At 48.8% G+C, this 144179-nt stretch overlaps 3 protein-coding genes and 3 long non-coding RNA genes across 7 annotated transcripts in view; 1 reads left to right on the top strand and 5 right to left on the bottom strand.

Annotated features, from left to right (window-relative positions):
- The window catches only part of LOC122387898, a 4210-nt gene extending 1428 nt beyond the window's left edge, over positions 1-2782 (bottom strand). The window contains exon 1 of the long non-coding RNA XR_006257707.1: positions 2462-2782. This is a non-coding gene — a long non-coding RNA (uncharacterized LOC122387898). The remainder of the gene's footprint in view (positions 1-2461) is intronic.
- A 2517-nt stretch (positions 2783-5299) lies between these two features.
- LOC122387899 lies at positions 5300-6903 on the bottom strand. Its single transcript, XR_006257708.1, has 3 exons — positions 6704-6903; positions 5694-5736; positions 5300-5433 (listed from the first exon to the last, which is right to left on the bottom strand). It is a non-coding gene; the product is annotated as an uncharacterized LOC122387899 (long non-coding RNA).
- Positions 6904-42338: 35435 nt separating this feature from the next.
- Positions 42339-46286, top strand: LOC122387891 (translation initiation factor IF-2-like). Its single transcript, XM_043378543.1, has 5 exons — positions 42339-42552; positions 43041-43287; positions 43647-43754; positions 45514-45836; positions 46059-46286. The coding sequence occupies exons 1-5, from the start codon at positions 42433-42435 to the stop codon at positions 46284-46286; spliced, it is 1026 nt and encodes a 341-aa protein (XP_043234478.1). The 5' UTR covers positions 42339-42432.
- Positions 46287-46457: 171 nt separating this feature from the next.
- On the bottom strand, positions 46458-74457 carry LOC122387902 (protein ALP1-like). Of its 2 annotated transcripts, none has more exons than XM_043378551.1 (4): positions 50025-50781; positions 49415-49668; positions 47781-47877; positions 46458-47360 (listed from the first exon to the last, which is right to left on the bottom strand). In XM_043378551.1, the coding sequence occupies exons 1-4, from the start codon at positions 50517-50519 to the stop codon at positions 46890-46892; spliced, it is 1317 nt and encodes a 438-aa protein (XP_043234486.1). In that variant the 5' UTR covers positions 50520-50781; the 3' UTR covers positions 46458-46889. The 2 variants fall into 2 exon arrangements, 1 of the variants encoding a protein (XP_043234486.1); XR_006257710.1 differs by lacking the exon at positions 50025-50781 and adding an exon at positions 74437-74457 and having other exon boundaries at positions 46468-47360.
- Positions 74458-74568: 111 nt separating this feature from the next.
- LOC122387901 lies at positions 74569-81834 on the bottom strand. The gene is made up of 2 exons (XM_043378550.1): positions 78140-81834; positions 74569-75269 (listed from the first exon to the last, which is right to left on the bottom strand). The coding sequence occupies exons 1-2, from the start codon at positions 81775-81777 to the stop codon at positions 75011-75013; spliced, it is 3897 nt and encodes a 1298-aa protein (XP_043234485.1). The 5' UTR covers positions 81778-81834; the 3' UTR covers positions 74569-75010.
- A 27400-nt stretch (positions 81835-109234) lies between these two features.
- Positions 109235-115033, bottom strand: LOC122387900. The gene is made up of 3 exons (XR_006257709.1): positions 114722-115033; positions 110528-110707; positions 109235-110108 (listed from the first exon to the last, which is right to left on the bottom strand). It is a non-coding gene; the product is annotated as an uncharacterized LOC122387900 (long non-coding RNA).
- Between the last annotated feature and the right edge of the window lie 29146 nt (positions 115034-144179).

The raw sequence follows: 144179 nt of genomic DNA, 5'->3' as shown, positions 1-144179 counted from the left end.
AATTGAATACAGGGCGGTCATTAACCCGCGCACCGACGGGGGTCTGCGCCAACTTCGCACCGACGGGGGGGGGGCGGATGACCGCCCCCCCCCCTGAGATCTCGAGAACGAAGCAAGATAGCGACAAGCGGTAAACGGCATCGGATACGCACGGCCAAGATCTACAATTTTTACTAAGGTCATTTTCAGGTCAGGTCAAAGATGACGTCACAGGGGTCGAAAAAGTCAAAATGGCGGCGCTAGATATGAAGAGAGTTTTTCTCGAATAACTTTCGAATTAGTCAAGATAGGAACAAACTAAGGGCATCATCGTGATCCTCTCGTCAATCCGCATCGAATGATATATATGTTGACCTCGAAAGGTCAAGGTCAAAGGTTGACCTCAGGTCACGTGACCTCGAGGTCATCATGTATATCATTCGATGTGTCTTGACGAGCTGAACACAATGAGACCATCCACGCGTCTGTATCTTGTTCCTGTACGGAGTTATTGGCCAAAAACCTTTGGTGACCTTTGATGACGTCACATGACCTCACAGCTGCCCAACAGCAAAACAGACCTCAAGGTAGTGAAGGTTGATCGTATATGAAGTCATGTAAAGTATATGGGGCCATTCCGACCCGTTTTAGTGGTAAAAACAGGGAGTTGATTTTTCCCCCATTGACTTATAATGGGGAGGTCGCGAAATTGATCTGACCTTAGGTCACCGATATCAAAATTCCGAGATGAACAAATTGTAGCTACTAATGACCTAATAATATCCTGCGACTTTCAAAGGCCTCCGACATCTACTGTAGCTGTGGCACGGTGACAAAGTTGCAAAAAAGTGACTTGAGGTTGGGTCATTCAAAGTGACCTGGTGACCTGACCTTAAAAGGTAGGAAGTTCAAACTTGCACACCATGTGTAAAATTGATGAGGTTATAGTCATACCAAATTTCGCGGCGCTACGCGCCGCGGTTTTCCCGCTATTCGCGAAAAACCTCAGGGGGGGCGGATATCCGCCCCCCCCCCGTCGGTGCGCGGGTTAAATTTTTGGTAAAGAATGGGAAGCCCCTGACTGAGATTATTGATGAGTTAACCAATGTGTATGGTGACTCATCACCTTCGTACAGCACTATCAAGAAGTGGGCAGCGGACTTCAAGCGGGGCCGGCAGCCTCTTGACGATGATCCACGAGAAGGCCTCCCATTTCCGGCCATCACCGAAGAGAACGTTGACGCTGTGAAAATGCGGATCATGGCTGATCGCAGAATAACTGTTCGGCAGATAGCCGAAGATCTGCGCATTTCATCGGGATCAGTTTTAATCATTATCCACAAAAGGCTTGGTATGAGTAAGGTCTGCAGTAGATGGGTGCCCAGATTGCTGACGACCGTCAGGCGCGCTGACCATAGGGCATGTTCAAATGAGCTTCTTGCGATGCTGGAGGCCGAAGAGCACTTCTTTGATCGCCTAGCCACTGGTGATGAGTCTTGGATGCACCACTACAATCCCGAAACCCAGGCTGAAGCAAAGGAATGGCGTCATCCAGGGTCTCCAAGGCCATGTCGGTAACGAGCGAAGTCTTCTGCCGGCAGGATCATGCTCACTGTGTTCTGGGATGTCCATGGTGTACTGCTGGTTGACTTTCTCGCACACAAGCAGACCATCACAGGTGCTTATTATGCCAAGCTCTTGAAGAAGCTGCGCGCTGCAGTGAAGCAGAAGCGTCGGGGGAAGCTGCGTCGGGGCGTTCTGCTGCTGCACGATAACGCTCCGGTGCACAGGTCTCACGTTGCTCCGGATGCTGTGCAAGAATGCGGCTTCCACCAGCTGAATCACCCACCCCACAGCCCAGATCTCGCCCCAAGCGACTTCTGGTTGTTCCCAGCTATGGAGAAACGACTTCGTGGACAGCGTTTTCACGACGATGAAGAGCTGAAGAGGTCGGTGATACATTGATTTGAAGGAGTTGAGGAAGAGTTCTTCAGCAAGAGCATCTGTATGCTGCAGGACCACTGGGCTCTGGCTGAGGCACGCAAAGGAAACTATGTTGAAGGCCGAGGTGAAATAAAGTTTGTCCCGAAAGTGTATCTGGCCTAGGCCGAGAACTTTTTGAACGACCTAGTATATAACGTGACGTGGTCAGCGAACATTCTGGAGTTGTAAGGTCGGGCTAGATCCGCCTTCCCAGGGATCACCGTGGATCAGATGCGCAACTGCAAGGAAGCCGCGCTGGCATTCCACGAGCGCCTCGAGAAAGTTAGGTACTGAAAACGATGGGATCACGTCAAGATGCACAACTGAGCTGAAAGTGAATGGATTTGTTTGAAAATTGGATGAATACCTAATCCCAAACAAGCACCTACATTGCGTGAAAAAAGCTTCAATTTGAAAGCCTCACGTGAATTTTCATACGGCCTGTAACATATGCACTAGCCACTATGTACCTATATTAGGCACATTAAAGATTACTTACTTCTCAGTTCTGATGGCAATTTTTTGGGGGGTGAGCCTTTGCTTCGTCTCACACCCTTGAATCCGGTTCCAAGGTGTGCAGGTGACTGACCAGTCTGCTCTTCCCCCTCCTCTCGGTTCTCGTGGCGCTTCCTCTCCTGCTGGCGGTGGGTCTCTCGGGTCTCTCTACGACCTCACGGCGACGCTCAGCGTTCCGCAACGCTTTGGCCTCGCGCCGCGCCTGCGCTAGCCCTTTACGGCGATGGCGCTGGGCAACGGCGTTCGCACGTATCCCGAGCCCTTTTGGCCCGCACAGCGAGGCATCTCCAAACGTTCTATACTTCTCACGTTCTATACTTCTCGCGAGAATTTCAAACGTCCAGTACTGGACGTTTGAAATTCTCGCCGACTTGCCTGGCGGCGCAATGTTTGCCCCCCCTAAACTCAAATCCTAGATCCGCCACTGCGTGCGTAAACGCAAAAGTGATCCGGTCAGGCAACATATTGATCAGGGTTTTTAACAAGGACCAGGCTCGGCTCGCCCTGAGCATCACCACCTTCTGTGGCACGGCCGTTACGGCCGCCCCGGCTACCCGCCTAAACACCGTGGCAGGGAGACACCGGTTGGTCACGTGACTCGGAAACAAAAATCAGCTGATAGAGTGGCGGAATCGCCGCGATCAAACACGAATAATTCCGGACGATAGAGCGGCAGTATAGGAGTTATCTTCACAACAGGCAAACATTGCAATGTTTTATCATTCTATGATCAAGAAACGTTCATAAATCATATATTTCTTCGATGATTACTGCCGCAACCGACACGAACATATCGTAGCCAGCGCATAAAGCTGTGCTTTGCGATATTAAATGTAAAGAAAAGCATTCTATATCTTGCTTCAACCTCTACTTACGCTTTTATAATTACGACAGCGACACCATACGGCCTATCGACGCTATGCAACCCCATGTAGTGTCCGGCCGCACTCTGCCGAGTGTGCCGAGATCAGAGGCGGACCATCCGGGGCACGTCCAGCTGCACTGCCCGGTCGCTGGGAGGGCGACACCTAGCGCCGCTCTGGCCGCTCGCTTCCGCGCACAACTTAGCTACCTGGCTACGCCTGTGGGAGGGGAGGAAGAAAACCAACAACAGTCTGATGAGCCAATGGAGTCTACGAGCCCCGCCAATCAGCGCCTTCCGCGCGCAGACGGGAGCTAGAGCTAATCATCTCCTTTCCTGTTTTCGCTGGTCCGCCAGTCACCAGCATCGTTCCGTGCTCTCCATCGTCGCGATTCGGCCGTGTTGTCCCTTGTGCGTCAGCAACGACAATGAGAGAGAGAGAGAGAGAGAGAGAGAGAGAGAGAGAGAGAGAGAGAGAGGGGGGGGGGAGAGAGAGAGAGTCTCGGATCACGCCAGACAAGACAGCCACATGGGTATTATTATTTACTTTCCAGTGATCGCAAGGGTTTAGTTGTTTGGAACCGGGTGTGATCAGTATTCGACGCATTTCTGTGATCTGTATGATAAAACTGAAAAAATAGTGAAAAATATCCACTTTAATTCACATATCGCTTTTGATTCATGGTACGGCTGCTTGATTTTGCTACAGCGTACATAGTACATACACAACCGATCTCGGCATGTTTCTGTTCCAGAACAGCAGCTGCAGTGGACACCAAAAATTCATTCATGTTCTGACAACTTATTCCAAAGATACACATATTTTACGACGAACGTTCCAGAGAAAGTATTTTCTCGCTCACAGATGCTCAGCAGGAAGCGCGCGATTGATTGCAACTAGCACGCTCACGATTTCTAATATAGCGCTGGCCAAAACCTGCCCCTTACATCCAAATATAATAATATTAATTCCAGTCTGTCCTATTTATTATTTATTAGCGCATCGAGAGTGAATGATACCACGGCATAGCCGTCATATTACATAGCACAAATTGCGAGACGACGTCGAGACCCGTATTGGCGTATCCTTCACAGATCCGGGTGTCTCGCCTCCACTCTCAATTAACCCTGGCACACCATCAACCGAGCCACGTCGGCTCCGACCATCTTGATCCCCGCACTGAAATCTGATGGCCGGCCCGTAATTTCATCCTATCCGTCAGCGCGCACTACACCCGAGCTCAGCCTAAAGTGCACTGTGCGGCCTTCTCCGGATGACGCCTCTGAGCATGGCGCTTGACTTGCATCTGGATGCATAGAGCCTCTTGTTCGTGTACGGCCATTATCATTTCAGGAATCGGATGGTCTCGGCGGTGGCGGCGCTGGTCACCGTGGAGCCGTTGAAGACACAGTCAACTCGAGCACCAGCGACCAGTGACCTGTAAAGCAGCGAGTCGCGGCACATCAAGACGACCGTCACGATTCAGTCACGAAGGCCGTTATAGAAGTCACGGCGGCCGTCATATGCCAGCCGGCCCGCGGCGACCATCACATAGCAGTCACGGTGACCGTCACAGGTCACGACGGTCGTCAAATACCACTACGAGCCACGGCGACCACGACTCATAGCTCATGATTAACGTTTCCTGTCGCACACTCAGCTTTAATAACATTACATTAGCCTGTACACACATTTCTCACTCGAGAAATCGAAATCCGAGCCTGAGACCCATCATACGTCACGACACTTGCAGCGGCACCTGCATTAGCAGACATCCCATCCCGGCAACACAAAAAGTTCCCCCGAGCCACCCACCTATAGGTGAGTGGTCCTTATAAGGACGCGGCGACGGGTCACACAATGCCATTACGTCACTGACCTAGTGACGTGGTACGATACAGCATGACCTGTGGTCTGTGGACGCCTTGGTCTGGTCCACACAGTTACTGACCTGGAGATGACGTGATGGTTTCTGGACAATGTGGCTGGATAAACGCGCCTCGTGGCTGGCCATCACAATGCTACTTCCTGCAGGTGACGTTCTACAGCTGGGATCGAACCACTGTCTCCTGAACCACTGCCAGCAATGAACCTGGTGGAAGATAATATGGTCAGAACTCAGAATCCACAAAGCATACCTACGATAGGAACGACAAAGCCAAACACATGAACGCAATGGCAGAATGTTATGCTAAGCTTATCATGTTTCCAAGACTTTTAGTTTCATCGACACATAAGACTGCAATTGTCTACGTTAAACTCATCACATACCTATCTAACAAAGTACTGACTTCCTGAGAAAACACAGAACTTGTTTAATTATCAAGCAGCCTTTGTCTCCGTATTCCTCACACATTGAGCAGACGGTGGATGAGGTGATAACGGTAATTAAGCTCTGTGGAAAAGAGGAAGGAAATGAAGTCCATTTTATGCTAGAGTGTACCAAGCTAACAGAAGAAAGACAATGAAACCTAGCTCTACTGAGGCCATACGTGGAAGAACCCAACAAGGTACTGAAAGCATTCCTCTTCAACGATGATAGAAAAGAGATGGAGCAGAACAAGGATGGACTCTACCAGCTCTGGAGGCTGAGGAGAAAACTGGTGACAGAGGCGGGTGATGAGGAAAGGGCTTAACCAACATCCTAAGCTTATTCTACTAATACCCTCCCACCTGACCTGTGTTTATAGGGCTATCAGTCCTGTGACACTCACCACACCCAGCTATTATGGCCATACTCCTGGGGGAGCTTCGGGCTTCCCACATAGGATAGTTGTCTGTACAACCCGGAGCAGGATTGACCAGGATTGGCCAGAGGGGCAGGGCATGTACTTCATGATCACTACACAAATATAACTTTTTAGATATAATATTTTAATAACTAATCCTTGTCAGCTTTTGTTGATTAATTTTCACAGCATCATTTATTTCTGGTAATTCATTTCTAACGCTCATTGCTGCAAGCTCCAAAGGCACCTAGGTACCTCAATTGCAATGGCCATCCGAAGCAGGGGGTTGATACCTACGCAGAGGAGAAAGAGGATGAAATCGAGAGGGAGAACACCATGGAAGCGCACAAAGAGAGAGCGGATGCACAAAATGAATCTGGGCATTAGGTTTATAAAGACTTGCAGTAGACTACATACTTCGTAGGATTGGTAATTGAGGCATGACAAATCAATAAAACAAATAATGTACGCCTTGCGGAACAAGGGTATGAGGAACAGGAACATGCATGCAGCATGCAACAAACTCTGCCCTGGTGATTTCAATCTCAACTAAACCATAGATCAAAAACTTGAAACAAAATCACCCAGCCTGGCACAGGTAACCTCTCACAATAAAACATCAAAAGTGCTTACCATAATACCACGGGAATGGTGTGACTGAAAAATGCCTAATACCTTGCCTAATCATAATACCACCAAATCCAACAACAATAATCAACAATAATCAACAAAATACACAGAAACCAAAATAAAACTGCAGAGTGTTCTCAATTCGCAAAAGAAACGCCGTTAGACCAATCAAATGCGAGCACTGGCGTTTGCCAGCGAAAGCAGTACAGAAGACTGTGCGCAACTGTGGGTGATAATCATGGTCTGCAGTTTTCAACACCGAATCTCATAAATGCCAGAGGTCATCATGTTTTACGACTTATATCAACAAATAGACAATTGAATTTTGTTTATTATTCATCTTGAAATAGACACCGCCATAGGCTTGTTTTTTAGTAATATTTCGTTAATTTTCATAGTGTAACCTTCAGCAACATGAATGATAATTCATTCTAGGCCAAAAAAATATACTTAACACCTTCTAAATTGCAATTAAATATCCATATCTGGACAGGAAATGAAATTTTGATTTTAATAAAAAAACTTTTGAAAGCAGATGATTGACAGTCTGACCAGGGAGCAATGATTTCGTTCAGAAATGCTGGGTTCTCAAAAATCTAAATTCGAGACTCGGAAGTAAGTTGTCAAAATGCCAGAGGTCATAGAGCTTTAAGCTTTCTGATTTCTTATAGTGTAGACAATTTTGTAAATTTTGGTAAATGTTTTAGACACCGCCATAGGCTAGTTTTTGAAAAATACTACATTTAGTGGAACAGGGTGACCAAGGACACCAATGGCGGCTGTGTATTCAACAGCTATTAAATTCAGTTCTTTACATTTAAAAGGCAACATCATGCACAGATTCTGAAAGATAATTTAAATTTGATGTTTTTGGACCATATTTATAACCCCACATCACTGATATTAGTCGATAATTTGTGGTAGAACAATGGCAGGTCCGGTAGGCTGAGAAGTTCAGCACAATGCTGATTTTGTAATTCAAGGAAACAATTTTTGCCCATGATATTACTTTTTCATTTTTAATTTTAAATTTTAAGAGTAGAAAAATAATGTTGTCCCTGACAAACCCCTAAAACCTTAGAACCATTATTTTCGAAATGGCGGAGTTGGGCAAAAATTTATTTTCGTTGTTACTTTACAGATTTTGATAAGCTGTGCTCTCTGTACCTTAATTCAAAATATATATTTGAATAATGAAACATATTGAAATCTGTTGCATAGTTTTCATTTTTGGACTGAAAAGGTCAGCTGAAAATAGTGGTCAAAATACCTTAGTGTTGAAGCGTCAAACCGGTTTTACCTAGTTCTCTATATACCGTGCACCGTGGCGGGCACTTGCTACTCCCCAGCACTCCAGTACATTGAGGAGGCCGAGATTCAGGCGGAGCTCCGCTCACAAGGAGTAGTAGAGGTGACGCGCCTCCGATCTAAGGGGCCTAACCCAAACCCGCTGCTTAAGCTGAGGTTCCTTGGCCTCGAGTGTCCCCCTGCCGTGTACGCCGGCTACGAGGTCCTGACTGTGAGCCCGTGGGAGGTGAACCCGCGACTCTGCCGGCGCTGCGGACGTTACGGGCACCTCCAATCGACCTGCCGTTCCAAAAAGGCAAACTGTCTCCGCTGTGCCACACTGGGACACAGTTCGGATGAGTGCCAGAGTGAGGAGGTCCAGTGCGCCCACTGTGGCGGCCCTCATCCCGCCTGGGATAAGAAGTGCCCGGCGTGGCACTTCCACAAGGAGAAACTGAACCGGAAGTCGCCCTCCGCCCCTCCACCCCGCCCGGCCGGGCACTCTATCCCGAGCGAGCGTCGATACGCCGACGCCGTCCGGGGGACTAACCCCCGCTGCTCGGGACCTCAGGCTGGACCAGGGCAGCGCTCCGACCCGAATCTGACCCCGCCGCTCAGTACGGCAGTGGAGCTCCCTCGTCCGTCGCACACAGAGTCGACGGAAACTGTCACGGCACCAGTCCCCCAGACTGTCCCCACCCTCGACGAGACGGACACGGTCACAGAGACTCCGAAGGGAGCAGCTCAGCCTCTGGCCGAGGTGCCAACTGAGACCCAGCCAGACCACGTCCACATGACCCCTGCAGCAGAACAAACTGACGCGGTCGCTGTAGCCAAGGCATCTCTCGACGACTCAGAGTCGGTGACCCCTGCCAAGGAGATGCCCATTGAAACCCCTCAGGCTCCGCTTCCCGCAGGCTCCGCGGTCCCAGAGACCCCAGACGTTGCCAGCACGTCTGTTGACTCCGCAGAATCTCTAGATTCTCTTGACTCGCCCAACGATACTGTCGTTGAGGCACAGTTCACACAGGAACTTTTCGAAAGCCTCGTCTCCGCCGACCACCCAAAACCCAGGCCCATGTCTTCTCGAGCACCCTCTCCCGCTCGTATTCGAGAAAGGTCTTCATCTCGCTCCAGCTCTCGCTCCCTTTCGACGGGAAGACGACTTACTCGTTCGCACGCTTATACCCAAGAACACCAGTAAACAAACACACACACGGTAAATGACTCAATTTTCTGAATTCTTTCTCCAATGGAATACGAACTCGTTGGTATCCCATTGGGGGGAATTCAAGAACTATATGTTAAATAAAAAACCGTTACTAGCCGCCATCCAAGAGACCCATTTTAAAGATTCAGATACATATAATTACAATTTCAACATTCGTGATTTCTCTTTATATACAAATAACGTAAATGAAACCCACCGCCGGGGCGGCTCGGCTCTTTACGTTTCAAATAAACTTTTGCATCATGAAATTTTCCTCCGAACTACGCTTAACGCAGTCGGAGTAAAAGTTAAAATTGCACAACTAGACCTCACTGTCCTTTCGATCTACCTTTCACCTAGCCTCCCACTTTCCTGTCCTCTACTCCTAGACCTTTTCTCCCAACTTTCTCCGCCTTTTATAATCATGGGGGACTTCAATGCACACCACCGCACATGGGGGTGCACAGAAACAAACTCGCGCGGAACACAACTTCTTAACGTAATTAACTCACTCGATTTAATACTCATTAACAATCTCACGCCCACATTCACACGCACACGCAATGGAGAGGTCGTACACTCCGTCCTAGATCTCGCCATTACAGACACAAACACCGCGACACTTTTTACACAACACGTTGAAGATGACTCTCTTTTCAGTGACCACTACCCCATACATTATTTACTCAACGTCCCTTCAGGACAGACAAACTTTAATTTTTTGCCAAGGTGGAACTTTAAGAAGGCCGACTGGGCGTCTTTCCAAAAGTATATTGACGAATCATTGTCTACACCTCCACCAGATATAAACACATTTCTTAACGTCATTCTTGCCGCTGCGCATCAAAACATCCCCCATACTGGCCCCCCAAAAGAACATAGAAGAGCTCCCTGGTGGAATGCAGACTGCCAACGCGCCGTAGCCCTTCGGAAACGCGCACTCCGCCAGTTCCACCGCCGCGTGTGCGAAGCAAATGCGGAAGCCTATCGCAAAGCAAAACATGAAGCCTCTTTGATAATTAACCATGCTAAAACCACCGGCTGGCAAAACTTTTCAAATAACTTTAATCGTTTTACTCCTTTGTCCAAAATTTGGTCACTAATAAAATGTTTCTCGGCAAGACGCAGCAACCCTTACAAAATCCCTCATCTTCACATCAACAACACCCACTACACTATCCCTTCAGACGTTGCAACACTCTTCGCACAGCATTACGCGAACATCTCCTCAGCACAACAATACACACCGCAGCTCACCGAAACACTCGCACACGAACTGTCTACACTGAACTTTCACTCAAGCAACCGTGAACTGTACAACACACCATTTACGAACCACGAACTTACACATGCCATCTCGCGGTGTGGCAACACATCAGTAGGACCGGATCAGATTTCTTACTCCTTTTTCAAAAATCTGACTGAATCCGGTCTCAATACCTTTTTGTCTTGCCTAAACTCTCTATGGGAGAACAACAGCTACCCAGAACCCTGGCGCACCAGCACCCTTATACCTATCCTAAAGCCTAGGAAACCACCTTCTAACCCATCTAGCTATCGTCCTATCTCTCTAATTAGTTGTGCCTCTAAAATAATGGAACGTATGGTCAATGGCAGAGCTGGGCGCGTTCCTCGATTTTCGGTAGTGGTTAGCGTTCCTGCGTTCCTCCGGCCGCGGTTAGTGCGTTCCTGGAATAGCGTTCCTCAATTTTTTTCGTTCGGTGCGTTAGCGTTCCTGCGTTCCTGCGTTCCTCCCTCAAAAATACCGCCGGACCACGCGGCGCGGGCCCAACCAAACACGGGGCGAATCGATCACAGAATACCCAGAATGGCGACGTGGGGCCGAAAAGCAACTCGACATCTCTTTTCCGAATCGAATATCTGAAATACGTTTTACCAATATCATCCGTAGGGTTTTCAACAAAAATACGACCTGCCTAAAAACAATAAGTTAAGTTAAAAGATGTATCTTAGTAAAAGTTATCATATTTACTTTGCACATTTAATGCCTGAAACTGAATCGAATAGTAAACATCACCACTAAAAATCTTCACACATTTAATGCCTGAAACCGAATCGAATAGTAAACATCACCACTAAATCTAAGCAAGCCTTCCTCGATTCGACCGACAAGTGGCGCCTCTACCGGCAAACACACGTACTCGAGATTCAAACATTTGACACAGAGGTCATTGGCAGCAATATAATTTTTCGGGTGATTCCGCAAGAACGCAGGAACGCTTCAAAATTTCGGCTGGTGCGTTCCTCTTACTTGCGTTCCTTTGAAAAACTTTGCGTTCCTGTGTTCTTGCGTTCCTAAAAAGGGCGGTGCGTACGTACGGAAGAACGCAGGAACGCACTAAAGGAACGCACTTGCCCAGCTCTGGTCAATGGGCGAATTAGGGCTTACCTAGAAACGAACTCCCTTCTCTCTCCGTTTCAAAATGGCTTTCGTCACGGCCGATCAACTGCAGACAATATAACATACATTGTAGATGATATCCAACGTGGTTTTCAAACAAGAAAATATACCCTAGCTGTCTTTATTGATCTCCAAAACGCATTCGATAAAGTAAATAAAATTGCCCTTCAAATAAAACTTCATAAAAAAGGATTGCGGGGCAGAATGGCCTCATACATTACGAACTTTCTGAGCAACCGAACTTTTAACGTAAGATGCGGCAACACATATTCACCTCCTTTCCGACAGGAGCACGGGCTACCACAAGGCAGTGTGTTGTCCCCGACCCTTTTCCTTGTAATGATTGATGACATAATAGAAACACATAATGCTAAACTTAAATTTTCAATATATGCCGATGACATAGCCGTCTGGGTTACTGATTCATCTGTACAAACGGCGTATGCTTACATGAACACAGCACTTGATGATATTAGAAAGTGGTGCGACAAATGGGGACTTCTCTAGCCATTGATGTTTCTTGCACTGTGTAACTGGCATGTGTAACTGGCGGCCCCCTATTGCGCTCTCCGACCCGCTAAGGCGGAGTCGTTGAGAGCCAACGCCGACTGGCAGCCAAGGTGTTTACGCCTGTGGTCGCCGGGCGCCCCTCCCCAGCACGGGGCCGTCATTATCCCTTCCCTTTTACCTCCTACACATTAGATTAAACAACTGTAGGGGTTTTTTCCCCGCGCTCTTTGGCTTCAGCGCGGGGTTTTCCCCTTTGCAATAGGCGTCAGGTTTTTTGTTATTTAGGACTTTTTCCCTGACCAATACACCCCACACCAGTACACTGACACCTTACACAAGTGTATGAATATGTGATGTAAATAAATGTTACCGTTTCTTCATCTGTGTTTTGTTCCGGCTTTTTCGGCACTTCGGCAAAAGTAAGTTCCCCCATTAGATTTGCTCACACACACTAAGGATAGGCTCCCACGTTGCTATTGCTTCCGGGTTCACATAAACCGGCTTAACGTAAAACTTTGTTCCTGGCCAAAATTGCCAGATGTAATGACCCCCGGCTCCAGACTGGCTTTAGGCTGGCGGAGCAAAAAAAAAAGAAATCTCCTGGACGGGGGATCGCTAGCAAGAATTTCTTTTGATGTGCAGCGCGCGGATCGAATCCGCGGACCGTCAAGACATTCGTTCATGGAGACACCTGGGGGTCTTCTGGACAACGGCACGGCCTTAAAAACTTCCAATGTTATCTCAAAGAAGGTCGCTGTATCGATGTTGAGATTGATTGAGATAGTCGGCGTACTAAACCTTGGCTTTCTGGAAATTTCGACATCTAATATCTCCGTGTCAAGAGCATTTACCGGAAATTGAGACTGGCCGGATACCTCGGAGTAAACCAATCATCGAATGTTCTAAAAACTGTTTCTGAGTGCAGAGACTGCCGGCCTGCGCCGTCGGAGCCGTCCCGAAGCGACTGCAGGCCTGCGTGACGGCCAACGGAGCTCGGTTTGAGCACATGCTGTGATGAACAGCGTAAGCTAGGACGCGTGTATCTGTTCTATTGTGTGCTTCTGTGTAAACTTTTATGTAATAAAATTGAAATTAAATGTGGTGTTATTCGCAAAAAACAACAGATTGAGTGCTAACGGACTTCAGTGCATTGTTAACAATTGGCGATTTCGTTTCACTCACTTTTCTGACGCTCATTCCAAAAGCAAATAGTGTGTCAATGCATTACAACATACATGCACTAACTTGACGTGATTTTATAGAGGATTTATTGCTCTTTCTAATGGTGTTTGCAATTTGTCAATAAAGTGAATACTTTCGGACTTAGAGACATTTTTATTTAGGGGTTCCAAATTTTCTGGATCACCCTGATGTATGTAGGAGGTCTACAAAAAAGTCCCCCGCTCCAGAGGCGGCCGGCCGGCCGAACCCCCGGATTCCAGCCCCGACTCTATTGCGCAGGCCGCGGCAGCGACACGGGTCAGTTCGCGGCGCCCGGCGAGTGGGTCAGTTGGCGGCGGCCGACCGTGGAGTGAGGACGCCGTGTGAGGGGCGCAGAGATGCCGCAGTGCAGAGGAGGGGAAGATAGTGACTCTGCACTATGCCGGAAATGGTGCCTTTGTGATCTAAATTAAACACCCGCAGACGCAGTGCATATCCTCCCTCGCCCCATTCCTATTTTATCATAACCCTTCAATAATCCGTAATGACCATTCATCGCAAGCAAGCAAACAAAACAACCCGTTTAGCGGCGACAGCATCTCGGATAAAAAAGCGACAGTAATGATTAAAATAGACATAGCGCGAGAGCAAATCGAGGGGTATATATGTATCACATACCCAGCATTTTATTCCCATCTAGCAAATCAAGATTGGGGATCTTGTCCAACAAGTCAGCGGCCGTTCTAGACACAGATAAATGCTTTGTTTTCGGTCGCATCATTATCTGCAATAATTCGAAGCGAGGTTTAACCCTCGCCGGCCGAGAAGAAGGGGTGAATGCCGCCACCATGTATTTTGTTTTGCGGTAGCTCAAAGCACACTGATGATAGAAGGCTGACATTTCATATGCCTTGCATTTGATTCACGCCGGATCATTTGACATCAACCACGTTTTCAGGTCAGGTCACTTAACCATGGCGTCTTAACCCTCGCCGGCCGGGGGGGGGGGGGCGGGTGCCGCAATCAATAGGTTTTTTTTCGCGATAGCTCCGAACACGCTGGCGATAGAAAGCTGAAACTTGGCATACCTGACCTATGATTCAAGCCGGATCTTTTGACACCAAACGCATTTTTGGGTCAGGTCAGGTCACTGACCTATGGCGTCATAAGTGGGCCTCTGCACGGTCTTCAGATGTCGCAACTTCGCAACGCCCTCACTGCCAGAGGAGATGTCACAGGGAAATGAAACTTGCAGGATCTAGTATCCATTATGAATCTCACAACTTGTATATCTCGGATTTTTCCTAAAGGTCATATGAGGTCAGGTCATTTTCGTGACCTCACCATTAGGTATAAGTCAATGGGGAAAAATGAAAACTGCTATTCTGGCGCCGGGAACGATCTCCAACTACCTCAAGCACACAGAATCGTGATTTGATGCACTCCTTGCAAGGTTAGATGCGTCATTTTTGCAATGTTGACCTTGCGTGACGTCATTTATGACGTGATCAAGGTCATATTAGTTTTTCGTCAATAACTCTTGATCAAATTGAGCTAGCGAGTCGGGAAAGCCACCAATGGACTCAGGAAGACCTGCCGAATCGAATGATATGCGACAAGACCTCTTTCGACCAACTTCGTGACCTGAGGGTGCTGACCTGGCCTTGACCTGAGGTCAACACCCCAAGTTAACCTGACCCGGACAAAAAGAATTTTAAGATTTGAAATCTTAAAATGCTAGATTTTAACAATAATTGCAAACACTATCCCGGCCAAATAGTGAGTGAGAAGATAGCGATTCCCCGACCCCATGTTTAGCTCCTATATATAATTGAGCTAGCTGCTAGAGCCTCGCGGAAAAAAACGAGCGCTTGCGTCGTTACGTGACGCAGCGACTGGCACCCCATTTTAAAATATCAGTGACCTCTTAAGGCAGGTCAAGGGCCCCAAGGCATTTGATCAGTTCTTGGTAAATAACTGAACGCATTATCGTCATTTCGATACAATCGTGTTTTCTGTTCTCAGACGCGTCGATTTATATGCTTTTTTGTTTAGGTGAAGCAATTTAGGATGTTTACCTCAGGTCGATGGCATGTTAGGGCAACGCAGGTCACGAAGCTGTTGAAAGGAGGACATGTTGCATAACATTTGATTCGGCAAGTCTTGCAAAGTCCATTGATGGCTGTCCCGACTGGCTAGCTCATTTTGATCTTGAGTTATTAACGAAACACTCCTATGACCCTAGTGACGTCATAAATGACGTCACGCAAGGTGAACAATGCAAAAGTGAAGCATTAGACCTTGCCAAGAATGTATGAAATCACGATTTCATGTGCTTGAGGCATGGTTTCAGATCATTTCCGATGCCAAATTAACAGTTTCCATAATTCCCGATAATGCTTATTTAATCACTAATATATAATACGACACTAAGTGCATTGCGGATTGCATCATTTTATGACCGACAACCGTGCAGAGGTTTACCTAAGACCTCATAGTTAAGTGACCTGACCTGAAAACGTGGTTGATGTCAAGTGATCCGGCTTGAATGAAATGTAAGGCATGTGAAATGTCAGCCTTCCATCATCAGTGTGCTTTGAGCTACCGCAAAAAGAATGCATGGTGGCGGCATCCACCCCTTCTTCTCTCGCCGGCGAGGGTTAAACCTCGCTTCGAATTATTGCAGATAATGATGTGACCGAAAACAAAGCACTATTCTGTGTCTAGGACGGCCGCTGACTTGTTGGACAAGATCCCCAATCTTAATTCGCTAGATGGGAAGGGAATAAAATACTCGGTATTTGATACATATAGTTATACCCCTCGATTTGCCCTCGCGCTAAGTCTATTCTAATAATCACTGTCGCTTTTTTATCCGTGATGATGTCGCCGCTAAACGAGTTGTTTTGTTTGCTTGCTTGCGCTGAATGGCCATTACAGATTACACTATGCAACAAAAAATGAAACATTTTCTGTTCCTGGAAAGCGACCGAATTTTTCTTATTCATTGGGTCCTATTATAACCGAAATGGGCATTAGTTTTGATCTGAAAATGCTTTTCCGGTTTTCAGAGACGATTTTCGATTTTTGGCCCCGAAATTCGGTTTTTGGCCCACCGTGTCCGATGTAATTGAGTAATCGACTCGCGGTAACTTTCATCGCCTTTCCTATGCCATAAGCTTTCGAATGATATCTGGTTTTGCATATTTGCGTGCAAAAATAACGTCATAAATCTATGTTAAAGTAAGAAAATGTTGAAATTTTGTAAAAATTTGACATTTTTTTCGATTTCATTTCAAAATAGAGGAAAAACTAAAGGCCCTATCCAAATTCTGAGCCCAGTTCCTTGAAGAGCATTCAATTTCCGTTCGGAAGGTACCTTTTTAGTGTATTTTATCGGATTCCTGTGGCGTCCAGATTGAGTTAACCTAAACACATATCCTAAGTCATATCACATAGCATTAACCTGATAACGTATGTTAACGCCATAGGATCAACGAGGGGTCAACTGAGGTCATGTTGTTGACCCCTTGTGACCTCGGGTCACACGCAGGAACTTACTTTTGAGCAGTCCTGTCGCTCAGAACCTTGATCTGTATCTCCATTTGTTAGAATGATTCTTCATGCACTGAACACATATTGTCATGGAAATGGCTGGGGGCCCGTTTTTCAAGTGACTCAATCTGGACGCCACAGTAAACCGAAAAAATGCACTAAAATAGTACCTTCCGAACAGAAATTAAATGCTCTTCAAGGAACTGGGCTCAGAATTTGGATAGGGCCTTTAGTTTTTTCTCTATTTTGAAATGATATCGAAAAAAATGTCAAATTTTAACAAAATTTCAATATTTTCTTACTTTAACATAGATTTATGACGTTATTTTTACACGCAAATATGCAAAACCGGATATCATTCGAAAGCTTGTGGCATAGGAAGGGCGATGAAAGTTACCGCAAGTCGATTACTCAATTACACCGGACACAGTGGGCCAAAAACCGAATTTCGGGGCCAAAAATCGAAAATCGTCTCTGAAAACCGGAAAAGCATTTTCAGATCAAAACAAATGCCCATTTCGGTTATAATGGGACCCAATGAGTCCAAAAAATCGGTCGTTACTCAGGAACAAAATGCCTGTTGCATAGTGTTATTGAATGATTATGATAAAATAGGAATGGGGCAAGGGAGGATATGCACTGCAGGTGTTTAATTTAGATCACAAAGGCATCATTTCCGGCATCGTGCAGAGTCATTATCTTCCCCTCCTCTGCACTGCGGCATCTCTGCGCCCCACACACGGCGTCCTCACTCCACGGCCGGCCGCCGCCAACTGACCCACTCGCGCATATTTACGTCTGGACAACGAGTTGCGGGGAAAAGTGCTGATTTTGTTGCAGTTTTAGGAGCCGGTGATTAGGCTGGATTTTTGGGTTACTTTTTCGTTCCGATTCATGTATTTCATAGTGTTTGGCTTTTGAATATTTTAGTTCATTCAGATAAATATTACTTGCCTTACAACTTTTGTAAAAACGTTTCATTTTTTATAAGCCGACGTTCAGAGTCCTAAAAATACATCAGCACTACAATCATTGTAAATAAACAAATGGAGCACCACTTGGCTCTGTTCCAAGGCCATTTTTTAGTTTATCTGGTGGTTTTCTTACCCCGCGTTCGATGTCTCTCGGACGACGAAGATTCTTCGTCGTCCGGCCAATCCCGTCCAAGGTCAGCGGGGGCTCGGCTGCGGTTATGGAACGTGATTGGCCGGACGGCGTAGAATCTTCGCCGTCCGGGAGACATCGAACTGGGTGTTACTCTTGTACGTCGTTTTGTTGGATGTTTTGAATATTGACTTATATCATATTTAAGAAGCATGTTGACTGAAAACAATCCGAAGTATCCAGGAGGCTGACAGAGGTCCTGACTCCTGAGCAATATCAATATCAAGTTGAACAAGTTATGAAATTTTGGTTGATAAGCGCAAGGTGATCGGGCTCATATATCAGCAAGAAAAAGTAAAATTAAAAGAGCTTATTGGCCAAAAACAAGCTATAATATTGCAGACCTTGGAGCAATACCTACTGAAGAGCACTCTGAGCAGGATCATGCCAGAAAATGTTGACTGGTGAGCGCATATTGATGTATTGGTATGGATATTGAATGATAACTTACAACAGCAAGATAAATTAGTGCTAACTTTCAAGTTAAAAATCTAGAATGAATGGACTTGGGCAGCTTAGATGCTTCATGCTATGCAGATTGTAATGTGCATCAGGTACTCAGTGTCTGGCAAATGAAACATGCGATCATTCTATTGCTACTGGAGGAGAAAGCTTGGATCACTAAATCCACTTTATGTTGATTTTGATGTTAATCACCACTGTATTTCTTGAAAAAAGGATTATAGTAGAATTGTCAATGTGACAATCCATGCAACGATGTGATCATATAATGTGTTCATAGTCATTCGTGATAGTGATTATTGGTCCAATATACAATGGCAAAGCTCTCAGTCTCAGCGTTTCTTCCTGTGGATGGCCAGCAGTGACTCAGAGCTTTGAGGTATTAGTTTTCTTCACAGGGCTGGGATAAAAAGTACTGAGGGTAATCTTCCACCAAGGAACTCTACTTTGACATCGTATGAGATGTATGCACGAGTAGGTAGGTGCTTAGCTCCTATAGTCAGTAGTTGTGTATGTTTAGTCGGGTTAGCTTAGATTAGATTGTTAGTTTTTTAATTTGCCAAGTGTCCATAAAAATGTGACCTGAGCAATGAGCATACTCCTGACTAGCCTGACAGCTGACCTAGCCTCAATCATCACACATATTTGCAGCCTACCCAAGACCTGCATAGCAGTAGCACCCAGTTATAGGTAGCTACTCACCCTAACTCAGTCTTACCTGCTAACCTTCAACTTGCCAAAAGTTAGCTCACATTGCCAAGCTGCATCCAGGGAAACAGTCAACTGAGGAACTGGCTCATTGGGTGGCTGGTGTGAGTCTGTGTGTGTGTGTACCCTGTGTGTGTTTCTTCTCTGAAGCTGCTCTGCACTGCTGTATGTCATGTTAGATGCTCAGAAATGTGGGAAATGATTACTTAGCTACTTTAGTGCTTTGTTAATGCTCGAGACATGAACAAGTACAGATCCTGCAGGGTGCAGCTATGAGTTAGGTGCTAGGTGAGTATGTTATGTGAATGTGCTGTTCCCTGTTTGACCATAGTAAGTATACAAACAAGCACAGGGTCACAGTTATATTCAATCTCCACATAAACATACAACAAAAACGGCCATATGGCCTAACTCCGAACACACCACAGATAACTTAAGCCTTTGCAGGCACAAAAATGTTTTGATTAACAGGACAGGTATACAATATATCCTCTGTCCTTGGGGGATCTTGCTGCCAAGTTGAGGTACGATGACTTAACTTCAGGATTGATCAACCTTTTCTTAGCCACACTGCTTATATACGAGAAAGACCAAATGCTGGTTTCTTTGATTTACAGGACATGTATACAATATATCCTCTGTCCTTGGGGAATCTTGCTGCCAAGTTGAGGTACGATGACTGAACTTCAGGATTGATCAACCTTTTCTTAGCCACTGCTTATAGGTATACGAGAAAGGCCAAATGCTTGTTTGTAAACTGCGTTGAAAATTTAATGATCCACCATCAATTCTGACATGAAGGCACAAATGAAATAGTTCCCTCTCCTTTTGGAATATACAAAGCAAAATATTTAATAAATTTTAGTGGATGGACAAGAGCAATTAGCATGGCTTCCCCTCAAGTTAACTTCTGGCACTAACAGGATATAGGGCCTTGGGCACTAATGAATTACACTGACGCTTATTCGCTTCATATTTCGTAACAAACGCGCTAAAACTGCAATATAACAGCACTATATGCTTCTTGACAAAATGCAATACAAGTAAAAATTTAGCCCTGATGGCAATCATTCTTGGTGGAAACGTAATTACAAAATATTTTGTAGTAACTATTAAATTCCGGCTGAAAACAGTCCACGGTTTAAAAAAGAATCATTCCAATGACGGTCCATTCTTGCGGTCCTGAAATCGCCACTATTTCCGGCCTCTCCAACGCAACTCGTTGTCCAGACGTAAATATGCCCCACTCGCCGGGCGCCGCGACCTGACCCGTGTCGCTGCCGCGGCCTGCGCAATAGAGTCGGGGCTGGAATCCGGGGGTTCGGCCGGCCGGCCGCCTCTGGAGCGGGGGACTTTTTTAGTAGACCTACTGTACCGCGCCGACCGTCCTGATAACAGTGGGTATGGAGGGGTGGCACTGGTCGCCAGGGAAGGGTTGAAAGTTAAGTTGGTAAAAATTTCCACCGAATCGGTTCTAAATAGTAAACTGGAGACACTGTGGACAATTGTAAAGGTCAAGAGCAAACGGCAGCTAATCATTGGCATATTATACCGGCCTCCAAGGAAGCTTGTTGGGGATGTCGAGGCCGATTTTATGGATCTTGACAACCAGTATCAAAGCATACTAAGTGCTTATCCACTCACTAAAATTGTGCTTTGTGGTGATTTGAACTGTGATTTGCTAAAACCACGCTCTGACCACTGTTACCCCATATTGCCATTCCGAAAATTTTTGTCTATAAGGTCATCACGGCTATACGGAATTAGATGAAATTGCTCTTGGAACCGCTGAACACCCCGAAGAATGGCACTATAATGTCTGAATTCGTTTTTAGCCCAAATCCTACATGTTATACAATTTTTAAACAGAAGTAAAATTTACCATTTTCTAATGAAATTAACGTTTAATTAATTTTGAATAAAACTACGAGGGGCAAAGTTTTGACATTTGTCCTCCAGTTACTTCTACCCATGTCAAATGAATAGAGACTAGAGTTATTTCACTCACTTTTATTAGAAATCGTACAGGTGGGAGCGGCCAATTTACACCACCGGCCAAATTACCCCACTCTCTCCTACGTTTCTGCTCTCAGGAACACAAAACTTTTACCCTCGCCGGCCGAGGGGGGGGGGGGCGGGCGCCGACCCCCATGGGGGTTTTTCGCGATAGCTCCGAACACGCCGGCGATAGAGAGCTGAAACTTACTAGGTCGTTCAATAAGTAAGGTAAAATCACACGTATTTCAGTCCACATTTGGTGCAACGACACAAAACTAGCAACATATGTTCATTGAAACATTGTCTACAAATTGGCTATAAGCATTTGTTAGCAGGTCTCTTTGGCCAGCCTCCCCAGCCTTCGGAACTGGCACCTACACCCAATCACCGTTCAGGCGCACGCGCTTATTCCCAGCACTCCACCCGGCGCTGAAATGCTGCTTCGAAAAACCTTATTGCTTATCCAAAGTCATGTCTTCATTATTTTATTGATTGCCTGATCAGTTCAGATTCCAACGTACACAGCAGGTTTTCCGATGGTCCAAACAGGTTCAAGTGGGACGGCGCCAGATCACGGCTGTGCTTCAGCTTCTGCTAAAGCAAAGCCGATCCCACACTGATGCCTCGTTGGGCGTTCTTCTGTTGTTCAGTGAGCTCTTTCTGCATTAACCTCGTGGTGACCTTGTAAATATCAAACATATCTGATGATGCCTAGAACTGTTTCGACATAACACTTCACCCTGTTAAAGGGACAGTATCATCGAAAAAAAAATCCGTGTATAGAGCTGATTTTTTTTTTACTAGCATTTCTTATTTTTCTGAATCAGAAAAACATAGTTTGAGGACCGAACTCGGTGAAAAATATTGCAACCACATTTCATTTTCATGATTCATTTTCATGAGCGCACCACCACTATACAAGCATGGCCGCCAGTTTGGAAGCATGCAAAATTACTACAGAACTGGCGCAGATAATACATTATTGACGCTACGCTTACGCGGTCGTTCTTCTGATTGAGTTGTCCTTAGGGAGAGGTAGCCTTAGGTATTGCCTATAAAAATATAACGTGACAATTGGAGGGAGTGACAATTGGACGTGACAATTGACAATGGGAGAAAATATCACGTGACAATCACGTGATAAACGTCATACATTGGAGGGAGAATGTGATTCAAGCTGGAGGAATTCCTTTGTTGAGCCGCTAGAATCCGAAGGAAACAGCGGAAATTGCCTACGACTATTTAATGAATTTAACGGTGATGAATAAGTGCGAAAAACGTTTTGGCTTTATAAAATTTGATGAAATGACCAGGGTAAAAGTTTTATTACTGGCGGTCAATTCAAAACGGCGCAAACATTTAAACAGTGAAGATAGTGAAGCACGATTCAAAGTGTGGTACACCTTTCGTACTTTGAGCGGCGATAGCGGGATAACGGTGTGGAGCTTCGAGGATCGGTCTTCAGTTCCCGGACCAGAAAGGTGGGGCCTATGCAATGTCAAATTTCATCAAAATGGTGATACTGTCCCTTTAATGAAAGCAGTCACGCGGATGCTTTGGGTCTCCATAATCAGCTCCCCGACGTTACAGTGCCAAGTCCAGAGAGGCCTGCGGGCACTTGTCTACCTGCTCTAGAACTTTGCCTCTTACACTGCTGTGTTCTTGTTGAAATCGTACCAGCTGTTCACCAGCAAGCATTGCTAATGGCAATAGCGTCATCAGGGTCAACTCACTCATTTTGAGGTTAAGTTTGGCTCGTGTGACAAACCGGGGATTTTTAGAACGGAACTCTGTTGCATCAATGTTTTCACACCGACCGTGTTCGGACAATGAGCCAAACTCCTAAAAACAGTTTCGAAGGTTGTGTAGGAAATTGTTCAAAGATCCAGATGGCATATTTGATTTTGCTTGAATACCTCATAGAAATTAACGATGGTACATTTTACCTTACTTATTGAACGACCTAGTAGCAATCTGACCTCTAATTCAAGCTGCATCTCTTGCCACCAACAGCATTTTCGGGTCAGGTCAGTTCACTGGCCTATGACGTCATAAGTGAACCTCTGCAAGGTCTTCAGATGTCGCAACTTCGCAACACCCTCACTGCCAGAGGAGCTTTCACAGGGAAATGAAACTTGCAGGATCTAATATCCATTAGGAGGCCCATAACTTGTATATCTCGGACTTCTCCTAAAGTTCATATGAGGTCATGTAATTCTCGTGACTTCACCATTATAAATCAACGGGGAATAATGAAAACTGCTATTCTGGCGCCGTGAACGATCGCCAACTATCTGAAGCACACAGGATCGTGATTTCATGCACTCCTTGCAAGGTTCTATGCGTCACTCTTGCAATGTTGACCTTGCGTGACGTCATTTATGACGTCATTTGCGTCATATTAGTTTTTCGTCAATAACCCCCGATCAAATTGAGCTAGCGAGTCGGGAAAGCCACCAATGGACTCAGGAAGACCTGCCGAATCAAATGATATGCGACAGGACCTCTTTCGACCAATTTCGTGACCTGGGGGCGCTGACCTGACTGTGACCTGAGGTCAACACCTTAAGTTGACCGTACTCAAACAAAAAGTATATCATTTGACGCACCTGATCAAGACGAACACAATACTGCCAAAATTGCGGCTCCGCGGCCGTTTTTTGCGAAGTTGTTGACCAAAACCGGAACCGTACATGGAACACTTGACCTTACCTCAGAGGTCACCGGTTGACCTATTTAGGACCTTTAAATTGGGTATCAATCTCTGCGTCTCGTAATGGCGCACACGTTCGTTTTTTTCCACGGTGCGCTAGCTCCACCAGGGACGAAACAGCGAGGGGGGGTCGTACCACCACCCCCCCTCGGCCGGCGCGTATGTATGTAGAAAACCAATAGGTCCGACGGTGGTTAAACCTGGCACTCATATGGAACAGTTGTCTTAATTCTAGTAATTTTACACCTACCTTGAAAATTTGATTTCCTTGCCATAATGTATGTATGTATTTTTTAGTATGTATTTATCTAAACGTCAACAGGTATCACACCCAGTTACAGACGCAGGCATTGATTAAACGAATAAATACATGTGCACATGAGTAGTCAAATACGAGGGGCGTTCAAAAAGTTCTCGGCCCAACCATGAAGGAGTTGGAATTTTGGCCTGCAACGCGGTGTGTTCAATGATGTGTTATTGGGATGTCCACTTACGTAGCCATTAACCAATCTGCCCTGTGATTGGTTCAGGCTGCTAATTAATCGTAACATAGTTTGCCATTCCCGATCAGAATGGGCGACGCCCAGAAGAGAACAGTGATTTGGTTCATGTGTTGCAGAAAAATGCACCAAACGTTATTCACGAAAAGCTAGTGCCAACACATGTTGAGGTTTGTCTTTCTTACAGTAGCGTCAAAAAGTGGTTATCTCTGTTCAATTTTGGTCAACAGATCATTAATGGTCACTTTCACACTGGGCAGCCATCAACAGCATTGACTCAAGAAAATATGAAAAATAAGCACTTCTTTGTGAAAAATGACAAATGTTCTGGTCTGGAACAACGCAGCAGAAGCGGAGGTGTCTATCAGGTTCCTCAAAGCCATTCTTTGATAGCGTATTAATATGTTTAAGATCTCTGCAAGATGCATCCCCCGTTTGCTGACTCCAGAGGAAAGGCAAACTCGAAAGGAGGCGTAACGCGAAAATTTTGGCCCCTATATCGAAGATCCAAAAGAGTTCATTGAACTACTTGTTACCGTGGAGGGATTGTGGGTGTCACACGTTGACCCTAAGGGCGTGACCGAGTTGCACAAGTGGAAGCACACTGAGTAAAGGCCACCAAATGTGTGCGACGTGTCTAAGTCAAACGGCAAGGTGACAGTGGTTGCCTTTTGGGATGCTGGCGGGGCTCTGCTCGTCAACTTTCCAAAACAGGGGCGCACAATTAATGATGAATACTACACCTCCCTTCGATAACAGTAGCGAGCAGCATATATCAAGGAGAGACTAGGGAAGCTGACGAAAAGTGTGCGCCTGATCCAGGACCACGCACCAGCACACATGAGCAGGGTGACGATCAGCGAAGCAGTGAGCTGTGGCCTCGAGTTGTTGTCACAGCCACTTTTTTATCCGTACCTTGCACCCTCAGGTTGTCACCTCTTCCCCAACACAAGGAAATTGCTTAGCAGTGGCAACTTCGCTGACAGCAAGGAGACAAAAGCAGCCGTCTTGGACGTGCCAGATGCGTTCAAAACCCACTTGGCTGTGGAGACCCAGGGGCCTCTCGCGAAGCGCTGCGCGAAATGTTCTTGTCTTAACGCTGGTTATTTGACTAAATGAACATTTTTGGTCTAATAAGTCGACGTCGTATCTCTACTCCTTCATGGTCGGGCCGAGAACTTTTTGAACGCCCCTCGTATTATATCACAGAGTTAAGAAAATGGCCAAGAGATGTCATAAAAGTCCACGACTAGCGAACAGGTCAGCACCAAGGCTATAGAACTCCAGGTAAGGACACCAGCCGTTTGACCTTGAACGCCGCCGGCCGGCCGATGACGTCATTGGAGGCAAGCCGGCTCGGCGGACACACAAGGCGAATGCATAACGGAGGGGCGTTGGAACGTTGCGGGAGCCGGGGACATATTTTAATGTGGTTGTATACCACCATTGTTATGTTTATTGATCTACAGACTGCATTCTTTTAAACCTCGATGCACTCTAGGCCTGGATGGTTCGTACATTCGTGGAACGATCACCCCGTCCGAAGTCCGTGGTCGAAGCTGTCATAGTATTAAAGACACTAAGACGGGTGCAATAACGGCGATCCGATCCCGTCTCTGGCGAATCTAGAGGGGTCGTAAGGACCCAGGCCGAATCTGACCGTCTATTTTTAGGGAAACGGGGTGGGTGAATTGACAACCGATGGCTTAAGAGATAATGAGAAGAGATCCCGTCGTCGATTGTTGTTTGACAGACAACACATGTTGTACTGGACGTATGACCATCAGAGGTAATGCCTGAACGTAGGCAAGCATAATTGTTCTGTCATACTGTTTAGGAATATAAAATGGTAATGGAGATTATTGAGGATATGATCTCTACATTACAGGAATTCACTAATTACTACGGCCCATAGGGGCACCGCCGGAGCTGTTGTTTTGCCATCGGTCCCAGGCAACTCCAGGGAGCTGCAGTACCCGGCGGCCAAAGCGGCCCACCTCGTCGACTCGCAGGTCCTGTGGGATTCCGTGATGCTTTAGTGCTTCACCCACAGAAGCACGGGCATAGCAGTAGGATGTGGGGCTAGGTGTCTGTCCACCTCTTCATTGAAAGAACAACGTATACAGCGCCTGATCCCGCCGAAGCTCGGTATCGACCGTGACTTATTCACAACTGGCGGATCCAGGAAGCGGTCTTGGACACTGCGGGGGCTTACCCCAAAAAGGTTTCTCGGAATTAATTTAAAAAAAAACTCTGATTTCGATTCCTTGCGCACTGCTGTGCAGTGTGATTAACCAACATTTCCTCAGAAAAGTTGTGAAGTTTTCTTTGATTCTCGAAAAGCGATTTCGGGCGCTGCCAATGTGGGGGAAGACATTTGCCCCAAATGCCTTCCCCTGGATCCGCCAGTGGGTTGCCCCACTCCGAGCTTGACTAAAACCATTTTCAAACCCCACCAGAAACCGATGGTAAGGTGAATTTAAATCCAATAACTCATCTCTGTCTGCCCGCCTAAATATGTATACAACACATGGTACGGCACCCGGCCCTGTCTGAGCTATGAGCCGATCGCGATATTTTCGGCTTTCCCCAACCCAAGCTCGATTAGGAACGTTCTCCTTCCCCACCCGATTGCTGATGTCAATTCAAATTCAATACCTCATCTCTGTCGGCCCGACCATAACCCATTCATTGCACACCGTTCAGCGCCCCGCCCCGCCAGAAGTATCCTAGCGCGCTGAGCAGTTGCCTCCAGCCGCGTCATCGCGAGGCCCCGCGCGGCCCATAAATTAATACATTGCGCGAATAGCCGTGTCGCCCCCCTGGTCAGCACCAGCCATGCTCCTATACATTTCATTGATGCGACGAGGCAATTGGCAAAACATGCCTGCTCTCACTGTCGAAAGATAAGCAAGTAATAGCCTTTGGCTCATTGTATAATAGACAAAAGAAATGGAAAAGAATATATGTGCGATATTTCGTGTTCGACACTTTTTCATGCACTGACGTTTAAAAAAAAAATATTTTTGTTGACAAGCAAACACACAAAACGAGCGCAGTTGAATATCCCTCCCCTGATAAAGAAACATTGGATTACATAGTAATTTCAGAAATGTCGACAAAATCATTCAAAGTCCAACAAGTACAGAGTTATAAGGGCATAAATGATACCTCATGCCCAGCACGCCCACCACAAAACACACATATCCCCTAAAACATTCCCTTAACACATTGCATGAGTGAGGCAGGCCAAAATATTTTCTACACACATTGCGCGAGTATGCATGAGTGAGGCAGGCCAAAATATTTTCTACACACATTGCGCGAGTGAGAGAGGCAGAAAGGAAAGTAAGGCAGGCAGGAAGGAGGCGGCGTTGGAGAACGGCGGGCACCAGACCGGTCTGCATTAGCTTCAAGTGTAAAAAAACAACGTTGGACAGGACTGCAAGAAGGTGAATAAAATGACACACAAAAAGGGTAGACAGGGTAGGCAAGACTTTTACTGGTGGGTCTGTCCTAGATGAGACGTGCTCTATCTTGTCATTGAGTTATACTGTATTTGCATGGGAGCAATCAGTTTCCAGGATGTGGCATTTTTATTTATTGATGGTTTACGGTTTCTGATCTCTAAAGACTCTGTGATTTTCATCTGTGCTGCACCTTTTAAGTTTGTGTGCAGTAGTTTGAGTTTGAGCATGTCGTTCGTTATCTCAGTGTCTGGGTGAGCATCTCTCATGTGTTCCCCGAAATGTGTGCCAGGTCGTTTCCCAGTAAACATGACGACGTCGGCCCGACGTCGGGCCGAGGCTCGGCCCGACGTCGGCCCAACGTCGGTTCAACCTCGTCCCGACATCGGCTGGACGTCGGATATGCCCGCATGTTCCGACGTCCAGCCGAAGTCCAGCCGACGTCGAGCCGACGTTGGGCCGAGATCGTTTGCCGAGGTTGACGAGATCGTTTGTCGTTGGACCGACGGGGCCGACGTCGGCATGTTTATTGGGACAACGCGCCAAAAATATCGACCGGCGGCGGGATTCGAGCCCCCCAGTCGCCGACGTCGGCATGTTTACTGGGACAACACGCCAAAAGCATCAGCCGGCGATGGGATTCGAACCCCGTGCCATTCGAACGCGCGGTTAGTGCGCTAACCACTACACCACGCAGCCAGCAAACGAATTAGGTTTGTTTTGTTGGGTTATGCCCTTTCGGTCTGACACGACCATTTCAGAACCGGAAAGATCATAGGATGGAGACATTGGTCTTCTTGGCGAGCACCCTGGGTCCAGTTCATATAGAGTCCCTGGTCCCATTGCTGTTACGTGACACTTATTGGAAAGGGCGACCCCACAATGGGTTCATATAGCCACTCTTATACACCTGCACCAACGTTTCCCAAAGTGTCCCTTTGATAAGTGGCACTTTGGCAAAGTGACACTTGCCGACTGGCCTTTCTATATGAACTGGGCCCGGCCCTCGTGAGTTGCCGGGGCTGAGCCTGACCAAAGGATAGGCCGAGCAGCCCCCAAGCACTCACCGCACCCGGCTACGGGCGAGCTCGGCTTACGGGCAATCCCAAATGGGATAAAGTTTCCCGTCCAGTCCGGATCAGGGGGTTGCGGCGTGGAGGAAGATTTGAGTTTCCTGAGGATATTTTGAATACAGAAGCTATTTATGAAACATGAAACATGTATTTTATATTATTTTAACGGTCAAAACAGCGGCCGATGTCGGTCCGACGTCGCCCCGACGTCGGCCCGACGTCGGCTGGACCTCAGCAATTGATCTCGGTCCGACGTCGGCCCGACGTCGGCTGGACCTCGGCTGGACGTCGGAACATGCGGGCATATACGACATCCAGCCGACGTCGTGCCGAGGTTGGACCGACGTCGGGCCGACGTCGGCATGCTGATGCCGAGTTGCCGACGTCACCCCGACGTCGGGCCGACGTCGGCATGTTTACTGGGTTGTGTCTAGCGTCCCCTAAATGTTCCATAAATCTGGTTCTGATACGTCTTCGTGTTTCTCCAATGTAGATGGCTGAACATAATGTGCATGTGATGTGGTATACTACGTTTTTAAGGTGACATTTCCCAACTGCACCTGCTTGACAAGCGTGACAGGTTGTACGATTTCCCCTTGGGCATGGTGGTTGATCCAATCCTGATCTAATGAGCGTGTTGGCTAATGTTTTGCCCCCCTTCCATGCTATTTTGACATTTAGTTCAGATTTCTTTGTTATGTTGTTGATTTTTCTCGATAGGTCTTCGTCAATGTATGGAAGGGATATGTAATTTACTTTCGGTTTGGTCCGTGGGTGCTGTGTTTGGTTTCGAGTTTTCCTTTGGATGTTAGTGATCATTAGTGTCATGCGGGGCAGCTGATGTAGATAGCGCAGGTGTAGTTACCTACCACCTACCTTGGTTGTTTTCTCTTTTGGCGGAAACACGGTCTCGACTTCCCCTCCTCGCTCGCCCAGGTGTCTGTGTCTGCCGATTCCTTCTTGCGTAGCTGAAAGACGCCCCGAGCGGAGGGGAAGGAGACTTGGGAAGGAATGGGGTGACGGTGGGGCGGTGGGTGGGTCTGTTAGGATCCTAGTTTTACTCTCGCTGATGCACGTTGGTGTGGAACTCGTTCGGCGTAGGAAGACTATGGTGGTGATGTTTGCCAGCGTTGCCTTTCTTTCACGGATTTTGTTTTCTTGTTGGATTTTGCTGCTCACATATCGATTCACACATATGTACATCACTCGCACTCAAGACTGAACAGTGAACATTCAACTCGACTAATGTGCCCCGCGCCCTTGCCGACGGCTCGCCGGCGGGCACCCGACTCCGTCTCCCGGCCGGCCCGGGCGCGGCGCCGCGGCGCGGCCGTCCCGGTTACCTGACCCGGCCGGCTAAAGGTCGGGCCGGCTCCGGCCGCCGCTGCCAGCCCGCGGCGGGCCCGGGGAGGGGTACTACACTACATTCTTCCATTGTCGTGGTAACATGCTTGGTGAGGGCAAACATTGGCATGATTTCTTTCCCATTAATATTAAAGTATTGCCTGATTATCTCGTCTAGTGCTGCCATCTGTCGAATGTTGTTCTCCCTAGTTGTTCTTCCTAGGGGTCGCCGCAGTCTGCCCCGCCGCAGTCTGCCCCGACACTAATGTTCCGTGATTATCGCCGGCTCTAATACGGTCCCATTAGTGTCATGCGGGGCAGCTGATGTAGATAGCGCAGGTGTAGTTACCTACCACCTACCTTGGTTGTTTTCTCTTTTGGCGGAAACACGGTCTCGACTTCCCCTCCTCGCTCGCCCAGGTGTCTGTGTCTGCCGATTCCTTCTTGCGTAGCTGAAAGACGCCAAAGGACCGCCAAAAGGATGTATCGCGGCAACGTGATGTCGGCTCCGTGCCCGGTCTGATCGGTTTGTGACGCCGGCAGGTGCAGGGTGAGAGAGGCAGTCGCCAGGGTCACGTGTTTTCTGAGGCAGGGGCGGCGGCGGGAGTAGCGCGCCGTCCCCGGGGCAAGGTACTCGCTGCCCCGGAGAGCGCCGAAAAAACCAAGGTGACGGCCGCCCAGGTAGCCCGGCGGTCAGTGGATGGCAGCGGTCCTCGCCGAAGGCGACGACGAAGCCGTAGCAGGAGGGGACGGGCCCTTTTCCCAGGCGCAGACAACACCCGTGTTGTCGCAGTGCATGAGCACGCTCAGCCCCGTCTAGCGGTGACCCCAGAGGAGGCACGCCGCCAGGATGGGGATCATTTCGAGCCAGGAGATGCTGGTGGCCCAGGCCTTGGTCGCGGCAGGCCAGGCTTGGGAGAACCAAGCGCCGTCGCAGCAGCCGCCAAAGCCCAGGGTGGAGGCGTCTGTGTACAGGTGGAGGTCGGCAGGTGGTGTCCAGGTGGGGAGGATGAGAGATGCGGTGCCGTTCCACTCCGGAAGCACGGACAGCCACCAGCTTTGTCCCGTTTCGTGTCCTGGGTGATGGTGACCCAGTGGTGCGGGCGGCGGCCAGTGTGGGCCGTGTCCAGCAGTCGCCGTAAGAAGCTCCGGCCAGCTGGGATACATTTGGAGGCGTGGACTATCATTCCGATGAGACTCAGAAGCTGTCTCAAACGGATTGTACGGATAGACCGGGTCTCTCTGAGGAGGGCGATCAGCTTGCGGAGCTTGGCCAGTGGTAGAGAGATGGTCATGTCGGCCGGGTCGAGCACGCAGCCCAGGAGTCCCATACGGGTGGAGGGAGGGCTGCACTTTGTTGGGGAGAGTGGGATATCGCAGGGCTCGCAGATAGACAGAAATGTGCGATAGGCGCGCTGACAGGCATATGTGTCGGCTGGACCCATGAAAGAGAAATCATCCAGATAGTGGTGCACGTGTTGACTGTTGGTGGCGGGCATGGAACCGTGTGGTCAGTGCGATGATATCGGCGAGGTCGGTGAAAAGGCTGCATGCGGACCGCAGCCCGAACGGCAGCCGCACGTCGTAAGAGAACTGCTCGGTCCATCGGAAGCCGAGCAGCCACCGCTGAGTGGGGTGGACCGGGATGAGACGGAAGGCGTGCTGGAGGTCTGCCTTTTCGAGCAGTGTTCTGTTTGGGCCGAGGGAAAAGATGTGAAGAATGGCCTGGTCTATGGTTGCGTATTGGACAGTGAACTCGGACCGGTCAATGTGGGAGTTGACACTGTGGCCGTCCGGCTGTGAAAGATCAAGTATGAGGCGGACAGACCCGTCCGGCTTCTCTCTGGCCCCAATGCCTCCAGGGCGGCGGGGGTTGCTGAGATCCCGTCGGAATGTCGAAGTGGAGGTATTCCATTTGTGCCTTTTTGTAGGTGAGGCTATCGCGGACAGCCTGACGTGTGACAATGTGGGGCCATCGCGGACAGCCGTCCATGTCTGCAGGTGAGGCTATCGCGGACAGCCACGCACGTCTGCAGGTGAGACTATCGCGGACAGCCGTGCGTGTCGGTATGTGAGGCTATCGCGGACAGCCTGATGTGTTACAATGTGGGGCCATCGCGGACAGCCGTCCATGTCTGCAGGTGAGGCTATCGCGGACAGCCGCACACGTCTGCAGGTGAGACTATCGCGGACAGCCGTGCATGTCGGCATGTGAGGCTATCGCGGACAGCCGTGCCTTTTTGTAGGTGAGGCTATCGCGGACAGCCGTGCCTGTCTGTAGGTGGGGCTATCGCGGACAGCCGTGCATGTGTGTAGATACAGCTATCACAAACAGCCCTTGATGTCTGTAGGGGAGTCTAAGTGGACAGGTGAGGGGATGGGACAGGGCCACTACTGCAAACAGGCGCCGCCGGAGGGGGTGTCTGCCGACCCTTATTATTTCTCAGCCTTGGCGCCGGGTCGGAAATGCATCTTTGCGTCACAGTCTGGCGCTGCCAACTGGTGTCAGGTATACCGTGTAGTTCCGTGTAGGTATACGGTCGGTGGACAGGCTCATGGCGGCAATGCAGCATAGCCGCAGGCATACGTGCATCCACAGTGTGGCACATTGCCAGCAGTGACCTGACCCCCAGTCGGTCCGCTGCAGACCGGTGAAAGGCAACACCCCCGATCAACGGCAGTCCGACCGCCGGCCACAGGCCCGTCACGGCCTTTTCAAGGGCAGCTGACGTCACGCCGAATGAGTCACCCGGCCGCCCCCGGTGCGGAGGACGGTGAAGTGTCACACGCCCGCGCCTGCGCCGCTGGCAACCACGTGACCATCAGTAGCTGTCGTTGCTGCCGCCGCCCGCGGCGCTACCAGCGTTGGAAGTGCCACCTAGAGCTGACGTCACGATCACGCAATGGCTGGTCGGACCCGCCAAGATGGCGTCAGGGCGACAGGGCATTGGGCGTAGGCCATGGACATCAATACTGATGCCAGGCAAGCAAAGAGTATATAGGGCTAAAAATGCATGGCAGGCTAAGAACGTCAATGACTGGGGCCAGGCAAGCAATGACATGGGTGGAAAGAACCATTGTAGGTACGGAAGAGGAGGTCATCCTGGTTGGCCGGGCACAAGATAAATGTACAGAAAGTCACAGGTTCATACACTGAGCAAATCACACCGGGGTGAGCTGCTCCCCAGGCACATTGCAGGTGGTGAGACACCTGACTGCAGTCAGTGTAGGGCTCGTTATGGTCAGTAATGTGGCGCATGGCGCCCGGCCTCGGCTAGGGGGGGGGGGCGATGGGGGCAAACTCTTATCATGTATGCTATATTGAATCGCCGTTAGCGATCACGTGAGTGAGTAAGGTGCAAGTGGCAATCACCACCGGCGTGTTATGGGACGCGGCGAGGAACGGGCGAGACAAAATGGCGCCCGGCGCCGGGGGGGGGGTAATCTCCCCATGCACGCGGTGAAAGCCGTCGACAGACCTAGTTAGGTAGCAGGGAATGTCCAGTAACATACCTGCAGATTTTCGCCGGCGAGGGGCCATCGCGACCCCAGTAGGATCCTAGTTTTACTCTCGCTGATGCACGTTGGTGTGGAACTCGTTCGGCGTAGGAAGACTATGGTGGTGATGTTTGCCAGCGTTGCCTTTCTTTCACGGATTTTGTTTTCTTGTTGGATTTTGCTGCTCACATATCGATTCACACATATGTACATCACTCGCACTCAAGACTGAACAGTGAACATTCAACTCGACTAATGTGCCCCGCGCCCTTGCCGACGGCTCGCCGGCGGGCACCCGACTCCGTCTCCCGGCCGGCCCGGGCGCGGCGCCGCGGCGCGGCCGTCCCGGTTACCTGACCCGGCCGGCTAAAGGTCGGACCGGCTCCGGCCGCCGCTGCCAGCCCGCGGCGGGCCCGGGGAGGGGTACTACACTACATTCTTCCATTGTCGTGGTAACATGCTTGGTGAGGGCAAACATTGGCATGATTTCTTTCCCATTAATATTAAAGTATTGCCTGATTATCTCGTCTAGTGCTGCCATCTGTCGAATGTTGTTCTCCCTAGTTGTTCTTCCTAGGGGTCGTCGCAGTCTGCCCCGCCGCAGTCTGCCCCGTCACTAATGTTCCGTGATTATCGCCGGCTCTAATATAACTATTCTATTTGCGTCGGTTTGCGGGTTTTTTGAAGTGCTCAGTTTTTGCAGCGAGCTTTTTCTCTTAGGGCCTGCGAGATAGCCGCGGAACCACATATCTCTTAAGCATTGGCTTCAGACACAGGAATGCGGCCGATTCACGTGCTTTTGTGAGCGAGGTGCTTCCCTCCCGGAGAAATTCGCCGTCCCCATATGCTTAACACAGAGCCGAGCGGCGGCTGACAGGTGGCCGGCTCTCGGGAGATGGGCAGCCGACACTCGAAAAATCGACAACCCGCCGCTGAATGCGCGTGCGGCAGTGCTGAGCCGAGTCGTTCCCACGGTCTGGCGGCCAGCTGGGTGGGGGCGGGGTGGGGAGTGGGGCGGCCGATTGCCAGCCGCTTCTCCACGGGCAGGTGCTGCCACCTGCGCAGTAGTTCCACTGGCGGCCGCCAGGCCCGTGTGCGGGCCGTGCGCGGTAGTTCCGCCAGCGGCCGCCAGATGGATACCGCCGCGCGCGTCGTGTCTAGCCTGACGAAGCTACAAAAAGTTAGATAACTTTAATAAGAGGGACGGTAAAGCCACAATTCCAACGCTGAATGTTGGGCAAAAGCAAAGGGATCCAACACAACCATCTGTCTTTACTGTATTTACCCTTTTCAGTCAGCGATAAGCCCCAGCAATCGCACCGCTGTAAAACTCGCAAGCTGTTCACCGTGCAAGGTATTGCATTATAACCACCCACCGGCTCTCTCAACGTATCTGTAATCGCATAATAGGTAGGACACGAAATGATTGTTTGAAATGTTAGGTAGGTGCTATAAAATATGAATAAGGATTATGCACAACTTAAATTGTAAACCATTCATAAAACGATTTGAGGCCAAGACTAATTCGCCAAGCCATTGATCATCTAATGATGTCTGATTTAAACGTCAACCCGCCGCTGAATGCGCGTGCGGCAGTGCTGAGCCGAGTCGTTCCCACGGTCTGGCGGCCAGCTGGGTGGGGGCGGGGTGGGGAGTGGGGCGGCCGATTGCCAGCCGCTTCTCCACGGGCAGGTGCTGCCACCTGCGCAGTAGTTCCACTGGCGGCCGCCAGGCCCGTGTGCGGGCCGTGCGCGGTAGTTCCGCCAGCGGCCGCCAGATGGATACCGCCGCGCGCGTCGTGTCTAACCTGACGAAGCTACAAAAAGTTAGATAACTTTAATAAGAGGGACGGTAAAGCCACAATTCCAACGCTGAATGTTGGGCAAAAGCAAAGGGATCCAACACAACCATCTGTCTTTACTGTATTTACCCTTTTCAGTCAGCGATAAGCCCCAGCAATCGCACCGCTGTAAAACTCGCAAGCTGTTCACCGTGCAAGGTATTGCATTATAACCACCCACCGGCTCTCTCAACGTATCTGTAATCGCTTAATAGGTAGGACACGAAATGATTGTTTGAAATGTTAGGTAGGTGCTATAAAATATGAATAAGGATTATGCACAACTTAGATTGTAAACCATTCATAAAACGATTTGAGGCCAAGACTAATTCGCCAAGCCATTGATCATCTAATGATGTCTGATTTAAACGTCGGAAAGGAACAAGTTCTTTGCGGTATTTAGGCAAGTAAATACCGAGTATTTTAGAACAAGTTCTTTGCGGTATTTAGGCAAGTAAATACCAAGTATTTTAGAACAAGTTCTTTGCGGTATTTAGGCAAGTAAATACCTTTGGCAGGTTTGCAGTACATTAGCAAGTTTTCAGTACATTACCAAGTAGCAGGTGATACAGCAAGCTGAAAGTTCAACAAGTTTTTCGAGAATATCTAAGCTTCTAGACGTCCGATCAACACGGGACAAACACCGATCGGTCCCAAATTTTCTCCTTAATCATTTTATGGCCAACGCGACGCGTAGCGAGCCAAGATATCTTGTACGGTCCCATTTTCTCTGGATATCCATTCGAGAGGAAAATATCTTTTATTTTCTTGATGCCTCTGTTCTTTGCTGACGTGTTTGAACCCAAACGTAGGGCTCGAATGGTTTGTGAGTGGATAACTGCGCGTTTAGTTTGCATGGGATGTGCTGACTTGAAGTGAACGATAATAGGAGCGGCCATGGGCTTAACATAAAGCTCTGTTGTGAAGTTCCCAGCTCCGTCTAAGGTAAGTAACGTATCCAGAAAAGGAATGTGTTGCTCTGGTGATTGATCCGATCTTTCAATGCTAAATTTCAGGGAGGGGTGAAAATCGTTGATGAATTCAAAATAATCGTCAAGAGCCTTTGGTCCGTGAGTCCATTTGCTTAACCCGGCCGGGCCCGGGGGTAATCCCAACCACCGCAGCCCGGGGGGGGGGGGCGTTTTTCGCCCCTGTCTAACTCCGTAAATAAGGGAGCTACGGAAACAAAAGCGATACCAAACGAAAGGTCCTTACGAGACGATTCTAAAGCACCTAAAATTTTTGACCTCAGGTCAATTTTCAAGGGCAGAGGTCAAGGTCAAAGGCAAAAACCGGCACATGTGTAGTGATCTCAAAGTAAGCCTTCTAGAGGACGGCAGGCTGCATCAAACCGGAAAAATTGGGTGTCAAACGAAAGAAGAGAATCTGAGAATTTCGAAAATGTGCTCAAAATCAAAGGTCAAGGTCAAGGTCACGCTCAAAATTGACCTCAAACTTGGCACTTTTTCGCACACCTTGCGTGCTAACTTCCAAGATGTTTTGAAATGCTTTGAGGCTTATCAGTTCCCTATTTGTGGTTCATCTTAAGATACAAGGCTGCTCAAAGGTCAAGGTCACTGAAGAGTATCCCTGCTAGAGGCTATTTCACTAATTCAAGTTAGTAATAATAAGTAAGACAATTTTGCCATCCGGAAGCTCTAAATGAAGGCTTAGAGGAAAATAGATGCCAGATTCGTGATCAACGGGTACAAATCCATCAGAAACGACCTTTCGTGTGTCAAGGTCAACCAGAGGTCATTCGAGGTCACATGAGGTCAACCTAAAACTTGACCTTTTCCGAACAAAATATATATCATTCGACGCGGCTTGACACGGCGAATGCGATGGTACCACTGCCGAAGCTCTAGGATCATTTTTTGTCGAAGTTATTTGCGAAAAACTAAAACCACATTTCGGGGTCGTTGACCTGACCTCTGACCTCAGGTCATCAAAACTATTTTTCTATTTTTCTCTATGTCGAACGCTACACAGCCGTGCTCGTAATTTGTCTTTATCTCCAAAACTCTATTTTTAGCAGCTATTTGAAGTTTGCGTCTGTGACGCCGAAGTTTGCCGTGCAGAGGTCTAGAAAAATGGACCTTGTGACGTCATCAAGGGGGCTAGGTCCAAATTTTTTGCTTCAGAAGATGTCAAATTGATGGGAGAAAAGGTACTGAAAGTTTCGCTTTTCTATCCCTAAGCGTTCGGGAGCTATCGCAAATATTCGCCAGGGGGGCGAAAAACGCCCCCCCCCCGGGCCCGCGAGGGTTAATATATCATCTATATAACGCATGTACATGACTGGCTGTGGTCTGTTTACTGATAACATTGCAGTTTCTACTGAATGCATAAATAATATAGCTAAGGGTGGAGCCATTCTATTGCCCATGGCTATGCCATTGGTCTGTCTGTAGAATTTAGCTCCGAATCTGACGAAGTTGTTTTTGAGGCAGTGCTCCAACAATGATTTGATGTCAGCTATGTTCAAGTCAAAGAGGTTTACTTTGTTTCTATGCAGTTGAATCATTTTGATGGTAGCTTCTATCGCCTCCGCTGTAGGTATTTTACCGTATAAGTTGTTCACGTCGACAGTAAACGCGATGGTGCCCGGAGGAAAGCGAAAGTTCGGGAATGTGCTGTTCAGCCGTTCAAGATATTCATACGTGTTTTTCAGATGGGCTGGTACAAATATCAACAGCTGGGTGATGATGCGCTGTAAGACCCAGGAGAGCTTGTCCAGCGGGTCTCCGCACGCCGACACTATGGGCCTTAATGGGATTCCTGGTTTGTGTGTCTTGGGCAATCCGTAAAGCTCGGCGGTACGGGATTCTACTGGTTTTATGGCGTCTATGAAAGTATCAGAGAATTTTTCATTCATTGTTTTCTGTATAATGGTGGAGGTGGTTTTGTCCAGAGCACCTGAGTCTGTCTCCACCCTTGCAGTGGGCTCATGCAGAATTGCACGTCCTCGGGTCCGCCTAGATGGCACGCATAATCCAAACATTCCCACGATATCTGCGGACTTGAGACGACCAGAAAACACTGAATGAATCATGGGTGGAGAACCTGCCCCGGCCAGCCCGGCCGTGGCCGGGGTAACTTTCAGCCTACCCCGGCGCGGCCGGGGTAACTTTGTCCACTTTTGCAAATCCTAAAAGCTATCTCCATACGAAAACAACTGCGACCTATAAAAATGTCTCTCATCATTCTTATCTACCTTTACTTTTTTGAAAATTTACTTTATTTTCATTTTGGAGCTTCTACGTTCTCAATTTTTTTTTCATCGCACAGCCAGACAGGTTTCATCTAACAGAATAAAGCATATTTAAGGGCCGTTATCGTAAGATGATGGCACTGCAATGCCATCACAAGAGAGGACGAGGGTGATATCAGTGAGATAGAAGGACGAGCTGCTGGGGCTCAACTCAAGGCTCCCCCAGCTTAACCCGCGCCAGGTTGGTGGCCCTATCCTTGAGTCGAGAGGTGGGCGTTTCACGCTCCTTCTAACTCGGCTACTGGGCTACGAGTCGAAAAGCGGAACTCGACGTTTGAAAGAGGGACAAACATGATCAGAGAAATCTGGTCATATTTTAGGCAAGCTCAATAATAAAATTACCATAGATCATCAAAAGCCAAATTTTTCTGATTTTAGCGTTCTCCAACAACTTTTCTCACAGTTCATTACATAACCCTGTCCCGTAGCTCAGTTGGTAGAGACCGGACTCCCGGTAGTGAGGGCCCGGGTTCGTGTCACTCCGGCGCTTGATATTTGGGGCTCCTGACGGTGATGGTCTGCGGTTGGTGGGAGCAGCCGCAGCCAGTTGAAGTCAGTTGAGTGGGACGGGCCATGCCCGGCTTTGAAGGGCACGTTAACCCTCGCCCGTATAGGGGGGGGGGGGGTCGAACGGACCCCCCCCATGGTTTTTCGCGAATAACTCGCGTAAAAAGCGGCCGATCGCGACGAAACTTTCAGTACCCTCGCGTTGATCAATTTTACACCTACCCTGAAAAATTCATGACCCTGACCCCAATGACCTTTGACCTGTGACCTACTTTTCGAGACCATGTTTGGCCGGAATCGCGATTCGGCGTATGTCGGCTCGCATTAGCCGCGCGTTTGCAGTCTTTTCGTGGTTTCAAGCGTTCAAACATGTGATATGATGTTGCCCCCATGCATTAGGGTGGGTATCAAGGTCACCTGAAGGTCAGGTCAGGTCATTGACCTTTGGTGACCTCGGTTCACTTTTTCGAGTTTGACATGTTTCTAGGCCAGTTTTTGGAGCTGAATTCGAATTTAGCAACCATATGAACATTTACGAAGTAGTTTTGGTGCCTTCGTAACATGTTACGAAGCTGTCAGAGGCAGTTGACACCTACTAGGAATACCCGGCAGGACCCTTACTGGTTGACCCGACCTGACCTGACCCGACCTGGACTAAATGCATAAAGACATCATCTGTGATCAAAACTAACATGATATTCGTGATCAGCGCCCCGAAAAACCCCATAGCAGACACACTTTACGACGTTATAATAGGTCCCGATTTTCCCGAGTTTTGGGTCATTGACCTGACCTGCAAGGTCAATCAATGACCTAGGACCTTAAAATTAGGTATCATCGGCTTCCTCTCGTCACGGGCAACACGCTCGTTTTTTCCGCGAAGCTCTAGCTCGATCAGGGGCGAAACGGCAAGGGGGGGGGGTCCAACGGACCCCCCCCCCCCTTATACGTTCGCGGCTGGAAAAACACCAATACGGGCGAGGGTTAAACTTTGGCATCTATATCATCCCGTTACCCGGAATTGCGCGATCGGATGGTAGGGGTCGGGGTCTACGCAACAAGCTCTACTTAGCGTGCCCCCCCCCCCGCTCTGCCAATCCGTCCGTTTAAACATTCGAGCTAAATCACTGCAAATAAAACATTCGATAACTCGTTTAAGGCTTGGTCGCGAACAATATTTCAGGTGCGAGCTCAAATTAATAAGAGGGCCAAAACGGTCAAATATGATATTTTTGTGTGGGAAGGTTGCAACTTTCCACGAAATAAGTTTTGCAATGGGCATGATCGCAGTTTTTAGCACGATTATCCAGCAAATTTGACCTGATAACCTGACATTAGGTGACATGCGACCGAATTTTTTTAAGGCGTGTTGCAAAACTGTTGCTATGATTACGAAGTTTTGCGCACCTGCGTGCAGCAGTTTTCCCTAAAAACATAAAACGGCAGACATCCTTTATTCCATGCCACAGAATAGGGGTTTGTTGATAACCGTTGACAAATATTTGTGCATCATCGTCTTTCTGACTTTCGGTCGCCGGCCGGGGTAACTTTTTCAAACATTCTCCACCCATGGAATGAATGTAGGTAAGGTCACGCTGTATCAACCGAGTCCTGATGCTTTTGACACTAAAATGCGACAATAAATGATGATAGTCAAGATTCTGAGAGTTTGGTTGAGTGAGTCGCCAGCCACATACCTAAGCATTTTATGCTGGACCCGGTCTAAGCGTTGAACATGGGTATTGGCGGCACCTGCCCACATGACACTTCCAAATTCCATGATGGAGCGAGCGTGAGCATTAAAAGCAGATAATAAGAGGCGCCGGACGGAATCGTATCCCCCTCGCAGCGCGAGAGGACTGCAGGGAGCGCAAGTACGTGCCTTATGCACGGTTCGCGCATCTGACGACGCTATCAACGTGTGGTCCAAATGTTTATTTTGAGTCCATCAACACTCCCAGATCGCGTATCATAGATACGCGCTGTAAGGCGGTTCCATGGATGACATAGTCAAAAATGACCGGTTTTGTACGGAGACTGGAGAGTGAACGTTATCGCTTTACATTTTGCAGGATTGAGTTTGAGCTTCCAGAATCCAGGTATCTGACCATGCCGAAAGTCTATCCAGATCCGTTTGAAGAGCGACAGCGTCGTCTGGCGCGCGAATCTGCCTGAAAGTTTTCATGCCATCTGCATACATGAGGCACGACGAGTTCAGGCGAGATGGTACGGCCCTCCAGCAAAAGAGTGGTTGGTTAGCCTATGTGCTTTTGGTGTAATAACTTTAAATGACAGAGACACTCCTGTAAAATGACTAATTAGAAATGAGAAGAGGGTTCGTGCACACATTTCGGCAGTGGTTTTCAACAGCCATTAAATGTATCTGTTACAGGCAAAGTGAAAACTCGGGCATTTTGCAAAATGCCTAGGCAATTTGCAAAATGCCTGACTGGCTAGGCATTTTGCAAAATGCCCAGGCAATTTGCAAAATGCCTGACCGGCCAGGCATTTTGCAAAATGCCTAGGCAGTTTGCAAACTGCCTGGCCCACCAGGCATTTTGCAAACTGCCTGAAATTATTTTCTCAGGCAGTTTGCAAAATGCCTGACATCGAACTCACACCAGCGACGATGCGTAAGCATCATTGTAGGTGCCGCCCACAGGGGTTAATCACAAGCGATACGCACCAAGTGGGAGGACACACAGTGAGACAGTAGCCCCGTTTCCATGACACTTCTGAATCCGGATTAGCTCCGAATCCGGATTCAAGCGGTCATGGAAACGGCACATTTCGCGCAATGGGATCGGATCGGCCAATCCGGATCGAAAAAGAAGATTAGCGCGGCCAATCCCAGTTTTGAACTCATCTGGAAGCAATATGGTAGCATATGGGCAGGTAAAAACTTCGTGGACAAGCCATCGCAGTGATCGACGCAAGGCTCGACGCCATTTTTGAGCAAGATCTCGCTTTGTGCATTTGTTTCCGTTTAGTATTGTGATTGTGCTGTGTGGTAGAAGTAAGTTGAAGTGTAGGTACAAGATGGGAGACGTGAGGCCGAAGTGTTCATGGGCGGAGAAGGAGACGGCAGCGCTGTTGCGTCTGGCCATCGATAAGAAGATCTTTGAAAAATTTGATGGAAAGAAAGTGACGAATCGGCAGGTTGGTGATATATGGTTTTCATCACTTTTGAAGTCTTGAAAGCGCTAGTATCATTGTATGTTTTTTCATTCAATTATTATTCAAATTTTGTCATTTAGCCCCAATAATAACCATACCTGGATTCAAGGACGTAGGTACGAGTATGTATGGCTATTACCATCTACAATTAATTCAAAATCTTGCCTGTAGGTACCTATTCAATATCTTTTCCACCTTTTTCTGGTGCAAGCTACTTCCCGTCATTTATTATTTAATGTAAACTAATCTAAACCTTACCTATACGTTACTAGACCAACCCAACCTTGCCTGAGGAGTGAGGATGAAGAAATGAGATAATAAGAAATAGAATAAATAGAATAATGAGATAGAATAAATGTGCTTACAAAAAAGATAAATGATATTGCAGATATATAGGTGCTGTCAGCAGTTCTGTTGAGATGTTTGGTGTGTGGTGACAATTGTATCATTTTTCTATTATCTTTTTACAGGTATACAATGACCTCTCCGTGAGCCTACGGGCCCTGAACGTCGAAGCCACGGCGGAGCAGATAAAAATCAAGCTTAAGAACATGAAGAGGCTGTACCAGGAGCGGAGACGGAAAATGTCCCGCTCTGGTGCAGCAGCAGCTCCTCCTCTGCAGCATCAGGAGCTGCTTGATGAGCTGTTGGCCAGTCGCCCCTCCACTGCCGCTGCCTCAGGGGAGATGGGACTGGACTTCACCTTTACAGAGAGTGGTAAGTGATTTAGAGGCTATACCTAAATGATACAAAGATACTAAATCTGTACCTATGTAGCAAGAACTTATACACTTATGTTGGTGCTAAGTATTGCAATATCACAATTCAACCGAAACTTAACTACTGGGTAATTGGGAAGTGCAGTGTCCAGAAAGCTTGGCATGCACAACAAAGGCTAACTTTTCAGTTTTTAATGAAGTTTTTCTTATGAATTATTACTCAACAATGCAAATGAAGAGTTTTCCACTGCTGATTGTAAATCTATGCCCATTTCATTGCCCCAATCAAGATATAGTTGTGAATTCCCACACCACCAACCTCAAGTTTCATTATAAGGCCGCCTTGTTTTCTTACAGCACCTGGACCTGTAGACCAGGCCAGTGACAGCACCGACCCTTGGGAGGACTTCGGTGTTCAGTTCGGGCCTGGCCCTGCAGATCCTGATGATGACACGAGCACTGTCGGTAAGAATATTCGCCATCTTAGGGCATGGTTCAATGCCTAGCACACAGGTTTTATTGAGCTCCACCTATGATTCCTACATGCTCTAGTGGTTTTATGTATGATGGTGGGTGCTTCATGATGAACATTAAGCAAGAAAGAGTGCTCACTGCTCATGATTGTCATTTTCATGCCCTAACTGGCATGACAAACTCTGGTGTCCCATTGTGTGATTGTGTGCACCTCTATTTGGCTCACCCATGTTCTCTTTTGTGCAGATCTGTCAGAACCACCCATGCACATCCATTATGTTATGCTCTAACTGACTCACCCATGTTCTGTTTTGCGCGCAGCCATAACTGACCCACCCATCCTGTCTGTGCGCAGCTCCAACTGACCCACCCCTCCTGTACAATGTGCAGCTTTAACTGACCCACCTATCCTCTGCTGTGCGCAGCCCTAACTGACCCACCCATCCTGTCTGTGCGCAGCCCTAACTGACCCACCCATTTGTGTTGTGCGCAGCTCTAACTGACCCATCCATCCTGTCTGTGCGCAGCCCTAACTGACCCACTCATCCTGTCGGTGCGCAGCCCTGACTGACCCACCCGTTTGTGTTGTGCGCAGCTCTAACTGACCCACCTATTCTCTGCTGTGCGCAGCTCTAACTGACCCACCCATCTGTGTTTTGCGCAGCCCTAATGGACCCACCCATCCTTTCTGTGCGCAGCAGCTCTAACTGACCCACCCATCCTGTCTGTGCGCAGCCCTAACTGACCCACCCATGACCATTGGTGCAGCTCTAACTGACCCACCCATCGTGTCTGTTCGTAGCCCTAACTGACCCACCCATTTGTGTTGTGCGCAGCTCTAAGTGACCCACCCATCGTGTGTCGTGTGCAGCTGGTTAGGGCATGGTTCAATGCCTAGCACACAGGTTTTATTGAGCTCCACCTATGATTCCTACATGCTCTAGTGGTTTTATGTATGATGGTGGGTGCTTCATGATGAACATTAAGCAAGAAAGGGTGCTCACTGCTCATGATTGTCATTTTCATGCCCTAACTGGCATGACAAACTCTGGTGTCCCATTGTGTGATTGTGTGCACCTCTATTTGGCTCACCCATGTTCTCTTTTGTGCAGACCTGTCAGAACCACCCATCCACATCCATTATGTTATGCTCTAACTGACTCACCCATGTTCTGTTTTGTGCGCAGCCATAACTGACCCACCCATCCTGTCTGTGCGCAGCTCCAACTGACCCACCCCTCCTGTACAATGTGCAGCTTTAACTGACCCACCTATCCTCTGCTGTGCGCAGCTCCAACTGACCCACCCCTCCTGTACAATGCGCAGCTCTAACTGACCCACCTATTCTCTGCTGTGCGCAGCTCTAACTGACCCACCCATCTGTGTTTTGCGCAGCCCTAATGGACCCACCCATCCTTTCTGTGCGCAGCAGCTCTAACTGACCCACCCATCCTGTCTGTGCGCAGCCCTAACTGACCCACCCATGTCCATTGGTGCAGCTCTAACTGACCCACCCATCGTGTCTGTTCGTAGCCCTAACTGACCCACCCATTTGTGTTGTGCGCAGCTCTAAGTGACCCACCCATCGTGTGTCGTGTGCAGCTTTAACTGACCCTACGAATCGTCGGTGGCGCCACCGCCGCCACCTATGCCCTGAGCTTCCCAATATTATGTGCATTTCTCCTAACCAGTGTTGGTTTTTCTTTTTTGAGTGCGCTGTCCTGACTTATTATCACTGCTTTTCCCCCAGAGATGGAGCCAGTGGCTGGCCCGAGCCGACTGGAAGGCCAGTGGCGCCCCAGCCGGATGTCCCCGTACAGTGTCCCGTCGAGGCGGCGTGGATGCTCGGGCAGCAGCGACAGCAGCTGCAGTGGCAGGAGCAGCAGCTACGGCAGGCGTGGTGGCGGCAGCGTCGGCGGTGGCAGGGGCAGCGGTAGTGTCGTCGGCGGCGGCGGCAGCGTCGACGATGGCAACGTCGGTGTCGACGACTGCAGCGTCGGTGTCGACGACGGCAGCGTCGGTGTCGACGACGGCAGTGTCGGTGTCGACGACGGCAGCGTCGGCGGCGTCGGGGTCGGTGTCAGTGTCGGTGGCAGCCGCAGCGGTGGCAGCCGCAGCGGTGGCAGCCGCAGCGGCGGCCGCCGCCGCGGCGGCAGCGGCAGTGGCAGCGTAAGCGGCAGCAGCGCCAGCAGTGCCACCGAAGCTGATGGCGATGTGGGTGGCAGCGCAGCTGAGCAGCTTCTCTCGCCGCCAGCCGGACTCAGCCAGGCGCCGCGCGCGGTCCGCCGCCGCCAGCAGAGGGCCCAGATGGAGCCGGTGGAAAGGCTGGTTACTCTGCTGGAGGCCAGCGTCGAGCGCGATGGCCAGGCGCTCGAGGCCATGGCCGAGAGTGAGGCCAGCATGGCGAGGAGCCTGGAGCTGTCGGTGCAGCAGGGAGAACAGCATTTAAACCTGTGTGCCGAGATGGTGCGCTCCCTGCAGCAGTTCATGGGGCGGCGAGGTCCCGGCCGCAGAGACGACTAAGAAAACCACAATGTAAGGGAATGTATATATATACTGTAATGTAAGGGAATGTACCGGGCCCTCGCTGAAATTGGCCAACCCTGTTTGTCGTATATTCCAGCACTCGTACCTCAACAACTGTTTGTCGTTGTGATGTTTCGTTGTCTTCGCGTAAGCGTTACTATTATCTTATACATGCTTAGCACGCGTATGTGTGTACACAATTACGAGGAAAACACGTTATTATACCAGTCACACGTCTTTTCGTTGATGAGTGATGGAACGCGATCGAACAGAATTGATGTCTCCCAGCCCTCGCGGCCTATCTAGGATCTGCTCGGGATGCGGGGCATTCGTCCTTGAGCTGCCGCCGAGCCGCAGAACACCAACACAGAACCTGCTCAAACTCCCTATCTTATATGCCGTTCAACAAGATACCTCACTTTTGAAAGCGACTAGTATGTCGGTAGACCTATACGATGTCTTCGTCGCTGGTGCGCAAAGTTCGTAAAAGAAAATTATCCCATGTAGGTACATATATTTCAACAATGCTGCCAAACAAACGCAAGGAATTGCCACACGCATGCAAATGGACAGTCACATAATGGGCATTCCTACGACGGGCTAGGCATGCGTTTGCGTTCTCAGCGGATGATGCTTGGCCAAGTAAGAGCAAATGGCGTCTCGCATTTGAGATGCAGTGCTATCCGTTGTTCCCCTGTGCGGTTGCAATGGTGGCTGAGGAAAGGCCCGGGCAGTCTCGGCATCCGGAAGCCACGTGTCATAGAACTGCTCTCCTTGAGATTCACAGAAATTATGGAGGATACAACATGTGGCAATCAATAATTTGATTTGGCCTAGATCGAGCTCGTTGCGCTTAAGCAGCTTTCTCCACCGACCTTTCAAACGGCCGAATGCGCCTTCGATCAGCATGCGTCCAGAGTTCATGTAAACATTGAAAGACTCCCGCTCAGCCGTGTTGGCGGCTGCTATTCCATGGTATGGGTAGCCCTTCATAAGCCACGGCAGTAATGGATATGCGGGGTCGCCGACAATCAGCAGGTTGACTGAAGTGTCTTCGATGCAGACGGGTTCCTGAAACAAAGTTTAACAAGATCACTTGACCTGCTTTTTTTAGGGTAGGGGGGCTGGGATGATGACGATGATGACGAGGCTACCTTGTGAGACTCAGTCCTCTCCTCGCCTATTTGCTAAGCAATCGCTCGCACCGGCGTTTTCACAAACAAATATAGTAACTCAGTCTATACCAATGCAATATGTGGCGAAGTTCGTCTTTGTTTGGTGCCAGTACGCGCAGGGTGGGCGATCACTGGGCCCTGTAACGTCTTTGCCAATAGCATAGCACACTCTGAAGCTGGAGGTTCACCCCCCCCCCCGGGCCCGGCGCGGGTGCGGGGTAATGATATTTAGCGCGAAGAATAGTACTACTAAATCCGTTGAGATTACCCGGCCATAATTGTAAAAGAATACAACAAATACTGTCAGCAGAGTCACCTTTGGAATGCGGCCGCAGTCCCTGAAGAGCGTGGAGTCGCGCAGCACGGCAGCGTCGTGCCAGCTACCAGGTGCTCCGCAGTTAATGCTCCGAAAACTGAAAAGAAATATATAGTTACCTAGTGTAGCGGCAATGAGCGCAGCACGTCAATGTACAACACAGCAATGCACACAACACAAAAGAGGATAGGTGGGGCAGTTAGAGCTGCACACAACAGAATATGGGTGGGTCAATTAAAGCTGCACACAACAGAACATGGGTGGGTCAATTAAAGCTGCGCACAACAGAACATGAATGGGTCAGCTAGAGCTGTGCATGACAACATGGGTGGGTCAGTTAGAGCTGCGCACAACAGAACATGGGTGGGCCAGTTAGAGCTGCACACAACAGAATATGGGTGGGCCAGTTAGAGCTGCACACAACAGAATATGGGTGGGCCAGTTAGAGCTGCACACAACAGAACATGGGTGGGTCAATTAAAGCTGCGCACAACAGAACATGAGTGGGTCAGCTAGAGCTGTGCGTGACAGAACATGGGTGGGTCAGTTAGAGCTGCGCACAACAGAACATGGGTGGGCCAGTTAGAGCTGCACACAACAGAATATGGGTGGGCCAGTTAGAGCTGCACACAACAGAATATGGGTGGGCCAGTTAGAGCTGCACACAACAGAACATGGGTGGGTCAATTAAAGCTGCGCAAAACAGAACATGAGTGGGTCAGCTAGAGCTGTGCGTGACAGAACATGGGTGGGTCAGTTAGAGCTGCGCACAACAGAACATGGGTGGGCCAGTTAGAGCTGCACACAACAGAATATGGGTGGGCCAGTTAGAGCTGCACACAACAGAATATGGGTGGGCCAGTTAGAGCTGCACACAACAGAATATGGGTGGGCCAGTTAGAGCTGCACACGACAGAACATGAGTGGGTCAGTTAGAGCTGCGCACGACAGAACATGAGTGGGTCAGCTAGAGCTGCACACAACAGAATATGGGTGGGCCAGTTAGAGCTGCGCACGACAGAACATGAGTGGGTCAGGGCAGCTAGAGCTGCGCACGACAGAACATGGGTGGGTCAGCTAGAGCTGCGCAAGACAGAACATGAGTGGGTCAATTAAAGCTGCGCACAACAGAACATGAGTGGGTCAGCTAGAGCTGCACACAACAGAATATGGGTGGGCCAGTTAGAGCTGCACACAACAGAACATGGGTGGGTCAATTAAAGCTGCGCACAACAGAACATGAGTGGGTCAGCTAGAGCTGTGCGTGACAGAACATGGGTGGGTCAATTAGAGCTGCGCACGACAGAACATGAGTGGGTCAGCTAGAGCTGCACACAACAGAACATGAGTGGGTCAGCTAGAGCTGCACACAACAGAATATGGGTGGGCCAGTTAGAGCTGCGCACGACAGAACATGAGTGGGTCAGGGCAGCTAGAGCTGCGCACGACAGAACATGAGTGGGTCAGCTAGAGCTGCGCAAGACAGAACATGAGTGGGTCAGCTAGAGCTGCGCACAAGAGAACATGGGTGGGTCAATTAGAGATGCGCACGACAGAACATGGGTGGACCAGTTAGAGCTGTGCACGACACCATAGGACATAGGTGGGCCAGTCTTCTTTTTGTTAAAACTCACCAATATTTGTCATCGCAAACTGCCTGCAGGATGACAGATGCCCATCCTTTTCTATTTATGAAGTCTCTGCTACCATCCATAGGTGCTGTAATTGGTATATGTGTGCCGTCAATGGCACCAAACACCTGTGGGAATGCAAACTTGTTCTGCCACCGGGCAGCAATTTCTTTGGCTTCATCTGCACCTGGCATGGTGATGTAGTCACCCATGCTGGAGGTCACAGCCTTGAAAAACTTGCGCAGGTGTCTGTGAACCTGAATGCAGATGACATACCTAAGGTCAGTTCTTGGTGTGAACCATGTTCACCAGGGATGTTAATGGAAAAGGGGTTAAAATATATTATTTATAATATTATCTGAAAGATAAATTTCAGCAAATCATTATTTGCATTCTGCATCCGAATTTCTGTTAAATGACTGAAATGACCAAGCAAGTACCTATGGCAGGTCATCAATAGCCTTGAATTAGCAACAGGTGTCTGAAGCTAAAAATGAGTGGACATGCCAATATGATAAAATAACTAGCATATTGCCCAGGTAGTTCTTTGTGATAACTGTTTATTTTTCATAACACACCATATAGTGCAATCAACAGATACCTACATACATACCGAGGTTTTATGGTGACCAAACTGGTTGGCAGTCACCCTATATTCTCCGCAGCTGGCCAGGTTGTACAAGCTCATTGCAACACGTACTTCAAGGGATATGGGCTCACGCACATAGTTAATCTGAGGTGTCATGTGGCCTTTAAGAAGATAACAGAGCTTCTGGAAAGAAGCCTTCTTCATTCGAAAATTGGTCAGCCATCGATCCTCTTCCCACCATCCCATGACTTCAGTTTCAAACCACAAACTAAGGCGTGGCTTCTTCCACATTCTCGGCTGCCTTCGACGCTTAGACTGGGATGATGTGAGCGCCATTGCTGCTGCATTGATTATCTTCCTTTTCATGTCAATATTTTTTACAAGTTGTCGCCTTATCACTCTAAGCCGATGCATAGCTTGTATGTGCCTGGTAACGTTTGCACGGTGCACCCTGTAGTTGGCCAAGGCTAGCAGAGTCAGCAGTAAGGCAACTCCCAACGCTGTGTCTTCCTGATCCATGACTCACTCGTCGAAATAATGGAATTTAAAAAAAAAAACAAAATTACACCACCGCCGCAACACAACACAGTAGTGAAGCCCGTTTGTGTGTTGACCTATGCGAAAAGACCATGAAGGGAAATGTCGCAGCCGCGCCAGTTGTGTATGCTAATCCCGGATTAGAGAAGCCGATCCGGATCGGCCAATCCCACTGCGAATCCCGTTTCGGGCGGGATCGGTCATGGAAACGGCACTGCTAATCCGGATTCGCCGATCCGGATTCGCCGATCCGATCCTGTCCGTAGTGTCATGGAAACGAGGCTATTCTCCGGGTAGCGCTGCCGAGTTCAATGTCACTGAGCCCCAGGCAGCGCGTGCGGCCCGGCCGCTGCGCCGCCTACTGGGCGCCCGGCGCGGTTTTATCGGTAAACACACGCGTTAAACACGGTTATGTTTCTCAGAGCCTTGATGGCTCTGGAAATCAGGGCTGCGGAGTCGATGGATTTTAGGGTGACTCCGACTCCGACTCCGACTCCGGCTTCAAAAAACGACTCCGACTCCGACTCCAACTCCGACTCCGGACGGTTCTATTAAAATACATATCATGATATTGAAGTTCATAATGGAGATGTTTTTATCTTGCCTGAAACGATCTCTTGTGCTTTCCAACGGGTTGCGTTGCAAATTTGCATTAAAAATAACATGCAGAATTAAAAAGCAGGTTCTGAGGAATTCACCGTCTTCTGCTTCCTTCGCTGTAAACGTTCGTCCAAAAGAGCAAAATAACCTTTTTTCGACAAAATCTAATTTCGAGCGCAGTATCGTCAATTAAACAGGTGCAGTGCATGACGCTGAGCCATGCAGGCAGCGTTAACTCCGGCTCCGGAGTCGGAGTCGGTAGGATTTTGGCGACTCCGACTCCGACTCCGACTCCGGGCAGAACTGTCGACTCCGACCAACTCCAAATCCGACTCCGACTCCGATTCCGCAGCCCTGCTGGAAATACTTTGTGTGGATATTGATCAGAAAAGAATGTTCTTTCGATTTATGGTAGCTTGGTTGGCGAGCCACACGTCTACATTTATCAATGCATTGTGACTGTGTAAAGATGAACATGCCCGTTGCATGTAAAACTTGTAATTTCTAAACGTCTTTTTATTACAAAGGTGTGCACGTGGGTCGTGGATGACCAAAAACTTGCTTTTCTGGAAAAGCGGAAAAGCCACATGTTCTTGTTGTCTATGGAATGTATCTCATCTCATTCCAATTTCCAATGCATTGCCATTGTTTTTTTAAATGCAGTTTTTCCTGAAATGTACCAAAAATGGCTGATTTCTCAAGATATAAACCACACGTGATTAACAATATACGAATACTGCATGGGGGAGCGGGCAATAGCAAAAAATATTGCCCGATGTGACGTCACTGTCGCCCGAGGGTGAAGACCGAAACAAGTGCTATTGCCCGAGGCGAAGCCGAGGGCAATAGCACTTGTGGAGGTCTTCACCCGAGGGCGACAGTGACGTTACAGAGGGCAATATTTTTGCTATTGCCCGCTCCCCCATGCAGTATTCGTTTTATTACATGGCCAACTCTCGGTATCTTTACTTAGTACCTACTCATTCATCCCGTAATAAAAAAATACCCAAACACAAATATCATGGTACAATTGAATGTATTGGATATACAATCATAGCCACGTCACATGTCTACGGCACACACTTAGTTGTTTTCTGTTTTCTGTTTCTGTTTTCTGTTTCACGCCGTACTTGAGAGTGTGGAGACTCTTCGATTTGTAGCGTTCGCCGTCCTTGCGTTTTACAGTAATGAAGAACTCCTTCACAGCGTTGTCCAGGACATCGTTGCTGTGCATGCAGCTTTCAACAGATATGCCTTTTACTTGTAAGAACTCAATGAAGACGTCTTCTGCTGATTTAATCACCTTTTTAGTGCCCTGAGCCCTGCGCGATGAAAATAGCTCATCCAATTCATGCGGCTCCAACAAATTAACCCGCGCACCGACGGGGGTCTGCGCCAACTTAGTACCGACGGGGGGGGGGGCGGATGACCGCCCCCCCCCCTGAGATCTCGAGAACGAAGCAAGATAGCGACAAGCGGTAAACGGCATCGGATACGCACGGACAAGGTCTACAATTTTTACTTAGGTCATTTTCAGGTCAGGTCAAAGATGACGTCACAGGGGTCAAAAAAGTCAAAATGGCGGCGCTATATATGGAGAGAGTTTTTCTCGAATAACTTTCGAATTAGTCAAGATAGGAACAAACTAAGGGCATCATCGTGATCCTCTCGTCAATCCGCATCGAATGATATATATGTTGACCTCGAAAGGTCAAGGTCAAAGGTTGACCTCAGGTCACGTGACCTCGAGGTCATCATGTATATCATTCGATGCGTCTTGACGAGCTGAACACAATGAGACCATCCGCGCGGCTGTATCTTGTTCCTGTAAGGAGTTATTGGCAAAAAACCTTTGGTGACCTTTGATGACGTCACATGACCTTACAGCTGCCCAACAGCAAAACAGACCTCAAGGTAGTGAAGGTTGATCGTATGTGAAGTCATGTATGGTATATGGGGCCATTCCGACCCGTTTTAGTGGTAAAAACAGGGAGTTGATTTTTCCCCCATTGACTTATAATGGGGAGGTCGCGAAATTGACCTGACCTTAGGTCACCGACATCAAAATTCCGAGATATACAAATTGTAGCTACTAATGACCTAATAACATCCTGCGACTTTCAAAGGCCTCCGACATCTACTGTAGCTCTGGCACGGTGACAAAGTTGCAAAAAAGTGACTTGAGGTTGGGTCATTCAAAGTGACCTGGTGACCTGACCTTAAAATTTAGGAGGTTCAAACTTGCACACAATGTGTAAAATTGATGAGGAAATAGTCATACCAAATTTCGCGGCGCTACGCGCCGCGGTTTTCCCGCTATCCGCGAAAAACCTCATCGGGGGGGCGGATATCCGCCCCCCCCCCCGTCGGTGCGCGGGTTAAATCGGGGCATTTGAACGGACATGTTCAAATGACGGCCCAGTTCTAGATGACTTGACTAGCCAATCACGAAATCAAACTGAACAGTCTGAGAAAACGACGATAAAATTACGACATTTGAATTTTTGTTCAAACACCACTGCGCGAGCAACTTACTATTGACCGTTGACATGGCAACCGCTTCTCACCTTCAGAAAGGTCAGTAACCTGACACTGAAAGGTCAGTAACCTGATGCCGGGCAATAGTAAAAAATATCTCATGCCAAATTAACACAGAAGCCATGTAATAAAAATGTTTATTGGATACGTTTTTCTCTGCTCTATCGATCGCTGGCAACCCCGTGTCGCTGCGGCCCTCTCTTGCCGTGATGTAAATAAGCACGGGAAACGAAGAATGTCGGGTCAATATTCGGCTGGTCGCCGCGTTTTTCCGCGCCCATGTTTCTCTGTGCCATGCTCCGCGCCCCATCGCAGCATTCCTACACACGAACGGCTACAACTCCGTATACGAAAATTATAGGGAGACGTTGGCTCAATCTACACCAGTTCCATCTCGACGGAAGTGGCGCAAGACGTGGGTATATTCGTAAATATTGAATGTGTTTGGGGCTCAGGCACATGGGAGCGACATGGTCAACGCCTGTGGTAAACAAAAACGGTAAAATAAATCAATCACAACTCAGGCATTTTGCAAAATGCCTGACCCGCCAGGCATTTTGTAAACTGCCTAGGCAGTTCGCAAAATGCCTGGTGGGTCAGGCAGTTTGCAAACTGCCTAGGCATTTCGCAAAATGCCTGGCGGTCAGGCATTTTGCAAATTGCCTGGGCATTTTGCAAAATGCCTAGCCGGTCAGGCATTTTGCAAATTGCCTAGGCATTTTGCAAAATGCCCGAGTTTTCACTTTGCCTGTAACATATCCATCAATGTAGATCGATTATTGTGATGTTGGCAACCAACCACTATACCTGGCGGGCCGCACATCGTTTGCAGAATAAAACAAACAACACCTGGCCGCATATGCTGCCTTCCGGCACGCCGGACACAAGTCACAACACGGACCCAGTCGGACGCCTTCCCATTGAGCACAACCCGCTGCTCTCTCTCACAGAGGTACGACTCAAACTACCGCAGGGCAGACCCAGCCAGATGATAGGAGTGGTGGACTTTGTGTAGGAGAAGGGAATGGTTGACGCTGGTAAAGGCGGAGGAGTAATCGGTATAGATCACATCTGTCGGGTGCCCCGCGGCGATAGCGTCCCACAACTGCTTGACGAGACAGGTCAGGTTGGTCTCACAGGAACGGCCGGCCAGAAACCCGTGCTGAGCCGGCGATAGCACAGGAGCTACGTGCGCAACTAACTGATCACACACGACTCGTTCCAGAACCTTCGAGCAAATAGACAGCAGTGAACGGGCCGGTAATTAGCGGGGTCTTTCCTGCCACCTTTCTCATAAACTGGCGCTACATGTGCCTTCTTCCAGATCGTGGGAAATTTCCCTTGACTAAGAGACAGGACGCATAGCTTTGTCAGCGGCACTGCCAGTTCGTCAGCACATTCTGACAAAATCCTCGCACTTAGGCCGTCCAGTCCACATGCCTTGTGAACATTTACAGAACGAAGAATACCGAGTACCGTATTATTCGTCACGGTCAAGTGATTAAAATTGTCAATTCCGTACGACACACAGTCAGGAAGAGCTTGCACGGAGGGATCTGAAAACTTTGTTGCAAATGATCGGCTAAAACATTCCGTACGTTCAACATCATCAGTTACAACACGTCCATCACACTTCAGAGCCGGTACACTACGGCCCGCTGATTTGACGGATTTGAGAAGCGACCAAAAGCGTTTTGAGTTGCATGTAAAATCGTCCATTAAATGTAAGATGTATCATGTACTGACGGTACTTGGACACGACAATGTTCTTAAATCGGGTCCTGCGGTCAGAAAAATGGCGATATTCTCCGCTGTGGGTGACTTTTTCTTTTGTCGGTGAGCAGATTCCTTCTCACGTAAAGCTCGCTTAACATCACCGTCATTGGCCTTCGACCTATAACCTGCTACATTTGACCCATGTGCAAGAATGTTACAATTGTCCCCGTCGCGCCGTCACATTTTAAGACAAAACTGGACCGGCGCCAAAAAAATGCTGCATGAACAGCATCCAATGCTTTCAATTTATGGACAACAAGCCTACCAACGCTTATACAAAGTCTGAAGTCGATGCGTTTTCAATTGCTGGAATGAGCTAATGAAATATACCTAACGGTATAAAAATTTATAAAATGCTCTGAAAAGCATATTACTGTGCACAGCCATCGGCACACCCGGCAAGTTCGCTTCAAACTCCGTTGGGAAAGGTAGTATAGAATGCGCATTTTCGGTCTTTCCATCAACTCGTTCTCTCGGTAAGTTTATGAGGTATGAGCACTGTTACAATTGTCCCGTGTTACATTTGACCCTCCTCTCCCCTATTCACTGCAGAAAAATCGCCAGCTGCCGATATTTCTATTTGTCTTGATCTCCCACATGTTTTATCTTTTATAAATTTAGTCCAAACCTATTTAATGAAGGGATTCACAAGAGCAGAGCCCCCGCCAGGCGGAGCTTATTGTGTTGGCCCTGCCCTCCACCCCCAATCGCGCATTTTTTCAACACATAATCAGCAACAAGAAGCGGCTTCAAACACCCAAACTCACGCACACAACAGGTGACAGTCGTGGCCTTAACCTTATCCTTTGTCGACATGACCCTCACATCAAGTTCACAGACCTTTGGCAAGACGCCGGCAGAGGGCGGACACGTCGCGCAGTAACCTGAACTCTAACTGCGACCTGTAGGTAAACCCCACTGGCGGCCAGTTCCCTTTGCCGATAATCGCGCAGTGCGGCGCCGGGAGCCGCCCATAGGCGGTCCCAGGGGGGGGGGGCACGGGGCCATGGCCCCCCTTTGGTGCTGAAAGGTGGGGCCATACTATCTTTTGGCCCCACCTTTCAGATCGAACAAAAGTCCTAGAAAAGCTTTTTGTATGTTTCATTTTCTCTCTTGCGCCATCAAAGGACGTAAATTTCACTCATGGGTGGGCTCAGTTTCGCATTCTGTCAATTCGGCGGTCAGCGTCGCTGGCACCGGTTCACGAGTATGGCCGGATCTTATATGGAATATCAGCGTGGGTTTACTTGAGGCTCTCGTAGGCCCAGCAATGGCTTGCATGAGACCCTCTTCGCCAGTGGCGGGTGGGCCCTGCCAAATGAGCGTGGCTCTACGACACATAAGACCTCATGGGTTGGTGCTGTGCACCTCAGAAGCCCGGTGGTGACGCCGTATGCCGGCTTGGTTTCTTAATGATTAGCGTGGGACCTCCGGGGCCTGCATAGAGTTTGCATGAGCTAGTATGTAATCTCAGAGGCCTGTATGTAATGTGTACACATTGGCGGTCGCTGGGGGGGGGGGGGCATCAGGGCCATGCCCCCCAAGGCACATAAAGGGGCCGTCATATCATTTGCCCCCCCCCCCTCAAGCAACCGATGGGCCCCCATAGGTGTATGGGGCCCTGGCCCTGGTTCGATCGTCACGAGGCTAAAAAAAACCACGCCCAGCTATTAATATAGCTCCCACACCGGTCTTTGAGCGTCCTACACTGACCTCTGATGGAACTTCAGTGGCGGTCAAGCGCCCACGTTGACCGCTAAGAGCCCACATCGACCTCTGAGGTCCCACATCTGGCATATGGCAAAAACAAATAGATTTTCGTAGTAACAAATTAATTCATTCAAAGTTTTCAAAATTTGCAATCCCGAGAGCTGAGCGGCTGACGGAACACCAAAATTTACCGCTCATGAGCGACTGGTCAGCGGCGGCGGCGGTTGTTTCACATGTTTTATTTTTGTTCCAGAGTGGTGCCTCGAGTTAACCCGGCGGCCGCTGGGCCTCCGCGCCACCCGCCGGCCGCTGGGGGGGGCATATAGTTGCCCCCCCCCCCTTTACTTCCGCGACGATATCGTCGCAACGCGAAGAGATAGAGAAGCGAAACTTTGCACACGTCTTTCTGAATACCTAGCCGAGGTTGTGTCCAAATTTGGTGTCGATCCCATTTGAAATGACGTCACAGTGACGTCATAAGTCAAATTATAGATTTGCGACTCTCAGTTTCCTCACGATACATCAGATGTATGGGACCGAATATAAAGAGCCGATTATTGGTCAGGAACTAGATGGAAGTGTGCTTAGATGTTTTAGGATGACAGCAGGTGCTGTCTAGTTCATTTACAGTTGAGTTTCATGCTCAGCGTCATCAGAAACGGTCCATATCGGAAAACGACAAAACTTTATGACGTCACTGTGACGTCATCTTTGGTGCTACAACCACAAAACTTTCTCAAAACATTGCCTAGGTATTCATTTGAAGCTATGCCAAGTTTCACGTTCGTAGCTCATCAGGTTTCGGAGATATTCCACAAAACGTAAAGGGGGGGCAACTTTATGCCCCCCCCCCCAGCGGCTCGTGGGTTAAGCGATTGCGCTTTTGCACCACTCTGCTATCACTTTTATGTTGCTACATTGTGCCATATGTTTCATTGATCATGCTTTATTTCTCATGTACTTACCTTTTTTTCCTTAATAAACGTTTTTGTGTGTGTGTGTGTGTGTGTGTGTGTGTGTGTGTGTGTGTGTGTGTGTGTGTGTGTGTGTGTGCGCGTGCGTGCGTGCGTGCGTGCGTGCGTGCGTGCGTGCGTGCGTGCGTGCGTGCGTGCGTGCGTGCGTGCGTGCGTGTGATATGAGGGCCCCAACCGGCCTCAGGGGCCCCAACTTGCGTCTGAGGGTCTCACACCGGTCTCTAATGGCTTTGTTCCTGTCTCTGGTGTCCCAAGACGAACATTTAGGTGCCAATGAGGGCCCTGCACTGGCTGCTGAAGACCCGATGCCGGCCTCTAAGGGCCAGCATTGGCCTCTGAGGAGGGCCCATCTTGGCCTTTGAGGGCCCTCTGCTGGCCTCTGGGGTCCAACGACGGCTCATGCCGGTCTCTTAGGGTCCCACGCTGACATCTGAGGGCCCCATGTTGGCCTGTAATGAGTAAGGACCCACATTAGCCTCTGAGAGCCCAACTCGGTTTCTGATGGTCTCAAACCACTGGCCTTTGCAGTCTGCAGCACATCTAAACTGGCCTCTAAGTGAAAACATACATTGGTGGGCTTCTGAAGATCACAGGGCTCACACAGACTCCTGCACAGCCTTACGTTGGTCCTGATCGAGATTACGTCCTGATGGTCCCGTGCAGATTCCCTCATATTTCGACGTCGGGACCCCATGAGCCGGTGTGTGGGGCTGGCAGAGACTGATGAAGTCCTTAGGGCTCAGGGCCAGTCTTTTTAGCAGTAGGACTATAAGACAGGTTGAGTGAGCCGAGCCCCAATAGAGCCGTTGCGAAGCCCCGCACGGGTCGCGCGCGGCCCTCAGATGCCAATTTTGAAAACCAGGAACCTGTGGGGCCGGGGGTCTCCAGAGGTCGCTGTACCTATATTTTCTCCCGCCGCTACACATCTATATGGGTAAATGTCATGGTTTGAAAATGCTCTTTGGGTTTCACATGCTTGTTCAAAGCAAGAGGTATCTGTACTTTTCCGAATTGTTTTATAGTGGTAAGGTCATGAATCCGCGTGCCCGACCTTCCAGTATATGCTACACCGATCCGTCGCCGTGGTGCAGTGGCCCGACCGGTGGAAACACCGTGGGACCGGAAATGGAACTGGTGATTTTGCCTTAAATTGAGCTTAAAGATTTCACGCAAGAATGAGGTGGATGAAGCATAAGTAATGCCAACTTTTTCGGCGCCTCGTGGACGTAAAAGATTAGCCGATCACCCCCCCCCCCCCTCCGGTGACGGATAAATGTTATGTCCCGCGAGTGTGACTTTGCCCCCCCCCCTTTTGCCAGTGGCTGCGACCGCCAGTGGAGCCGCCGCTGATGTGGGCGGCGACTGTTTTACCTTCGTAACACACGGGCGTTCAGTTTCTATCCACGCTTAAAGCCCGCCGCCCTTCTCCGATCGCGCAATTGCTGTCTATGCCAGAATTTAGAGTACGATGGTTGGTTTGGGTTGCTAAGTTTACCGGCAAACATTCCTATCGCCTATCATCAATCATATCAGACACTGTCATCTTTGCTTTGTTTGGACACGTGTGACGCACCATGGTCAGGCCTAAGAGGCCAATTCAGCGGCTGACCAATTTGAATTATCCAAGCAGATACTCGTATTCATGTGTGTCATGACTCATGACGCTATCAAAATCAGCCATCAACGAGCATAACCGCTAAGTCGCAGTGAAATTTTATGCTACATCTCGTAATCGTATCTTCACATTTTCCACCAAAAATGACCAGCACACGCTGGTCTTTTTGTAGCAGACAGTTTATTAGAACGAAAATATCCACGCCCGCAAAAGATAGGACTGAATGCATATGTTACATATGTACATATTTGCTGACCAGATAGCGGTATCGCGCTTCCGTCGACCAGATTTAGCCTCTGATATTAGACTGACGGACACCGAATACACTTTAGGCCGATTATATATAGCCAGATTATACAGAGCCTACGTATATACACAGGGTGTTTCTGAAAATGCTGACACATTTATTTCTCCTATAGCTCTCGTGTTTATTGACGCACAGACATCGTCATAGGCTACAACTGATCAGTCATCATCGGAAATTCACATCTATCGCCAATGATCACTATCTGACCCCCTTCCCGGAACCTAGAACAGGTGCTCCAAGTGACCACCACTTCTGGCCAAACAGAGTTCGGCCCGACGCGACGGCGCACTGCTTCCAGAACTCGGCGGCGCTCCTGGGGCGTCACCGCCCTCACGCACGCGCGGACCGCAGCCTTCAGCTCGGGGATGTCTCGGGGCTCACTCTTGTAGGCTCTTTCCTTGACATGACCCCAGATTGGGCCCTGGGCATGACATAAGATTGACCCCAGATCTTATAAAAGAAATGGAATGGAATAATATATATTACTGACCGGGCCGACGAAGTTATTTGGAAACGAGGTTTGCAAAATTGACGTAGGCCCGAGTGCGAAGCACGAGGGCCGGAGTCAAATTTTGCAAACCGAGTTTCCAAATAATTTCGTACGGCTGAGGTCAGTAAGATTTTTCCTACATGCCGCATACCTGCTAAGTAGTTTCGACAGGTTTTGGTGACACTTTTATACAATTGTTTTGTCCATAATTTCCGAACATGGTGATTGCGCTACTGCTGTGGATAAAGCTTTAAAGGAAATTTATAGAAGAAAATGCATCAAAATACCTCACTTCAAAAAGAATCGCGTCTGAAAATATCAACTCAGAATGGCACAACAATTGGATATCCAAGGAACATCATACATGAATAATTTGCCACGACATAAGAACAAGAAGAAGGTAGAAGGTATAATATTCCTAGTGATTAAACGTGAATTTTCCAGTGCTCTTGCAAGAATCTTTTCTTTATTTATGTAATCGTACTTTGTTGATGACCTATGGCTAAACTTTCGTGAAATAGGTACATTATATTTTCCATATTTTACATGTTTGTTTTGAGGAAAGGACTACAACTGTCAAATAATAACGCAATAACTTACGCCCAAGGTATCAGTGGACATATCAAATGAAGATAAGAAACAAGCGATAACGGATTTCGATTAATAGAAGCATATCTTGCCATAATTTCGGCTTTGTAACCAATACAAAGTATTTCAAACCCCTTGATAAGCAGAGCAGATATTTTTTACCAAAAAATGTTGGTTTTCTTATTTTACGCGGCAAATATCATGCAATAATGATGTCAATTATACATTTCCTATCAATTATACCTCTGGGCTAATGCGATAAACTGTAGTTTAGAGGTCATTGCCCTGGGCAGTAAACCCGGGCAGTACCTAAACTTTTGTTTCCTGCCCGGCCTATCAAATAACATGACATTTTGACACCAACAGTTTCTTGGTCATAGTTTTACTGCCCGGCTCGTAGTCGTGCTGTGCTTAAGACATACCCCGGCATGTAGGAAATGGATATGGCAGCACTCTAAGGCTGGATATATAGTACGCAATCTTATAAAACTCTGTGAAATTGTAAACACAGCACGCTCTTTACGGTATTGGTAGCCGCCGGTTTTGAGGATGCCGGAGAATGATTTTAACCGTGAGCAGCTGTGCACATCCCAAAACACCGACAATCATCAGCTGTTTGCGGTTTCAGCCATTGACCTATAATAAGTATAGACAGTCTACACTGGCTTAATCAGCGCCTGAAGGCCGTTCCCGCTGAGCGACACTAGCACCACCGTACGTGTAAGGGCACGAACTAATGACACGATGCTTTGTCTATGGGAAAAACGTGAGTTTATCAACTTCTTTCTCGTAAATAACACGACAGAACGGAACGAGACTGCATCTACAATATAGACGCGTCCAAGCTTAATCACTTGAACATAGCACAAAGTCATGGGTGAGGGGCACGGCACGCGCCACGTGCCAACTAAGTGGTGACAAATTTGTTCGATCAACAATAACTTTACAACGACTGGGTTGATTGAGCTGAAACTTGACATGTCGGTGGACATGCAAATGATAATGCATTTCCACGTGTCACGGTTTGGGTGATGCTGCACGTGCACACGCGCAGGCACAACCTGCAACCTGCAACCTGATCTGGAAGCGTGTGCTGCACAGCACACGCTTCCAGATCTCGAGAACGGCTGGGCCGATTGCGCTCAAATTTGGTACGTCGTTAGGGACCGTTTGACAGGGTGCCGTGCACAAGTCAGTTTGGGTCCAGCTTGCACGTGCGCACGTGCAGGGGTCGCTTCCACATCTCGAGAGTGGCTGGGCAGAGTGTGCTCAAAATTGGTACACCGTTAGGGACCGTTTGGCAGGGTGCCGTGCACAAGTCAGTTTGGGTCCAGCTTGCACGTGCGCACGCGCGAGGGGTCGCTTCCACATCTTCACATCAGCGGCGTCCATTTCACGCCAGAATTTGTGGCGTACTTTGACGAGCTTCTCAGACAGTTCAATTGATTTGAGATAACTTCATGTTTTAATGATATAAGTATGCAACTTTACATAATGATATTTTAAAGATTAAAACATCCTCCACATAATAGCTCATGATTTATTATAATGTTGCTTATTATACAGACAACGATCAATTTCAAAATATGTATTTCCAGGAACTAAATGCACACTAAAACACATAAAAACGAGTGTTCATCGTTATGTGGCTTTATTTTTCCAATTAAAAGAAGGTTTTTTTTAAAGAGGATTTAAGCACCAGTAACCGTCTTAGATTTTCGGCAGCCACTGCATTTAGAATCGGTATGGGTCTTTAGCCTATTCTCACGTCTCACGTATGACACAAATAACGGGCACTTCATGGCTTCTGATTAGATATTTAAATTAATGACGGCATACCTTAGTTTGTCAAAAAATTGTAAATGCCTACTCACTATTCGTATCTCCTCACTTTCTGTCTGGCACAGTTACGGATCAATCTGTTGTTTCTCTTCCTGCATCTCGATCTGACTTCTGAGTATTTTTCTTGATATAGCTTTGATATGTATGTAGACTAATTCAGTTCAAGTATGTAATCTTCGACTTTTAGTAGCTTTATCTTCAAGAAGGAAAATATCAAGAGCTTATGACAAGAACGAAAATAAGCTATAGGGTAGTGTGGGGTAATTTGAACATATTTTTACGTCTTCTCCGTTGTACCAAATTCCAGTTCAACCCTGGATGAAGAAAAACTGCTTCAGTAGCGCAAGTGTCACTTGCTTTCACCATGCAAGCCTCATTTTTGGACGAGCCGAGCATACCTTGAATAGCATAGCCTCACTTCTCCACCAAGTCACGGTGTGTTCAAATTGTCCCACCGTGGGGTAATTTGAACATACTGTCTTTACCTGTCATAAAAACGATAGTCTCGCCAGCACCGATGTTGTTTGACCCATAAACAAATAGGCAGAACAATTCTTAACATACCTTCACTTGAAAAATCAACACAACAGCAAAAGTCACAGTTGCAGAGTATCAATATCTGCACGCTGCACACCGGTCAGTTGACAGAATTCGCCCCTCTTCAATTAAGAGAACGTCTATCATTTTTGTTCGATAAAAACTCTCCCAACCGTACTACATCTGTTAAAGTGGTGCCAATCGAAACCTGGACATTTGGAGTTCTGATTTTGTCCAATGTCCAATTCGGAATTGGTTGGACAAAGGTGGCAGACTGGACAACATTGGACGATGGCTTGCTACACTTCAGCGCTTTTTGTAAAGTAATCGTGCATAGCATTAATTGGCGAATGGAAAGCTTGTTAAAGGGACTATCCCACCTTTAACATGGGGTTTGAGTTGAGATAGCCAAGTTTGCGGCGAGGTTCAGAAACCACTATCTATCTAGGTTGCAACCCCCGCGGCCTCTTGGTGTTGAAGAAATTCGTTCCCTTCATTTGAAAATGGGCCTTGTACAAGGCCCTATCTTCAACATGGAGCGACCGTTAGCGTGACGTCACCTCATTTAGTCATTCTGATTTAAATGGGTTTGTTCGTTGAAAAATCGCTGAAAACTTGGTCTGAACTTTGTTGTGGTGCCTACAGAGTAAAAAGAATCAGCTTTATGACAGTAATGTGGCCTGCGGAAGGAGGTTATTTTGGGCTGTGACGTCACATATTTGAAAGTTTGTGTTTGGAATATGGGAAGCCTAAGATGTTTAATGAAAAATAAATGCCAGAATGGTGTTCCTGGTCATCCAATCTATAAAGTCGGGCACAATTTAACTGGTTTTAACAACATTTTAGAAGGTGGGATAGTCCCTTTAAGCTCTCAATATAATGAACACTTTTCGGCTGGTAAAATTACATGATAAGCAATATAAATGACGGTTTTGAGTGTTGATAGCTGCATAATTTTCGGACATATTTGGACAAATAGTTGACTTTAACATTTTTGGACGGAAAATCAAAAAAATGCCGGACATTAGACGGATATTAGACGTAAATTTTCTAAAACTGGCATCACTTATCTGCTTCTGCCTTGGGTCGAAAATATTGGCAAAAAAAAACTGGGAGCGTTGTTTTTTTCGGAGCTATCCCTGTCTTCATTCAAATTCTCACAGTATGTTCAAATTACCCCACGCTAAAAGTTATTTTGCTAGTTTAAAAAACAGGGTTCAAAAGCAAATTTCTTGGATTGAAGGCACCGATTAGGTCATTATACAACAAAAACCGTTGCGTATTAGGCGCTAGCAATGCAAGATTTTGCGCTGCAATGAAGTTGCAATGACGTGTTGTTAGGCGTTTTTCCTTGTGAAATTGATTTTTTACACTGTGCGTCAACATCTTCATTCCCTGAAACTTTAAACCCCGTTCATATGATAGCCCTTTTAGTTACGATAATTTCACTCATTGGTCTTATTGTCATGCCACTTATGGATTTTCCGTAATTTTCTGTTATTCACACTATGTTCAAATTGCCCCACATGTTCAAATTACCCCACATGTTCAAATTACCCCACCCTACCCTATCTTGAATTGATCCAGTTAGTGTAGGTATCCTAATGCTCATATTGTAGGAGCTTCATTGTCAACGGTATTACTTCAATTACTGAAACAGTAGCCGAGCTATGATAAAATCATTATTTAAATAATTCTTTAAAAAATTTATTGCAATGCCTTAACAGCCAAGGCCATATATAGGGGAAGCGGGGGTAACACCGCCACTGTGGGAAACACCGCCACCCCATCTAGCGGCGAAAGTATGAAATGTGAAGCGTAAAAATCCGTTATTTCCTATTGACCGCACGAAGGTAAGCGTCTTCTGATTTGTGTTCCGGTGTTTCAGTGTAATCGAAGCTCAATGTGGGCATTTAAAGAAAAATGCACATTCTCTTATAAAAATTCGATGAGTTGGGAGCACTTTTGAATGTCTTTAAGTAGAGACTCATTTTGATTTACTTGATTACATCGAAAAATAACTGATCGGCTTTGTCCAGTAAGATAAGTTTGCTTGAACCGTGTAGTACATTCTTACCGCTGGCGATTTTTGCTTGTGATCACTTATTGGGGAACACCGCCACCCCGTGGCGGTGTTACCCCAATTGAGGTTGCGGTGTTTCCTGTTTGTAGCGTGATAAGTGATGAAACTCCAAAGACACGCTTTATTTATGTTCGTAGATGTTCCTAAGTCGGGAATAAGCAGCTTATTTGATTTTTTACTTTATATTTTTCATGCATCCCGACCAAGCACTTGCCAGCTGTATAAAACTGGCAAACAGCTGATGAACCTATACCTATTTAGGTGTCCATTACCGATTATTTGCGAAAATTACCACTTACCGACAGGAAACTCATCGCACACGATCTCTGAACAATTAAAAGCTTTCGTAGGAATGGGTTGGGTTAACATCAACACCGGTGGCGGGGTTACCCACACAATTTGTAGGCAGCAATTATGCAAGGTATTTTTAAAAGTCGTGATACATGAAAACCTTTTAGGAGCATGCAAAATAAGTACCTAAAACACGTGAGAAAATGTTTAAATATTGTAACCAAAACAATAACTACCAAGAGACTTCACACATATTCTCTCATTTTGGCGAAAAGCTTAGGGGGGCGGTGTTACCCCCGCTTCCCCTAGTAGGTAGCGACACTGAGCGATTTGTTTACAGCCAGTTTCGATCCCGATGACGCAAGTGTGTCGTCACGAGACAAAACAATATGGCCACCTCTAATGAGAACCAAGTGCAATAAGTTCCCGGATGTATACAGCACTGACGTCACCGGGAGCGAAACCGACGACATCAGTACTGAACCTATGGCGAAGCAAAGTAGTGACATCCGGCCCCCGGTCGACAGACATGGTAGCCCAAATCTAGTCGGATATGAAAATTCTTCTAAATCCATAGACTTTAATGCTAAATTGACTATATTTGAGAGGGTTTCGTAAAGATACATGACCAGATACAGAAAAAAGCGAGATGCTATCTTGTAGATTAAATCGTCTACTATCTGCGACTTTTGAAGTGTTTTTCAATCTGAGGTACGGAAATCGTGTTCCCAAGAGACTGAAAGTAGCCATGCTTTACATTAGACCCAATGGCAAAAATTCGGAATCTGACGAAATTGGCCATTTTTACGTCTGATTTACGAAAATTCTAGACAGGATATATAAAAACCCGAGATGCTATCAGGTGGGAAATTTCATTGTCTATTACCGCTTTTTGAAGTGTTTTTCGATCTGAGACCGGCAAATCGTGTTCCCAAGAGACTGAAAGTAACCCTGTTCTACAGCAAGACAATGGCGGAATTCTAATATTTGATGGAAGATATCTTACGGAATAATAACCTTACTACTAATTGCAATGCTTCATTGGAAAGCTCAACACTGGCACTGTCATCGGTCTTTGCATTGTTATTTCACAGAACAACAAAAAATAACGTTTTGAAGCCTTTGAATATTGACTTACTTTTCATCGACGGGCTCGATCCCCATCACCACCAACAATTTTCCGGGAAGTCAGGATTTTAGAGATATTTAAGCAGAATTGCAGAGCTGTGTTAATACTACGGCACTTAAATACACATTTTAAGAAAACTGCTTTTTTCTTAGCATGAGTTAGGTCTCAGAAACAACAACATGTCGATATAATGAGGAAAAATAAGTGCAAATGATCGCGCAAGAGAGTATCCTTGGCTCCCTAGCAACCACCTAGCAACGTAAGGCAAAATAGTAAACAACTCCTGTTGATATCAGGTACTCAGCCTTGGAAGCACAGTAGACGGTCACCATACTGGGCTTCATACTGAATTTTGCATACCAGAATGGATGTTTCCAACTAAAATTATTTTTTCGCGAAATTTATCTTTGTTGCCCTACTATTTTTCGTAAAACCGAGATATACAAACTTAATGATATCAAAAATAATATTGTGATATTGAAAACCGCCATATAAAACAAGATAATTGCTGAGATCATGCCTACTAAACTTGGTCCTACCCCCTAATTCAATATACCCTGGTGACATCCCCCTGTTAACAGCAAATAAATGCAAATGATAAGTAGAAGAAACACTTTATTCACTCGATTTTCTGAGCGCGAGAATGCCCACGCTGAAATTTATTTGGTCGGCAATCCACTTTTCAGGAGAATTCTTCAAGCATGTTGGTGTTTTCCATAGTTTACTATCACGTTTTCCATAAATAATTTATTCATTACACATATGTGTGTCTCTAAAAGAAATAAATGCCCCATAAAAATTAAAACACATAACTTTTGCTGTTCGCAAACAGTACGCATAATTTCCAATAGCGACGGCGACAAGGCATTGACCAATCATGTTGCGTGTTTCCTGCTGGCGTTGATTTGTACCGGGGGCAAAATGGCGTGAATAGAATTGCCATACTATTCTCTTTATAAGATTGCGTGAATAGGGTGCCGTAAATAGAGTGGCGTGGAATGATAGTACGGCATTTGGTAGCACAACCTTTATAAGATTGGGCCAATAATCCGTTTATGAGTTAGAGGCGTGCATCCAAAATACCCGATTTCCGGCGACCCCTGCGATTTCGCTCAAATACACACAGGACATCCCTATGAGGGCCCTTATCACACACGCGCAATATCTAAGCGGCATAATTATCCGTTTGTGAGTTAAAGGTGGAAATCCAAAATACCGTAAAGTGGGGCTATTTGAAACAGTTTGAGACAGTACGGTAGTGGTTTAGTAAAACTGCTGTAAAATTAAAACCGTTTGATTTTTCTGATCAATTCTTGCTCAGGATGATGTGGAATTTAACAATGCATTCCATGGATAGTTTTTTTTTTAATTTTGAATTTTTTGAAGAAATTTGGTGTAGCCGCCGACGACCTCAGGGCCCCGGATCTCGCGCCGACCGGTAGTGAAACGCGCTCTCCGCCTGTGCTGACCATATATTGCTCGTAGAGCAGCAAACAGAACGGAACAAAGCGTAGCGGTTTCTGAAATCGAAACAAAGAAACTTAAGGGTGCGATGTTAATGTTAAGTCAATGGGAGGTGAAAAACCGCAATATCTTGAAAACCGATAGAGATATTAGCCTCAAATTTGGCATGTACCTGCTCCATGGGTATACAAAGCCTACTTTGGACAAGTTGTTTGATTCCGTGCAATATTCACGTTGATATTGCACGATAAAGGTGGAAAAACTGAAAAGTTTGAGCCGAAATTCATTAAATATCATTCAAACTAGGCGCAAAAAATGAATGGCACCCGCATCTCCTCAAAGTGGACAACAATTCTATGTACTCCGATTTTCCATTTTCTTTTTGCAATGTTGCAAAAAATGAAAGTAAAACTTTGCTCATCTTTCATTTTTTGTGTGAGGCATAAAACAAAAAACCGGCTACATAGAAATGTGCACAGAACATTTCTTCACACGAAAATGAAGTTTACTTTTCAGAAATATCTGAACTGTGACTGGAATTAAGCCCGATTCATATCCACTTTTTGACGGTTTTGTTGGTTCAAGGGAGCGCCGCTAGATGTCGTACGGGTCTCCGCCTCGGTCCCTGCCGTTCCCCCATGTAATAAAACCCGCGAGTCGCGCCGACCGGCGGGGAGGGACTGTCAACACACGGTGATTTACGGTCTGGGGTTCCCGCGTGTGCCGGTGGCCGTGAAACTCTGCCGGAACAGAAGCGAACTCGGGGTTGTCGGAGGAAAATACGGATGGTGGGTGGATTGAATAAGATTAGTGGATTTTATATAAGTAGTACAGTGTGATTTTTTTTACTTGTTAAAAAGTAATGAGGTTTAGTGGCGTTAAAATGCAAATATATATGGTAAAATTATATACCAGCATGACGAGCATTCTGGGACATTTTGATTTCATGCAGACACGATGTGAAGGAACGTCCATCGTGTATTTTACTTGTGCTTGAAGTTACCCCCTCTCTCACCGACACGAATCAGCCCGCCTGAGCACGTGTTGAACAGTACCATGGACTCCCATGCTCATTAGGCGGACTGAAAAGGCTCCTATCACCCATTTTCAGCTCTGCCAGATATTTCCAATGTTTTCTTGTTATATCTGCCATACCTGGGTCCAAAAACTAGAAGTCTAGAAAAGGCAGGTGGAGGATTTTGCTACGTGCGGCCCTGGTGGTGTCTGATTCGCTGTTTTTTGTTTCTCCCTGAAGACTGATTCTTCAGAGGTTGCACATACGCCAGATGGACCAGTTGAAGGTCATTTATGACTACAAGCTTGTTCCTGCATTATTTAACGTCTTTCTGAGGTATCTCCTTGATGATCGTATGCTTCGAACTGCCTCAATACTTCAAAATCATCGTTTTGTGTCGTTCCTTACTGAACGGCGGTGGACCTGCGTGCCCGATAGGTGGGACATTTTCAGGCTCCATTGGGGCCGAGGCCTTCGGTTAAAAGGGACAAATCATGACACCATACAAAATGTCCCAGATTTATCTATCACGTGCATTGCTTTTTTGCACAAGATTTTTCGATTTAGGGACCACCATTGACGTTTACTTTTTAACCCTCGCCCATGTAGGGGGGGGGGTTGGTGCAACCCCCCCCCCTGAGGTTTTTCGGAAATAGTGCAAAAACGGCGGCGCGCAGCGCCGCCAAATTTTGGGTAGGTACCTTATGGGGCAAACCTTGCGCATCTTTTGATAAAAAAAAATTGACCGGGTCATGTCAGGTCACGGAGTTATGACGTCACAAAGGGAACAGCCTCCGGCCGGATTTTCACAAACTGAGTGCCAACGCCCGAGGTTTCCTGCCGGTGGTACGGACATCGGTTGATGGATCGTGATGAAACTTCCCATGCATGTTGGGGCAAGTATTGGCTATCATATGGTATAAGAAACTTGACCGGGTCAGGTCAGGTCACGGAGCTATGACGTCACAAGAGGAACAGCGTCCGGTACTATTTTTGAAAAGCGCCCGAACCACTATTTTGCTAATTCTTGTCACCTCAATGGGAATATGCAGCAATATTAGCTTCTATAGGGAGCAAATGGACCTTCCAAATCTAAAAATACAATCAGATTTCAAAAATTTAAATTTTGATTTTTCGAATTTCTGCCGCCGACTGTGACCTTGCCGACTTCCGGCGCTCCCAACGCGCCATTTTTAGAGCTAGGGAAACGAAATACATACCAAACGATAGAGAATTGATCAAGGAACACGATAGTGAAGGTTTCAAGTCGATATCTCCCACCGTTTTGCCGCAATCGCCGCGGAAAGTTGAAAAAAGTCTATTTTTCCGAAAATTTGACCTTTGACCGGTCAAAAGTAGGTCAAATGTTGACCTAGGACCAAAAAATATACCACCAATCGCGAGATCTCGGCGAGAGCAATCCGTTGGTCTTTTCCGCTAAGCTCTACGACGCTCCGTTTTCAAACGCCAAGGGGGGGGGGTCGCACCCCCCCCCCCCTGCATGGGCGAAGGTGGCAGATCGCCGTTTACGGGCGAGGGTTAACAGTTTAAAAAAAAATCACCCTGTATATCGATACACAGGTTACCAACTACCAACCTTGGCGCCTATACTTTACCTTCTCCCCTAAATAAACATGGGTATTGCATGTGAACTGTGATGGCATGCTTGAATTTGATTGTGGCCAGTCTGTCTATGTATACGTCAGTAATATTAAAATCGCATAGTACCTACCTACTCTGAAGCTGCATTTGTATAGCGATCACAATGCACAACACGTCGGCAAATAATGTGGTATCGGTATATAGCAACCACATGGTGAAGTTCAAGACCAAGAAGGAACAACCAGTACTACTATGCATTGTAATACTCACGGAAAGTAATAAAACAGTGCATCAGTAGTTATATATCAGCGATGCATCACACATAAATCCCCAGTTTGGCGTCTGCTCTGCTGACAGTGCAGAGGCGAAGCCAATGAAAACATACCAGTATAACCGGCATAATATTGCATCCATGGTATCATTGACATATTGCATTCGTACATGACACGAAACTGACACAGAACAAGGAGCACAAAATGAGATCGGCATGATGCTGAGCGAATGCTTCAGTTTTGACACGATTGCTGAAATTACCTTAGCTGATGCGTGGTCGACATCTGAGCCAATGATGATATGTTACATCGAAGTCTCATTCACTGTTGTGGGTCGCTCCCTTTTTTTACCCTTTTTGCCATGATGGGATGAGTGACAAAAAAAAGTTTCAGCTTGTTAGATGTGTGGCAGGGCTAGTCGCCTCATCCTGTATGTTTTTGTTTTTTTTACTTCACGTCTTTGCCCTTGGGCTCCCTATACCTTGACCGCTCACGGAACGGCATGTGTCGTGCTTTGCAGGGTAGGGTAGGGTAGGGTAGGGTAGTGTAGGGGTAGGGTAGGGTAGTGTAAGGGTAGGGTAGGGTAGGGAAGGGGAGGGTAGGGTAGGGTAGGGTAGTGTAGGGGTAGGGTAGGGTAGTGTAAGGGTAGGGTAGGGTAGGGTAGGGAAGGGGAGGGAAGGGGAGGGTAGGGTAGGGTAGGGTAGGGTAGTGTAGGGGTAGGGTAGGGTAGGGTAGGGTAGGGGTAGGGGTAGGGTAGGGTAGGAGTAGCAAGGGCGCGGGAACTACGTTCAGACTGGGGGGGGGGCACACCATAATAGAGATCAACCTAGGGTACCCCGAAATCTAGTTTTCTCACCGATTTTAGGCCACTTATTTTTCATCCCTTGGCTTTTTCAACAAAAAAGAAAAAAAACATTTGCAAAAAAAAGTGTGGTATTCCGTCTCAAAGCTGTGGGGGCATCGCCCCCACGGCCCCAGAGCTGGGGGGCAAGCTGCCCTCACTGCCCCCCCCCGGCTCCCGCGCCTATGAGGGGTAGGGTAGGCTAGGATAGGGTATAGGGTAGGGTATGGTAGGGTAGGGTAGGGTTGAATTGAGTAACATCCTAACTTACAAAGGGCTCGAACAACTCGCATGCATCACCATCATACTTTACAGTTCAATTAAAAGCAGTTACCCAGACTGGTTTTTGATTCACCTTTTTTGGATCGATTCAATCATTGATTCATTTGATTTTTGTCTGATTCAATCACCGTTTGATTCCTTCAAAAAATTTGGTGAATCGATTCCCTTTGATTCAGAGAATCAAAAAGCAATAAAAGGAATGATTCACGTTTGATTCGGCCTAATTTTTTTTTTTTGAATGGTTCTTTTTTTATTCAATTAAAAAATAAAATATACAAAATATCATGGATAGTATTGTATTTGTTGTGTTCTTTTTGTTGTCATGTAATTGCAGTAGTGTTAATATTTGTTGATAATGAACTATGTTCGTTCACTTCAATTTTTGAAGTTCATGAATCATTAATTTTTTTTTTCTTTTTGATTCAATTAACCCTGATTCCCAATGCGTTTGATTCAATCATGGCTTGTGAATCAAACAATCCTTACAGTGAATCAAACCTTTTTGATTCAACAAATTTTGTTTGATTCAATCCAATCGATTCAATCACAGATGAATCAAACAGCAGTCTGCAGTTACCCAGTTCTTCACAAATAATACCAATAAAAATGCAAGTTTCTACACCCAAAATAATGCATCCGTTAATCATACATATCAAAACATACAGTTATCGCGCAAACACCTCAGAGTAACGGATAAATCTCAGAAAGAGCGGCCTGGCCCGACCCGGCCCGGGCTGTAACGCTTTTGAAAGGCTAAAAAAAAACTCAGCAACCGCTGGGCCGATTTACTTGCGGTAATTTTTGTAGGGTAGCTTGATTGCTTCTACCAAGTATTTGACTTCTTTCGATGCATGTGGGTGACCCCCTATGCACGTGCCACGTGCAAAACGAAGAGGAGTCATTTTTGTAACAATTGCAATATCTCGGTAGTTACTGGGCCGATTGCGCTGAAACTTTGCATGTAGGTAGGCAGTAGGCACCCACTAGGCAATGCATTTTCATGTCCCACTGTTCATGTGGGGTGCTGCTGCACGTGCGCACGTGCAGGGGTCGATTCCAGATCTCGAGAACGGCTGGGCCGATTGCGCTCAGATTTGGTTAGCGGTTAGGGATCCGTTAGTAGGGTGCCGTGCAAAAGTCACTTGGGACCCATTTTGCACGTGCGCACGTGCAGGGTGCCGCTTCTAGATCTCGAGAACGGCTGGGTCGATTGCGCTCAAATATGGCACATTGCTAGAGAGCGGTTAGTAGGGTGCCGACTGCCGTGCACTAGTCAGTTGAGGTACCCCTCACAATTTCCCACGTGCACGGCCGATCCTCTCGTTCGCTCCGTTTATCGCCCTATAAGGCGTTTTACTGGTAGTATGTGTACTGTGTAGCAATGCGAATCTAGCACTGCATTTCACTACAACAATGCCGTCAGGTCAATCATGTGAGAATATCAGACGCATTCTTGTGACTAGAGCTGCGGCAGACTCAATATTCGATAACATATATCTATATCAATTAATCAGTTTCGTTCTAACTGGGTAAGTAAGTACCTACACCAGGCTAAGGACGGCGCCGGGAAGGCTCGTCGAGAGACGTGTTCCGTCCGCGCGGTGTTTACACACCATGATCTCCCTCAGTCGGCGCCGCCCGCCGCGCCGGCGCAGTAACCAAACGTCGTTATCGTAAGGGCCGTGAAATGAGGAGGGGGAGAAGGCCATTAACGTGGGAAAAAAGCGCTCTACCCTGGTGACATCTACTGGCTGAGAATCAGAGTAGTAGTGCTCGGACACCAACGCTGAGCGGAGCCACCTCCGAAGTTAACGCACCCTTAACATATGACCAAAAGAACACCAACCAAACGAATACGCAGACACAACAAAGCAAAGCAAACAAAATTGGCAAACAATCTCACCAACATGAACTAATTTCCGAGGCCAAAATCGCTCACTCACCTACACGGTGCGCCCTTGTACTCCAAACGTCGAACGGCCGAACCAAGCCAAACACGACCAAACCAAACCGATGCGCGGCACGCTAACGCCGCCGCGACAGGCCAACCAAGAATGGGCGCTGCCCCGCCGGCCGCCCCTCCGCTGACCCAGAAGGGTGACGTGGCAGGTCAGCCGGCGCCGGGTCACGTGACCGTAGAGGTCACGGTCAGTAAATCGAACAAAATCCAAATAACTTATGACCGCGGATCACAATACAAAACTAAATTACAAATCGATACCTAAAATAAACCAAAAGAAACAAGGCACCAAACCAAAAAATAAACGTATCAATAAATCGATAGCAAACGGACAACCGAAAATCACACCGCCATCTGCCAAGCGCCCAGACAACTAAAAGTTACCATCGCCAGGCGACAACGGCGCCAGCACTGCCCCCGCTCAACCGACAGGGTTGAGGACACTTAACACTCATCACTTAACACTAAGCACCGAATAAAACACTTAACTATCACCGCGCCGCGACAACACTCGGTAACTCAGGTCTGAGCCGCAGTCGGCTCCAGACGATCGCAATCTAGCTCAGGCTCCGGTCAGCAGTCGGCAGCAGGACTATCAGCTTATGCACCGGCCGCGTCAAAACCGTGCCACCAGTTCTCAGGGACACCTTTCTCACCAAACCGTCCTTGCTCGGAAACGTCTGCGTCACCTTGCCCATGCGCCAATGACCTCTCGGCACATCCTCATCTATCAGTAACACGACGTCTCCTTGCTCTACGTTCCTAGACTTAGATACCCACCTCTGGCGCCGCTGTAAGGTCGGCAAGTACTCGCGCCTCCATCCAGTGGCGTAGCCAGAGATCAGCGAAAGGGGGGGCCATGGTCCTCGAGGGGGCGACTTTTTCCCTTAAGAGGGGCGACATTGTCAGCTAGTGACAGGGGCGTCAGTCTAAAATGTAACGTCATGTTCATGCATGATTTACTAGGTGTTGCAAAATACATAAGAACCAGCTTTCGCTGATTTTCATAAAGTCCAATTAATGCAATTTGCAGCCTGGTGTTTTTTTATCAAAAACCTTGATCTAGATGAATTTTTAGCATGATATAGGAAATGAGCTCAGGCTACGGAGATTTTATTCTCAAACGCATCCATGCGAATTCGAAACGATGAAATGACTATACGTTGATCGATAGGCACAATCTTTATTCTTTGCAAAAAAAGAAAAATATACGGGCTCTTTCACTGATCCGAAGTGACCTGTGGGCTGCAGCCTGTGGTCGACCGGGGTTGCCGTGTTTAGAATCTCAGAGCGCACGTATGTAGGATTCACGCTGCGACTCATTGCCTAAATTGGAATCAAGGAAAGACTTGAACATTTAAGACCATGAGATCCACCATGAGATCTCAACTCATTGTCATACCAGGAGCGACTGCAGTCAGAGGCGACCGAACACTGACATACGTTCTGGATTTTTTCTCCACACATCACCTTTACAATTCGATGTCTAGTGCGTGCAGCCTATACTTGTGGACATGCATGACTGCCTCCAGTGACTGACTGCCACTAGCCTCCAGAGGGCAACAAGGCAACAACTCCAAAAATAGTAGTTTTTATTAAAATCGTTTTCTGCAATAACTTTTGACTCAAGACAGTGACGACATTTATTTTGCCAGCATCGTGCTCCTCTCGTCGAAACGCGTCGAATGTTGACATTGGAAGGTCATTTTGAAAATTTGACCTCAGGTCAAGGTCATGACCTTGACGGAAAGGGTCATGCTGCATATCACTCGATCCGTTTCGTCGAGCTGAACACATCTGACGTGTTTTCACCGCTCTAGCACGTCTCTATCAAAAGGTATAGCGAAAGAAATGCTGGTGACCGTTCATGACCTGAGATGACCTCAGGGGCACACAGCAGGTCACAGGTGCATTTTGTCGATTCAGTGTGTTATGTCTACCTATGAACCGAGTTTGAGAGGGTTTTGAACCACATTCGTCCAAAAGAGGCGCATTTCAATTTTCTCCAATAGAAGTCGCAAAATTGACCTGGTCATGGATATCAAAAGTCCGAGCTAAACATTTTTTACATATTGTTAGTCTTATCAATCTCTGAAAGTTTCAAAAGTGATCGTTCCGTCGGTGTAGCGTACGCTGGGGCGGCACCGCACTGCTAGGCGGCGGCGGCATCGCAAAAATAGGCGGCAATGCGCTGGGGGGCACCACTTGCGTTGAGGGGTGGCATTGTACGGTGAAGGGGCGGCGTCGCATTGAGGGGTGGTATCGCAACGAGGGGTGGCACTAACGAGGCTGCCTTATACGAAACGCTTGGCACATCCTAGCCCAGCTCGGCGCCGCCTGGCTGCTGAATCTTGAAAAGGGTCCTTGGTGTCGATGAGACAGCCCCATTGTCAAATAATTACCTACCTAGCGACAGTGGTTTCGGGGGGGGGGGGCGCTATCGAGCTTGAATGGGGCGGGCGACTGAAATCTCCATTCAGATGGGCGTCAGTGACTACTGGAGGGCGCCAACCAACTCGGATAGGGCGAATGTGATCTTCAGAAGGGCACCGGGTGATCTAGAGGGGTGTAATGCTTAGATGGGGTCACTGCTGCCTTCATTAGGGCGTCGGACGCTCTGAAGGGGCGCCATTTATCTCGGATGATTTGACTGTTATTTTCAGAGGGGCACCAGTGCTTTCAGAGGGGCGCCATTGATTTAGGATGGGGCGACTGAAGTCCCGGTTCAGGTGGGCGCCAGTGGCTCTTGAGAGGCGCCAGCGACCTTGGATTGATGGCGACTGTGATCTTTAGAAGGGCGCTGAGGGGCGCCATTGGGCATGGATGGGGCCGCTGTTGCCTTCAGCAGGACGCCGGACGCTCTAGAGGGGCGCCTTGAGCTTGGATGGGGTGACTGTAGTCTCAAGGGGCGTTGTCTCGGATGGGGCGAATATGATTTTCAGAGGGGCGCCGGGTACTCTAGAAGAGCGCCATTGGTTTCAGAGGGTTGCCATCGATCTTAAGATGGGGCAGCTGTGATCTCCGTTTAGATGGGCGCCAGTGACTTTTGAGGGGCGCCAGCGACCTCGGATGAGGACGACTGTGATCTTCAGAAACGCACCGGACGCTCTGGAGGGACGTCATTGGGCTTGAATGGGACGACTTTAGTCTCAAGCGGGACGACTTCAGTCTCAAGGGGGGCGCTAGTGGCTCTCTTGAGGGTGCTATTGATCTCGGATAGGGCGACTGTGATCTTGAAAAGAATGCGGGTGCTTTAGAGGGGCGCCAGTGGTTTCAGGGGGCGCCATCGATCTTGGATGGGCCGAATGGGGCAGCTGTGAACTTCAGAGGGGCGCAATCAACCTTCAATGGGGCGACTGTTCCGTTCAGGTGGGTGCCAGCGGCTTTCAGGGGCGCCATCGACCCTGGGGGTTCGAAATATTCTGGTTTCCGGAGGGGCGCCCAAGGGGGCGCCCTTAAACATTGGAGGGCTCAGGTCCTATTTGGGGGTGCCCTGGAGAACATTGGGGTGTCCAGGCACCCCCAGAGATATTGAGTTCGATTCCTGCCTGCACATCACTTTTTAATTCATGTTCCCTCTGTAAAACGGCATCAGCCTAGTCGGCGCTAATTGGGGCGCCACCTGGGCGGCTGGGCGGAAAGGGGGGGCCATGGCCCCCATGGCCCCCCCCTGTCTACGCCACTGCCTCCATCTGAGCCAAAACTGGTCAGCGAGGTACTGGACCCTTCTCCACTGCTTGGCGGAAAACTGCTCGTCAGCAAACCTACCTGGTATGCCTTCACCACCGCCTCGTAAGAGCAGCAGGTGATTGGGCGTGAGCGGCTCAAGGTTCCCGTTGTCATCGGAAACGTGTGTCAGCGGTCTACTGTTAAGCACTGACTCAATCTCACAGAACAGTGTGCTCAGTCCCTCGTCGTCAAGTCTCTGAGTCGGCATAGACCTCCAAACCTTCCTAAACGTTCGGATGCATCGCTCCCAGCATCCCCCAAAGTGGGAAGCAGCAGGTGGATTGAAGATCCACTCAATCCCTTTGGACAGAGCGAACTGCTGCAGCGTACTTACATCTAACCTCTCAAGCTCGGCCCGTAGCTCATTGTTGGCCCCTACCATGTTCGTGCCCAAATCGCTCCTTATCCTAAGAATCGGCCCTCTACGTGCTACAATGCGGCGAATCGCATTGATCAGTGAATCTGTCTCTAACGACTGGAGAACCTCAACATGAACTGCTCTGGTGACCAGACAGGTGCACATAAGACCATAGCGCTTGATCTCATGGCGACCCCTTTTTACCATCACTGGTCCGAACACATCTAAACCTACCGACGTGAAAGCTGGCGTGTCCGGCGTCACCCGGTCCTCTGGCAAATCTGACATCATCTGCTGCTCTGGGGCTGCGTTAACCTTCCTACAGGTCACGCAGGATCGCACTAAGCTCCTGACCAGAGGTCCCACCCCCACTATCCAAAATCTCTCTCGGATCTTACTCAGCGTGTGCTCGCGACCCTGATGCCCCACTGACACGTGAGCGTCACGCATTACCAGTCGTGTCACATGATGGTTCCTCGGTAGGAGCACAGTACACCTGGCGCTGCTCTCAACTGGGCAGCGGCTCAACCTACCCCCTACGACTAACAGTCCGTCCTTCAGCGTCACGTTCAGCCCCTTGAGGGAGCTCGACTTCACGTTTACCGTGCCTTCACGATCATAAAACTCGGGGAAGCTGGTCTCCTGAACATGCCTGAGAATGTTCAGCTCAGCAGACCTTAGATCGTCCACGCTCAGAGACGTCTCCAACCCCACTCCGCGAGCGCGCAGACCCCGATCGCGGATCACGCGCGCCCGTGAGAGCAGTCTCCCTTTGAGCACCTGAAAGAACCGTATGTACCATGCTACGGCCTTCTTGAGTCTGTACCAAGACGAGAAGTGACTGAGCAGCTTCTCAGTCGCGGACGGCTGCTCGCGACCCGACACTGCAGCCGACACCTGAGGAACCTCAGCGACCGCTGCAACAACAGTCGCAGGTGAGGGATGTCTGATCTCTGGATCATCGGAATCATCAACTGACCGCCCCGGCTCACACGGCCAGCTCTCCTCGCTCGCTGAAAGGAAGTCCGGCCCCTTCAACCACATGTCCAAGTCCTCTGGAGTGGATCCACGTGATCCGACATCTGCCGGGTTGGCAGCAGACGGGACGTATTTCCAATCCTCTACTGACGTCCTGTCTCGAATGAAAGTGACTCGGTTTGCCACGTAAGTCTTAAACCGAGCCGTCCTGTTACGAAGGTACTTCAGCACGACTGTGCTGTCAGTCCATAGGTACGAGCTGCTGAAACGAAGGCCAGACTCCTTCACAATCAGATCCCTCAGCCTTGTAGCCACCACGGCCGCGGCTAACTCTAAACGAGGGATCGTTACGAACTTCACAGGGTTCACCAAAGCCTTCCCCATAACAAAGCGCACGGTACACACGACACCACCGTCGTCTGCCGGCGTCTCCGTTCTCAGGAACGCCACTGCTGAGTGACCAGTCTCACTGGCGTCCGAGAAGACGTGAAGCTGACGAGCAGCCTCACCAGAAGCAGCCCCGAAACATCGGTCCAGGCTGACCGCATCGAGGCGGTTGGCCTGCGCCAACCACTCAGACCACTCGTCCTCCAAGGGCGCCGGAATGGCGTCGTCCCAGCCACAGAACATCAGGCACAGCTTCTGGACCAAGACCTTGCCCTTCAAGGTGACTGGCGAGACGATGCCAAGCGGATCGAACAAAGCACTCACTGTGGATAAAATGCCTCGTCTCGTCACTGGTCTGCGCCTGTCAGCGAAGCGGAACCGGAACGTGTCATCCTCCACTGACCAAAGCATGCCTAGAGCACGCTCTGGCTTCAACGACTCTACCTGGAGGTCAAGATCCTTCGCGTTGTTGCCCCTGTCCTCACGCGGAATGCTCCGAAGGAACTCTGTGCTGTTACTCGTGAACTTGCGCATGTTAAATGCGCCTGTCTGACATAACTGTCTCAAATCGCTGGCCAAACGAACAGCCTCATCCACTGATGAAGCCGATACCAGTGCATCGTCTACATAGACATTCTGATCAACAATCCTAGCAGCCTCTGGATGCTCGGCCTTACCTTCTTCAGCGCACTGCCTCAGTGCAAACCCTGCGACGCTGGGAGAAGACACCGCGCCGAAGATGTGCGATTTCATGCGGCAGACCACCACGTCACCGCCGACATCGCCGTCCCTGAACCACAGGAAACGCAGCATGTTCGCATCAGCAGCAGGAAGTCGAACCCTGTGGAACATCGACTCCACGTCACACGTGAACGCCACAGGATTCAGGCGGAATCGAAGCAGCACCCCAACAAGTGAGTTGGTGAGGTTGGGTCCCTTGATCAGCAGATCGTTCAGACACAGGCCATCAGTTTTTGCAGAACAATCAAAAACCACCCTTAGTTTCTTCTTCTCTGGATGCCGAACACCGTGGTGCGGCAAATACCAAACCCTTTCCCCAGTCTCAACCTCAGCATCAGGGACCACCTCAGCGTAGCCCTCATCAAACAGTCGCTGAACAACAGAAACATACTCATCACGAAGATCGGGGTTGCCAGACAAGCGTCGCCTGAGAGGCTCCAAGCGCCTTTTAGCTGTGAAGTAGCTATCCGGCAAGTCACTGACATCACGGAGTGGGAGACCTATCTCAAAATGGCCCATCTCATCCTTCCTCAGCTTAGATTTGACCATGCTCACCCACTCCTTGTCCTCCACGGACAAACTCTCAGTCTCATCAGCTGCGTCTTTGAAATCCTGATCGTACAGCTGAACGAACAGATCAGCCTCAGAGACCTTACCAGGAATGTCAGAACGCGAAACGCCGATCCGGTTCACAGAGTGCTGACCCACAGGATCACGAGCCGACCGATGGGAGGGTCCAATCACGTACCACCCGAGGCGGGTGCGCAGAGCGCACGGCCCGTCGCCCTCAGGCTTCCTCACCTCATCCGGCACCAACAGCTGTGGACAGTTTGCACCAATCAGTAGATCCACCTCACGCAGATCAACATCAGTCTCCGGCAGCTCCACACCACACAGGTGTGGCCAAGCACTCAACTCAACTCTGTCACACACATCCTCAGTGGACACAGGAATGCGATCAAGAGTGAACACTGGAGGGAGCGAGAACAGACCTTCACCCTTCAGGGGACCAACTTTCACATCCTCCATCACAGATGTGGAAATCTCACTCCCAGATCCACACACAGTGTCAACAGAAATGGTAGTGGACTTTGAGCACATCCCAAGCTGATCAGCCAGACTCTTACTCATGAAAGTTCCAGAGCTGCCACTATCACAAAAGGCAAGAGTTTCCACTGTCTTCCCTGAGGGTGACACAACTCTTACTGGAACCACAGGCATCAGAGTACCTGTCCTCTGACCAGAGTCAGCAGTGACTCCACCGCTGCTAACCTGAACTGAGCTGCTGGGAGCAGCACTGGGTCTCACCTGCTCAGCCTTAGGTGGCTGCTCACCCTGCCTGTGGAGGAGAGTAGCATGCAGACCACCACAGATGCTGCACCTCTTACGCTTCCTGCAGAACCTGGCAGTGTGACCTTCATGCAAGCAACCAAAACACAACCTCTGAGTCTGAATGAACTGCTTCCTCTCATCCATCGGTCTCCATTTCAGCTCCTGACAGTCATCAAGGAAGTGATTACCTCGACAGAACCTGCATCTGTTCTCACCTGATCCTGAGCTTACTGCAGTCGCACTGCACTGCGCCTGCATGCGACCAGAGACCTGTGGCTTTGACCTCTGTGCAGCCTGTTTGCTCTCCGAGGACCTACCAAAAACTGGGTTTCTCTTAACTCGCACTTCCTTGGCCAAAAAATCAACCAAGTCCCTGAACCTAACCATCCTCCCTTCACCTTCCATGATATCATCACTTAACCTCATCCACCTATCCTTCAAGTAGCCAGGCAGTTTGTCAACCACCTCTCTCAAGGTTCTCGGGTGTTCGAGCTCACCTGCAACGTCCAAGTCAGTCATTGCGTGTTTGATTTCAGTCAGGTACAGGGTCAACCTATCTAACTCCTCTACGTCACCTGGAGGGATCCTGCCCCAGTCGTTCAGTCTTTGCACGTATGCATCGACCACCCTGTGTGAGCTGCCATACCTCTGATCTAACAGCTTTCGGGCCTCTGCATAACCACCCTCACTCAGATACATACAGCTCCTAACAATCTGTTTCGGTTTTCCCACAGTCAGCTGCTCAAGGTAGTGCAAGAGCTCGTCATCGTCAGTCGTGCGTGACACAATTCTAGCCTCAAATGACCTGATGAACAGTTTGTACTTCATGACGTTACCATCAAATTTCTCAATCTCAGTAGGTGGCAACAACATCCTCTGCATCTGTGAGTTCAGCACGGATGTCTCATCAGAACGGGGAGATCTCACCTGGTTGTCTGTCTGGATCCTCAATGAGTCAATCACTTCCTCACTTACCTCTCCACTGGGCAACTCAGCCAGCTTTAACTCTATATCTAACTGCTGACGTCTCATCTTAATCCTAAGTTCCTGTTCCTCAAGCTGTTCCATCTCCTTCAAATTCCTCAACTTTGCAATGAGCAACTGAGACGCTTCCGAGCCAGAACCTGACAGATTTTGAGGCAAAGTATTGCTATCCAACTGACCTGCTGCCATCCTGACCTGTTCCTGATTTACATCTCCTTTTAACTGAGACATGTTCCTGTCTACACTATCATGCTCATCATCAACAGGCTTGACAACATTCCACAGCCTATCAACAAGCTCCGCCTTTTTACCCAAAGTCGAAGGCCCCCTAGAACTGAGCTCCTCCACTAACTCTGAGGATTTGAGCTTGGAGAGCTCCTCCCTTGATGCCATTTAGCTACCTTACCCTAATAATGCATCACACAACAACAACAACACACACTAAACACACAATGCGTGACACAGTAACACCTTAAAGCTAACCCCAACAGCCCCACTGATGTTCCCCTGAAGAGCACTCAAATTCCTTACTTGAGCCAAAGTTCACTGATACCACTGAGCCAGACTGAGTCCAATCCTGGCACACAGCCAACCCAGGAGCGAATTGGCGCGAGTCCAAGTCCAAAGTTCAAGGCCAAACTGCCCCCGGTTCAAGGCCAAACTACCCGCGAGCAGTAGGTACTCACAGGTCCAAACTCACAGAGGTGAGTCAAACCAAACCAAACCCACGGTCATACCAAACCAAACCCAGATCACTTACCGACTCTGCGCACGTTAGCTCACGCAGAAACTCAGCACGTTGAAACACGCGCAGATGCCCGGCAGTCGGCACGTGTCGAGCTCTGCTGCAGGCCGAAACACTGTAGCCGCTGCAGACCGTAGAAGCTGGTAGAAGCTGCGCGCGTCCGTAGGACAGCGCCGATAGCGCAGCCAGCGCGCGCAGAAACTGCGCGCGTCCGAAGATCCAGCCGGCGCGCAGAAACTGCGCGCTCCCGAAGATCCAGTCAGCGAGCGCAGATGGCTCGCGCAGAAACTGGCGCGTGTAGAAACTGTAGCCGCCGACGACCTCAGGGCCCCGGATCTCGCGCCGACCGGTAGTGAAACGCGCTCTCCGCCTGTGCTGACCATATATTGCTCGTAGAGCAGCAAACAGAACGGAACAAAGCGTAGCGGTTTCTGAAATCGAAACAAAGAAACTTAACATATGACCAAAAGAACACCAACCAAACGAATACGCAGACACAACAAAGCAAAGCAAACAAAATCGGCAAACAATCTCACCAACATGAACTAATTTCCGAGGCCAAAATCGCTCACTCACCTACACGGTGCGCCCTTGTACTCCAAACGTCGAACGGCCGAACCAAGCCAAACACGACCAAACCAAACCGATGCGCGGCACGCTAACGCCGCCGCGACAGGCCAACCAAGAATGGGCGCTGCCCCGCCGGCCGCCCCTCCGCTGACCCAGAAGGGTGACGTGGCAGGTCAGCCGGCGCCGGGTCACGTGACCGTAGAGGTCACGGTCAGTAAATCGAACAAAATCCAAATAACTTATGACCGCGGATCACAATACAAAACTAAATTACAAATCGATACCTAAAATAAACCAAAAGAAACAAGGCACCAAACCAAAAAATAAACGTATCAATAAATCGATAGCAAACGGACAACCGAAAATCACACCGCCATCTGCCAAGCGCCCAGACAACTAAAAGTTACCATCGCCAGGCGACAACGGCGCCAACATTTGGCATTAAATGAGAAATACGGAAAAACCACAATTTAACCCGCGCCCTGCTGGGGGGGGTGTTTGAACACCCCCCCTAAGGTTTTTCGCGAATATCTCAAAAACGGCGGCGCGGAGCGCCGCCGTTTTTGGTATACCTTATCATATCTCAATTCTACACATGTTGTAAAAATTTCAGACCAAGGTCATTCAAGGTCAGGTCACCAAGTCACTTGAAGTGACCTCACCTCATAAAAAGTTTCAATGTCTGTCATAGCTACACCGAGTGACCGATTGCTTTGAAACTTTCAGCGATTGCTAAGAGCAATAGCATGTACAAAATGTATATCTCAGAATTTTGATATCGATGACCTAAGGTCAGGTCAATTTTGCGACCTCCCCATTATAAGTCAATGGGAGAAAATTCAAATGCGCCTCTTTTGGACGAAAGACATTATAAACACTCCCAAACACTGAATTACAAGTGGTTTAGACACACTGAACATGAAAATGGTGTCCGTGACCCCTGTTTATGCCCTGAGGTCATCTTAGGTCACGAATAGTATCTAACAGTTTTTCGCAAATAACTTTTGATAGAGGCATGCTAGAGCGATGAAAACGCCTTAGATGTGTTCAGCTCGACGATACGGATCGACTGATATGCAACATGACCCTTTCCGGTCAGGTCATGACCTTGACCTGAGGTCAAATTTTCAAGTTGACCTTTCAAGGTCAAGTTATAGTTCATTCGATGCGTCTTGACGAGAGGAACACGATGCCGGTAAAAGTAAGCTCGTACAAGACTTGAGTCAAAAGTTATTGCAGAAAAACTTTCCGAAAAAATCGGCTATTTTTGCAGTTTTTGCCCCCTGCAGGCAAAACCGTTGACGTTAGGTCAAATCTGAGAAAATTGCTCAGAAAGGGCGTTAATAGGGCTATCGAATGCGCTTTTCCGCGCCGCTGTAGCTCTATTGGTTCCCGAGTTATACGTTGGCTTCTTGGAAATTGTCGACATTCGACCTTGAAATCGGCGAAATTTTGCCTTCAATGGTGTTGCAGACGTTCTTCAACTTGACTCAGTGGACTGTATAACTGTGTGTGTGTTGACGTCTCGCATCATTTGGTGTGGCGACCGGGGCCTGACAGGATATAGGTTGATATGGTAATGAGGCGAAATTGGAAATTTATAATATAAGAAGTGGATGCTATATGAATGGATATAATTTTGGATCAAGGTTTAAGAGCACTCTTTTCAGAGCGACAAAGGAACCCTCTTTACAGAGAGCATGTTAAGACCTAAAAGGGTATGCAGAGCCCTCTTTTCAGAGAGACAAAGGAACCCTCTTTACAGAGAGCATGTTAAGACCTAAAAGGGTATGCAGAGCCCTCTTTTCAGAGAGACAAAGGAACCCTCTTTACAGAGAGCATGTTAAGACCTAAATATAGAGCCCTCTTTACAGAGAGACAAAGGAACCCTCTTTTCAGAGAGCAAGAGGTATTAGGAAAATAAGGAATCAGATAGGAATGATAAGTAGACCCGGTCACCGTGAAATAGAAGACTGTGCGAACTGACTGTGTGCCACTCTCCCCGTGCTCTTATCCGCCGCTGCACTCCACTCTTCACCATTCACAAACACAAGATTCTTCCGAACTGGTGAGTATTGCAGATGGCGAATAGGCGATGACAACACAGAGTATCACTGACAAGAAGAGTTGGCCAGAGAGAGCGAGGCAGTGCTCTCTCGGCGCCGAAAAGTAAAGAAGTGAGAGCGAGGGTTGCTCCCGCCCCGTTTATGTACTGGGTCGGGAGGACACAGATGGCGACGGAGGTGATGAAATAACAAAGAAGCTACACACTACACAGCGTCCTGGTAACCCTACCACGCTGTCGGCACATGTCGGCATAACGGCTCCGGTCCGCCGGGGACACAGTTCCACGTGCGACGCCACGCCAGCCCACCCCCTCCCCCCGGGTCAGTCCCTCCGGTAACAGCGCATCCTTTCATACAAATGCAGCTGTAAGACACGGTCGCAGGGAGAGAGGAGCGTCCCGTCACCCGATCACTGCCATAAAGTCTCTCGCGGACGGCCCATCTGCCGGCGGCGTGGCAGGGGGATGGGGGCGGCGGCGGCGTGGAGCGGCGCCGGCCGGGATCACGAGTCGGCCCGGCCCGTCAGCTACGATCAGAGCCGAAATGAGCCGCAACACCAACTACCTAGTGCAGTTTGTCGGCAACATCACTCCCCCCTGTGTTTAGATATGCATTCTAAACACACACACTAAGGAGACGACAAACGTTCCGGCACATCCACTAACTGCAGCTCATCACACCGCCGTCGCTGCTACGACAGCGGCAGTAGTCCGCTCCTTGAAGACGTTCCGGCTGGTCGCCGCCCTTCACTACGCTGGCCAGGATGTTTGACTTCATCTCCTCCATGTCGTCCGTCAGCGGTGGCGCTTGCGCCGACCACTTCTTTCTTCGTCGTCGCTCAGGAACGCTGGGCCGCTCAGCCACCGGCTCTCGGACGTGATTTCGGATGCAGCCAGTCCCCTCGAGCAGTCATCGGCCGGGTTCATCTTTTCTGGGACGTGCCGCCTGGTGCCGCTGAAGGTTCTCTTTCCAGACGACTCCTGAGGTTTCCTCCGCTGCAGCCGTCGGCGCACCCAGGCGGAGGCCAGATCGCTGGTCGAAGTGCCTTCCAGAACTCCGTGCCGGCTGCTCCTCCATTTAGTCAGTTTGAACCCCCCATCAGAGAGGGCTCGGATGGCTCCTTGCTTCAGTTGCTTGGCGGTATCCACATCCGCGTCATACAGCAAGAAGTCATCCATGTCGAAGCTTCGCTGGATCTGCTCGGGTTCTCTGGGAGGCGCTGTCCATCCTTCATTCCAGTGCTCTTGGGGCGTTTCTTTGAGGACATAGTTGGCGATGCCTGGTGACGATCGAGCCCCCAGCAAACCGGTTTTATATCGTCCTTGACTTCTGATTGTGCTCTCCTCCAACGGTTTGACCACTCTTTCTCCCTCCTTTGACCTGGGTTTAGTCTGGCAGCGCTCAGTCCCGAAAGGCTCGGTAGACCGCCCTTCATTGACAGCAGCAGACCGCTCGTCCTCCTGTTCCGTCAGCAGCAGCTTCGTGGACATGACTTGGCGCAGGCTACTGTGAACGATGGCCGAGACCGATCCTGTCAGTGCCCATCCGAGGTCGGTCTTCACCGCTACTGGTTGATTCGGGCGTCCGACACGCGTCTCTCTTTGCAGGACCGCTTCTAAGACGTTCGCTCCGATAAGTAGTTCCACTTGCCCACCGTCGTACTGTGGGAACTCAAGTCCGTGAAGGTGTTCACATCCCTTGAGCTGGCTTCCTTTCACCACAGGGGCAGTCACGTTGAGAGCTGGAACGGACCACACTTCCGGGATTTGGATTTCGCTCTTCCTTCCATCAGGGTCCAGTGCGCTTATGGTCAGTGAGACGCGCTGCGAGGGCTTCTGGACGCCACTTCCTTCCACATTCTGAATTCGGAGTTGGCGACGGTGTCCGGTGATCCCAAGTTCGCGCAGAACGTCTTCACGGCAGAGGGATGTTTGCGCCCCGGTATCGAGCAGCGCAAGAACCTCTTTCGAGCCTCTGGTGCCATGGACTTGGACCCGAACTACCTGAAGCAGGGTGTCCGTCTCCTCGTTCAGTGAAGCCGCCACGATCGGCGCGCTGTTACTGCCTTCTTCCTTGCGAGGTTTGTCGGGTACCGCTTGTCCTTTGTTGCCATGAAGCAGGGGATGATGCTTGAACTTGCAGCCTTCGATACCGCACCTTCTGGTGACCCTGCACCTTCGGCTCCAGTGCCCTTTGCCGAGACACGAGAAGCACAGTGTCTCAGCGCTCACGATATTCATTCTAGCTTCGGTAGTTTTGGCCTTGAACGTCGGGCAGTCTGGGAGCTTGTGCGTGTCCTCACACAGCACACATGCCCGTCGGGATTCTGGATCTGCCGAAGAAGTGACGCCTGTCGCGAATGCCGACTTTCTTGTCGTCCCACCGTCCCTGGACTTGGCTGCTTCTGTCCTGTTGTTCGTCACAAACTGGCTGCCAGAGTGGCTAAGGACATCGACTTCTATCTTCAACCATGAGCTAAACGCCTCTAGGGTGGGTCGCACTGGTCGGAGCCTATGCACTTCTCGGCCCCACTCTCGACCAAGCTCGACTGGTAGCTTCTCCACCACTCTTCTCAAGTTTTCGCTGCTCGCTAGGTCGCTTGAGTAGCCCAGATTACGAAGAACTGTCACCGTGTTGTGGACGACTGAGTAGAATTGCTCCATGGCTGGGAGATCCATGAGAGATGGCGGGGTGCAGGTGAAGACCTTCCGCAGGTGAGCCTGTATGATGTCTTCGTCTCTGCCGAAGCGTTCCTGCAAGGTATTGAGAGCCTCCTGGTAGAGTTCCCCGTCGAAGAGCATGCCGTTGATTGCTTGTGCAGCTGGTCCTTCTACCGCGTTCTGAAGGTGTGCCATGCGCTCGGAGTCTGACAACGACGGCTGATTGTGCACCAAAGCTTTAAACAGCCCAATCCAGCGTGGCCACTCTTGAGCGCTTCCTCGGAATGTCGGCAGGGTAAGACGTGGGATGCTCTTTACAAACGCCGATTGTTGATGGAACAAAGGCTGTTGCTCAGAGCGAACATCTGTCACCCAGTTAGCGGGATCCTGTTCGTTCTTGCTGCTCGGCAGCTTGGCGTTGTTTGCGGCTGTCTGCTGCTCAGGTTGCAGTGTTCGGCGCTGTTCTTGTGGCGGTGGTCTACGCTGAGGCAGGTCGACCGTTACTGAACCCTCCGCCACATTGCACTCCCTGGGGACCAGAGCGACGTTCTCGCCATCGAAATCGTGCCGTCTCTCCCACTCAAGGTCGCTCTCAGCTGCCTTGCAGAGACGTGCCTTCACAAGCGCTCGTTCAACCTCTTCCTCCATAGCTTTCTCCTCCAGCATGTCCTCTTGCTCCTTCAGCATGTCCTCTTGCTTCCTCAGCATGTCCTCTTGCTCCCTCTTCTGCCGCTCCAGCATGTCCTCTTGCTCTCTCTTCTGTCTTTCTCGTTCCTTTCTTGCCCTGAGATGCTTCAGCTCGAGGGCCTTCATTTCTGCAGTTATTTCAGCCTCCCTTGCCACTGTTGAGGCCTTTGAGCACTTTGAAGCGCGGGATCCACGGACCTTACTTCCGTCTCGCCGTGAAGCGAGCGACATCGGCTTCCCTTCTGTCTCGGACGCTGAGCAGCCTGCGGACTTCAACTTGATGGCCTCTTCGATAGCCTTGATTGTTGAGGCGTGCCGTGCCGTCAGCCGGGTGGCATACTCTTCCGCCTCCTCTATCTCTTCAACTTCCTGCACCTTTTCCACATAATCATCATTTATCTCCAGGACGCCGTCCAGCGCCGTGTTCAGGGCCTCAAGCCGCTTCCTTAGTTCCTCTTCGTTCGCACGGCAAGTGATTTGTGTCTCAGCCGCGTTACAGGCACGGGTGAACTGGGCGGCCTTGCGGCCACGATGCAGCTTTAGGGCCTTCAGGTCTCCTGTGGCTCTTCCTTCCTTCATTCTGCCATCGACCCTGCTCTGCGGCACCGCCTTCCCGTTGCTTTCCTCTGTAGAATCTTGAGGCTTCAGGGCTCCCAACTCTCCAGCAGCACGTCCGTACTCTGCTCCAGCATCGTCGTCCCTCCGTGACATCATCTCTCTGTCGTCTCCCTCCTTTGAATCTTCCATCAGCCTTCACTTGAAGATCCCAGGGGGGCGAGTTGATACCACTTGACGAACACTGGCGAGGGTTGCTACTGCGGGCTGTGCCTCTGGACCTCTTCCTCTGACTTCTCACCTCTGGTCGGGATCATCCGGCCCGGAGGACCAGAAAATGTTGCAGACGTTCTTCAACTTGACTCAGTGGACTGTATAACTGTGTGTGTGTTGACGTCTCGCATCATTTGGTGTGGCGACCGGGGCCTGACAGGATATAGGTTGATATGGTAATGAGGCGAAATTGGGAATTTATAATATAAGAAGTGGATGCTATATGAATGGATATAATTTTGGATCAAGGTTTAAGAGCACTCTTTTCAGAGCGACAAAGGAACCCTCTTTACAGAGAGCATGTTAAGACCTAAAAGGGTATGCAGAGCCCTCTTTTCAGAGAGACAAAGGAACCCTCTTTACAGAGAGCATGTTAAGACCTAAAAGGGTATGCAGAGCCCTCTTTTCAGAGAGACAAAGGAACCCTCTTTACAGAGAGCATGTTAAGACCTAAATATAGAGCCCTCTTTACAGAGAGACAAAGGAACCCTCTTTTCAGAGAGCAAGAGGTATTAGGAAAATAAGGAATCAGATAGGAATGATAAGTAGACCCGGTCACCGTGAAATAGAAGACTGTGCGAACTGACTGTGTGCCACTCTCCCCGTGCTCTTATCCGCCGCTGCACTCCACTCTTCACCATTCACAAACACAAGATTCTTCCGAACTGGTGAGTATTGCAGATGGCGAATAGGCGATGACAACACAGAGTATCACTGACAAGAAGAGTTGGCCAGAGAGAGCGAGGCAGTGCTCTCTCGGCGCCGAAAAGTAAAGAAGTGAGAGCGAGGGTTGCTCCCGCCCCGTTTATGTACTGGGTCGGGAGGACACAGATGGCGACGGAGGTGATGAAATAACAAAGAAGCTACACACTACACAGCGTCCTGGTAACCCTACCACGCTGTCGGCACATGTCGGCATAACGGCTCCGGTCCGCCGGGGACACAGTTCCACGTGCGACGCCACGCCAGCCCACCCCCTCCCCCCGGGTCAGTCCCTCCGGTAACAGCGCATCCTTTCATACAAATGCAGCTGTAAGACACGGTCGCAGGGAGAGAGGAGCGTCCCGTCACCCGATCACTGCCATAAAGTCTCTCGCGGACGGCCCATCTGCCGGCGGCGTGGCAGGGGGATGGGGGCGGCGGCGGCGTGGAGCGGCGCCGGCCGGGATCACGAGTCGGCCCGGCCCGTCAGCTACGATCAGAGCCGAAATGAGCCGCAACACCAACTACCTAGTGCAGTTTGTCGGCAACAAATGGCCTCTGGTGACCTGACCTTTGACCTGACCAAAAAATTGACCGAAGTGATTTCCTCATTATTTTTGACGCGCTTTCGAACGCCGCCTTCCGCGTGTCGCTACGTGGCCCAGGAGCCGAGTTAGAAGGGGGGGTGTTCAAACACCCCCCCCCCCAGTAGGGCGTGGAAATCCAGGACCCCCAGCCGGGCGCGGGTTAAAGGGACCCTCCCACCTTAACATTAGATTTGAGTTGAGATAGCCAAAATGGGGTCCCTGGCTCACAATTACCGGTTTCGGCACTCACAACATCGAGAAATGCCTTAAGTCGGAAAAATTGACAATTTTTTTTTTGCGTCCGGTACTATTTTTGAAAAGCGCCCGAACCACTATTTTGCTAATTCTTGTCACCTCAATGGGAATATGCAGCAATATTAGCTTCTATAGGGAGCAAATGGACCTCCCAAATCCAAAAATACAATCAGATTTCAAAAATTTAAATTTTGATTTTTCGAATTTCTTTTTTTTTCTAACTACACCGCCACCCATTAATAGGTGACCAGGAGTGCCCCCTCCCTCAGCCCAGCGACTCACGGAACCTTACTTTACCACCAGAGAAAACATAAAATGGCAAAGTCGCGGCACTCCCTGCTAAGAAACGGAAAACAACTCAGAATAAGCAGCCAGTCGGTAAGAGGAAGTCTGGTTAGTTAGAGGAAAAAAAAACAAGGCAAAAGATGTCCCCGCTGAAAGCAGCGGGAGACTAAATCACTACTTCCAATACCATGTTTTATGTTGTAAAAGAACACTCATTCAGGGTTAGTAAAGGGACACATACATACATACAAAGCACAGGTTCTGGTCAGTATTCTGCAAAAGGTCATGTGTGACCGGATGAGCCCTTCCAGCTAAGCAGAGCTTGTTGCTGGTCGGGCTCACCGGTCACAACGCCGTAAGGGTGGGTTCGGTGTAAGCCACAGTCACTATGGCTGACAGGCTACGCTATACGAGTAGAAGGTGTTTGGAGAAGTTGAATAAAAAACTACAACGTGATACAACGCATGCATATTATTCTATTTGAAAGTATACCTTATTTATTTGCATATTTTACTATTGATTATTGATCTTATGTAAACAGAAGCTACACAGGGTGTTCTAGGAAATACTCCTTACTTATTTTCTTTACTTGCAATTTAGACATGTTGATAATGCATTGAGCGTTGAATTGAGTTGCCATAATTTTATTCCAGATGCGAGGCCCAAGCCATGTTACATTGCGAGTGCAGTATAATCTTTTTATAAATGCTTCAATGAACTGTTGACGATTTCTGGTCCTTGAATCGCTAGGGTCACTAAGGGTAAATAATCCACCAACAGATGATGGGAGAGAAAAAGAAAGTTTTCTGTGCATTAAGATAATAGCCTGCTGTTTTGCTATATTATGAACTTTGAGAAGCTTAAGGCTTTTGAAAATTTCCTCTGTGTGTGCTAAACGATGCTGATGAGTAATAATACGAATGGCTCGCTTCTGAAGCAACTCAATTTTGTTTAAGTAAGAAGGAAATGTGAATCCCCACACCACACAACAATAATTGATATATGGTAAGACCAGTGAATTGTACAAAAGAGTTAGCAAATGAGTATCAAGGAAAAATTTTGCTCTGCTCATTACCCCAATGTTACGACTGATAACTGTTGTTAAGTGGTCAATATGGAGATTCCATTTAAGGTTCGGATCTATTATCATTCCTAGGTACTTGACTGATTGAACAGCCTCAATAGGATCACCATTTAATGTTACATTAAGTTCTGCTGGATTGAGTGTATTATTGTAGATTTGATACACTGTTTTCTTTGTGTTGAGGCTAAGTTTATTTGCTTGCAACCACGTGCATATAATGGGCAATTCAACGTCAATCATATTTTGAAGCTGGAACGCTGTTCCACTTTCAAAAATGAAGACCGTATCATCTGCATACAGTAAACATTGTGCTGTTTTACAAATATTTGGAAGATCATTTACATAAAGTAAGAAAAGCAAAGGACCAAGAATGGAGCCCTGGGGTACACCAATGTTAACATTTTCAATTGAAGATCTTGCACTGTTATATTCTACACACTGTTTTCTATTAGTAAGGTAAGATTCGATCAGGCTAAGTGCTTGCTCAGCAATGCCATATTTGCTACATTTTCTTAGTAGTATGTCATGATCTACAGTATCAAATGCTTTTTTTAAATCGATGTACAGAGCTATGGCAATGTTGCCTTTTTCAAATACTTTCATTATTGTATCCTGCAGGAGAAGTATGGGCATATATGTTGAAAGTGACTTTTGAAAGCCAAATTGGCTAGCAGACAATATATTATGTTGCAGGAGATATTCCATGAGTCTTTTGTGAATTATCTTTTCAACAAGTTTTGAGATATAAGGCAAAATACTTATTGGTCTATAGTTACACATACTGCTTTTGTTGCCAGCTTTGTAAATAGGTTTGACAACTGCAATTTTCATGTTTTCTGGGAAGATACCTTTTTCCAGGCAGAGATTAACCAAGTGCACAAGTTCAGGTATTATTGTAGAGTAGGTAGACTTGAATATCTTTGCATTTATACCATCTATACCTGAGCCAACATTTTTCATGGCTTTGATGATCGAGTTTAGCTCAGCTGAATTAGTAGGCTCAAATTTGGATATATGCTCAGCATGATCACTTATTATATAACTTAAAGGGTCAGTGTTGCTTGGAGGAATTTCATTTTTCAGTTTTTCACATATTGAAATGAAGTATTTGTTAAATGAAGCAGCTATGTCATTTTCATCATCCAGTTGTGTACCATTTTCATTGACAAAGCTACTGGGCAAGGACTGCCTACTGCATCCTCCCATGGCACATTTTTTCAAAAGCTCCCACATTTTCTTGGAGTTAGATTTATTTTCTTGAAATTGATTTTGGAAATAATTTTTCTTTGCTACTTTTATGATAATGTTAAGGCAGTTCCTATGCCTATTGTAGGCAAGCTTATTCTCTGTGGTTGGGTTTTTATTTTTTTCTTTGTACAAAAACACTCTCCTATTGATAGAAGTTAGTATTGCTGGAGTTATCCAGGGTTTTATAGCTTTACTTTTCCTTGTGCATTTTATTTCAGTGCTAAACATCTTTATTCCTGAGGAGTATGCATCTATGAGAATGTTTGAGGCAATGTTTGGATCTGTAGTTTGTGAGAAATTTTGCAGATGCTCAGTAATATAGTCTTTGAGATTGTCCATTCTGTTTTCATTGAAGATGACCTTATAAGTGTCATGTCTTTTGGCATCTTTGTGAGGGTAAGAGCAGGTAAAGATAGGAAAGTGATCAGAGAGATCTTCATATATAATCCCAGAGCAGGAGACCAGTTCAATATTGTTGCAAAAAATATTATCAAGCAGAGAACCCCTTTCATCAGAGATTCTTGTTGTTTTAAAGATAGTTGGCCAGAAGCCATGAAAAGCAAGTGTATTGAAGAATTCTAATGTTTTGTTATTATTTGCAATATTGAAGAGGTCATGGTTAAAGTCACCTGCCAGGAACTAGGAAGGTTGTCTTATTCTCATGATTTATATTCTCAAGCAACGATTCAAGTTCACAACAAAAAATGTCACTGTCCAAGTCTGGAGGTTTGTATATAGCTCCAACAATGCATGTTGGATAACTATCGACTTGGCATTCTATGATAACTGATTGAGTACATTGTAGGGTTTTAATTTTAGATCTGAGTGAATGTTTAACTGATTCAGTATTTACATAAATTGCCACCCCACCTCCTATTTTGCCATTCCTATTCTCAAAATAACCTGTATATCCAGGAAGTTGTCTATTAGAAATTTGGTCGTCCGATAACCATGTTTCAGTGATGCAAATGATATGCCAAACACAATGACTTCTGGTCAAAAACAACTGAAGTTCTTCAAATTTATCATTTGAGCAAATAGACCTGGCATTTATATGAATGATATTCAAAAAATAGTGTGATGATTTATTTGTATCAAACATTGACGGAAGGGAGAAATAGCCACAAGAGGATTGTAGGGTTTTAAAGCTGTTGTCATCAACCTGCAGTTCAGGTGAGGTGATATTGGCAAAGGGATTAAATTGTTGGCTATTTAGAGGTTCTGGGATATCAGAACACTCTAAGAGGTTCATGACAAATGACTAGGTATACTGTAAGTTAGGTACTATACCTTGTTTTACGGATTTTCTGACAGGACAGACCAAGAGACCAAAAAAAGCAGGCACTCTCGGTACTCGGGGAAGCCCAGTTCAAGCGTTTTGTCAGAGGGGCCAGATAAAAGAAGAACTTTAGTAGTGGGATTTATTTTTACACTAATTTCAAGCTAATTTTTACTATAAACCGCAATACTTTGTAATGCTTGAAATGTTGAAACTACAAATGGAAACAAAATGGCTCAAACTCGAGCAGTGAGCTCTAACTTATTTTTATAAATTAGTCTTCTAAACACATAGGTATGTCACGTGACATTTGCAACAGAGGCACAATTAATCCAACCTTGATACTGCTATTTGTGAATGGACGCCATTTAATTGCGTCCCAGAAAAGCTATTTCTGGCACCTAAAAGCTGACTCGCCCCAAAATTGGTCCTCAGCACCTATTTGGTGGATACCAGCACCAATCATGGAAAATGACCTTAATTAGCTGTTTCTGGCACCTATTCATCGGTACGCCTTACTCTTTTTTCTGAATCTGGCACCTAAATCCTGAGCGTAGCACCAATCTAGTAGAAAAATGAACTACTGGCTGGTAGAATCATGTTGTTCTGGTATAATGACCCCTGGAGTCTAGCCTAAAGGTTGCCAGTGCAGCTACACTCCAAGACAGCCCCGTAGTGATCTCAGCATTGTATATGACATTTAAGTAAGCAAATAATATTGATTTGTTTGAAAAAAAACAATGTCATTTAAATATTTTAAATTATTTATTTGCAATGCTTAAAGGGAAACATTTTTGTGAGTAATTGTCTCGACTTTGACCATTACAACGGGTATTGTATTTTTTGACGTCATCAAATAGCTCTAAAAAAGAAATGTAATGTTTTCATTCCGTTCAAGGCCGCTGAAGAAACGCGGGATCTTGCGTGGGACATTGTCCGTTGTTTACCGCGCAGAGGAGTTGTGCCGTGGTTGTGCCTTTTTCATCCGTTTCTTACTTATGTGTGCATGAAGCTTTGATTTTGTTTTTGGTTATTGTGTGGCCGGTCAGTCAAACGCCCCTGTAGAAACCGGATGCTGCGTTTGATCGAGATGGAGTCAGACGATGATTGCAGAAAGCTAATAATATTGAAAAGAGGGCCGGTTGCGTGGCATGTCTGTTCAGAGTTGACATTTTGCTTTACTCCAGTTTATGACCTGAGAGCCTGGCTGGAAGTGACGGATCCAAACTTTTCACGTTAAAATGGCTGAGGGTGCAATAATCTCTACATAGCGGGCTGGTATAGGAGCGTCTTGCTATGCTGCACCATAGCTGGCTAGTGATTCTCTTTTGGCTAGAAATGGCATTAATCATTATCTCCACTGGCGAAAATGGCACTTGACATCACCGAATGCAACGTTTATGTTTGTTAGGATACATAAAATCAGGAAGATTATGCGAATTAGGTAGGCAAATGTGGAATAAAATAGGTGCTGGATGTTTTGGTTTTGGTGCTGAATCAGCAAACAGCAAATATGGAGTTCAACTAGACGATCTGGCAACTTTAGGCTGTGTGGAAGCAATTAGGTGCCAGATTCAGATATTAGGGTCGAATAAGCATTTTGGGGCTGATCAGCAATTAGGTGCCAGAAACAGCTTTTTAGGGACCAGAAACAAATATTCCCCTTTGTGAATCACGTGGCGTGTGTACTATGATCTGTTGGTAAACAAAGGCAATGCATATATATGGCCTTGCAATGCATATTGATATAGGTACTGGAGCACAGATATTAGATATGTAGGTAGCTATGATGTTTGTTTATGTTTATGTAAGTCTGGAAGAGTATGCAGCAAGACCTCATTCAACAACAGAGTCAGGGTTATGTATACCAGATCAAGATTATATGAAGTAAGTATAAAGGAACAGGTAATGTTGAGTGTTATGAACTTAAATGGAGATTGGATTACTTTTTTATCTGAGCAATGCTGCACCAAAAGTGCATCCCGTGGCACAGCATACTTTCAACCTTGCCATATGCTACTTCAAGTTATAGTAGTAATGTATTTTGTATTATTGTATTATATTGTAGTATTATTGTAGTATGTATTATGTTATGTATGCTGATCAGTGCAAAGTGCAGGCACATGTAGCACATATTGCTATAAGCCATCAGGCAGCATATTGGTCAACAACAACAATCCATGTGATTGTGTGACCATTCATGTGGCCAAGCGCCACTAGGGGCATGCAAATATTGAATTTCAAAATTGCAGCATTTTGATTCAGAGGGGCTAATGCATAGGAATACCCCTCTGAATGTGTGACGTCAACGCCGATATCTAACGATTTTTAAATGCTTGACTAAAACGTTTTGTAGCACGCGGTGGTATATGCTGCTTTGCGTGCAATAAGTGCCGCACTTTCAGCTGCCAAACTATTGCTTCCAAATAAAGTCGCTAGGAACATCGGAGATCCCAAAAAGTAAACAAAAGTAAAAGTCTAATATCTTGAAAACCGTTGAATATTTTTCGGTGAAATTTGGTAGATATTCGTTTTCGCTCTTTCTGAAGCGAGCGACATCACTTTCATGCCAATTCATCAACTTTTTTGAAGGTGGGAGGGTCCCTTTAAGCTATACGAAAAGCACCCCTACCTGCAGCGTAACATGGTTGAAGTTTTAAAAACTTTGCAACTGAATGTATCGTAACTATCGTTTTACTTATGGAATAAGCACATTTTTCATGAAGACATCATCTATTGTTAACGGTAGTGACGATTGTGTAACCCAATGTCTCAGAATCCCGATGATACCCACTTCGTCAAACCTCAACGTTTACCAAATACCTACAGCTGATGATTGCGATGCCAAGGCCCTAAAAACAGGTGATATGATGCATCCGAAGACTTACCGCCATATGCCTAAGGCGTATCAAACGTTCGACCTAAGAAACACCGGTAAATCAGCCATGGGTTCATGGTACTTTTAGCAGCAAGCAATGTTTAAACATTGTAACTTAATATGACCATCCAGTTTGTGACGATATTAGTTACCTTTATGAATATGTGCGTTTCATCAGTCACTGACGTGGTCGGCAATCGGCCCATGTCTACTCTGGTTGACCAGAAGGCACCATTGAAAGTTGTTTATCATACATACGTACTGTTAGGTAAGCCTTCAGTATCCGTACTTGATGCAGTGCGGTAACCGGCCATTCGATACATCAGTGTTCTAGGAAAGTCGGTATAAAATCAAAACCGTTTAACACTTTTCTGTTATTTCTTCACAGGTCGATGTGAAATGAAACAATCGATCATGAATACCATTCATTCAACCATTTTGAAAACTGTATTCCCTTTTTTAATGCATTACGGTGCGTTTAATGCAGTAGGGAGCCTGTCTCAAATAGCCCCACCAATTTTCGGCCTATATGTTTTGCGCCGCCACAGATAAACACAACAACTTTATTTCAAAATTTCACTGTCTTTGACTTAGAAATGGTCCTATATAATCATCCTGTGATTTTTAAAGCTTAGGGTCACATCATATGACAGCCCTAGCATAAAGTAATATAGTTTTTTATCAGACCGAAATGCTATGTCCAACGGAAAACGAAAATTTAGATTCTAAGGGTTATCCCGCGACCGCCGGGGGGGGGGGGGGTCGGATCCGACCCCCCTCCGTTTTTCTTGAATAATTCATGAACCGCTTAGGCTATCAACTTGAAACTTGGCATACCTTCTCCCCCATCAATTTGACGTCTTCTGTGCAATTAAAAAATCAATTTTCTTTTTAGATATATTGATTTCAGTGATGTAACTACATGGCGTTTTCAGTCAAAAAGTGGTAAATGTTTAAAAAATCGCCAAAAATCGAGGTTAAAAGCAAATTGCAAATTAAGGAAATGAATAGACGCAGCTTAAAGGGACCCTCCCACCTTCAAAAAAGTTTATGAATTGGCATGAAAGTGATGTCGCTCGGTTCAGAAAGAGCGAAAACGAATATCTACCAAATTTCACCGAAAAATATTCACCGGTTTTCAAGATATTATACTTTTACTTTTGTTTACTTTTTTGGGATCTCCGCTGTTTCTAGCGACTTTATTTTAGAAGTGCGGCGTTTGCGGCAGATGTTGCGCGCAAATAGCATATACCACCGCGTGCTACAAAACGTTTTAGTCTAACATTTAAAAATCGTTAGATATCTGCGCTGACGTCACACATTCAGAGGGGTATTCCTAAGCATTAGCCCCTCTGAATCAAAATGCTGCAATTTTGAAATTCAATATTTCCGATTTAAGGCATTTCTCGATGTTGTGAGTGCCGAAACCGGTAATTGTGAGCCAGGGACCCCATTTTGGCTATCTCAACTCAAATCTAATGTTAAGGTGGGAGGGTCCCTTTAATTAACGAGTTCTTTAAAATGGCTATCTCGGATTTTCAATGAAATGCGTTTTTCACCCCTAAAAATTCAAAAAACTATATTTTTGGAAAAGAGCTAATAAAATCCAAAAGTTTGGGGAATTTCCAAAAAGCCGGATTATATGTTATAGAGCTTTATTATAACATTAGATGTCCCAAAATTCAACTTTCTATCTTGCTTTTTGACCCCCAAATTGTAAAAAATAGCTCCAACATGGATAGGGCATGGTGACGTCATAAGCATTTTCGTGAATTAGAGGCACTTCTGAACATCGCATGTAAAAACAAATGGCACCACTAGATTCCTGGGACAAAGCTCGTTTATGGAGATTCGTGGTCCATGGACATTTCTGAACTATGTGACACAGTTTAACTAAATTTGGGAAAGGTCGGCAAATCCACCAATGTCGTGCTAATTCAGGCCGCGGTCCCATCGTGCAATGACACGCCGCAGCTGCTCCTGAGTGACCGGTGTCACCTGAAACCGGCCGGTGGCCACGCGCGGGAGTCGTACCGCCAGCTCCGGGCCCGCAGAGTTCACCTGCCGGGCCGTGGTCGTGCCGATACTCGCAAAGTATCGGTTGACATCGTCCACGTCCGCGTCTGGCGACTGTCTAGCCGGCCGCTTCCCCGATATAATGGGCCGCACACTACGCCACAGAGCTCGGCCCACCCTCCTCGCGCAGGCGCCGGTCGATCTCCTCCCGCGTGTCACGGCGGACAGCTGACCTGACCTGCCGGTTCAGCTCCTTGAACCGGTCACGGCCAGAGGCACGGAGAGCCGCACGCCGCTGAGCCATCAGGTCCTTGGTGGCTTCTGTCACAGGGGGCGCCGTCGGATTACGCGCCTGGATGCTTTGACAGGAGCCAGCTCGTCGACAATGGGGAGTGTCATTGACAAAAAATGGTTCCACTGTTCACTCGGGTCAGCACTGTTAAAAACCGGGCTCCAGTCCACGCTGTATAGGCACCGGTTCGCCTCCGCCGCGTCCAGTTTGCGCCAGCACCTGCCCGTCACCGTACACGGTTCAGGGCGACAGTCGGGGAGCCACATCAGCACACGCGACCAGTTATGGGGGCTGTAGTCACAGTGCAGCGTACCGGCTCGCTCAACACCGCGATTCGTGGAAATAACATCTATGGTGGAGCCTGATTTCCGGTAAGTAGGTTCGGTGATGTGCTGCAGCACGGAGTAAGCCCCCAGAAGCTCGCCGAGTCTGATAGCCGCGGTGCTCCTGTCGTCCCCGGTGTTGATGTTGATATCACCGGCTATGATGATGGGTCCGCTGTGACGGGGTTGCAGCGCGATGCGGCGTTTCCCGGCTAGCGGTTGAGCAGGCAAAGGTGCATTCCGGATCGGAAATTTCTTAGAAAATATTCTCACTCTGTTACGACCACAGTATGCCAAAGTTGCTGAGACCGAAGCAGCATTTCAGCAGCAAGAAGAAAATCTAGGGTCTGATGGACACAAATGTATGTATGGACATCATCTTCGTCAAGGTCAAATAAATGACTGACAGGCTGGTCCACGAGGGGTTACTGGACACGACAATCAAGGGGACCCCCCCCCCCCCCCTAAGGGTCATTTCGCACTTCAACAGCTCCAACAAGGCCGCTGCCGTCCAAACTAGAGATGTCAATCGGATACCAACTTTTTGGTATACCGATACCAAACCGATACCAACTTGGTATTTGGTATTTCAAGGCAAATGCATTTGGTATTTTGTTGGCATTTTGAATCTTCTCTAATGTAAAAGGGGCCGAGAATTTGGTAAGAAGTTGATATCTTCCTCATAATTTCTCAAGTCGGTTCGGTTTCAGTATTTTTCCATGGGTATTGTTGGTATTTGGTTCGGTATCGGTATCACTAGTTATCTTCCTTAATTTTGACATCACTAGTCCAAACCAAACTGACAGAGGAGCTCGGCGGTCCAGATCACCGTGGTGAAAGAGATAAGGCCACCTTATTATCCCAGCCTTACCCCGCTCGACTAAGGTGTTATCCCCGCCACCAGAGCCACACACGCTCGTCTCTCGGCATGAACGGCATGAACTGTATTCTCAATCTCCCCGGTCGGCCGACCCGGGGTCGGCCGACGCACACCGCCAAGCAATCACGTGATTAGGGCGGAGCCTCGACGGCACAGCGGCCGCGGCCCGCTCCCGCGCACCGATCCCCGTACCGTATTCGCTTGTCTACAACATCCCTCCTACCCGAATCAAAACATCCAGTTTTGACAACGGGCGGTTTACGCGGCCGTAGGTTGTAGCGCGGCCGCGCCGGAGCCTCGCCGTCCCCAGCTGCGGCAGGGGCGTAGCCAGGATTTCCTCCAGGAGGGGGCCAAACTTACAGGGGCCCAAGGTAACCCCCCTCAAAATCCAAAAAAGTCATCGGATTTCATCCACTATTTTTTGGAGGGGGCTCAAATAAACTTAAAAAAAAAATATTTAAAAAATAATAAAAAAATGTTAGAACTGAGGGGCAAGCAGTCCATGGGTCCCTGCTAGATAGGCCCACGAAGCCAATGGCCCGAGAGGCCATTGGCATAGTCTCCGGTCCGAAGGGCCCCTGCGAACTCAATGGAGAGGGCCCCGAAGGACCCATTGGCGGGGTCTCCGGTCCAAAGGGCCCATGCGAACCCAATGGAGAGGGCCCCTTGGGGCCCAGTGGCAAAGCTTCAGGCCCGAAGGACCCTTTAACAACCAATGGAGAGGGCCCAGAGGAGCCCTAGCGGCAAGGTCTTAGGCCCGAAGGGCCCCTGCGAACTCGAGAGGGCTCCGAGGGGCCAGTGGCAGGGTCTCAGGTCCGAAGGGCCCCTGCGAACACAATGGAAAGGGGCCCCGAGGGGCCCACTGGCAAAACTTTAGGCCCGAAGGGTCCTTTTATAACCAATGAAGAGGGCCCAGAGGGGCCCTAGCGGCACGGTCTTAGGCTTGAAGGGCTCCTGCGAACTCAATGGAGGGCCCCGAGGGGCTCAGTGGCAGGGTCTCAGGCCCAAATGGCCCTTCTACAACCAATGGAAAGGGCCCAGAAGGGCCCCAGTGGCAAGGTCTTAACTTCGCTTGACGGGGCCCCTGATAACTTGACGAGGGCACTCTAAGCAACAGAAAAACCCTCTGAATACACGGCAGGGCCCTCTGAGCGCATGGAGGGGCCCCTGATCGCTTCACGGGGCCCTCTAAGCCACAGAAACGCTCTCTGAGTACACGACAGGGCCCTCTAAGTGCATGAAGAGGCCCCTGAGCGCGCGTGACGGGTCCTCTGATCTACAGGAAAACTCTCTGAGCATATTAAGGACCCCAAGGGGCCCCTGAACGCTTGACAGGGCCAGGCGCGTAGCCAGGATTTTCCTCAGGGGGGCCAATCAGACCGAAAGGGGCCCATGTGAGAGAAGGGGCCCAACATTTTCTTAATTTCATGACGTAGTTATTTGCTTTAGCTTAACTACCTTAAAATTACGAAGGGCCCCTGCGAACCCAATGGAGAGGGCCCCGAGGGGCCCAGTGGCAAAGTCTCAGGCCCGAAGGGCCCTTTTATAACCAATGAAGAGAGCCCAGAGGGCCCTAGCGGCAAGGTCTCAGGCCCGAAAGGCCCCCGCGAACCCAGTGGAGTGCCCCGAGGGGCCCTTACGCTACTTTTATTGTGCCCCTTACCGTACTTATGATACCGCGATGGGGCCCTTTTGGGCTCCAGGGGGGGGGGCCATGGCCCCTATGGCCCCTCCCCCCTTGGCTACGCCCCTGAGCTGCGGTGCCCGTCGTCCCAGGCATGTCAGCCACCGGGTCAGCAGCAGGCTTCACAGGCGCAGCAACCATCGGTGCGCCGGAGCCAGCTGGCGTCGGCCCGAACTCCAGCGCGGCCCCGCCGGCAGCGACTCGGGCCGCCGGCGCCGCCGACGGTGTCACCAGCGGTACAGCAGCGCAGCAGCGGTGGGGGCCACCGTCACGGCTTCATCTGCGTCCAGGCCGTCGGCGCCGCCGTCCCGCCGCGTCCCGCTGGCCGGATCGGGGACCACCCGGTCCATGTGGCGCTGTATCGCCCGGCCGTCGGCCAGTCGCACCGTCAGCTTGGACCCACTCCGACCGGTGCAGCTCCCACGCAGCCACCGGGTGGAACGGCCGACGCCCGCCAGGCCCGCCACCTGCGAGACAAGAACATGCATTCCGGGCAAAACAATGCGCTCACACGCCTTCTCATCATATCTCTGCTTCATTCTGTGCTGCACTTCCACCATCCTTTCCTGCAAATTTGGTAGGACGCAGTCCAGGCGAGTTCGGAGCTCACACCGTCCATGCTTCTATCCTCAGGATACGGAAACCCTTCTCCTTCACGCCGCAACCCCTTCCGGGCTGGACAAGCAACTTTATCTCATGCGGGCTGCTCCCTTGTAGCGGCACCGCTGCTCCCGAGGGAGCGCACCCCGTAGCCGGGTGCAGTGAGTACCTTGGGGCTGGTCGGCCTGTCCTTCCGGATGGGCTCAGCCCCGGCGACTCACTAGGATGCCTGCCCAGACCAATGTCTCCCCCTAATTCATATCATCCTTCCGGCTCTGAAATGGTCTAATTGGACCGAAAGGGCCTAACCAAAAAAAATTCGGAGCTGACGACCCACCATCAGCTCCGCTGGCGGGTGTCTTGTGACGCTGTGGGGTGTAGTTCGGTAAGCGAATAAAAACCGCACCACTTTTGACTGAAGACTGCCACCATGCTGTTTCCGCACCCCTTGTTTGACAGTTTGAACCGCTCGTTCAGCTAGCCCGTTGCTCTTGGGGGATAGCGGAGCAGTTAGCAGATGTTTGATTCTGTTTTGTGCACAAAAAGATTGAAACGTTGGTGACGTGAAGCAAGCTGCGTTATCCGCGACAATCACTTTTGGCAGCCCCCAGTTTGAAAACGACTTACGAAGCTGATCTATGGTAGCTTCCGCAGTAGATCGAGTGGTTACGTGTACATCCACCATTTCGTAGGCCAAGGGGCAATGCTGGGCATCGCCGGACCGCAGGTTGTTTGAAAAAAAAAAACGCAGAAACGCATCAGGGGCCGTTGGAAGCAGGAACTGAGCTGTTTACGACACTCTACTAACCGTTCTCTAGCCGTGTGCTAAGTTTGAGTGAGATCGGTCCAGCAGTTCCCGAGTAAAAATCGTCCATGACGTCGGTAGGTACCGCCTGCTGCACGCTACCACCGCAAGGTCACCAACTCAGGTAGGCAACCCGCACAGCATCGGCATCCGCGGGCAGTCAGCTGACTGACCGGTCGGCAGCCGGTGAGGTGGGGCCGCGGACGGCTGACTCGCCGGGCTCGCCGGGCGGCGAGGGAGGGGAGAGGTGGGCGAAGCTCGAACACCCGGCTGCACCCGACGAACCAATCTGAGAAATTACCGACCGGTCCGAAGTCACCGCCCAATGAAACATTCCAAGCAAACCACATCAGCCAGGTCATCAGAAATTACATTACATCACATCGCGTCTACCCAGTGCACGTGAATGCTGTCTTAAACGCGGCGGCATATAAGACGGCAGCGCAGTCTCATTTTCAAAACATCCTCCGGACTGGGTTTGAACCAGCGACCCACGATTGTCTGACGTATACAGCTGCAGTCCACCGCTCTACCAACTGAGCTACCAGAGGGACACGGACAGGCGGCTTGAGCTACTCTTGGCACTGTCACTTAGTCACTACTGTATATCAATCGTGACTGTGTCCAAATCCCGGTCGAGACCTGCCTTTTTTACTACTTTTCTATAAAATGGTGCAATGTGCGGTTACGGTCTATACGTCATTAGAAGGAGCATCACAAGTTGCACAATTTATGAATTTTTCACTCTAGTATACTTGAAATGTAAAGAGTTATAAAACAGCAAAGATACTCTCATTCACTTTCCATGTTAAAAATTGTTAATTTCAGACGAACTTTATCAGAAAACAAGAATTTGCTTAGCTTAAAGAAGCATACTGGCATGTACTATGGTCTCCTCCCAATAACCTGTGAAGGGGTGAATCCATTCCCTCTGATCACATTTTTACAACAAGCGAATGAATATGACCCTGCAAAACTGCCCATTCGTTTAACATGGGATAAGGCATAATTCCAACTTTGACATCGTGCAAAGAAACGTTCCCAGGTTTTGACGGGGATACAGTACACACCAATAGATGCCTGAACGTGTTTGCCATAAGATAATTGCATTGAAACCACCTCTCAAAATCTTCGTTTCTCCGCCATTCGCGATCGCGCAAAAAGTGTCCAGATCTCCGTTGACTTAACATGGAAAAAATGAAACGCACGTACCACTTTTCACAGATTTTACATCGAGCAGCGACCGGTGCCATCAGGTAGATCACCTCCAGGAGCCCATACCCTGAAATTTTTATGAAAATCTGATCGTTCGTTTAGGCCCCGGTCAAGATGTCTCGATTCGCTGCCAAGTATCGAAAACATAGCCCGGTGAAGGATTGCTCCTTCTAACGAATAGTGTTTGTCTATTTCAAACCAACCTGCGGTTACACTCATCTGCAATTACCAGCATCATCTGCCCCTGTACTGGCCCGCAGTACAATCGACATGGATCCGTTCCCAGGGACGGCTGGGCCAGGTCCAAGGACTGAGGGGTGCGACTGGTGCCTGTCTGCGGTACGTCTGACATGTGGTACATTCGCTGACCATACGGCAGATGTCCACATCAATATTGGGCCACCACACGTACATTCTGGCAAAACTCTTTGTGTGACTCTCACCCAGATGCCCTTCATGCAGCATTTGAAGTACACGGCTCCGCAGTTTGGCTGGCACCACTACCCGTGAGCCCCAGAGCAGGCAGCCCTCGTGGGTACTGAGCTCACCTCTGCGTCGCAACCAGGCTGGCACGGTCCGCCGACATCAAAACAACGGTGCGTCAGCTGATTATTGGTCCTCCGATTCAGGAGAAATTATTCACGCGGGAACGCCGGCGCTAAATAAAGGCGGTATGATTCACGGCTTCGCATGATCGTGTGCAATGTTTTTTAATAGTATCAAGCGAGGGGTATCGCCGGAGTTTTGCAAATAAATATTTTGCTCTCAGTTTCGCTATGCGATCGTGAACACTTTATTTTCATAGATACGATATGAAATAGGATAAGCAGGCCAAACCAAGGCTATGTAGGCCAACCTTAGACTTCGCATAGCCATGGACATTGCGTAGGAAGGTACTCGCCGATCGTACCACGATACCACGGGCAAGATATCAGACTTTGGGAGTTTTGTGTCGCTGGAATGTATTTTAAGTGCTAAGAAGGAAAATAATTCAATTAAATGATGTCATGGACAATGGACGTGCCATTCCAAGCATATATTTGCCTGGCTTCGACAACCAGATAGCCAGGCTTATTTCACGGGTAGTGGATTTAATATCGTTTCTATTACATTTGATTGATAATCCTACATATAAGTAAAGCTGCCACGTTATCATTCTCGGCGAGCGATTACCGGCACATCGTACCAATGCCAATGCAGCGTCGAGCGTCCGATGGTTTACGATAGGAATTATAACAATAGTTTTAAACTAGCGCTTTTTAGAACCATGGACCGAAATGGTAATTCAAAGAACCTCTTCTCCTTTCAACTCACCTGAAAAAGTTGCTTTCGTGTACCACCCAGCAATCGTTTCGTAGATATATCAAAATGATAACTGGAGGCGAAGATTATCCTCGGCCGTGCCCATTTTGGAACCAACCCTGAGAGGCAAACTAGGCGGCGGAACGGGCCGGGCGGCGGGCACCGGTGGCCGGGGCACCGTGTCCCCTTTACTTTTGGCATTTTAACATTAGCCCTATGGGCGTTGCACGGAAAGAATGGGACCAAAAGTCGGCAGTGCCCCCCCCCCCCCTTAATTGAAGGTGTTCTGCCGCTACTGCTGAGAGGCCGTGGCCTCGCTTTTAAAATCAATGCCTATTTTATGATCTACCACGATTCGTGGGGCTGACTAGTACCGACGGGGATCCCACAAACACGACGGTCACATTCATTAAGCATGATGTAGGTACGGCGTAAAGCACCACAACTCACTCCAAAAGCGCAACCTTCTGAGATATCTTATATTTAGTTTCAATGCTGGTACTGGTGCAGTTTCAATGCTGGTACGGGGACCAGCAGTTGCTACTCTACACGAATCCCTTGTCTAGCCGTCTGTCCTGTCCAGTAACAACCGATAACATTGATATCGACAACCGGTCCCTGTACATAATAAAAACATAAAAAAACATTGGGACACAAACAACTGGAAACTGTTGGTACTTTCGCGCATAGGCGGCGGAACGGGGAGGGCACCGGGGCACCGTGCCCCCCTTTGATTTTGGCATTTTAACATGGGCTCTATGGGCGTTACATGGAAAGAATGGGATCAAAAGTCGGCAGTGCCTCCCCCCCCCCCCTTCCCCTTAATTGAAGGTGTTCCGCCGCTACTGCTTTCGCGTACGTAATACAACGACGCTGGCAATCAACAAGTTGCAACATACGCCCGAGATAATAAGTTTCAGATAACAACGCCGGCCAAGAGGTGCGCCGTCCGAAGGCTCCAGTTGAGCTGGGCGCAGGTACTAAATAGGGAAATCCTACATTCATCTCGCCGCATTTAAGCGCACCAATCGAAAGACGACAGCGTGACCGCGCTGACAGGCAATCAACCTGGCCACATAAAACTAGCTAGTGCAAGGAAGATGTCTATATAAACCACTGGACCATGCAAAGTGTTCATGTAAATAAAATACGAGTAAAGATGACGCGTTTGAGGGCAGACTGGCCAAACAGTGACGTTACACGCGGATCTCAACACTGCACAACCCATTCATCAAAAAAGATCTCGTGGATCCCTATATACGTCATAACTGACCCTAGTACGAGGGTATATAGCCATGGACGTAAATGGCCGGCTTAAGGCACAGGATCCCAATTGTCATCCCCATTACGTGGTCCCCAGAAGTCGCCAGGCCGAGAGCCAATGGCAGTTAAGCACATCTTACACGTGCCGACAAAGGTGACACAATGAATCAAATGATGAGTCCGTTAATAAGCCTGCCTAATTCTGCATGTAGACTGCTATTTACCACCACGGGGAAGGCTAAAACGCATCCATACAGCTCAACATAGGTGTCAATTTCTGCCGGGTTGGGGGTGCTCAAGCTCTCTAAATTCCCCTCCGGCTCGGCTGGCTTGGCTTTGGAGCCCCAACAGACGGTGCGGGTCAAGGTCACCGCTAAGGCGGCGGCGGATTTGCTGCGCCCGGGCAGTGGGCACTGGGCACCCTCAATTCGGTGAAAATCGACACCCATGCAGCTCAACATGACAAAACGCTGCATACAAGCGCACGTCCTCGCATTTAATTGACGCATTTAACTGCGTCACTAACCTTGTACACTGTACAACACTGGTGAGATGACTGTCCGAAGGAAACTGCCGACTTTGGCTGGCAACATTCAGGGTTGGTGACTTATGTACTGAGTTCGGCTGGCTGACAGCGATGTGACTTCAGGACCGGTTGATGAACGGGCCATCCTAGCCCCATACTACAGGAGCCCAGCTGGTCTTGGCGAGCGGCGGCGACTGGACGAGGCTGGACCCCTACTACAGGAGCCCAGCTGGTGCTGACGAGCGGCGGTTACTGGACGAACGGGTCAGCCTGGGCCCTGGACCCCTATTGCAGGAGTCCGGCAGGTCTTGGCGAGCGGCGACGACTGGACGAGGCTGGAGTCCTACTGCAGGAGTCGAGCTGGTCCTGTCGAGGAAATAGTTCACCTTTAACATGGGATTTTAAACTGAGATAGCAGTCTGATAGAGCAGATTTGCGTATGCCTTATATTTGAACCGTTTGAGATATTCACCTTTTATCAGTGAATATTGGTGCTTAAATTCATGTTCTAGTGCTCATTTACAGCTAGCAGAAACCTCTTCAACACACAGTGGCCAATCAGCGATGAGAGCACTTACAGGAGCAGAATCCCTTGCAGCTGATAGGTTGTTCAGCTGTTAGTGTTCATAACTTTAATCATTAAAATAATGAAATCCCTTTAGAAGAAGTGTGTAATTCTAAGTCAGAATGCATTTAAATTTTATTCATCAAATTTTTAACACATCTTTTTAAATTTTATTCATCAAATTATTTACAGAAGGTGAACAATTTCTTTTAACACTTACCTTGCTTCAATGGTGACATGTAGTTCTTGCAGCAGAGAAGGCACAGCATTTGGCTGCAACTTCAAATATTTACTTGTTGCTATCAATTCTTCAGTTTTGAAATGCATACAGGTACAGCGAATCTTGGGTTCTCCTGTAAGAATGCCGACGTCACCGCAGAAGTTCATCCAGAGCTTGCGCCTGAAAAAAGGCCAGGTTTAATATGAGTGAAATGAAGACTTTTGAATCATTTTATTATTATACCATAATCACATTTTGCCTACTTTGTAAGAAATAGGTTTAGGTTAGCAGAAATAGGTAAGGTTTTGACTAGACCCCCTGGGTCACAACAGGGAATGACACCCATGATGGAGCCTAGGACCACCACGCACCAGCACTGGCATAGTCCGTTCTGACCACCGCACACCTATCAGCCCGAGAGCACACTAAATTGCATGTCAAAGCTCCATTAATGCTTTTTTTCAATTTTGGCCATCCATTTTGTTGGGTCTATCATGTCCCAGGGCCTCCTCTAACATACCCACTGGGTGGGCAAATGCCCACCCAGTCACCACAATTGCCCACCCAGTGGCGTCGATTTGCCCACCCAGAAGCACATAGGTGGAGAATTGTGACCAGCTGGGGGTGCTCGGGCGCAGCAAATCCGCCGCCGCCTAGCGGTGACCTTGACCCGCGCCGCCCGGCCGCGGCTCCAAAGCCAAGCCGGCGTGGAATTGGGAGAGCTCGAGCACCCACAGTCCAGCACAATTCTCCACCCGTGCAGAAGCAAATGCAAAAATTCTGGTCCGGCCGGACGTCCGGTACTACCTTTCTGGTCTTAAGCAAACTGGAGGCTGTTTGAAGGTCAAAAAAAAAGTTTTCTGGTTGCCCGATATTCAGGGGCGTAGTCAGAATTTCCTCAAGGAGGGGGCCAAACGCACAGGGGCCCAAAATAACCCCCTAAAAATCCAAAAAGCCATCTGGTTGGATCCAATATTTTTTTGGAGGGGGCCCAAATAAATAGAAAAATATTTATTAACAAAAAATATTAGAACTGAGGGGGTAAGCAGTCCATGGGCCCTGTTAGATAGGCCCACGAATAGCTTCATAGAGTCGCCAGTCGGTTTTGAGGGCGGTCTGAGGGCCCGTAGGTCGGATAAGGGTTCTTCAGACCGTCACAGGCCCCTACAGCGCATGAGAGCCTCGTAAGCCGTCTGAGGGTCATATAAGCCGCCTAAGGGCCACTAAGACCGACAAAAGCCCTCCTTGCACTTGCAGAGGCCCAGTCATGCCGACGGAGGGCTCTCTCAGACAAACTAAGGACCCGTTCAGGGCATTTGAGGGCTTCCTCAAACCGATAGGGGCCCCTCAGATCGACAGTGGATCCGATCCGAGCTCCCTCAAACCGATATAGGGTCAGACCAACAGTCCGAACGCATTGATTCTGTTTACACACCGTTGGACCCAAGTTGGACCCATCCCATCCAACTGGCCCCCTGGTTTCAATAGGGCCCCAAGGCTCTAAAATTGGGGCTCTCTTGGCCAAAGTATAACTACTCAGCTGTGTCAAAGGATCTGCCGCAGGGGCCTTTGCGTCGCCAAGGGCCCACTGTGTCAGCCAGGGCCCCTATAGAATAAGGACCCCTGGCTTCCAGGGGGGGGGGCATGGTCCCTTTGGCCCCCTCCTTGGCTATGCCACTGCAGGTGACAAGCGTTCTTCCAGGCGACCAGGGGGCAGGGGCCAGGCGACCAGGCCCCCAGGCGACTAGCCCCCAAGCGACCGGGGCCCTCTAGGCGACCAGGGGCCCCAGGAAACCGGGGGTCATCGGATGAGTGCAGGGGCCCATTGGGTCATCAGAGGGCCACAGAAATGAAACTTCGATATCAATTTTCTTCCGAGCAAAAGACGTTTTATCCAGTGTTTGAAAAAAATATCCCGGGGCCTGAGGGGCTCCCCCATGGCGCGTTTTGCGCTCAAGGGAGGGGGCCATTGCCCCCGTGGCCCCTCCCCCTTGGCTACGCCCCTGCCGATATTGTTATTCATGGACAAAGCCAGCTAAATCTCTAAATACGGCTGAGCTAAACAAATAAGCAAGAATCATTACCGGTTCGGGTAGCCTTTACTACAATGTATTATGCTAGTTAGCCCTCGCCCGGTGAGGGGGGTTGATGCATCCCCCTAAGGTTTTTCACAAATAACGTAAAAACGGCGGCGCTCAAATTTAGCATACCCTCTGCCCTCTGGGCCTCTGGGGCAACCTTTTGGCACTTGTCCTGAAAATTTCAGGTCTCTAGTCTTTTCAGGTCAGGTCACCAGGTCACAAACCCCGTACAAGGTCAGGGGAAAATTGGACTATGTAGTTTAGCGGCAACCGAATGCCAGAGTTTTTCGTTGATAGCGTGAGTTCTATAGCACGTAGCGCTACCAAATTTAACCCTCGCATGTGTAGGGGGGGGGGTCGGATGGACCCCCATGGTTTTTCGCGAATAACTCGCGTAAAAAGCGGCCGATCGCAATGAAACTTTCAGTACCCTCGCATTGATCAATTTTACACCTACCCTGAAAATTTCATGACCCTGACCCAAATGACCTTTGACCTGTGACCTCTTTTCCGAGACCATGTTTGGCCGGAATCGCGATTCCGCGTATGTCGGCTCGCATTAGCCGCGCGTCTGCAAGCTTTTCGTGGTTTCAAACGTTCAAACATATGATTTGATGTTGCTCCCATGCATTAGGGTGGGTGTCAAGGTCACCTGAAGGTCAGGTCAGGTCATTGACCTTTGGTGACCTCGGGTGACCTCGGTTCACTTTTTCGAGTTTTACATGTTTCTAGGCTAGTTTTTGGAGCTGAATTCGAATTTAGCAACCATTTGAACATTTACGAAGCAGTTTTGGTGCCTTCGTAACATGTTACGAAGCTGTCAGAGGCGGTTGACAGGTACTACGAACACCCGTCACAACCCCTACTGGTTGATCTGACCTGACCTGTCCCGACCTGGTCTAAATGCTTAACGACATCATCTGTGATCAAAACTAACACGATATTCGTGATCAGTACCCCGAAAAACCCCTTAGCAGCCACACTTTACGACTTTCTAATAGGTCCCGATTTTCCCGACTTTGGGTCATTGACCTGACCTGGAAGGTCAACCAATGACCTAGGACCTTAAAATTGGGTATCATCGGCTTCCTCTCGTCACGGGCAACACGCTCGTTTTTTTCCGCGAAGCTCTAGCTTGATCAGGGGCCAAACGGCAAGGGGGGGTCCAACCGACCCCCCCCCCTACACATTAGAAGCTGGCAAACGCCGCACACATGCGAGGGTTAAGACACGGCTTGGAGCATCTGTTTGTCACTTGGCCTTGGAGTTTTAGGTTCTAGTGACCCGAGGCCAGGTCACAAGGTCACAAAAACTGGTACATTGTCAAAATAGCAAGAATACCGAATAAGAATACCTACCTACCACGCAGTTTGCGGAGGGCTGTACAGTGTACATGTAACTCTGGAACGAATCGCTCGAGCATCGCTAACCATAAAACATACGACAAAAGTTAACTTTGCAAACTATCATCTTATTTCCAATAACGGCACTGCTTATTTCGCCTCACCCCCCCCCCGCGGTAACAGGTTTTGAAATTGGTTGAACCTCAAAATAGTGGCTGGATTCGCCCTTGGGCAGGGGAGTAGCGAAAATTCTGCCCACCCAGTGAAAAATCCTTAGAGGAGGCCCTGTCATGTCCATCACCAAGCCACATTTAAAATGCACTACACTACATCCCCCACCACCTGACCACACCAGGCCAAAGCCACACCGCGCTACACAAAATCCGCGCTGCACCAAGCTAAATCCACGCTACACCAAACCCTCACCAGCCGGACAAGCCGGCACAGACGAGATCTTGTCGAAATTGCCATGCTTTGCAGAGTGCATACTGGCCTACCTGAACCTCACCTTAACCAACATATGAGCCTGACTGTCCTAAGCACTGGGAGCTCATTGAAACCAGGCCCCACAGGCCTAGTGGCCTCCTAAAATCTGATTTCCATATGGCAAGGTGAGCTATTTAAGAATGGTGATTGGATATCAAACGCGAGACAAGACAGCAATGGGCAGTGGGCGGTTCATGCAACAATAATCATGTTTCCTTACCACAAGTATCAAAGCAAAAGCAAAAATGGCTACCTATCGAATTCAAATTTCACTGGAACCTCACCTGAAAGGCACATCTTGATACATCTGCACGAAAGATACATCTTGATCCACTCATCTCAATCTTGTTTTCCTGCATCCAGGGCATGCAACACTTCTGGTATTTTTGGCACAACTTACTCGACTGCTGAGCTCAAATGCAAATTGCAATCACGGTCATAAAATACCTACTGAATCAATACTGAATATTGAATCGCAATGTATATTCAGTCGATGTGCCCCTCGTTCGGTGTCTCTCGGACGACGAAGATTGTACGTCGTCCGGCCAATCCCGTTCTAGGTCAACGGGGGCTCGGCTGCGATTATGGAATATGATTGGCCAAACGGCGTAGGATCTTTGTCGTCCGAGAGACATCGAACAAAAGTAATGTCGCTACTGCGTCATTTGTTGCATCGAATTCGCCCCATAGAAGCACGTGTTAACTCTCTCCCATAGGGCCCTGGGTAAACTCATGTACACAACCTCCATAGGGTCCTGGGTAAACTCTCCCCTTGTCTATTTTCTTTAAACGGGAATGGTTTGGACAGAAAAATATTTCCCACCTCATAAAAAATAAAACTTAATTTTTGATGTACTATATTTATGATAGACATAAAAAAACCAAAAGAAATTATTTCAAAGAAACCGATTGTTTAAAAAAGGACAGCTGACGGCATGCCTCCCGTGTCCCCTGGCTTGAAGCTTCGGCTCCGTGTTACCTTAGTATTCTATGACCGTGGTCGCAACTGTACCAGTTGCGGGTTCAGGAGTCCGCTGGTCGGCCATCCGTCTCGGGTGTACTGCAGGACGACGCTCAGCACTGGGTCCCGGGCGGTGGCAGGTCCGAATGCAGCTCGCCGTCGAGTCGCGTCCACGAACTCCAATAAGATGCACCGTCTCAGCAGGCGTCGGCAGCACGCTGGCGTCTGATGGCAGAGGCAACCGGCTGAGGCCATCACAATGGCCCTGTTTTGTCCCTGGAACATATTCCAACTTGTATTTGTAGCCGGACAACAGAAGCGCCCAGCGGGTCACCCCGGGAGACGCCATGGTGAGATCGGCTTATCTTCCCCAACATTCCCAGCAGGGGCTTATGATCGGTTCGGATGCTGAACTGCCTGCCGGGCAAGTAGTAGTGGAAGCGCCGGACTCCTGCTATGACCGCTAAACCCTCGCGGTCCGTCTGTGAGTATCCCTGCTCAGTTTTTGGCAAAGATCGGGAGTAAAATGCGACCGGACGCTCCCCCAGATGCCGATCGACAATGCTCAAGACGCATCCCAAGCCCCACGGGCTAGCATCACATGCCAAAATCACTGGCGCGGACTCATCGAAATGCGCTAGCTTGATGGGACATTTCAACGGTCTTTCCCCTCCTGAAATGCTTTCTGCTCTCCCGGGCCCCACTGCCACTTTCCTCTTTCTTGAGCAATTTGTACAAGGGCGCAAGAATAGTAGCCAGATTCTTCAAAAACTTGGAGTAATAGTTAATCAGGCCAAGCCAGGCCTGCAACTCTTTGACGTTTTTAGGGGCGGGTGCATTCTCTACCGCACTGACCTTTTCCTCCGTTGGCTTTATCCCTTCTGACCCGATGTGATGTCCCAAATAGATCACCGACTTCATCCCGAACCGGCACTTGCGTCGCTGTAGCCTCAGGTTGGCCTCTGACAGGCGCCGGAGAACTTCCTCCAGCGCTGCGTTGTGTTCCTGTGGGTTCTTGCCAGAAACAACCACATCGTCAAGGAACACTCCCACTCCTGCTATCCCAGTCAACAGGGTATCCATGTACCGCTGGAACACTGCGGGGGCTGACGCGTACCCATATCCCAGGCGGGTCGAAACGATAATACCCTTGTGCGTGTTTATTGCCAAGTACTGACGACTTTTTGCACACAATGGCAGTTGATTGTACGCACTTTTAAGGTCAAGCTGACTGAAAACTGTAGCTCCCTGGAACTTTGTGAACAGTTCCTCAGCCTTAGGCAGCGGATATTGCGCCACCGGTGTAACCCAGTTTACGGTTAATCTGTAATCGCCACAGATTCTGAGCTCACCTGAAGCCTTCGGCACTGCCACGATGGGAGCCGCCCAGCTATTCCATTTCACAGGTACCAGAAGTCCAGCCTTCAGCTGCCGCTCCAGCTCAGCATCCACCTGAGCCTTGTACGCCAGCGGCACCGTCCTGGGCTTGTACAAGATCGGTGATGCAGACTCGTCCACTGGGATGCTGACCTCAGCATCTCGAGCACACCCCAAGTCGTCCTGTAAAAGCTCCGGAAACTAGTCCACCACCGCCTCGACATCAGTTTTACTGGACACCGTACAAATGCTCTGCCAATTGAGCCGAATCTGATGCAGCCACTTTCTTCCAAACAGCAATGGCCCCTTCCAGGATCACAAGAGGTAGTTGGTACGTTGATCCCTGATAACCCACATCCAGCATCACCTCACCTCTTACCACCAGCTTTTCTCCAGAAGAAGTGCGCAGGAGAATGTCTGTGCGTCGTAACAACCGGTCACCAGTCGGCCAGAGTTCCTTGAACCTACCGTAGGAGCAGACAGACACTGACGCTCCAGTGTCCAGTTCCATCTGGACCTGCTTCCCATTCAGCGTCACGTCCAGCAGGATCGGAGGTCGACCTCTGCTTAGCCCAGCTGAACAGGTGAACACGTCTCCCGCCACAGTGTCCTCCGGCCCGGGCTCACCATGTGGAATCTGGGGCTCAAAAAAATAGTGAAGTGGACTGTATGATGTTCGACTGTAAATCGCAAGAAGTGTTATTAAAAAAACTACTCAGATTTAGTCAGAATCCCACAAAAGAATTGGAGTTCACCTTACTCAGGTTTATTGCTGGTCAAAGGCGCTGCACGACACAAACAGGTACGACTTACATACAAACGGTATCCAGAAACCCCTCTCTTAATGTTAAATCCAGGTGATAATAGGAAGGGATGGTCTCGAGAAAAAAGGTAGGTTAGCGTGGGTAAACAAGGAATAGCAGGTAAGGAAGCGATAGGGATAGTTTGATAAAGGATGGCCAGGGTAGGGTGAGGTGGAGGGGGACGAGTGGGTTTCCACCCCAAGCTCGCCGAGCGGCGCCAGCAGAAGGGGCACGGGAGGCTTCAGCCTGAACCGTACCTGACCTGTGCTTGACGCGCACTGCCCTCCCCTCCGACGCCGCGGCTACGGTCGGCTCGGGCCGGCGCCCCGGGCGCCGGTCACCCGCGGTTCACCGCTCGGTGCACCCGCGGCTGACCGCCGCCGCCGCGCGGCGGAGCCAACGAGCGCTGGCCGGTGGGGGCACAGCTGCGTGCGCCGCCCGGCGGCGCACGGCGAGCGGCCGGCGGACAGCGCGGTGGGGAGGCAGAGGTGGGGAGGGGGTGCAGTCAAGGTTCAGAGGTAACGTAAAAGTAAAGGAGGAAACACATAAACTTAACATTTCTCCCCACCAAAAAGTGCCCATGGGGCACTTTTTCAACAATAACACAATCACCGCTTACATGCGTAGCCACCCGGGGAATGCTCCACATGCTCCGATCCTCTCATACCCGGCTGGCGACAGGTGCACCCCGTCGGTGCGGTGGTAGCCCGCATCCGCTACCGCGCGCGTGTTCTTCGTCATCTTCTTAGTGAGGGAACGTCCCAGACGGATCATCTCACAGGAGTCGCCGAGTCGGGTGTTTATCAGTCTTCTTTCCAGGTGAAACGCAGCAGTCCGCTCCCACTTTGCTCCGCGGTCCGCGCCTAGCAGTCGAGGTAGTGGTCCGAAGACGTACACCTTCTCGGCATGCGGCTCCAGTCTGCCAACCACTGACGTCGCGAGTGCAGCCACCCGGTCGAGCAGGTGGCTGGTGATCACCAGAGGGCCTTGCCGGTGGTATACATCGTTGCCGGAGCACCAGATGATGATGTATCCCGGCGCCCGCTCCTCCGCCTCCATGGTGTCTTGCCATACCCGCACGTCCTCCTCCATATAGCGGCTCAGAGACCGCCACGTCTCGCCTCCGCGTGCTCGGTTGAGGACCCGATCTCCGGGGTCGCGAGGGGTGAGTCTCGAGGCCTTTGCTATGGAATCACCCAATAGCAGATGGAGCTTCGGCAGCTGGTCCAGGTCCGGGTCCGGGTGCTGGCGGTCTTCAGACCGACCTCTGGGCCCGTGTTCCGCGAACCAGTCCACTGCCTCATCCAGAGCAAGGTCGATCTCCATGATGGTGATGATCTGCAAACATACAGACAGGACACGTCGGAATGTGGCGTGGGCGTGCAGGGGGACGGAGGGGCACACACTTTCCATCATTGAGCAGCTTCCAGCTGGAAGAGCTTGTTGATGGGTCGACGAGTACGCTTCCCGCGCATGTACACGACTGCAGCTCGACAGTGCCCGTCTGAGCCGGCGATGAGCTCGTCCACTCGGGCCATAGGCCACCGGCTGCGTGGTCCCTCACCGTGGACAAGAACGACATCACCTACCGCAGGGATTCTGGTAGGACGTCCGCGGGGTGATACGGACCAGCCTCTTAAAGCTGCCACGTACTCTCGTATCCATCTCCGGATCAGATGATCACCCACGCGGCGGCGGTGCCGCCAAGCTCTGTCGATCGGGTCTATGTGGTCCCCTGAATAGGATACTACACCCCGGATAGAGGTCACGCCGAACAAGAGATGGGCGGGTGTCAGAGGCTCCTCGTCACTGGAGGTGAGTGGGCGAAGGTTGAGATAGAAACCCAGCTCATACAAGGTCACGGCTAACTCGTCAAAGGAGAGGTGACATTGGTGTAAGGTAATCTTCAGGCAGCGTTTGGTGATCCCCACCAGTCGTTCCCAAAACCCTCCCCACCAGGGCGCGGCTTCGGGGATGAACTTCCACTTCACGCTGGGTGGAAGCTGAGGAACCAAGGCATGGAAAGTGCGGGCGTTGTCGCTGTATATCAGCTCTGGCGTAGATCTCAGGGCGAAGAATCTCCTCAAGGCCCGTTTCACATCATCCACGCCTTGCGATTTGACCAGCTCCAGATGTACGGCTCTGCTGGTGGCGCAGGTGATCAGGAGTACCCAGACCTTCTGACTGCCATCGACATACAGGGGACCGAAAAAGTCGATTCCGACTTTGGAGAACGGCCGACTGGGTTCGGTGCGGAAGGCTGGCAGCTTTCCGTCCACAGAGTGGTACCGGGTGCCTGTGTACCGTCGACACCTCCTGCAGGAGTTGACGATTTGCTTGACACTTCTCCGGCGGATCATGTAGTCCGCAGAGACCTGGGCCAGCGTAGCTCTCGTGCCCTGATGGAAGCATCGCTGATGAGCCTCTGTCACTATCAAGTTGGTAATGTGAGAGGCTCCGGGCAGAATGATCAGAGGCGGCTCGTTGGTCCTGGGAATGGCGCACAGGAGGCCATCCTCGCTCAGTTGTGGTCGCAGCTTTGTCAGAGGTGAACCAGCGGGGACCATGTCGCCTCTTTTCACACATTGCAGTTCCACGGCGTGGAATTGCTCTTGAGCGTCTCGGATCCAGAAGTTGAGAGCCTCCCGGCGTTCTTCTGCGGTTAGCATACCGCTTATCCGGTGGTCCTTGTTTCGAACGTTGTGCACGAAACGTTTCACCCAGGCGGTTCTTTCGACCAACTGCTTCATGCGTGAACAGCTTTTGAAGTCGAAGAGAACTTGGGTTTTCTGTTCAGCTGTTGGAGTAGTAGTAGTCACTGTAGTGACTCGTACCCTGTTCTCGGCTCGAGTCTCCTTCTTGGCTTCGTCTGATGGCTCGTCGATCTCGCTGGGCTGCAGCCCGTGCGATTGGATCATGAGGTGAGTGGGTCCTTCCCACCACTTGTCACAGCTGGAGAGCGCGGCGATAGTCAGACCACGTGTTCCCAGGTCGGCGGGGTTGTCCGTCCCTCTCACGTGACGCCACTGATCTCGGTTCGTCGACTCCAGGATGGAGGAGACGCGATTGTCAACGAACGTTTTCCGAGGTTTGTTGTTCCACAACCAGTACAACACATCCATAGAGTCGGTCCAGAAGACGACTCGCGGCTGTTGGAGCTGCAGGGCATCCTGAATGAATTTCATCAGGCGGGTTCCGATGAGGGCGGCCATCAGCTCCATTCTTGGAATGGTGAGATTCGCTTCCATGGGAGCTAACCTGCTCTTGGCCATGACGAGTCGTGACTCACCTCTCTTCAACAGGTACACTGCAGCGCAGTAAGCCAGCTGCGATGCGTCACAGAACACGTGGAATGTGCACTCATCGCCTTCAGCACTCTCACTGACTGCGAGAGATCGCGGAAACCACCTGCTGTGGAGGTGGGCGTCTTCCCACCAGATTCTCACTTCTCTTTGCAGGTCGTCAGGTAGGGTGTCATCCCAACCGAGCTCGGGGATCTTCCATGTTCTCTGGAACTGCACCTTACCTCCTATCAGCCACGGCGATAGGACGCCAAGCGGATCGAAGGTCTTGGATAGGTTGGACAGCAGCTCTCGCTTCGATGTCGGACAATCAGTTTTTGGTATGCAGACAGCGAGTTGGTCTTCTTCGGTCCGCCAGATCATCCCGAGGACCTTTTCAGCGGGTGCGGCGTCTCCCGTTTGTCGAGACTTGTGTAGCTGCATGTTCGCCTCGGCAAAAACCTCGGACAATCGCTCCATGGCTGCCTTGGCTTCATCTCGTGTGGGGAACGAGGTGCATATGTCGTCCATGTAGATACCGGATCGAATCTTCTGACACAGTTCTCGATCAGTGGCGGTATATCCATCCAAATGTATTTCGATGGTCTTGAGTAGCATGTACGGTGAGCATGAGATTCCGAAGGGGACCCTCGCAAATCTCAGTATCTGTTCTCTCCAGAGGAACTGCAGGTACTTGCGGTCGCTTGGTTTCACAGCCACTTGGTGAAAAGCAGCCTTTATGTCCGTCTGGCACCCAATGGCGTCTCTACGGAAGTTTAACACGACCGCCGGTAACTTCTTGAGGAGGTTATCTCCTGCATGGAGATAGTCATTCAGGCTCCGCCCAGCGCCATCTTTAGCGGAACCATCAAAAACGATGCGGAGCTTCTCATCGCGAAAGAGTCCTCTGTGGGGTAGGTAGAAGGCATCCGTCTCCGGTCGCTGATGAGGTGTTGGTCCTGGTTTGCCATCAGACGGGAGGGAGGAACAGTTCGATGAGGTCGGGGGTTTCAACCCACAGCCGTCACCGTCCTGCTCGACTCCACCCAGATCCGGTCTCGGTGAGGCGCGAGATGATGGCTCCCCACCTTGCGGATAAGTCGTCTCCTCATTGAGGCTTGTCTTCCCTTGGTCAGCGGCCGATTCTATCACAGCATTCTCTTTCATCTCGGATAATTTTGCTCCATACTTCTCGGCCTTTTCTTCTGTCAACGCTCTTTCCATGCGCTGGGTTCGAGCTTTGGCAGATTGATAGTTGGACACGGGCCTTTGGTCTGATACCCAAGCGAGACCCATCTCATATCGGTTCTCTTTTTCATTCCATTCCGGAAGAGGGAACTTGGTGTCAGACCTCTTTTCTTCTGCTTCCGGAACAATGCCTACGGTGTCCAGGTCCCACATTCTCACTACGCTGTGAGAGTGATAGCTGCAGCGCAGAGCTGGTTCACCGGAGTTGCTGTCGTGGCGCCCATGCAGAACGTATCCGAACACTGTTTCCACAGCGCGCAGACGGTCGTCGATCTCCATCTGTTCCCACAGGACGATATCGTAGAGGTGGTCGACACCGATTAAGATGTCAACCGGTCCACCTTGGAAGTCGTCGGCCATGTTCTCCGGAAGCTGAGACCGGTCTGGGGTCCTGTCGTTCGCCGGAAGCTCTGCACACAGCTTGTCAGTGCTGTAGGCCTTGATTCTTCGAGACCCTCCGTCGAATCGGCTGCGCAGGTTGATCTCCACTTGACTGTATTCTCGTGCTTCCTCCAGCTTCTCCTGAAAACCGACACATGCGAATATATCGGTTCGAATAGCCGGTAGTCCCAGCTCCTGGGCTAGATTGGTCCGAATGTAGGAAGTATCGGAACCTCCGTCTAGTAGTATTCGCACCTGGCGCCAGCCGGACCGGCCCTCGGCTTCAGCCAAGGCGGTTTGGTAGAAGCTGGTGCTTCGCTGCGAGGTGGCGCTGTAGCGGTGCCTGGGTGCTGTGTCGTTCCGGTTCGCCACATTTTCCCTTGGCTGGGACGGGCCGTTGTCGAACTTCGATTGGTTCATGGAAGGCTCTTTCGGGACGAAGGGATTGGCGTGAGGAGACATATCAGATGCCCTGCTGTGGGGATGGCCTCTTGCTGGAGGATGCAAAGAGGAATGATGGCTCTGGCCGCAGCTGCGACAGCTTCCACTGCGACACTGTCGGACGAGGTGCGGCCCGAGACACTGGAAGCAGAGTCCAGCCCTCTTCACCACCTCCCAGCGATCGTGCACGGTCATCTGATGGTACCGGTCACATCTGGACAGGCCATGTTGCCCTTGGCCGCACGCCGTGCAAAGCCACTTAGGCTCTTGGGGCTTGGCTTGAGTCTTAGCTCGTTGTGAGCTTAAGATGCTGGAGACTGACCTTTGAGACGTCACGGGACCGGCTTCTGTGTTTCTCGGCTTTGCCTTAGCACAGGTCACGTGTGAGGCATCTTCTCGGATTCTCAGCTCGTCCTGAAGATATTTGATGAAACACTCAAACTCGGTTCCTGATGCGTCAGCACCAAGGAACCGGGTCCTCGCCCATTGTAGGCGCCACTCCTCAGGAATCTTCTCCTTCATTACAGGCAGCAGAAGTTGTCCATACTGGGAAGACGGCGTGTTCATAGCCTCGAGAGACCTGATGCAGATGGTGAACTCGTCGACGAGTCGCCTCATGGACTTCAAGTCGCTGGAGTTGATGACCCCTGGGAGATGTAGCAGGTTGGCCATCAGGGTTTCCCGTTTGAAGTCATCTCTGCCGAACCTGTCCTTGAGTAGGTCGATAGCGATCTGGTAGTTTGCAGCGGTGGTAGCCAGACCTTGGATCGACTTAGCGGCCTCTCCAGTCAGGTGCCCTCGGAGGTATACGAACTTCTCCACGGGTGAGTAGCTCCGGTTGTGGTGGACTGCAGAGCAGTACAGCTCCCAGAACTCTGTCCATGCGAGGAGATCTCCGTTGTATTTAGGTAGGTTGAGGTCGAGCCGGAACTTGTCACTCACCGTTGGTGTCTCGTGGGTGGGTTTGGTCTCGAGTCTGCCCAGAAGCCGCTTCGACATGAATGTCAGCTCGTCCAGGTCAGCCAGGTGGTTGGTTTCATCTGGAATGCCGCAGGTTTCCAGCGCCTCCTTCAGTTCTTCTAAGACGGTGAGTTGTTTCTCAGCTTGCTGGATGAGGTAGGCGACCGCGTCTGGATTTGCATTGGGATCTTGGTAGATGGCTCTCAGTTTACTGGTGAGCTTCGTGGTCTTGGTACGCTCTCTGGTTCGGGCTTGTTTCAGGTCTTCGGTCTTCTCCACCTCCGGCATGGTAAGGCAATGATAACAAGATTTAAATGATCAAATTAACAAAGGAAAAATCCGGATAGTCCACAGGATCGGCTATCCGGCCCGGAGGACCAAAATGTGGAATCTGGGGCTCAAAAAAATAGTGAAGTGGACTGTATGATGTTCGACTGTAAATCGCAAGAAGTGTTATTAAAAAAACTACTCAGATTTAGTCAGAATCCCACAAAAGAATTGGAGTTCACCTTACTCAGGTTTATTGCTGGTCAAAGGCGCTGCACGACACAAACAGGTACGACTTACATACAAACGGTATCCAGAAACCCCTCTCTTAATGTTAAATCCAGGTGATAATAGGAAGGGATGGTCTCGAGAAAAAAGGTAGGTTAGCGTGGGTAAACAAGGAATAGCAGGTAAGGAAGCGATAGGGATAGTTTGATAAAGGATGGCCAGGGTAGGGTGAGGTGGAGGGGGACGAGTGGGTTTCCACCCCAAGCTCGCCGAGCGGCGCCAGCAGAAGGGGCACGGGAGGCTTCAGCCTGAACCGTACCTGACCTGTGCTTGCCGCGCACTGCCCTCCCCTCCGACGCCGCGGCTACGGTCGGCTCGGGCCGGCGCCCCGGGCGCCGGTCACCCGCGGTTCACCGCTCGGTGCACCCGCGGCTGACCGCCGCCGCCGCGCGGCGGAGCCAACGAGCGCTGGCCGGTGGGGGCACAGCTGCGTGCGCCGCCCGGCGGCGCACGGCGAGCGGCCGGCGGACAGCGCGGTGGGGAGGCAGAGGTGGGGAGGGGGTGCAGTCAAGGTTCAGAGGTAACGTAAAAGTAAAGGAGGAAACACATAAACTTAACACACCATCCTCAACAGTCACCTTGTCAGATTGGTGAGGCACATCTCCGAGGCTGTTCACGGTTCCTGCTCTATGAGCGGCACTTGTATGACCGTATTTGGAACAACGAAAACAACGCTTGCGTTTGAAAAAAAAACACTCAAGACTCTGAATGTTTGCTACTCAAGCAGCGCCAGCACTTGTTAGCCTCAGAATCAGAAAACTTGGGATTACTTGAGTTTTCACGGCCTCCCTGCCGGTCCGGCGGCCGCGACTCCGATGTGTGGATGCGTTGTACCGCTGGCTCGGTCGGTGGCTGTCCGACCCGAGGTCCTCCTGCCCAAGGCCCTAAATACAAGGTTGCACGGACTAATTTCTACTAAACCTACCAGCATATAGTTTTACGGTTGAATATTTAAATAATTATTCAATCAAAATTTCTTCATTATTATCTTGTAATCATCTATGTATGTATGTATGTATGTATGTATGTATGTATTTACGATCATGGGCGATCCACACATGGCGTGGCGATTACTGCCCAGAGTCTGTGTCGGGTATATGCATGCAGAAACAAAGACCAGTCAAACAACAACAACACACACACACACACGCCCACACAGGAAGACTATATGCACGATTTCTAACATACCGTGTACTTATATACAAGACGAGTGCCTAATTCAGGTCATCACGATGGTCTATCGTTTTTCCACAGAGACTTGACAGCGCGTGCGAATTTAGAGGGTGGCAGCTGTGAAAGTTCGGGAGGTAGGTCGTTTAGGAGCGCGGCGGCACGGTAACTGAAACGCCGCTTACCGGTTTCTAGTCGGGGATGCTGGAGCTGGAGAAGGTTATCCTGACGTGTATTTCTATCCCTGGTTGAGGAGTCCCGGTTTCTGGCAAACATAGAGGCAAGTGCTACCGGTTCGCCGTATTGTATCGCCTTACGTGCAGTGGCCATGGTTTGAAGTTTGTACATATATTCGGGCGGCATCCAGTTGAGTTTCTCGCGCAGGTCAGTGACGTGGTCGAATTTGCGGCGGCCAAAAATAACTCGAGTAGCGAAGTTCAGGATCTTTTGGAGTCGATTCAGGTTCTTTTTTGTACCATTTCCGTAAACTGAGAGGCAGTAATTTACTCGGGAGATGACTAGAGCTGTGACAATGGTTTTGATGATCCCAACGGGAAGACAGTGCCGCACATGGGAGAGGCCGATGAGCAGGCCCATACGCCTCCGGCTGAGCTCGGATGTAACGGAAGTTGGCACAGATTCAGCACAGATTCAGCACAGCACAGATTCGGTAGGGGGAAAAAAGGCCCCGGTAGAGGGAAACCTTTATGGCCCGTTTTTCCCTAGAAATGACGTCACAAACGGGTAAAAAACCACACCAATCGAAAGCTCTCGTTTACCCAGACACAGCTGTGCAGGAAAATTTCACTTTTTCCCCGTAGGAAAGTTTTTACGGGAAAATCAAAATTTTGGGTCAATGGGGGGTCCCCCCCGATTTCGTTCAAAATCGGCACACAGGTGCCCCACCACCAGCCGAGAAACTTTCCCCAAAACGGTCCCCGTTGCATTGACGTTTAAGGCCCTTAAAGCCCCGTAAACTCGTAAAAAATCCGTAAATTCGCCCTTGTACGGCCAAAAACGGGGCGCTAGGGTAAAAATGGGTATCAAACGAAAGCTCTCGTTTACTTAGACACAGCTGTGCAGGAAAATTTCACTTTTTCCCCATAGGAAAGTTTTTTACGGGAAAATCGAAATTTTGGGTCAATGGGGGTCCCCCCGATTTCGTTCAAAATCGGCACACAGGTGCCCCACCACCAGCCGAGAAACTTTCCCCAAAACGGTCCCCGTTGCATTGACGTTTAAGGCCCTTAAATCCCCGTAAACTCGTAAAAAATCCGTAAATTCGCCCTTGTACGGCCAAAAACGGGGCGCTAGGGTAAAAATGGGTATCAAACGAAAGCTCTCGTTTACCCAGACACAGCTGTGCAGGAAAATTTCACTTTTTCCACATAGGAAAGTTTTTACGGGAAAATCAAAATTTTACGGGGCTTTACGAGTTTACGGGGCTTTAAGGGACTTAAACGTCAATGCAACGGGACCGTTTTGGGGAAAGTTTCTCGGCTGGTGGTGGGGCACCTGTGTGCCGATTTTGAACGAAATCGGGGGGGACCCCCCATTGACCCAAAATTTTGATTTTCCCGTAAAAACTTTCCTATGGGGAAAAAGTGAAATTTTCCTGCACAGCTGTGTCTAAGTAAACGAGAGCTTTCGTTTGATACCCATTTTTACCCTAGCGCCCCGTTTTTGGCCGTACAAGGGCGAATTTACGGATGTTTTACGAGTTTACGGGGCTTTAACCCGCGCCCGGCTGGGGGTCCTGGATTTCCACGCCCTGCTGGGGGGGTGTTTGAACACCCCCCTTCTAACTCGGCTCCTGGGCCACGTAGCGATACGCGGAAGGCGGCGTTCGAAAGAGCGTCAAAAATAATGAGGAAATCACTTCGGTCAATTTTTTGGTCAGGTCAAAGGTCAGGTCACCAGAGGTCATTGAAGGCAAATTTTCGCCGATTTCCAGGTCGAATGTCGAAAATTTCCAAGAAGCCAACGCATAACTCGGGAACCAATAGAGCTACAGCGCCGCGGAAAAGCGCATTCGATAGCCCTATTAACGCCCTTTCTGAGTAATTCTCTCAGATTTGACCTAACGTCAACGGTTTTGCCTGCAGGGGGCAAAAACTGCAAAAAAAAGACGATTTTTTCGGAAACAGTTTTTCTGCAATAACTTTTGACCCAAGCATTGTACGAGCTTACTTTTACCGGCATCGTGTTCCTCTCGTCAAGACGCATCGAACGAACTATAATTTGACCTTGAAAGGTCAACTTGAAAATTTGACCTCAGGTCAAGGTCATGACCTGACCGGAAAGGGTCATGTTGCATATCAGTCGATCCGTATCGTCGAGCTGAACACATCTAAGGCGTTTTCATCGCTCTAGCATGCCTCTATCAAAAGTTATTTGCGAAAAACTGTTAGATACCATTCGTGACCTAAGATGACCTCAGGGCATAAACAGGGGTCACAGACACCATTTTCATGTTCAGTGTGTCTAAACCACTTGTAATTCAGTGTTTGGGAGTGTTTATAATGTCTTTCGTCCAAAACAGGCGCATTTCAATTTTCTCCCCTTGACTTATAATGGTGAGGTCGCAAAATTGACCTGACCTTAGGTCATCGATATCAAAATTCTGAGATATACATTTTGTACATGCTAATGCTCTTAGCAATCGCTGAAAGTTTCAAAGCGATCGGTCACTCGGTGTAGCTATGACAGACATTGAAACTTTTTATGAGGTGAGGTCACTTCGAGTGACCTGGTGACCTGACCTTGAATGACCTTGGTCTGAAATTTTCACAGCATGTGTAGAATTGATGTATGATAAGGTGTACCAAAAACGGCGGGGCTACGCGCCGCCGTTTTTGAGATATTCGCGAAAAACCACAGGGGGGGTGTTCAAACACCCCCCCCCAGCAGGGCGCGGGTTAAGGGCCTTAAACGTCAATGCAACGGGGACCGTTTTGGGGAAAGTTTCTCGGCTGGTGGTGGGGCACCTGTGTGCCGATTTTGAACGAAATCGGGGGGGGGGGGGACCCCCCATTGACCCAAAATTTTGATTTTCCCGTAAAAACTTTCCTATGGGGAAAAAGTGAAATTTTCCTGCACAGCTGTGTCTAGGTAAACGAGAGCTTTCGTTTGATACCCATTTTTACCCTAGCGCCCCGTTTTTGGCCGTACAAGGGCGAATTTACGGATGTTTTACGAGTTTACGGGGCTTTAAGGGCCTTAAACGTCAATGCAACGGGGACCATTTTGGGGAAAGTTTCTCGGCTGGTGGTGGGGCACCTGTGTGCCGATTTTGAACGAAATCGGGGGACCCCCCATTGACCAAAAATTTTGATTTTCCCGTAAAAACTTTCCTATGGGGAAAAAGTGAAATTTTCCTGCACAGCTGTGTCTGGGTCAACGAGAGCTTTCGTTTGATACCCATTTTTACCCTAGCGCCCCGTTTTTGGCCGTACAAGGGCGAATTCACGGATTTTTTTACGAGTTTACGGGGCTTTAAGGGCCTTAAACGTCAATGCAACGGGGACCGTTTTGGGGAAAGTTTCTCGGCTGGTGGTGGGGCACCTGTGTGCCGATTTTGAACGAAATCGGGGGGGACCCCCCATTGACCCAAAATTTTGATTTTCCCGTAAAAACTTTCCTATTGGGAAAAAGTGAAATTTTCCTGCACAGCTGTGTCTGGGTAAACGAGAGCTTTCGTTTGATACCGATTTTTGCCCTAGCGCCCCGTTTTTGGCCGTACAAGGGCGAATTTACGGATTTTTTACGAGTTTACGGGGCTTTAAGGGCCTTAAACGTCAATGCAACGGGGACCGTTTTGGGGAAAGTTTCTCGGCTGGTGGTGGGGCACCTGTGTGCCGATTTTGAACGAAATCGGGGGGGACCCCCCCATTGACCCAAAATTTTGATTTTCCCGTAAAAACTTTCCTATGGGGAAAAAGTGAAATTTTCCTGCACAGCTGTGTCTGGGTAAACGAAAGCTTTCGTTTGATACCCATTTTTGCCCTAGCGCCCCGTTTTTGGCCGTACAAGGGCGAATTTACGGATTTTTTACGAGTTTACGGGGCTTTAAGGGCCTTAAACGTCAATGCAACGGGGACCGTTTTGGGAAAGTTTCTCGGCTGGTGGTGGGGCACCTGTGTGCCGATTTTGAACGAAATCGGGGGGGACCCCCATTGACCCAAAATTTTGATTTTCCCGTAAAAACTTTCCTATGGGGAAAAAGTGAAATTTTCCTGCACAGCTGTGTCTGGGTAAACGAGAGCTTTCGTTTGATACCCATTTTTACCCTAGCGCCCGGTTTTTGGCCGTACAAGGGCGAATTTACGGATTTTTTACGAGTTTACGGGGCTTTAAGGGCCTTAAACGTCAATGCAACGGGGACCGTTTTGGGGAAAGTTTCTCGGCTGGTGGTGGGGCACCTGTGTGCCGATTTTGAACGAAATCGGGGGGGACCCCCATTGACCCAAAATTTTGATTTTCCCGTAAAAACTTTCCTATTGGGAAAAAGTGAAATTTTCCTGCACAGCTGTGTCTGGGTAAACGAGAGCTTTCGTTTGATACCGATTTTTACCCTAGCGCCCCGTTTTTGGCCGAACAAGGGCGAATTTACGGATTTTTTACGAGTTTACGCCTACGGGGCTTTCAGGCCTTAAACGTCAATGCAACGGGGACCGTTTTGGGGAAAGTTTCTCGGCTGGTGGTGGGGCACCTGTGTGCCGATTTTGAACGAAATCGGGGGGGACCCCCCATTGACCCAAAATTTTGATTTTCCCGTAAAAACTTTCCTATGGGGAAAAAGTGAAATTTTCCTGCACAGCTGTGTCTGGGTAAACGAGAGCTTTCGTTTGATACCCATTTTTGCCCTAGCGCCCCGTTTTTGGCCGTACAAGGGCGAATTTACGGATTTTTTACGAGTTTACGGGGCTTTAAGGGCCTTAAACGTCAATGCAACGGGGACCGTTTTGGGGAAAGTTTCTCGGCTGGTGGTGGGGCACCTGTGTGCCGATTTTGAACGAAATCGGGGGGGGGACCCCCCATTGACCCAAAATTTTGATTTTCCCGTAAAAACTTTCCTATTGGGAAAAAGTGAAATTTTCCTGCACAGCTGTGTCTGGGTAAACGAGAGCTTTCGTTTGATACCAATTTTTTATTCTTGTAGTGCTCTTTGTATGTAAGGCATGTAGGTGATTGGTAAATTCCTTTTTAATGACCTCCTTACAAATTATTTATGTTTTTGATGTATTTAGCTTGATACAAATTTTCGGCCACGGGCCTTGATCACATATCAGTTTAAACACATATGTTTGTTTAAACTGATATGTGATCAAGGCCCGTGGCCGAAAATTTGTATCAAGCTAAATACATCAAAAACATAAATAATTTGTAAGGAGGTCATTAAAAAGGAATTTACCAATCAGATACCGATTTTTGCCCTAGCGCCCCGTTTTTGGCCGTACAAGGGCGAATTTACGGATTTTTTACGAGTTTACGGGGCTTTAAGGGCCTTAAACGTCAATGCAACGGGGACCGTTTTGGGGAAAGTTTCTCGGCTGGTGGTGGGGCACCTGTGTGCCGATTTTGAACGAAATCGGGGGGGACCCCCCATTGACCCAAAATTTTGATTTTCCCGTAAAAACTTTCCTATGGGGAAAAAGTGAAATTTTCCTGCACAGCTGTGTCTGGGTAAACGAGAGCTTTCGTTTGATACCCATTTTTACCCTAGCGCCCCGTTTTTGGCCGTACAAGGGCGAATTTACGGATTTTTTTACGAGTTTACGGGGCTTTAAGGGCCTTAAACGTCAATGCAACGGGGACCGTTTTGGGGAAAGTTTCTCGGCTGGTGGTGGGGCACCTGTGTGCCGATTTTGAACGAAATCGGGGGGACCCCCCATTGACCCAAAATTTTGATTTTCCCGTGAAAACTTTCCTATGGGGAAAAAGTGAAATTTTCCTGCACAGCTGTGTCTGGGTAAACGAGAGCTTTCGTTTGATACCGATTTTTACCCTAGCGCCCCGTTTTTGGCCGTACAAGGGCGAATTTACGGATTTTTTACGAGTTTACGGGGCTTTAAGGGCCTTAAACGTCAATGCAACGGGGACCGTTTTGGGGAAAGTTTCTCGGCTGGTGGTGGGGCACCTGTGTGCCGATTTTGAACGAAATCGGGGGGACCCCCCATTGACCCAAAATTTTGATTTTCCCGTAAAAACTTTCCTATTGGGAAAAAGTGAAATTTTCCTGCACAGCTGTGTCTGGGTAAACGAGAGCTTTCGTTTGATACCCATTTTTGCCCTAGCGCCCCGTTTTTGGCCGTACAAGGGCGAATTTACGGATTTTTTACGAGTTTACGGGGCTTTAAGGGCCTTAAACGTCAATGCAACGGGGACCGTTTTGGGGAAAGTTTCTCGGCTGGTGGTGGGGCACCTGTGTGCCGATTTTGAACGAAATCGGGGGGGACCCTCCATTGACCCAAAATTTTGAGTTTCCCGTAAAAACTTTCCTATGGGGAAAAAGTGAAATTTTCCTGCACAGCTGTGTCTGGGTAAACGAGAGCTTTCGATTGGTGTGGTTTTTTACCCGTTTGTGACGTCATTTCTAGGGAAAAACGGGCCATAAATGTTTCCCTCTACCGGGGCCTTTTTTCCCCCTACCGAATCTGTGTTGTGCTGAATCTGTGCTGAATCTGTGCCAACTTCCGTTACATTGAGCTCGGATACATGGGCTTCCCAGGTCAGACAGCTGTCAAAGACCACGCCGAGGTTTCCTGCCTGCGCACATGGTTCCAGCTCCGCGTCACGAAACGATACGACCACTGGGGGCAGGTGTTTTAGATTTTGACGGCTGCCGAATATCATGAGTTGCGTTTTGCTCGCGTTAACCTTCAGGGCGTTTGAGTGGAACCATTTGTTCAGTGCTTCTAGTGAGGCCTCCATGCGCGAGATAAGGCCACTTACATTGTTTTTTTGGACCACTCACTAGAAGCTGGGTATCATCTGCATATTGGAAAACGCATGCATCATCGGCGTGAAGCGCCAAATCGTTTGAGAACATCGCGAATAAAAGAGGACCCAGGGCCGAGCCTTGAAACACGCCCATAGGCCATAGTGTTAGGGAGTGGTCGTGACAGTACCCTGCGCTGGAGTCCATCGGTCATTGAAACGCTTTGTGTGTGACCTTTTAGATATGCTTTAAACCAAGGAGTTTCGATGCCGTACAGTGCGAGTTTGTCGAGAAGGAGTTTATGATCTATGACATCGAAACATTTGCTGAGATCGATAAGGCATAGGAAAGATATTTCTCCCCTGTCCGTGGCCGCTAGGATGCGGTCGGTGACGGACAAAAGTGCTGTTTCAGTTGAATGCTGGGGTCGGAAGCCATGCTGACTACACCTTTTTAGCCGCGATTTAAAACAGTTGAACTCCATTTTAAAAAAGCTGATCTGTGATTTAAAACTGTTGAACTTGGGTTTAAAACATATGACTTCCGTTTTAAAAGAATTGAAAACGATTTTAAAACAACTGACGACGATTTTAAAACAGTTGAATTTATTTTTAAAAGAACTGAGCTGCATCTTAAAGTGTACTAAATATAGCATTATCTCATTCATTATAATTAATGCATCTTATCTAATACCTTGCCTTTTCTGTTGAAAATGTAGGACTAATTTTTTGCATATTTGTTTGCCGATGTGTTCTGATTATTGCTTTTTGCAATGTTTTTAAAGATAAAAAATCCCACTGCATTTAGGTATTGCAAGGCTATTCAGATAACATTGTCAGTGGTTTCACTGCTTAACAGTCGTTAGCTAACATCGAAATTATTCGAAACAATGTACACATGTAACTTTGCATAGAAAATCGTCATGCTTTGGGACGCATCTCTTGCATATCTTCGGGCATGCTACATGCAGCCGGTACACAGCATAGCTTATACACCATGGATAGGTCCAAGAGAGCCATGCAGCCAGCGTAGTGCCTCTGGACATGGTTATAGCAGTTGAGGCAGCACACCGGCGTTATCGCTGTTATGGCTCTGTCGATATGCTCCTCCAGGACCGGCCTCGCCCGTGTTCAGCATGTCGCAGAAGGTGACGGCCATGGACCGTTTCATGGCCGCCTTGAACGCCGACCAACACTCTTCTATCGGGTTCAGGGGCGCGATGTAGGGGGCCATTCGGATTATTTCAAGCCCCTCGAATTCGGCCTCAGAAGCCACCGTTTCGATGCCGTTGTGGGCCGGGGCGTTGTCACACACCACGGCGATGCTGTCCATGGGCTGATGGCACTGTCGGAGAGCTCGGCGCAGCCACTCCTGACAATCCAGTATCACAACGGATTTTTATCTTAAAAAACATTGCAAAAAGCAATAATCAGAACACATCGGCAAACAAAAATTAGTTATACTTTCAACAGAAAAGGCAAGGTTGCATGACAACAAAATGCATTAATAATGAATGAGATAATGCTATACTTAGTACACTTTAAAATGCAGTTCAGTTCTTTTAAAAATAAATTCAACTGTTTTAAAATCGTCGTCAGTTGTTTTAAAATCGTATTCAATTCTTTTAAAACGGAAGTCATGTGTTTTAAACCCAAGTTCAACAGTTTTAAATCACAGATCAGCTTTTTTAAAATGGAGTTCAACTGTTTTAAATCGCGGCTAAAAAGGTGTAGACGCCAAAAGGTAATTTTGAGAGAGATAGTGTTGTAGCTGCTGCTGGATGACTCGTTCAACAACTTTCATGATAACTGGTACTAGAGAAATGGGTCGAAAGTTGCTGGGGTCAGATGGGTTTCCGGATTTGAAAATGGGATGGACTATGGCAGGGGCGGATCCAGAAAATCTCCAAGGGAGGGGCCATTAGAAACCAGGAGGCCCCATCTTCCCACTTGTTGGCCCCCCCAAAAAAACTGCGTCTTTTAAGCTTATCTAGCTGTTCAGGCAACATCTCAACATGAATAAACGAATTATGAAATAAATGAACGAACGAGAAATAACTAAGTGGGTAGGTTAAAAAAAAACTCATCGGATTTCGGCCACTTTATTTTCAGGAGGCCCCCTTTTCAGCTGATTAACTTTTTATTTTATTTTTGAAAAAAATCGGCCAAGGGGGGGCCATGGCCCCCATGCCCCCCCCCCCCCTTGTATCCGCGCCTGGACTATGGAATGCTTCCATTGGTCGGGGATGTCAGATTTCGAGATGCAGGTGTTTACGATGTGCTGTATGACGCTGCCAATAGCCAAGAAGCTGGTTTTTAGCATGCGGATGCACACACCGTCCGCTCCGCAGGCGGCTGAGTTCCGCATTCTGAAGACCGTGCATTCGAGCTCACCGAGAGAGATAGGCCTCGGCTGAAAACGGCATGCGCCGACGCGTGGCAGCCGTGCGTTTGTGTAGGTACCTGTGTTTTGGTTTCGGATCTCGGTAGCAATACGGGGGCCTACGGACACGAAAAATGAGTTTAGTTCGTCAGCGGTTACATCGGGTTGAACTGTTTTGTTTCCTTTTTTACCAGCTATGACTGATTTGATTCCCTGTCACACCTTGTTGGGGCCACGTTCGCTAATTTCCCGCTGAATCACGTTGCGCCGGTCACGGCGAACGGCAGAACGAACTGAACGATTCAGGTGTTTGTAAACTGTAGATTCCCGACCATGCAGACGTAGTGCGGCGCGCCGTTGGGCCATGATATCACGGGTGGAGGCTGAGACGGGGGGGAGCGGTGGGGTTTCTAATGGTCAGGTTCTTTAAAGGGACCCTCCCACCTTCAAAAAAGTTAATGAATTGGCATGAAAGTGATGTCGCTCGGTTCAGAAAGAGCAAAAACGAATATCTACCAAATTTCATCGAAAAATATTCACCGGTTTTCAAGATATTAGACTTTTACTTTTGTTTACTTTTTGGGATCTCCGCTGTTCCTAGCGACTTTATTTGAAAGTGCGGCATTTGTTGCGCGCAAAGCAGCATATACCACCGCGTGCTACAAAACGTTTTAGTCAAATATTTAAAAATCGTTAGATATCTGCGATGACGTCACACATTCAGAGGGGTATTCTTATGCATTTAGCCCCTCTGAATCAAAATGCTGCAATTTTGAAATTCAATATTTCCGATTTAAGGCATTTCTCGATGTTGTGAGTGACTAAACCGGTAATTGTGAGCCAGGGACCCCATTTTGGCTATCTCAACTCAATTCTAATGTTAAGGTGGGAGGGTCCCTTTAACCCGCGCCCGGCTGGGGGTCCTGGATTTCCACGCCCTGCTGGGGGGGGGGGTGTTTGAACACCCCCCCTTCTAACTCGGCTCCTGGGCCACGTAGCGATACGCGGAAGGCGGCGTTCGAAAGAGCGCTAAAAATAATGACGAAATCAATTCTGTCACTTTTTTGGTCAGGTCAAAGGTCAGGTCACCAGAGGTCATTGAAGGCAAAATTTCGCCGATTTTCAGGTCGAATGTCGACAATTTCCAAGAAGCCAACGCATAACTCGGGAACCAATAGAGCTACAGCGCCGCGGAAAAGCGCATTCGATAGCCCTATTAACGCTCTTTCTGAGTAATTCTCTCAGATTTGACCGATCGTCAACGGTTTTGCCTGCAGGGGGCAAAAACTGCCAAAATAGCCGATTTTTTCGAAAACAGTTTTTCTGCAATAACTTTTGACCCAGGCCTTGCACGAGCTTACTTTTACCGGCATCGTGTTCCTCTCGTCAAGACGCATCGATTGAACTGTAACTTGACCTTGAAAGGTCAACTTGAAAATTTGACCTCAGGTCAAGGTCATGACCTGACCGGAAAGGGTCATGTTGCATATCAGTCGATCCGTATCGTCGAGCTGAACACATCCAAGGCGTTTTCATCGCTCTAGCATGCCTCTATCAAAAGTTATTCGCGAAAAAACTGTTAGATACCATCCGTGACCTGAGATGACCTCAGGGGCATACACAGGGGTCACAGATACCATTTTCATGTTCAGTGTGTCTTAGTTACTTGTTATTCAGTGTTTGGGAGTGTTTATAATGGCTTTCATCCAAAAAAAAAGCGCCTTTCAATTTTCTCCCATTGACTCATAATGGGGAGGTCGCAAAATTGACCTGACCTTAGGTCATCGATATCAAAATTCTGAGATATGTAACATTATAAGTCAATTGATAATGTTTTTTCTCCGCGGTGAGGGCGAGCGCCGCACATGTGATTGCGTCATACCGCCCGCTCGTCAGGTCCGCATGACCCGAGCCCGGGTCATTCGCGCTCGCAGCGCCGTCGAGAGCAGTCAGCCACTGAGCCGTGGGCTGAGCGCGGCGCTTCCTGCTTTTCGTGACGTGTCGTGTTTTTTCGACACTGCTGCTGCTTGACAGCACTGGAGGTGAGGTGTCTTGGAGATCGCATTAGTGATAACTATGTCGATACCTTTGCGGCCGCATTGCCGATCAGCAGATATTGCATCTAGATTCTTTTCTTGGACTTTCCAAGTCTGACTGGTCTCATCGCTGATGACATCTTAATGTTTCGCGTTACTTGCGAGCTTGACAGTCTGTACTGTGCGAGCAATATTCTCGGCCCTCGTCAACCTCCGGTCTAGCAGCATGATTTTCGCATTTTAGGAGGCTCGTTTGTAAATTACCTAAGTACCTATAGGTAGCACCAATCAAGCAAAACTAACTTCTCGCTGAGTTTTGAGCTGCATGGGACGGTCTAATTCCGTCCCCGCCTACCGGTTTCCTTCCCCGTCTGTGCCGTGGACGGTCGCCAGCCGCATCAGCTGCTCATGCCTCGGGGCATTTATCGGCGTCTGGTGCCTGGCCGGCGCGGCCCGGACACTAGTCCGGCCGACCTGCCCACTGGGCAGTGGCGCAGCCAGAACTCTGGCGACGGGGGTGAGAGACGTTCGCGATGGGCCCCCCAGCAAAGTGGGCCCCCCTCAGCCTAATGGGGGCCCCTTACCAATAACGAAAGGTCAGCTCATTGTTTTGATCATTACCAGCCAAATCGGGGAAAAGGACAAATATCTCTTGATCTGAAGAGGCACGTAAAAAACAACAGCATATTTACAGAAACACGACCATTCTGCCCATATTTGATGGAGCGTGCAATTGATGGCCAGCGGCCACTCAAATGGCCGGGCTAGGTCAAAAAGCTTTTAAAAAAGCTCAACATCAGTTTTTCGACTATTACCTTTGATAGAGGTAGAGTAATGAAATTGTCTTGAAGGTGTTAATCATCCATACGGATCAGTTGATGACCATCATGAACTTCTCAAGTAAGGGCATGACCTTGATCTGCGGTCACATTTTGAAGTTGAACTTTTTATGTGAAATAATAGGTGTTAACATTCAATGCATGTTGACGAGAGAATGATGACAAAGTAAATGTCTCATAATTTTTCTCACCAAAGTTCTTGCAAAAATTCTTAGCAAAACTATTTTGGTAAAATGCGACTATTTAGATGGTTTTGCCCTCTGCTCTGTTGCCAAACCATTGACATGAGGCATTGAGGTCAAATCTTATAAGCGATGAAGTGTTTTGAAAGGCCTATCGAATGAGTTGTTCCGCGAAGCTCCAGCTCTTTGGTTACTGTGAAAATATAAAAACAATAATTTTTTCGTCGTAATCTTGTCTTTGTGTTTATCATAATTTTATCATAATTTCATTTTCAATGACCTCAGCGATGACCTAATCGAAAAATGACTGCTACGATTCTGAAGCATCCTACAGCTATCTGTTGCTTTTCTCGTCTTTCTAGCCTTCTTAAATTACGATCGGTTTTGGCCGCTACGCCCCCCCCCCCCATGGCTGATTGCACGAGTTAGAGAGCTATCAAACCCACTTTCAGCGCGCTTTAGCTTTATAGTTATGTCCTCGAGTGTCGAAATAGGCGAAACTTTTCCTTCGATGAACATGATGACGTGGGCTTTGGTCTGAACTGCAACATGACTGAAGTAATTTCTCCATGATTTTCGACGCTCTTTAGAAAGCCGCCTACCGCCGCACTTGTCGCTTCGTGACCCTGGAGTCAGGTTAGAAGGGAATATTCAAACACCCCTCAAGGGCGTAAAACTGGAAAGCCTGGGGCCCTGCTCTGCGGGGCGCGGTCGAGCTAGGCTAGAGCCAGTTCGGGATATTTACAAGCCCACGTAAAGCCCTCAAGAATCTGCATAGAGCACAGGCCTTCCAAGACTTGGGGCTTTAGATATCAACAATCGACATGGTCTTTTGAGACCTGCGTGGTGACTATCAGAGGTCGGTGGGCCCCTCAAAAGCCGGTGCAGGAGCCTCAGGTGTCAGTTTGGAGCCATCATGGACCGGTGTGGAGTCCTGGTGAATACATAGGCGTCAAACCCTTAGACGTCAGGGTGAGGCCGGGCGGTGAGGCAGGCACAGGCCTGAAGAGAAGAGGAATTTTCAGATGTCGGCTTGGCATCTTAAGGGCCCTGCATGGCTTTCTCAGAGGCTGACATATCGTACTGGCGGGACCTCCATCAGCCTCAAAAACCTCTATGGGCCCCCTCACGCTTGGGGTAGGCTTCCTGAAGCATAAAATATCTGAGTCTTGAGATGGGCCCATTAGACATGAACTAGACCATCAATATACGTGTGGTGAGTTGACCTACATCAAACATGATATCGCTCAATCAGGATTGGGATAGGCCCTCTCAGACCCAGACCACGCACGGAGTACGGACCCTCCCACACATAGGATGATCCTTTCATTCCTGGGATGAGTCTTCTCAGGCCTGAACTGGGCCCTCTCAGACCTGAAATGGGCCCCTTTCAGGCCTGAAGTGGACCCTCTCAGGCCTCAAATAGGTCCTCTAGGGCCTGAAATGGGCCCTCTCAGGCCTGACATTAGCCCTCTCAGACCTGAAATGGGCCCCTCTCAGGCCTCAAATAGGACCACAAGGGCCTGAAATGGGTCCTCTCAGGCCTGACATTAGCCCTCTCAGACCTGAAATGGGCCCCCTCAGCCCGGAAATGGTCCCTATCATGTCGAAAAAGGGCCCCCTCATACCGTAACTGGGCCCTCTCAGGTCTGAAATGGTGCCTCTTATGCCTGAGATGGGCCCCTCTCAGGTCTCAAACGGGCCCTCTCTGGCCTCAAACGGGCCCTCTAGGGCACGAAATGGGCCCTATCAAGCTTGAAATGGGCCCCCTCAGGCCTGAAATGGGCCCCTCTCAGGCCTGAAATGGGCCCCTCTCAGGCCTGAAATGGGCCCTATCAGGCATCAAATGGGCCCTCTCAGGCCTGAAATGGGCCCTCTCAAGCTTCAACTGGGCCCCTTCAGGCCTGAAATGGACCCCTTCAGGCCTGAAATGGGCCCTCACAGACCTGAAATGGGCCCTCTCAGGCCTGAAATGGCCCTCTCATGCCATGGAACGGGCCCTCCAAGGCCTTGGATTAGTTCAATCGGGCCTTGGATGTACCCCCTTAAATCAAAATGGGACTATAAATCCTAAAGGGGGGGGGTATCAGGCCTGAAAACTGTTTTTCAGTCCTATGACGGACCTTGACATTAGTGATAAAAAATTGTCGGGCTGCATAACGTTACAGTTCGAATCGACGGTGGGCCCCTAGGATAAGAGACGGGGGTGAGATCTCACCCCTTTCACCCCCCCTGGCTGCGCCACTGCCACTGGGCCCCCGGGGCATTGACCTACTGACCTCTCTCCCGCATGGGGCGATTCGCATTGACCAGATTCGGACGCAGATACATAAGTGAGTGATGGACAAATAACTTACAGCTACATCACTACAGCTATTACAGCAGCCTGGCATGAAAATTTTGCGATGGATTAGTACATATGAGCTTTTCCACCGCTGCATTGGCGTCTCAGTGCATCGCTTGCCTCAACCTCGGTCGTCTCCGGGCGTTTTGCAAAATGAAAAAAAAAATAATAAAACTCGTAACACAAAGTAGCCTTGGGTAACACGACTCATTATGCATTGCTGCCTCAGTACAGGGCTCGCTTAACGCGTGCCCCGTGCGTCTATGGTTTGCTTTTTTCTCTAACGAAATGAGCAGAAATACGCGTCACTTGGCAATATTATTCCATTAGTAGTCAAGTTCCGGTTGTCTCCGGCACACAGGGCAGCCTGACGCATTAAATGCTGCGTTTTCTGGCATGAGACAGTAGCATAAAGGCCTCTCAATTGCACTGGCTCAGGACATGTTGGATTTTTCTCCGGCCATGCCAAGTGTTACCGGCTATTACTTAGAGTACGCCATGTTGGCACGCCACATGCCACATTTTTAGGTAACACAAGTTGGCTTGTTTGTCCGGTCGTTTTATCGGCATTGCCGGTTCTTCGTATTAAACGGCAGACTATGTAAAGAAAAGGCTGCACTATTTGCGACTTTTCCGTCGTTTATAGGCATCACAGCTGCGTTGTCGGCTCAGTGCATAGCCAGTCTCGGCTCTGGTCGTCTCCGGTGCTGCGTTTTAGGTGAACACGTGCAAAACTGCGTTTCTGGAATTTATTAGCACGCATTTCACACTGCGTCGCCGTCTATGAATAACTTGTTTATGCTACGGTCGCACCCGAGTCCGGTGCTGCCGCCTTGTTAATGGCAAACCAGTAAAGTACTGGTCAAATTTCAGTAGCATATTCAGCTAGCGCTGCGTTTGAGTCGAGCGCGCGTTCAAAGCGTTGTCGTCTCAGGGTCGAGCTAGCATAGGCTCCGGTCGACTCCGGTGCTGCCGCCTTGTTAATGGCAAACCAATAAAAGGGTCGAGCTAGCATAGGCTCCGGTCGACTCCGGTGCTGCCGCCTTGTTAATGGCAAACCAATAAAATACGTACTACTGGTCAAATTTCCGTAACACATTTCACAGCTGCGTTGTCGGCTTAGTGCAGTCTCGGCTCCGGTCGTCTCCGGTGCAGCCGTCGGAGAAATTAGTACGTAGGTATCTCCCGGCCGTTTCCATAGCCCAATGCGTAATACCTCGTTAGAAGCACATAGGATAATTTGCACTCGATATCTTAAATATCTCAAACAAATTATTAAAGTAATGAAATGTCCAGTAAAGCATAGCATCTCTCAAATTCAGTAACTCATCAGCTCAGTATATATAGCTCGCTTATGCTCCCGTCGTTCCCGGTACTGCCGAATGCCGGCTGCAATACCAGAGCTATGTTTGAGCCCCCAGACAGAGTTATCTCTCAAACTACATGCATTATCCGGGTGTGTCACTTGACGGTTTTTGCGTCACGCCTCTAGCAATGCAATCGTCGTCTTCGTATACGAAGACAACGTTACGAAGGCAATGCTATACGGAGCTGCTTTCCGCTTACGTCTTACCCCAGTAATACCGACTTAAACCTGCTGAGTCAAACTGGCTTTTATCTTAAGTTTGATAACAATTGTCTCAATGATGTTGTCGTCTCAATGCAGAGCTTGATTATGAGCCGGTCGTCTCCGGTATCGCCTGCTCATGGCCTTGCATAGTCCGGTCGTCTCCGGTATCGCCTGCTCATGGCCTTTGCATAGTCCGGTCGTCTCCGGTATTGCCTGCTTATGGCCTTGCATAGTCCGGTCGTCTCCATTATCGCCTGCTCATGGCCTTGCATAGTCCGGTCGTCTCCGGTATCGCCTGCTCATAGCCTTGCATAGTCCGGTCGTCTCCGGTATTGCCTGCTCATGGCCTTGCATAGTCAGGTCGTCTCCGGTATCGCCTGCTTATGGCCTTGCATAGTCTGGTCGTCTCCATTATCGCCTGCTCATGGCCTTGCATAGTCCGGTCGTCTCCGGTATCACCCAAGCCTGTGTCAAATGCGCATTACTGGTCAATCATCGGAAACTTATGGCCTTGCACCTATGGCCTTGCACCTAAATCGGTCGTCTCCGATGTCGCCGATGCTTATGGCCTTGTAAATATGTATAGTCCGGTCGTCTCCGGTATGGTCTGCTTATGGCTTTGCACCTAGTCCGGTCGTCTTAGTATCGACTGGCTTATGACCTTGCATAGTCAACGCTGTTGCATAACGCATTATACCGCTCCGCTTAGGGCATAATTGCAATGCAAAGCGGAACAAGCGAACGTGTCGGTGATAAGCGTTTCCACTGTCTCCTGCGGCGCCAGACACAACAGGTCGCCCTGTTCATCGGCGGCAACGATATCGCACGCAGGGTATTCCAGCAGCTTGAGCTCCTCTGCAGCAGGTTGAGGAGCTCTGCATGGCTGTAATTGCTATATGAGCTGAATCAGTTATATAGTTCCCGTATACCCCGTCATGCTCAGAGACAATCTTCGGAACGCTCGCGCTTTTACCCCCGGGCCTGTTTCTCTGGGGCGGGATGGTGTCCACCCTTCCAGGGGGCGTCGAAGTCTAGTAGGAAAGTCTGGAAATCCCCGGCGTGACGTCACGTCGGGGATGACCGACGGCAGCTTGCACTGAAAGATACGGCAGAACGGCTATTTTTGGAAAATGATTAAAAATACCTTTGTGCTGTTATGACACATAAAACGCTTATCAGCATGTTCCTCATCATGTGATAAAGGCATATCCGTGGTCGAAAATAGCCGAGACCCTCCCAATTTCCAACCATCGACCTGATAAGCAAAGGATGTAAGCGTACTCCTTAAGGGCGACTTTCCGTTACATATCTGTACATATGCAGCCTTATGGAAATCGGTAGTTTGGCGATTGGCGACGCGCGCGACATCTGTGCTGCGACTGTAGCGACGCCTAGTGGCTGTTTTTCTGCTGTATGTAGGTATTGGGGTTTTGCCAGATGTGGTTCCTACTGCCACACCACTATGTTGACCCAATACTAGAAAAGTTATTTTGCTAGTAAAAGGCAAGCAAATTGAAAGTTGATTAACCCGCGCCCTGCTGGGGGGGGGGGTGTTTGAACACCCCCCCTTGTGGTTTTTCGCGAATATCTCAAAAACGGCGGCGCGGAGCGCCGCCGTTTTTGGTACACCTTACCATACATCAATTCTACACATGTTGTGAAAATTTCAGACCAAGATCATTGAAGGTCAGGTCACCAGGTCACTTGAAGTGACCTCACCTCATAAAAACTTTCAATGTCTGTCATAGCTACACCGAGTGACCGATCGCTTTGAAACTTTCAGCGATTGCTAAGAGCAATAGCATGTACAAAATGTATATCTCAGAATTTTGATATCGATGACCTAAGGTCAGGTCAATTTTGCGACCTCCCCATTATAAGTCAATGGGAGAAAATTGAAATGCGCCTCTTTTGGATGAAAGACATTATAAACACTCCCAAACACCGAATTACAAGTGGTTTAGACACACTGAACTTGAAAATGGTGTCCGTGACCCTTGTTTATGCCCTGAGGTCATCTTAGGTCACGAATGGTATCTAACAGTTTTTCGCAAATAACTTTTGATAGAGGCATGCTAGAGCGATGAAAACGCCTTAGATGTGTTCAGCTCGACGATACGGATCGACTGATATGCAACATGACCCTTTCCGGTCAGGTCATGACCTTGACCTGAGGTCAAATTTTCAAGTTGACCTTTCTAGGTCAAGTCATAGTTCATTCGATGCGTCTTGACGAGAGGAACACGATGCCGGTAAAAGTAAGCTCGTACAA

The sequence above is a fragment of the Amphibalanus amphitrite genome, unplaced genomic scaffold (genome assembly GCF_019059575.1).
Source record: "Amphibalanus amphitrite isolate SeventyFive unplaced genomic scaffold, NRLGWU_Aamphi_draft 000302F_arrow, whole genome shotgun sequence".
Taxonomy (NCBI): Eukaryota; Metazoa; Arthropoda; class Thecostraca; order Balanomorpha; family Balanidae; genus Amphibalanus; species Amphibalanus amphitrite.
The sequence above is the reverse complement of the archived record's forward strand: the minus strand, read 5'-3'. Positions and strand labels throughout refer to the sequence as shown.

Bases quoted from the DNA above. Each gene is read 5' to 3' on its own strand.
- LOC122387891 (XM_043378543.1), top strand. From the start codon at position 42,433: ATGGGAGACGTGAGGCCGAAGTGTTCATGGGCGGAGAAGGAGACGGCA. The intron at 42,553-43,040 runs GTTGGTGATATA...ATCTTTTTACAG, and splicing joins AGAAAGTGACGAATCGGCAG to GTATACAATGACCTCTCCGT. The intron at 45,837-46,058 runs GTCGGTGTCAGT...CGCCGCCGCCAG, and splicing joins GCAGCGTCGGCGGCGTCGGG to CAGAGGGCCCAGATGGAGCC.
- LOC122387902 (XM_043378551.1), bottom strand. From the start codon at position 50,519: ATGGATCAGGAAGACACAGCGTTGGGAGTTGCCTTACTGCTGACTCTG. The intron at 49,669-50,024 runs GTATGTATGTAG...ATCTGCATTCAG, and splicing joins TTGGTCACCATAAAACCTCG to GTTCACAGACACCTGCGCAA. The intron at 47,878-49,414 runs GTGAGTTTTAAC...ATTTCTTTTCAG, and splicing joins GTTTGCGATGACAAATATTG to TTTTCGGAGCATTAACTGCG.
- LOC122387901 (XM_043378550.1), bottom strand. From the start codon at position 81,777: ATGAGTAAGAGTCTGGCTGATCAGCTTGGGATGTGCTCAAAGTCCACT. The intron at 75,270-78,139 runs GCAGTGGCGTAG...CACTGGATGGAG, and splicing joins CAGTTTTGGCTCAGATGGAG to GCGCGAGTACTTGCCGACCT.